This window comes from Candoia aspera, chromosome 14 (assembly GCF_035149785.1).
Source record: "Candoia aspera isolate rCanAsp1 chromosome 14, rCanAsp1.hap2, whole genome shotgun sequence".
Lineage (NCBI taxonomy): Eukaryota > Metazoa > Chordata > Lepidosauria > Squamata > Boidae > Candoia > Candoia aspera.
Genome location: NC_086166.1, coordinates 15,403,825 through 15,548,003, shown reverse-complemented (window position 1 = coordinate 15,548,003; position 144,179 = coordinate 15,403,825). Strand labels below are relative to the sequence as shown.

Sequence of the window (144,179 nt, the reverse complement as noted above, 5' to 3'; positions counted from 1 at the left end):
CAATCAATCAATGAATGCTTAACTTACAGTGAGGTTCAGAGCACACGCTGGGTCATAAATTCTGATTTACAAACAACTATGTCTGGGTTCTCAATCAAAAAGGGAAATCTCATCATGGCTTGGGGCAGTGGGTCAACCAAAGCATTCTCTTTGAAAAGTGGGTACAGGGTTTACCCCTGGGACCATGCATCAGTTTGGGTTGATAGCAATTCCTGAAGCCAACCCAGGCTGTAGTACCCAAATGAATAAAATAAATAAAGGGTGGAGAAAGAGCAAGTGAGAAACTTGTTTAGTTTCTTTTATAGGTCAGAATTTACAGAAATACACCAATTTGTTTCATATGCAGGATGGAATGAACTTGATTTTTAAAACATTGAGGGAAAAAGAACTACCCATTTAAGAACATCAGAATAATCTCTCGTTTTGTCTTATCTGCCTTGGCTACATAGCTGACACTCTAACTCATGGCTAACTGAACCATGGTGTGCAGAATTAATTCAGTAATCTAGGTTCATGTCACTCACTGAAGCATAAAGAAACCAGGTGCACACAACACTCCAGGCTAAAATGTGCTCAGTGCATGATGCAAACTGGGCATTTGGGTTAGTTCAGTAAACAGTGTTTCAGGGAACAATGAGTTAGGATTTTGTTCATACAAAATCTGAGAATTTCCTCAATCCAGAGGGGAGGGAAAGCAGAAAAAAAACTTTATCATATACTATACTTGCCACAAGAGGGCACCTTTACAAGCTAAAACCAGAAAAATTGTAAATTATATACATTATGTCCAGAAAGGTTGAAAACAATCCAGGTACTTCACATATTCTATATTGGGGGAGATCCCCTTCAGACTTCCTCATGTTTAATGCAGTGTGAATAGAATTTATAAGAAGTAACATTGCATTGTCATCCTGAAACTTCCCAAAAGTTTTAATCCACTGCAGTATTTCTCAATCTTGGCAACTTTAAGATGCATAGGCTTCAGCTCCCAGAATTCCCTAGCCAGCATGGCTTGCTGGGGAATTCTGGAAGTTGAAGTCCACATATCTTAAAAGTTGCCAAGGTTGAGGAACATTGCTCTGCTGTTAACAAGATTTATTTCGTCAACCTCATTCACGAGATGCTTTACAACTTATTTGGCTGTGTTTGGTTTGTTTTTTAAATATATTGTCCAAATTCTTGTCGAGGGTTTTCTGCTCAACTATTTTATTCTCAGAGTGCCTGGGAATTTCTCTTGCTGATGCTTTTGAGCTGTTATTGTTGGGGGTGGCATGTGTGTGTGTCCTGTTTTTTGTTTTTATTTTTGTGACACCTCCCCAACTCTCAAAGCTTTTTGGCTATCCATCCTTTCCTGTCTGGCCAAAATGTGCATCAGGAGCTCTTTCCTAAAGCCTTTCATTGAGATTGAATTAAACGGTGGGAAACCAGAGTGATTTTAGAGAAGTTTGGGAGGGGAGAGACACACTCACATAGCAATCAGTACTTGCAACTATGGCAAGTAAAGCAATCTTACATCCCACCAATGAGAATTTTTAAGAAACACCAGAATTATCCTCTGTTCCTTCTAAAAGAGGAGTTGCAAAATCGCAAAATCGATAGCTACAACAGTTATTTTAAATAGTTTCTTATTTGAAGTCTTTCCTTTTATATACTCCTATGTTTTAAATTGTATTTTTTAATGTTCCTGATGGTGATATATTATGCCAGTCAAAGACCATAATACAGTTTTATTCTTATTAAAGCAGTTTCTTTCCTGCAAAATTGAAAGAAAGGAAATAAGAACACAATGATTTTCAGCACAGCACCTATAAACAAACAGAGACACAAAAGCCTCTTTCCCTGTGATCAGGAATCCAAACAGGAACTGGAGAAATGTATATTTTAATCTTCACTCAAATGTATCACTCACTAGAATTTGGAAACAGTAAATTGCTCAGCCTATTTTCCCCTGCAGAGGTATTACTGTATAATGATAACATAGGATGGGGAACATTTATATCTTGGAGTAGACATTTTCTCTTCTTTTCTAAAAAAGAGGCAACTTCACACTATTTACTTAAAATATTTGCATGCCACTGGTTCTGCAGAGATTCTCAGCGGTTTACAAGAGCATACATAAAACCCCTATGCTACAAGACCCCAAAGTGTTGCATTTAAATTTTGCTTCCTCCATTTCAAAAAGGCCACTTGAAAGTGGAAAGGGTCCAGGAAAAGATTGTTAAGGGCACTTCCCCCACCCCCCGCATCCTTCCCACTTGCCAGTCCCTTCAGAGTACCTTGAAACTCACCCACAGTCACCTTCTCTTGGCTGAAATACAGAGAGATCATGAGCCAGTTGGCACTCCCTCCAGCCAATCAACAGAATTTGTTCTGTCAGTGCTTCTCAACTTTGGCACTTTCAGATGGGTGGAGGCTGGCTGGGGAATTCTGGGAGGTGAAGTCCACCCATCTGAAAGTGGCCAAGGTTGAGAAACACTGTGTTACGTCATTCCAAAAGCCCGCAGCTCGCCTACTTTACCACTAATCCTGGTATCAGGGGAGTCTGCAGGATACAGTCAAAAAAAGTCGAGACGCTCATAAAAAACAGATGGAACGTTGAACTCACTGTTGTTGCTGCCATCTTGACATTTTTTGACCACACCCTGCAGACACCCCTGCTTGGCGTTGAAAAAGGAAACACCTCAGCTTCCTGGATGCTATTCTTTCTACCACTGCAGATGCCCCTCTGGCCTGTGATGGTAAAATGAGAGCCTCCTGGTTTGGCAACCAGGCACTTCAGATACTGTGATATGAGAGAGAAGCTTGCCTGAGGGAAATAAGTGTGTGCGTAGACCTAACATTCTTTAACAGCCCAGTGAGGGCCTATGTATTAACCAGTCTACAACACCCAAGATAAGTAGAAGGTTCAAGTCAGATTCTGTGATTTCTTCGCTGCAAGTGCTACAACTGCAGCATATAATTTTAAGAGAAGTTGCCTTCAGTTTGTTCAGATGAAAAGCATCAAGTAAACTCATTTCAGTCAGGGTAGCAGCAGCATCTGACGGGACCCAGAAAGGGGGCCTTCTCTGTCACTGCCCCTCCCTTGTAGAATGCCATTCCCCCGAGACGTGGGCAGCCCAACCTTGCCTGCCTTTGGAAAGGAGATAAAGACCTGTTCCACCACGCCCCCCACCCACCCCGGCACAGGGTTAGGAAGTTACCACAGTCTTGATTGTCCACCTGAACAGCTGCAAAGCTGTTGTGTGGAAATGCTCACACCAGTTCAGGATTTCACAGTAGCATCCAAGTGCAGAGTGTTTTGATAGCCATCATGGTTAAACAACACCACCAAAACTGGTCTATTTATTTTCCCTCCCACTATGAGATGTAAAAGAGAAAGAAAGATAAGGGTAAGGAAGGGGAAAAAATAAGGGAGAAATGCAGACACAGTTCACACAACACAGAAGCCCATTGTTTAATGTCTGGTTTTGCCTTGGGATGTGTGTGAACCAAGCCAAATATAGTTTATTCAATAAACCATGGTAAACAATCCCCACTTTAGTGAAATATGTCAATCTAGCCCACTCACCTACTGAAAGGATTATGTATGCTGTTAAAAGTTGTATGTTAAGGAGAAGTCCTCTTTAAAAAGTCTGCTTTGGGGGGCCCATCTACCTGGTACATGGGAGAGGGCCTTCTCCTACATCACTTCCAAACAATGGAATGTACTCTTTTGGGAGTCATAGCCTGGCTACTGAGTTGCTGCTAAGAATTTTACCACCTTTCTTATCTTTGGCTGATCTGGTTATCCATATAGATGGATGACTATCCATAGCAGTGTTTCTCAACCTTGGCCTTGTTAAGATATGTGGACTTCAACTCCCAGAATTCCACATATCTTAAAGATGCTAAGGTTCAGAAACACTGATCTATAGGATATATCAGTGCAAACCATGAAATTGCACAGACACCATGTGATGCTATACATTTCCCCTTGGTTTTCAAGTGGAGACCCATGGCAGTACAATTTGAAATAATTAAATTTAAATATATCAGGATTTTAGTTTAGGTAGTTGTTATGACACATAGTCACCATGACTTTTTTGCAGCTTACCACGTATCCAGACTTTCAACCATAACCCACATTTGGAGGGGGCAGTTTGTGCTAACTTCGCTGATTACAAGAAGCTGAGAGGTGTAGGTGTTAGTATAAATTCTCATAAGAATACTTCCCTCTTAGGAAATAGAAGAAGGAGCTACTGGACTGAGCTGGTCTCAAGAGGAAAATCTAAAAAAAATCATCAGCCAGAACTTTCAGAAAAGAACTGGAATGGAGATTTGGAAAATGACCAGCAACTAAATTGAAAGAGACAGCAAATGGCTGTTGAAGATTGACCATTAGTCTGGATGGTGAGTCTAAAGTAGAGTAGGCAGTGCTGAAGACTCATTAGAAGTTCATGAAGTGGACCATGGTTCTGAGAAACTTGAAGAAGGCCACAAGAGGATGAAGAATGCTGAGGTTCAACCACCAAATATGAGAGAGACAGAAACTTTGCCATCAATCTCAGTAAGCCTTTTTTAAATTCTATAATTAGAGCATAGTAAAGGTAAAGGTTTCCCTTGACATTAAGTCCAGTCGTGTCCGACTGGGGGGCGGGTGCTCATCTCCGTTTCAAAGCCGAAGAGCCGGCGTTTGTCCGAAGACACTTCCATGGTCATGTGGCCGGCATGACTAAACAGAACGCCATTACCTGCCCACTGAAGCGGTACCTATTAATCGACTCACATTGGCATGTTTTCGAACTGCTAGGTTGGCAGGAGCTGGGCCTAGCAACGGGAGCTCACCCCGTCACGTGGATTTGAACTGCCAACCTTCCGATCTGCAAGCTCAGCAGCTCAGCGGTTTAACCTACAGTGCCACCACGTCCCTTTTTAATTAGAGCATAGGTAGGGTTAAAAACAGAGTGCTGTACACATCTCCTGCACATATAGGATTAGAGTTCCTTTATACTGGAATCTTGATTTCAGGACAAAAAATGTCCTTGGTGCATTTTGAAGGCAAATGATTTTCCTGTCTTTTCAGCTAAGAGAATGGAAGAAGGAGAAATCATTCACAAATGTTAACACAATGCAGTGAGGAAACAAAAAAATATTGCTGGGCTCTTGAGTCTGCTTTATCAGAAGTTTCAATTAAAGGGAAAAATTGGGAATCCTATTTTGACCTGAATTTCAACCAAGTCCCCAAAACCTGCACATGCACTCTATGACCTTGAGCCATAGAGTATTCCCCATCTGGGATGGCAGGAATGGAGTGTCCACCTTACTGGTATTGTTTTCTTTCAGCATGTCTGGGGCTTGAAGCCCCAGCTAGTTTCCACTGAATCCTACACACAGCACTCATACCAACTATCCACCATGCCAAATTATCTTTTTTTAATAAAATTATTAAAGCTTACAGATATAAAGATAAAAAATTAATACAAACAAAAGAAAATACAAAAGAAAAAATAAAAAGTGCAGAGAAAAAAATTAAAAATTGAAAAAACAGTAAATAGTTAAAAAAAGGAAAAAGAAAAAAGAAAAAAGAAATATATTAATGACTTCTCCCTTCATCAAGACAAGTATAAACAATTATAGAACTTATCGCCGTCTCTAATATTGTAACAAAAAAATCCCTTCTTCCCATATCTCATATCTTATCTATAAACAAATTTTAAAGCGTCATTAAATCCTAATGAGCAAAAGTCCATTAAGAGTTACCAGAAATAACTAAATACATATTTTAACTTAATCAAATAAGCTAACTTTGTATTCCTTTACTTTACTTTTAACACCAAAACTTACCACTTTCTCCAAAAATACAACAAAAAAACCCCATATCTTAACTCTTTTCTGTAAATAAATCTTTAAACCCTCATCATTCAGTCCTAGTTGAGAAAAATCCATTAAGAGCTACTAGAAACAACAATGTATAGGAATACCTCAGAAATATTGCAGGTTCAGTTCCAGACCACCTCAATAGAGCGAATGTCGCAATAAAGCAAGTCACACAAATTTTTTGGTTTCCCAATGCATATAAAAGTTATGTTTACTCCCTACTGTAGTCTATCAAGTGTGCATTATGTCTAAGAAATCAATGTACATACCTTAATTAAAAATATTTTATTGCTAAAAAATGGCACTGATAGATTTGCTCGATGCAGGGTTGCCAGAAACCTTGTATTTGTAAAAACAACAACAACGCAGTATCTGTGAAGCTCAGTAAATGCCTGTATATATTTTAACTGTTGAGCCTGAGGAAGTGGACAGGATCCTCCGGACTGTAAATGCCACCACTGGCCAATCAGATCCATGCCCCTCCTGGCTGGTGAAGGCAGCTCAGAGGGGACATATGGTTGGGTCCAGGCGATGGTGAATTCATCCTTGAGAGAAGGGGTGTTCCCAGAAGCCTTTATGGAGTTGCTGGTGCACTCCCTTCTCAAGAAACCATCGCTGAACCCTAGTGTACTGGACAACTTTGGTCCAGTCTCTCACCTTCCCTTTTTGGGGAAGGTGGTAGAGAAAGTGGTGGCGTTGAAGCTCCAGAGGATCCTGGAGGAAACTGATTATCTAGACCCCTTTCAGTCAGGTTTCAGGCCCGGTTATGGGATGGAAATGGCATTGGTCACACTTATAGATGATCTCTGGCAGGAGCGGGATGGAGGGAGTGCATCCATCCTGGCTCTTCTTGACCTCTCAGTGGCTTTCGATACCATCGACCATGGTATCCTTTTGGGTCAGCTCAGAGAATTGGGGATGGGCAGCATAGTTTTGCACTGGTTCACCTCCTTCCTCCAGGGCCGGTTCCAATCGGTGTTGATAGGGAGTGAGAGATCCAGCCCGTGGCCCCTCCTTTGTGGGGTGCCGCAGGGCTTGGTAGTCCCTCTAGTCCTTTTTAACATCTACATGAAACCTCTGGGTGAGATCATCCGTCACCACCGGATGAGGTATCATCAATATCTCAATAATATATCTCCATCCCGGGTGAAATAAGTGATGCCATGACCACCCTCTCCAGGTGCCTGGAGGCTGTGGGGGCCTGGATGGGGAACAACAGGCTTTGAATGAACCCTAGCAGAGTGGCTGTGGATTAATGGCCCTGCAGGTTCTGGGAAATTGTCATCTTTAGTCTTGGATGGGGTTCCACTGCCCCAGACAGACCTGGCCTGTAACTTGGGGGTCCTCTTGGACTCACGGCTCCTGCTCAAAGAGCAGGTGGCAGTTGTGGCCAGGAAGGCCTTTGTGTAACTTCGTGTTGTGTGCCAGTTACGCCCTTTCCTAGACCAAGAGGCGCTTCGAACAATCACTCATGCCCTGGTCATCTCCCATATAGACTACTGTAATGCGCTCTACATGGGGCTACCCTTGAAGAATATCCGGAAGCTACAGCTCGTCCAGAATGTGGTCGCACAGACAATCTTAGGTGTCCCAAGATTTGCACATGTAACACCTTTCTTGCGTGAGCTGCACTGGGTCCCAGTTTGCTTCCGGGTCCAATTCAAGGTGTTGGTTATTACCTTTAAAGCCCTACATGGCATGGGACCAGGATATCTGAGGGACCATCTCATCCCTATTACATCGACCCTCCCCATCCAGTCATGCAGGGAGGGCATGTTACGGACCCCATCTATAAAAGAATTCCATCTAGCGGGGTCTCGGAAGTGAGCCTTCTCTGCAGTAGCTCCCGCCCTTTGGAACATCCTTCCCCCAGAGGTGAGACAAGGCCCCTCGCTCCGGGACTTTCGCAAAAGATTAAAGACCTGGTTTTGTCTGCAGACTTGGAATGGGAGGGAGAATAATTACACCGGGGGATGGCTAGTGCCGTAGAGTGATTCTGAGGGGCCTATTACACTCAGGGACTGATTAAGATCTTTTGCCATGTAGATTTTACTATATTTGTATTTTTACTGTATTTTGTATTATAACGGTTTTGAATTTTAATCCTGTTTTATTGTAAGCCGCCCAGAGTCCCCCCGTAGGGGAGAGATGGGCAGTGAATAAATTTATAAAATAAATTAATAAATAAACCTTTGTTGTTGTTTATTCGTTTAGTCGCTTCCAACTCTTTGTGACTTCATGGACCAGCCCACGCCAGAGCTTCCTGTTGGTCATCAACACCCCCAGCTCCCCCAGGGACGAGTTCGTCACCTCTAGAATGTCATCCATCCACCTTGCCCTTGGTTGGCCCGTCTTCCTTTTGCCCTCCACTCTCCCCAGCATCAGCATCTTCTCCAGGGTGTCCTGTCTTCTCATTATGTGGCCAAAGTATTTCAGTTTTGCCTTTAGTATCATTCCCTCAAGTGAGCAGTCTGGCTTTATTTCCTGGAGGATGGACTGGTTTGATCTTCTTGCAGTCCAAGGCACTCTCAGAATTTTCCTCCAACACCACAGTTCAAAAGCATCGATCTTCCTTCTCTCAGCCTTCCTTATGGTCCAGCTCTCGCAGCCATATGTTACTACGGGGAACACCATTGCTTTAACTATGCGGACCTTTGTTGTCAGTGTGATGTCTCTGCTCTTCACTATTTTATCGAGATTTGTCATTGCTCTTCTCCCCAGGATTAAGCGTCTTCTGATTTCCTGACTGCAGTGAGCATCTGCAGTAATCTTCGCACCTAGAAATGCAAAGTCTTTCACTGCTTCTACATTTTCTCCCTCTATTTGCCAGTTATCAATCAAGCTGGTTGCCACAATCTTGGTTTTTTTGAGGTTTAGCTGCAAGCCAGCTTTTGCACTTTCTTCTTTCACCTTCATCATAAGGCTCCTCAGTTCCTCTTCGCTTTCAGCCATCAAAGTGGTATCATCTGCATATCTGAGATTGTTAATGTTTCTTCCAGAGATTTTAACTCCAGCCTTGGATTCCTCAAGCCCAGCATGTCGCATGATGTGTTCTGCATACAAGTTGAATAGGTAGGGTGAGAGTATACAGCCCTGCCGTACTCCTTTCCCAATCTTAAACCAGTCCGTTGTTCCATGGCCTGTTCTTACTGTTGCTACTTGGTTGTTATACAGATTCTTCAGGAGGCATACAAGATGACTTGGTATCCCCATACCACTAAGAACTTGCCACAATTTGTTATGGTCCACACAGTCAAAGGCTTTAGAATAGTCAATAAAACAGAAATAGATGTTTTTCTGAAACTCCCTAGCTTTTTCCATTATCCATCGGATATTGGCAATTTGGTCCCTAGTTCCTCTGCCTTTTCTAAACCCAGCTTGTACATCTGGCAATTCTCGCTCCATGAATTGCTGAAGTCTACCTTGCAGGATCTTGAGCATTACCTTACTGGCATGTGAAATGAGTGCCACTGTTCGATAGTTTGAACATTCTTTAGTGTTTCCCTTTTTTGGTATGGGGATATAAGTTGATTCTTTCCAGTCTGATGGCCATTCTGGTGTTTTCCAAATTTGCTGGCATATAGCATGCATTACCTTGACAGCATCATCTTGCAAGATTTTGAACAGTTCAGCTGGGATGCCGTCATCTCCTGCTGCCTTGTTATTAGCAATGCTTCTTAAGGCCCACTCAACCTCACTCTTCAGGATGTCTGGCTCTAGCTCACTGACCACACTGTCAAAGCTATCCCCAATATTGTTATCCTTCCTAAACAGGTCTTCTGTATATTCTTGCCACCTTTTCTTGATCTCTTCTTCTTCTGTTAGGTCCTTGCCATCTTTGTTTTTGATCATACCCATTTTGGCCTGGAATTTACCTCTGATGTTCCTAATTTTCTGGAAGAGGTCTCTTGTCCTTCCTATTCTATTGTCTTCTTCCACTTCCGTGCATTGCTTGTTTAAAAATAATTCCTTATCTCTTCTGGCTAACCTCTGGAATTTTGCATTTAATTGGGCATATCTCCCCCTATCGCTATTGCCTTTTGCTTTCCTTCTTTCTTGGGCTACTTCTAGTGTCTCAGCAGACAGCCATTTTGCCTTCTTGGTTTTCTCTTTCTTTGGGATGTATTTTGTTGCCGCCTCCTGAACAATGCTGCAAACTTCTGTCCAGAGTTCTTCTGGGACCCTGTCTACTAAGTCCAGTCCCTTAAATCTATTCTGCACCTCCACTGCATATTCCTTAGGAATATTAGTGAGCTCATATCTAGCTGATCTGTGGGTCTTCCCTAATCTCTTTAGTCTGATCCTAAATTGTGCCATAAGAAGTTCGTGATCTGAACTACAGTCAGCTCCAGGTCTTGTTTTTACCGACTGTATAGATGTCCACCACCTTTGGCTGCAAAGGATGTAGTCAATCTGATTTCGGTGTTGTCCATCTGGTGAAGTCCATGTATAAAGCCGTCTCTTAGGTTGTTGGAAGAGAGTGTTTGTTATGCAGAGTGAGTTGTCTTGGCAAAATTCTATCAGCCTATGCCCTGCTTCGTTTTGTTCTCCCAGGCCATGCTTACGTGTAATTCCAGGTGTCACTTGACTGCCCACCTTAGCATTCCAGTCTCCTGTGATGAAAATAACATCTCTTTTAGGAGTGTTGTCCAGATCCTCATAGAACTGCTCTACTTCAGCTTCTTCAGCATCTGTGGTTGGGGCGTATATTTGGATCACTGTGATGTTAGATGGCTTGCCCTGAATTCGAATTGAGATCATTCTGTCGTTTTTTGGATTGTATCCAAGCACTGCTTTAGCCACTTTGCTATTAATTATGAAGGCTACTCCATTTCTTCTGTGGTCCTCTTGTCCACAGTAGTAGATCTGCTGGTCATTTGATGTGAAGTGGCCCATTCCAGTCCATTTCAGTTCACTGAGGCCCAAAATGTCTATCTTTAATCTTGACATCTCACCAATAACCACATCCAATTTGCCCTGGCTCATAGATCTTACATTCCAGGTTCCAATGGTGTGTTGATCCTTAGAACATCGGATTCGCCGTTCACCACCAGCACCGTCGGCCGCTAGCCGTCCTTTCGGCTTTGAGCTAGCTGCGTCATCACATCTGGGGCTAGTTGAACTCATCCTCTGTTCCTCCCCAGTAGCATTTTGACCATCTTCCGACCTGGGGGTCTCATCTTCCGATGGTATACTGACATATCTCTGGTTGTACTGATCCATTTAGTTTTCACGGCAAGAATACTGGGGTGGGTTGCCATTACCTTCCCCAGGGATCGCATTTAGTCTGACCTCTCTGTCATGACCTTCCCGTCTTGGGTGGCCCTTCATGGTTTAGCTCATGGCATCATTGAGGTGCTCAAGCTCCAGCATCACGACAAGGTAACGATCCTTTGCTGAAGAATAATAAACCTTACTCAAATATTAACACCATCGCTTGCCAGTTCTTTAAAGCCTCATCGTTCAGTTCTGGTGGGGGAAAACCCATTAAGAGCTACTAGAAAGAACATCATATATTTTAACCTTGATCAAATAGGTCAACTTTTATATTCCTTCCTTTTGCTTTTAAAAATCTTGATGTTTATTCTCTTTAAGGGGAAATTATTTATTTTCATTTTCTCTTTGTCTTTTCTCAGGAACTCTTTCATAAATTTAATACGTCTCTTTTGTACGTCTAAAATAAGAAAGTTGTCCAAGTCACTCTTCTGATTTATTATTTGTGTGTCCCTTTTAGTTATTAAGACATTAGCTGGGTTCATTTGTAAATCCAGTGTAGCATCTTTTTCCATATCATTCTTGTAACTTGTCATTTTTAAATCCACATCCAAAACAGCCTGATTCTCAGTCGTATCCTCTTCCATCTCCTCCTTTAAAAGCATTTGTATGGTAGCAGACAAGCTTAAGAAAATTTCTGGGTGTGTCGTTCCCAGATATCCTTGAATTCATCCAAAGTTAAAATATTTTGCTCCATTCTGCATTAGTGGGTCTCTTCTCCTTTAATTATAATCTGTAGTTCTTTCTGGTTGCTTCTAGCATCCAGCCTTCAAAGTCTCCTATTATCATGACTTTCTCTAATCAACAACATTTTCCCAAGATTTCTTACACTTAGATTCAAAATCTTCATATATAGTTTAATAGGATTTAAAACAACCCACAGGAAGGATTCTTATAATTAATTTCAAAATCTTTTTCCAATCCATCTGGCCCCTTAGTCCCTTTATAACTTTCCAAAACCAACATTTGAATCACCCTTTTGCTGTCTATTTCAAAACAGTTTTTTTAAGTCCTTAAACTTACATGAAAATTCTTTCACTGAGGATTGAAGGAGAATCACTCGGTGTGATGAAGCTTGTCCTTCTGAAGGTTCTTAATATCCAAAAAGCAGTTAACAAGCAATTGTGAAGTGATTAAGAAAGGAAGTGGGTGAACCCAGTGTCCATTTGAAGGCTCTGAACCTCTGCTTGGGCAAAGCTCACTTTCCCTCACCTCCCAGAGCCCTAAAACCCTCCAGAGACTGCTGTTTTATGGAGCATTCATGGGCAATCCCAGGCCCTCCCCTTTATCTGGAGACGAATTTCAAGACACCAGTCCATTCGCAGCTCATTATTCCACCGTGGTTGTCAGCTGCGCTTAGCAGAGCCGTCTTCGATCCACCCTTGCTTCCCTGGATGCTTCCAGACAGGATGCTTCTAGCACTGTATGCAGATGTTACGTGTGCAGATCCTCCAACTTGTTTTCCATAACTTTATATTTGGATGTATGTCATAAGAAAAAAAGAAGAAGAAATGGCAGGGAAACGCAGGAAAATTACAAAGGAAAGATACTGTCATCTGGCTTTAGCAGATAATATAAATGTATGGGTATGAGGAATTCATTTTCACAATAAAGCCCTCCTATATGTCAAGTATCAAACACAAAATGAAGGAAAATTCAGTGCTGGAGAACAATTAAACATTCAATATATCCAACTAAGGCCTGAATGGCCCAACTCATGTGCTATGCTGAGCAATGAATTGTGAGTGAATCAGAGCTGGCAGGGTTTACAGAGCAAGCTAAGGCAGAAATCATGATTTACAAACCAGAGTGAGTGAGTTCACACACAGGGGCATGGGGGGGGGCATTAAAAAGTCACAATGGCGGACGTAACTGTGCAGTCCAAGCCCTGTCCCTTTTTTACATGTGTCCAAAAGCGACACGTGCAAGGCACACAAAAATGGGTGGAACTTTGATCTCACAGTTGCCTCTGCCATTTTGCCATTTTGGATGCCCCCCACAGATGCCCCTGTTCACACAACACGCTGTGCCAAAACCATGCAAATCACAATGTCGGACCAAGATCGAGTTCTTTTGGATATCCTCTGGAAGCCCGTTTCTGCCCATTCTGCTCTCATGCCCCTGCCAGGAGCCCCTCTCCCTACGAGTGCCAACCCTGTTGCCATGCTGGGCGTTCTGTTGATGGAACTTTCTCTTTCTTAGCTGCACCTCAGCCAATGGGGAGACAGGGTTCGGAGCTGGACATTCCGCTCCGTTTGTGCAGGTTCTCCTTTTGGAACGTTGGTGCCTCACACCCTTGGGCACCCTTGCCAACGCGCTTTGCCTGGCTCGGGGAGAGCAACAGCGAGGAGCAGAGGGGTTCGTTTCCTGAGAGCCTCCTGCCAATTATATCCCAGGTACATCCCCGACACCAGGCCCCAACTCAAGAGGGGGATCGGAAGGATTTTCCAGGCAGGTGCCAGGCAGAGAAAAATGTCTCTACACACTCTTGTTCAGTTGAAGGGAAGGGCATTTTTAGAAATTTCTTCTTAGAGAGACTTTCAGTGAATTCTGCTGGGCATAGTAGGGACTTCTCCCACTAGTTACATGACAAAGTGGCCAAGAAAGCAATCTGAATGCCCTTTCCTTTACTGGGCAATGTTCTCTGCAGCCTCGCTGGCTTCCCAGCCTTCTGTGCAAGCCCCAGGGAAGGCATCCCATGGTGGCTCCTTCCAGAGAGTTTCTTCTGGTGCACCACTCCTGGGTCCCCTACAGAAGAAGCTTGCTCTTCTGAGATTGTTGGACCATTTCTCCTTCCCCTGGAGAAATTGCTCCTCCATCTTCTCTCCCCGAGTATTTGCTGGAGAATTTGGGTCCAGCTCTGTTCAAAATGATTCTGCAGAATCCAGGATTTCTTTGCTGGCTTGTTGGAACTTCCCCAGTGATAGTCAGAGTAGCTGCTCAGGAAAGTAACCCCACTTGTTACTTACAGTGTATTCCCAGGTTGCACATGTCAAGGGCATCCACCCTAGGCTGTCCTGTGACAGGCAAAGCATCAATCCATTCATTTTAGGGCTGTGAAAAATCAAAATACTTGCTGCTCCGCTTCAAAGTTGATTCATTTTGTTTCTTTGCAGCACACGTCTGCTTCACAACATCATTTTGCAAAAGAAAACAAAACCAGCTTTATTGGAAAACCCTAAGCACTTACGACTTTTACAAGTTTCTTTTTGAACAGGATTGGATGACCTCTGCTGGGAGGTTAACTATTTCTGTTGAGATGAAACCTACTTGGCCTCAGATAAAAGGCTTTCCACCTTCAGGCATGGTTCAGATATTATGCTAAGCCATTTCTGGGCTTTGTGTGTTATGTGAACTTAGACATTATGATATATATATTAATGGGTGAATCAGGATACACAGTGTTATGGTGATGGCCACGTGTATGCTTCATCACATCAACCAGCAAACAAAAATAATATTGATAACAAGGCTGCAAAGGACACCTCAAGCTCATCTTTTGTGTGTAAATATTAATAACCCATATAATCTTATATAAGTATTCCAAAGGACAAAACTATTCTTTTAGGGGGAAAAAAGAAGGAAATTTCATAATTATAAGCGAAGCAACCCTAGAAAATTTGAAGGGGTGCATAAAACAACTGCCTTAAAGACTGCATGAAGCTAAATTACACTCCATTTAATTGCTTTTTGTTTTCAAGCAGCAAAGACTGCCTGTTATGCAAAACAAGGTTCTGGATTCGACTCCCAAAAGTCAAGATGGCAGGCACACTGGTGTGTTTGAAATCTTGCTCTTTTATTATGCGTGTTGCACATGAACATAAAAAGGAAGTTTCAATTGCTGCCACTGCTAGCTTGTCATTTTTCATGACTGGCTGAGCCCCCAATAAGCATCCAACTGCTGTGGATGTCTTATTTGTAAACTCAGCCAGGATGGCTTAGGTTAAGATTCCTCAAACTACACAGTACTGCAACCCCCATAACAGCCTTTCTCACCCTTTTGACTCTGGAAGAACCCTTGAAATATTTTCCAGGCCTCAGGGAACCCCTGCACATTCAGGCTCAAATATAGGCCAGAAGTCACAAAATTATAATATTCGTTTCATGGGTAGGCCTGTAGATATGCATTAACAGTGTTCTTAAACTAAAAAAAAAAGAATTGAAACTTCCCTCTTTAATGTGAAGTTGTCTGAATTTGAAATACTTTTTAAAATAAATTGTGATCTCTCAGGGAACCCCTAGTCTCACAGGACTCTAGCGTGCCATGAAACCCTGGTTGAGAAACCCTGCCCTAAAATGATAAGTGAATTTGGGTGATTTCTCCCTTCCATAAAGCAAAGGAGTTCATTGGGAGTAGTGTTGGGCTAGAAATGAGTATACCACGTTTAGTAGTGAAACTTGAATCAGTCGATTCAGGGGTTCTCACTTGGCAGTGCTAAAACTACCCTCTGCTGGTTGGTGCAAGCAGAGCAAAAACAAAGCCTAGGGTTTTGACAATGCTGTGGCTCTGAACAGGTTTTTTAAAAATGGTGTCTCCCTCCTAACTTGATACTGGCCTTCCAGAACCCCCAGCCCAGAGTTTGAGAAGAGCAGATTTAAAAATAGTTTCCCACTTAAAGATCAACAGAGAGGAAAAAAACTAGCCTTCTTTCCAGGTAAACACTGTATTTGACTAAACATTGCTTAGTCAAACATTGCTACAAACACAGCGGCTTCGTCCTAGGTGTCAACCCAGCCATGTACACTGATTGGTTTGTTCATCATGGTAAGCCAGAACATGTTCCTGGCCCTATGTTTTCAGTGTACCCAGCCAGTGGTGGTTCATTTAACAAATCGTAGTGAGCCCAAACCAGATAAAACGCATGATGGTTAATGCAATATGTGAACCCATCCCGTGCACACACATCTATCACCTAGATGGGCAATAACTTAACACCAGTAAAGTGATGGCTGCAGGGCCCTGCCTGCATCCACTGACCTTGGTGGGAAGGTGTGAGGCAGAGGTCCCACCCATTCAGAGCATGGTGGGAATAAAAACAATATATCCCCAACTTTTGTGCTAGTGAAATGCTCAGCTGTAGAATTGCCATCTCTGGTCTTTAAGGTGCTGGGAAAGCTTTGTTAACAGCTCACTGCTTCAGCCCCAAGGAGTCTTGACTTAGCATTTTTGTGAATTCAACGAGTTGTGATTTATTCAATAAACGTGGTTCAGTAAACCATAGCTTGGAAAATCTTGCAAATACGTAGCTCACAATTGGAGGATGGAGCATTTTGGGCACCTGGAGCTCTAGATTGATTGATTGATTATGTGCCATCAAGTCATTTTCGACTCCTAGCGACCACATAGATAGAACTTTTCCATGAGGATCTGTCCCTAACCTGTGTCCCTCCCCCTTGCTGCTGGTCCTCCTCTTCTTCTCTCTCCTTCCACCTTTCCCAGCATTAGAGCCTTTTCCGGAGAGCTGGGTCTTTGCATAATGTGTCCAGAATAGGATAATAATACATTTAACAAATCAGATCCACTATGGATTAAGATGTGCAAGCCAAGATTATGTTCTGTGGTGACACTGGCCCATTAAAACATCCATCCAAGTTCTTCCTCCAATCCAAATGTGGGCAAAAATACTTGCATTTGCCCATCAGTTGCTTATTTATTTCCTTGGTTCATGTAGACTTGGATTTTGAAGATAAAATCCTTCTCAAGCAACTAACAGTAGTATAAATAATAGCAAAGAGGAAAGTATTATTGTAAGATTTGGAATTTTTTTTTGTATTATTCCAAGTCAACGTCAGGTTATTGAAAACATTTTGTATGGAGGACAGTTCCCCTTTAAGTGAAATTACTTTGATTGGGTCTGTACCATCATTAGTAACCATGGAACCTGCCTTATGGCCCATTAAAACACAAAAGTGGTCAGAAGGGGATAAACCCTTTTTACTGCCAGCTTTTAGAAACTTCTTGAACACAATCTTGTTTCAATGGGTTTTCTTAAATTCTACCGTTCGTCAGGATTACTGTTAATGGTGTTTTAAATCTGGTTAATTTGTTGTAATCTGATTTAGTTGCCTTGAATTTGTAGGTGTTCTGTGTACAAACCTGTGTGTGTGTCTATACACAGACACACGTATGGAAATGTCCTTTTAACATTTCTCATTCTAAAACAGGGACATAGTGCAGCACAGTACCCACTGCCTCCCTCCCTCCCTTTCTCTGTCTCACACACACACTTTTGTCAAGCATTAAAGAGATAGGCCATTATTAAATGAGGCTCAAGTTTATGGCATAGAAGTCTTCCTTCCCCCTAAATTTAAACCAAGAAATGAATTTAAATGAAAGGAACTGAGGATAAGGCAGCATTAACCACTAGGAAAGCCAACCAAAACTACAGAGATCCCTGGGCTTGAAGCTATGTCTGCTCCCCAGAACAGGGGTCCCCAAGCTCTTCAACTGATCGACCCCTTCGTGAAGTTTCAGATTGTTCATCGACCCCCAAACATTAATTATATGAAAATAATTTAATAAATACTTTAATAGTACTACTACTACTACTACTGCTAATAATAATAATAATAATAATATCAACCCCTTGGATAGTCCCATCAACACTTGAAGGTCAATACTGACCACTTTGGAGAACTCTGCCCTAGAAGATGGCTTTCACAGTAGCAATCAGCAGAAGGTAACTGACTTCTCCTGGATCTCTAGCAACATGTTTCAAGGCTAAAATGTAGGCAACCAACTGAAGCTGATTCTTCACAGTTAACTCATAACAGAATCAGTGGGAAAAGACAGAATCCAGATATTGGAGCACACCGGGGTCAAGATACACAGGCAAAGGACAAATTGCAAATTAAAGGGTGAAAAACAAGTCATGGTCTAGGCCATGAGAAGGATCAATTTTCTGGGAAATCAGTTATGAGGTTCAGATTCACTGCTTGGAAGCTATGAAGTCAGATGTTTGCTGATGTTGGGCATATGCTTTAAACTTGAGGCTTCTACCTTCCTGCATCTTCCTCCAAGCCCAGCTAGCAACAAGGATCCGGAAGCAGGATGCAGGAGCCCTTGACTCCTCAGATAGCATCTTCTGTTTGGTACCTATCCCTGACGTCTGGCAAGTCTCCAACTTCCTGCCTTTTTTATTTCAGCCAGGGGTCTCCATTGTGCTGGTGGGCTTGGAGGGTCCATACCTTTATCAATCTTGCCCAGAGACCACCAGGATGGAGCTCCATTTCACCATTAAATTCTGTGCTGGGGTCTAGCCTTTGGGACTCATCTCCTGAATGCTGAAGACTTCTAGACCAGGTTTTCTCAACCTTGGCAACTCTAAGCTGTGCGGACTTCAACTCCCAGAATTCTCCAGCCAGCAAAGCTGGCTGGGGAATTCTGGGAGTTGAAGTCCGCACAGCTTAGAGTTGCCAAGGTTGAGGAACCCTGTTCTAGACTACTGGGATGTGAAAATGCACGTTAAACCAGGAATTTGGGCTTACTAAACCATATGTGCACAAGCTGGTCACTGATTCATGCAACCTATTCACAAATGTTGGTCTTTCTACTTTTGTGGAAGGTCCTAGGGCAGGTATTAGCATGCCTGAACAACCCTGAAGCACAAGCCCGTTTGTGATGAATGAATCTGGATCCAAGCGCTCTTGCCAGCATCTCATGAGATTTAAACTTCTTGCAAGATGTAGATGCTATGTGGCTGCAGTGGAGGATGGCAGAGTGATGTCCGTAGCCCCAAAAGAATGCTGATTGTTTTTATGACTTTCTCCAACTTCATATAATCGACCTGGATTCTTTGGTTTAAATATTAAAATGTGAATCTAAGAACAAGCAGGGGAAGGATATAGCTGCAGAAAAATCGTTCTGCCTCTGTGCCCATGTGTAGAGTTTCTTCCTGACTGGCAAGCAAAGGCTATTTAATTACTGTCATAAAAACTTGGCATGTCACTAACAGCTTCATTCCTGTAAGTGTGGGAAAAGCACAAAGATTTCCTACTGTCAAATGTTCCCATGTCCTGCCATAAGGCTTAACTTTTCAAGGCCCTAGTCCTCATTTTTAAGATATTTCTTCCCTTGCCTACCTATTAGCTCTAAATTAAGTTTCTGAGTTGACTTAATTTCTGCTTCTCCACAGAATCCTGAGAAATATTAAATCAGCACATGCGCAGATGGAAAAATGGCATGTTTCTTTTATTCCTATAAGACTTTACCCAGTGTAACAAATCCATTTCTGTGTCTTTGTCAAGCAGGTAGAAGATGATCTTAAGGGCTGGATACCACACAACACTTTAAAACCCCAAACACAACGGCACATGCACATCAGATGCGATACTCCCCACAGACAGAGCAGGCCTACATGTGGGAAGCTCCTGCTGGCCCACAAACCCAACCCTGTTTCAGCTTTAACTTAGTGTGCTTTGGCAGCTGTCCCTAAATGTGGACAAAAAAGAAAATCCTTGGGTCAGATTTGGGTGCCGTAATGGCTGGACCCCAATGGGGCCGCAACGGGGGGGGGGGGGGGGGCAAGCAGGGCATGCGCCCCTGGTGCCGTGCTGTGGGGGCACCAAAATGAGCACTGAGTGGGGGGGGGGGGCAAAATGGGCGCAGAATCCATGTTTGCCCCAGGTGACACAGACCCTAGTTGCAGGCCTGGTTCCCAACTCCAACAAAACAATGTCTGCCAGAGATCTTACCAATGCTCTGCACACACCTAGTGCAGAATCTTCCTCCGTGGCAGGGGTGCCTACTCTTTTTGCTAGCACACCTCCTTTGGTGTAACCTTCAAATACTATATACCCCTCCCCTAAAAATCTGAACACCAAAATGGACACTCATGAACAATGAAAACAATACAATGAAACTTTGGGAAAGGTGGATTTATTTCAACAATATAACTAAAGGAGCCAGTCTGGTCTAGTGGTGAAGGCACCAGGCTAGAAACCAGAAGGCAGCGAGTTCTAGTCCCGCCTTAGGCACGAAAGCCGGCTGGGTGACCTCAGGCCAGTCCCTCCCTCTCAGCCCAAGAGCCAATCAGGCGTGGTACGAGAGTTCTAGTCCCGCCTTAGGCACAAAAGCCGGCTGGGTGACCTTGGGCCAGTCCCTCTCTCTCAACCCAACCCACCTCACAGGGTGGTTGTTGTGGGGAAAATAGGAGGAGGAAGGAGTATTAGGTCTGTTCACCACCTTGAGTTATTTATAAAAATAATAAAGACAGGATAAAAAGTAAAAAAATGGTTCTTCACACCTCCCCTGGTATACTTCATAGTTTGGGAAAGCCTACTCTGTGGGCTTCATCCATGAAACAGAGAGGCCACATTCACATCATAATGCATTTTGTCTAGTTTTAATTAAGTGGGGTTTATAAGCCATGATTTAGGGATTAGTGTGATATTTAAGTCCTAGACAGCTAACCCAGACAGCTCTAGATTATTCAACAAACCATGTTTAATGATCATGAGTTAGTACAGGGATACATCAGTTGGAAGTAGCACTTAACAGGTTAGGAACAGTTGCATGCCAAATCTAGTCTAGCCAATGGCAGGAAAGACAGATAAATCCCTTTTTTCTGGAAATCTATGGAGAGATTTTGCTGGTCAATATCTGTGTTCATTCACGAACCAGCTACTGCACCTCCAGGGCTGTGGAGTGGGTTAATTCTGTAAAACATACTTTGGTTAACTGCAGTGTCTTGTGCAAACACTGAGCGTGCAATGCTGTCTGGGGAATTTGGGGAGTTGAAGTCCACACATCTTAAAGTTGCTAAGATTGAGAAACGCTGGCCCAGAGTAAGGCTCATACTGCATCTCAGAATGGGGGGTGGGGGGAACACCCTGGTTTTCGTCAGTTAGGGAAGCAGCAGCTTGGAGAGGGAAGGGTGCTTTCCTGATGCTCTGCAAACCACGATCCCTTACGCAAAGGTTATAGCCATAGAGATGGGCGGTTATATAAATTGAATAAATTGTATTGAATAAATAAATAAATAAATATTGGGAGGAATGTGGAAATGTGGAAAGAGCAACTTGGTTTCAGCCCAAGGGCATGACCTGGTTTGTATTTTTAACCCTTGCAGGAGAATTCATTCCTGGAGAACGAAGTGATTCGTACTCATGTTTGGGAAGCTAATCCACACGGCTCTCTCTGCAGATGACTGGGACTTTACGAGGATACTCTCAAGTAATTATTTTTAAAAATAACCTGGAAAAAGTAGTCTGTAGATTGTATTAGAAAAGGCACTTCTCTATTATAATTTAAGTCTCAAGGATATTTAGTCATGGTTTCCCCCAGAGAATCCTGGCAATTGTGATTTTGTAAGTAGTATTTAGACCAAGCTGAAACCAATCAAAATACATAATATGATTTGGCTTCATGTTTTATGCAGCTGCCCACACTGTGGTTTGTTAACCATGGTTTATTATTTAACATGTATGAATAGAACATCACAGCAATCCAAGAAGTTACAAAGAGAAAAACTGATTTCAGAAAACCCCCTGCCCTGTGAAAAATTACCAGATTTTTCAGGTTTTGAAAAAATTAGCCTCATCTCTGGTTCTTATTCCTATAACAAGCATTGCAGGTTATAAAAATATTCCAGTTTCATTAATTGTTTGAGGAGCATGTGTTTAAGCAACAAAAATAATAACTACAGACAGTCAGCATAGCAGAGTGGTAAGGGTGTTGGATTATGACTAGGGAGACCCAGGTTTATTTACCATTATTTATTTTTATTTATTTACTAGATTTATATCCCACCTTTATTTTGTGCAACTCAAAGTGGCATACATAATGTTCCCAACTCATATTTTTCCCACAACAGCAATCCTGTGAGATGGATTGGGCTGAAGACAAAGCTGCCTTCCAGTCTAAGCCTTAGACCATGAGGTCTTCACATGTTGACAGCACTTTCCGGGTGATTTGGGGGTAAATCAAGCACTATCGGCCCAACCAACTTCACAGGATGATTATTATGGGATCCTATTTTTGTGAATTGAGATACACCCTCCCTATCTTCACCCTTTGGACTCTCAAATATAAATAAAAGCAGGCACTGTAGATCTCCCATCCATCCATCCATCCATCCATCAGGCTTACAACGCTCCAACGCTTGTGAAAGCAGAAAATCTTCACTGAAATATTTGCAAGCTCATCAAGGGAGGCAAATGCATTTTGGGCTTCATTAGCTCTATCATCCAATGAATGAATTTAACACCTGCCTTTTAATAATTCATTTGAACTAAATTTGCCTGCAGCCAAAATTTCAGCTTAACCATCCCATACTGTGAGATGAGCAAGTTAACCCGTAATACACTGGTATCTGTCTATATAGTAAGTGTTTGTGTGTGTGAAAAATTGTGTCATTTTCAAACTCTGTTATAATAATGCACCAGAAGTAACACAGCTATGCTTCTGAAAATTGGCTATCGAAGAATCAGTTATGGCTACTCTTTTCCATGTGCTAAGATGAAATTCAGTGTAAAGTTGGTCTGATTTTGTTGAGAAAGGAGGTGAAGTTTCCAGAAGGAAATCTTTGGTTTGAAATCTATGCCTCTGAAAAATGCTATGTGCTGTAGGTAATCCATTGTTAATGAAGTATTTGGGTCTGTCCATGTGAGAGAACGAGGGCTAAATAATTCTTAACACGAGGCTGATCTCACTAAACACTAGCATTCTCACTACAGACTTTGCATTAATGCAGAAACTGCTTTTGTTAAGATGATTTTCCTGATATAAATCCCCAAGAGTCAAAGGCCATCCTCATGATTTTAAGAATGTTTTTAAAATGGGTTTTAAGCTACTGTTTTTATTGCTGATTTTTTAAAAATACAGTAATGAGATTTAGGCACATTTCTTTTACAAGAGGCCTTGACAATGGTCAGCAAAAAGCGACACAGACCTAGTCTGGGACTCAGAAAAAAAGCTGTGTTTGCACAGCATTTATTTATGCATTGGTTTGATATCCCACATTCTCTTCAGGGGCTCAGAGCAATGCACATTGCACTCTCCACTTCCATTTTCTCTCAATCACCTCCAAGGTAGGCTGGGCTGAGGCACAAGGACCGGCCCGGAGTCACCCAGTGGACTTCTGAGGCTGAGGGCGGACTTGAATCTCCATCTCCATACTCCCAACACATTCATCATCCAACCCTCCATAATTTTACCTGTTGTATTGTATAAGCTCAGCCCATCTTCTTAGCTTATGGTTCAGTAGGCTATATGAACCCAGAAGTTAGGATTAAGGTAACCATCGATTACCGTGTCCTATGAACACAGCAAAGTTTAGGGTGGGTCAAAGCACTTCCCAACTGCTGTACCCCTCTCGGCTCTGCTTCGAGTTGGGCATGCTACCTTTTATTTATTTTTCTCCCCACCCCATAATGAAACCTCTGTTGTCAAAAGCAGTTAATCTCAGTAGCAAGATCCTGGTGCGCAAAGAAAGGGGAAGAAGTGTTGCACTGACCTCCGTACATGCACTGAGCCCCTGGAAAATAGTGGGTTTACAATCTTCTTCTCATACTTGTTCTTCCCTTGGTATCTTCCATATTCTGGAGTTACATATTATCTCCTGTTGGATAATTAATCCAACAAACTTTCCCTTGGGCTAGATTCTCACAACATACAAGGCTAAAATGTGGTTGGATATTTTTATGCAAAGCAGAAGTGTCTGCAAGGTTTGGGTAAAAAATAAAATCAAGATGGCAGACACAGCGATGCAATCAAAGCTGACTTTTTTGACCATATCCTGCAGACCCCCTGGACTGAAAGTTAGCCAGATGATAACTTTATGGCTCAATGGGTCACGGTGAATCCGGGCCATTGCATTAATTCAGTCAAACACAGTCCAGTTAATCATAGGTTAGCATCACAGGCATTCAGCAGAAGCCATGACATCATGCGCATTGTAACATCATACAAATCACATCATGATGCATGGGGCACATCAGAGACTTATTCACATGACTCCACAGTTAAATGAAGCCGGATTTATTGAAATGACCAAACAACCTGGGTTCACACACACTGCCCCAGAAGCAAACTATCGTGACTACTCCGCCTTCCTCAGGCACAAAAGCCGGCTGGGTGCCCTTGGGCCAGTCCCTCTCTCTCAGCCAACCCAACTCACAGGGTTATTGTTGTGGGGAAAATAGGAGGAGGAAGGAGTACTAGGTATGCTCGCTGCCTTGAGTTGACTCTCTCTCTCTCTTTCTACAAATAAATAAAAGGTGGGATAAAAATCTACTAAGAATTTTAACGCATGTTGTACAAATTCACTTGATCTGCGCAGAGCTGTTTTTCTTTCTTCCCTTCTTGCTTAATCCCTCCAACTCAACTCAAACCACACCAGCACCCTTGGACTGTTTATCTTAGATTCCTCCAATTACACACCCTCTTGATTTCTCCCCACATCTCTCCTGGATCCCTGCCTCATTCCTGTGAAAAAGCCCAGCACGATGCTGCTTGACGCTTATTGCGTCCCCATGATATGTTGTGCCAAACACAGCTTCTAAGAAAAAGCATGAAAAAAGTCTTGATGATTACTACCTAAAAATAATAAAAACTTCATGTGTATGTTTAAGTGGGCAACTTTTTGCTGAGTAACTATTATAAAGGCAAATGAAAAAAGTGCTGTATTCTGGTGCATCTCAGAGTGAGTACCTCTGTGGTAGTGAATGATAAATCCAAAGAAGATGCACTGCCCCCACATTCAAATGTTTACATAAGAGGTGCAAAAAACCCTTAACAGTTACAGATGCTAAAGAGGTGGGTAAGTCAACACTTAGGTCTACATGGCTGCAGAGATTGGAAAAGTTTGTTCTATTGGGTTACTCAATTGTTTGCAGAATTCAGCAACTTACAAAAGGATCATTTATCAATGTAGATTAGCTATGGCTGATTATAGTGAAATATGGTTATTATTCAGTGAAACCCTTTAGAATATTTATGTATGTATCCATGACTGTATGTCCTGTTTTCTTTCTTTTTTAGTTTTAATAGTTTTTCTTTGTAACTTTGTGTGATATTTTTCTCTCTCTTTGTTTTTTGTATTCAATCAGTAAAAGTTGCCATCTTCCACTAAAAAAAGAGGTACCAGATTTGAGCTGGTACAAAAATCCAGATGATCACTAGATGGCAGTGAGTTAGTTCTGGAATTTCTAATGGTGGTACAGATTTTTTGCAGCCCAATTCTGAAAATCCAATGTTCCTTTTTGAAAATATCATTAAGTTTTGCTCCCTTGGCTTAAACATATGTACTGTATGCCTGCAAACAAAAATCTTAGCACATCTCTCAGCCTCTAGAGAGATTTATTTCTCAGACAATCCCACTTTAAACTTGTGGGTTAAGTTCTCAGACCCAGCCCATTCAAAATATATTGTACATGTGCCCAGAAAAAGATCAGCTTTATAGGGATGTTGGGAACAGTATATGCACACTGCATTTGTGTACACACACCCAGGGGGATAACTGCAGGAGATTTGGAACTGGATTTGAGTGGGTAAGAATTGAAGAGGAATGGCTGATTTGGGTTGGGGTGCAAATGGCCATCTAAAACTGACTCAGGATTAATGGAATGGGAAATTAATTTGCTTTCTCCTTGTAATCTGGCAATTTACCTTTTTTTGCATTGCATATATTTATGCAATGCTTTGCATCACATAAGTTAGTGGAACAGTTCTCATACCGTTGCCCTGAAAAAGCCCAAAGAGGAACTTGAGAGAGGCCCAGAGATGGGTAGTGGAGGGTCAAGAGGGAATCCGTGACAGTGACGGTTCTATCCTGACGACCAGGAACCGGGGGGGGCGGGGGGGCAGGAGACCCAGGGAAGAGAGGAACAGGGCACCCCTTGTTATCACCGTACCCCCCCTTGGCTCCCCTTCCCACCAACCCGACACCCCTATGCTGGCCTCCTTCCCTGCCCATCTGCGGCCTGGCCCTTATGGGGGGGAAAACTGGAGCGCCCCTCCCCGGTGCTCTCTCTCTGCCAGCCGGCTGAGCCATTCTTCCCCATTCCAGGGGGAGGATGCCCGGGCACTGTGGCAGGACCCCCTCCCAATTCCTGGCCCTTTGGCGCCCCCCCCCCCGCCCTCCGCACCGCTCCAGACGGTCCTGGGGGGCGCAACGCCCCCTGCTCCCCCTGGGGGGGGGGCAGACCCTCGCGGAGCCCGGGGAAGGACCGGGGAGCAGCCCGGCCGCGGGCGCGCGGGAGCCGGCCTCGCCCCCATCTCCCGGGAGCGGGGGCGCGCAGCCGGGCGCGCGCACGGCCCTCCCCCCCGGCGGCTCCTCCCCCTCCTCGGCGGCGGCAGCGGCAGCGGCGGCGGCGTTGCTGTTCCCGGGGCGGCCGCGGCGCTGCTGCTGCTCCTTCCTGGCTGCTCCCCGCGCGCCCGCCGCTCTTCTCCGCTCCCGCTGCCCAGCGAGGCCGGCCGCCGGCAGACAGGCAGAGGCAGAGGCAGGCAGGCGAGTCCGCGGCGCGGCGGAGGCCCGGGCCCGAGGGCCGGCGGGCCTCCTGACTGTCGTGGCGGCGTTGGCGCGGGCCCGGCCCGGCCCGGCCCGGCCGGGGCGCCCATGCGGATGTGACACTCGGCGTCGGCCATTTTGAGAGCGGGAGAGGCGGAGGAGCCGCAGCCGAGCCAGGCGGGCGCGCAGGGCCGCTCTCCCGCCGGAGCCGGCAGCCCTCGCCGGGTGGGCCTCGGCCTCCCTCGGCCTCGCCCGCCGCCATTGGGCGCATCGCCAGCAAATACGTGCGCGTCTCCCTGCCGCCGACCCTGCCCGCCGAGGAAGGCCGCGAGGAAGCCGCCGCCCCGCCCGCCGCCGCGCAGCCCCCGCCCGAGGGGCCCCCGGCGCCCGCCATGAACCACCACCACCACCCGCCGCCGCCCCCGCAGCAGCAGCCGCCGCCGCCGCCGCCGCCGCAGAAGCCGGGCGAGCAGCAGCTGAGCGAGCCGGAGGACATGGAGATGGAAGGTAGGCGCCCCCGCCCTGTCAAGCGCCGGCGCGGCCCGGCCCGGCCCGGCCGCCCGCACCCGCGGAGCCCCCCCGCCCCGAGCCGATGGCCCCGATTGGGCTCCCTGGCCCGCTCCCCGCCGGGACCGCGTGCCCCACCTGTTCAGGTGAAGCGGGGCGCGCCCCCTCCCCGCCCGCGGAGCGCCCCCCGCCCGGACCGCCTCCCTCGCGCGGCTCCGCGGGCCTCCCGCTCCCCCCGCTCAGCGCCGGATCTGCCTTCTCGGGAGTCGCTCCAGGTCTCCAGCGTCGCTGCCCGCCCGCCTGCCCCAGCCCCGGCCCTTCTGCGTCCCGGTCGGCGGGCCGGACAGGGCCGCCCCGGGGGGCCTGCGGGCCCCTCTCCCTGGCTGTGCTGGGCTTATGACCCCCTCCCCCCGCACGGAGGCGCGACCCTCCCGGCGCTCCCTCCCCTCCCGAGGGGCCGGGCAGCCTCTCCGCGGCCGGGCCGGAGGCTCCCTCCCGCAGCCCCTTCGCCGCGGGCGGGCGGGCGGGCTCGCTCGCGGAGGCGGGGGAGGGTCGCGGGCCCCGCAGCCCGTGCGGCGTCGGGGAGGACCTTCTCGAGCGCCCCCCTTCCGGGGGGAGGCGCCTCCCGTCTCCTCGCGCGAGGCCGAAGTTTGAAAGTTTGGCAGCGCCGGGGGCGGAGGCTTCCCTCTTCGCCGGCGGGGGCTCGGCGCTTTCCGGGCGGGCGGGGGTCGCCGCCTGGGGCGGGGCGGGGCGGGGGGCGCCCCCTGCAGGAATGCGCGGCCCTTGCCCCGCGCGCCCCTTTTGGCCGGCCCGGGGAGGCGCCGGCGGCGCTCGGCGTGTGCTCCGGGTTTTGTTTCAGCAGCCTCCGGCCCCGTTCCATTGTACCTCGCGCGCCGCCGGCCACGCGAGAGCCTCGCCATTTTTAATTGGGGCTCGGCGGCAGCGTCTGCGGGGGGTTATTGACGGAAAGCGCCCGGCCTTGGCGCGGGGATGGGGCGGGCGGAAGCCGGGCGGTGCGCTGCCGTCTCCGCTCGCCGAGAGGCAGCAGGCCCTGGCCTTGCGCAGTCATCCTGGGCGGCGGGGAGAGGAGGACGCCCTCCCGGGGAGATGCTCCTGGCCTCCCAGGCCCTTCGCTGCAGTTCCGGCTTCTCTCGGTGCCGCTGGCCTGTGAACAGCGCAGAGTCTGAGAACCTCGGCTCTCGTTAGTGTCAGAAATCAGAAGCAGCCTTTCCTGAAAGAAAAGGTGGTAGAGAGTTTTCTGGCCTTAAAATAGCAAAAATAATTTGGCTAGTTTGGGTGCCCTCCTTAAAACAAACCTACACCCTGGAAATGCAGGGGGGGTGGTGGTTAGGAAGAACGATGGGAAGGGTCGGTCGGTTTTTTAAATGCAAGATCTATAGGCATGGCATGGCTAAGGTCTGGTACGTTTAATTCAGGAATTTATTATGCACAGTGCAGTAATGGTAATATGTTGTGGGGCAGTGGAGTTATGTGACACAATGCAAAAGAAGTTTGCTGCACACAGAAACCTAGCATAGTGGGATAAAGAAGCGGGGTGTATATGAGGAAGCGGTCAGTCATGAAGGGCTGCACCTGAGATCCAAAATAATGCAGCTCAGACATGCAGAGTTACTGCTTCAGCTAAGATTAGAATTGTGTTACTTTGAGCTGAGAAATAGGTGCAAATTGTAGGGCAAAACATGTCCTCACCACTTGCCATGGGGCACAGAACTTTCTGGGTTAATTTCCTCTTTTTAAGAATAGCCTGAACCTCAGTGGGACATTCTTTTTCCTTCCCATTTACGTGGGAATTAAAGATTGTTCTTGACATCCTAGTTATTTTTTTCAGCGTTTAAAGAACTGAGTAGTTTTTGTAAATTGAAATGGATTTAGGTATAATTCTGAGTTTGGTTTGCCCCAGCTTAGTTTATACGTCTTCCATCGGAACTGTTCTCTTTTATTACATTTTAGTTAAACAAAAAAATCTTAAGAGGTATATTAAGGTTTTCTGTTCACAAGTGTGTGTGTGTTTTGCTCCAAATTAATTAAAAGCTATATTTTAAACTCTCTTAGCTGCTAACTCACATTTTTTTGTAATCACCAGAAGCAGTTTGTTGAATGTAAAGTAACACTTTCTTAGAAGTATATGTATTTTGAAGAGGTGATAAATACTTAAAAATTCAGTTATTTCGCCATCTCTGAACTGAAATAACAATGGAAACTTGGTCTTTGAGGTTTAGCCTTTCTGTTTCTTCATCCCATCTCCAACAAAACCCATCTTCATCTACCTCTAGCGGTTGATGCCTCTGGGACATGACATGGAAGTGACAGGGGCTCCCTACTCTTTTGTCTGCATTCCCTGGTGCTCAGTGGTATACTGCATCTATACATGGAGGTTTCTGTGTAGAGCTTTAATGACTGTAATAGCCATAGATAAACCTCTTTGCCAAGAGTTTACCTAACCCTTTTTCAAAGTTGCCTAAGATAGTGGATTTCATGCATGGTGATGAATGATTGTGTGTTAATGTGTCCCGTCTCTCCTGAGCCCGGCAACAATAAGTATATTTTGATAAAAATCTTGTCTTGTCTGCTATCTCCATGCTGTTTATTCTTTCCTTTCTTTTATCCTTTTTAGTTGCCTTATAAACCAAGAACAGGCTGGAGTTCTTGGATTTATTTATGGGATGATCACATGAATGTAAATGTGATGGTTGATCCCTAGTTAATGGAACTGGGAACAAGGAACTCAGCCTTGGTGTCTTTGGTAGATGGAGAGCTCCTGGCCCAGAGTCCCTCTTTTGGGGGAGATGGGTAGTGATTAAATTTGAACAATAAATATATCAGAGTTGTACTGGTGTCTTTGTTTTTTTTTAAATTATATTTCTTTGGTTGCAAAACTTTCATACAAGAAAAAGAATGAACAAAATTCTTATGTCCACACAGGAAACAAAAATGATTGTTTTAAAATTATTTAGTAAACAATATTTTGTCTGCTCTCATTCTACATAATATCAACAGTGTCTGATAAAATGAGCTTTCAGCTATATCCCTCTCTTAGTTTTTAAGGGGCATAATCATATCTCTGATCTCCAGTGGCCTATATATGATATTGGACCATTTTCCTATATTACTCTTTGAAGGAACCATAATGCCTTTATAAGGCACCTCAGGATCTAGCCTAGAGTCCTAAAAGTAGCAGCTTATTCCACAAACAGCTTGGGTTCAGTTGTGCGTTTGCTGTCAATATAACGCCAACCACATACACAATGTTTTTATAAAGAATGGAGAGAGGCGTTCTTGTCCAGAAGGATTCAGAGTTAAGCGATCCAGTAGAAGGAACAGATAAAAACAAAGCCTGAATGAGGAGGGGAAGAGTATGCAGTTATTTCAATTATATAAACTTCAGGTTAATAACAGTAAGGGACTAAAGGTTGGAGGGGTTGTTTTGTTTTTGCCAAAGACTTCACATTAAATTTAGGTTTAAGGAGGCATTTAAAGGTAAGGTAATTCCAGTAATATATGACAGCAGGAGAAAGGGTAGAATTGAGGAAGTAGAAAAACTTTGTATAATTGTGAGTGGAGAAACTGGATAGATGATGGGGCATGAGAAGGGCAAGGCCATTCAGGATTGTGAAAGGAAAGAAGAGTAAACAGGGAGTTTAAACAGATGCCTTGTAGTCTAACTGAAGGCAGGTGAATAAATTTGGTAGAGAATTTTGGATAGAGGGTGTGAGGGTTAATGATATTTTTTTTACAGTAGGTCGGTAATGTGAAAGATGACCATGATGTAGAGCAGAGTGTTTGGACTAAAGAAAAGATGGATTTTGCAATGCTGTCAAAGGAGAAGAGATGTGATTTTAAAATGGGGGTAGTATAAAGGAGAACATTCAGATCTGGGATTATCTGAGAGAGAGGTAGGTGGTGGTATTAAGATATAAATGACACTGGAAGCTGTGGAGCATTATGTGGAAAGAGGAATGATGGCAGTTCAAGAACAAAATCTGCAGGAACCCCAAAGAAATACAAGATGAAAGTGCTTCAAATTATGGAAACAATAAAAGAGCAGTCAGGTGGGAAGAGAGCAAACTTGAGGGTAAATTACAAAGATGTGTAGCAAAATGCATGTACAAAGCAGGAGAGCAATCAACTCTATAGAGATTGAAGAGAAAATCAAACCGCAGTAGACTGTTAAAGACACAACTACATACTTGGACATTGTTACAGGAATACCAGTGATTGTAAATAAAGCATCCTTAGATATAAATAGAGATTCTTGTACTGGTATTCTAACATTTTCATCTAATAAGTGAAAATGCTGACATAATTTTCCAGCAGATACTACTTGAGGGATAACATGGATATTTTCTTTTTCTTTGCTTGAGTTCTGGGAACATGACCAATACATTTTTTAATCATTGATCAGATGTCCTCTCCAGCATTTCTGGAAGGATGTTTTTTATTTTGCTGTTGACACTCTTGTGTCCGCAGATTAATGTTAAATCAAGGTGAAGTCAAATCCTTGATTGCTTCAATTGTCCTTAATTCCTGCTCTTTTTAAGGAAAGTTCAGTTTAGGAAAAAAAATCATTCTTAATCTGGCTATTTGGTTTTACCACATATTTTGCATGTCCTGTATTTTTATTCTTTAGCAGTAAATAACTGTTGAACTTGTAGCAACAAAACTATGATTTCTAATGAAACTTCAGACATTTTTTGTTTTCCTGAGTTGGTCAGAGGCAGAATTTGCTTTCATAAAGGCAGAACTGTTTAACTAAAATGGTAGGATTTGCTGCTGATGTGAGAGGAGCACGGGGTAAAGTTGAAAGATAGTTCCATTTTTGCATTGCTGGAAAAGATGAGAGAGATGTCAGTGAGAAATAGTCTTCAGTTTTTTTCAGGGGCTAGAAAATATGGTAATTTCTCTGAAATGAGGCTGTTCACATGACTGCTTTAACTGTGATTCAACCTTTTTGACATCTTGTGAGAATACTAGAGATGCCCTCCTTTTTACTCCTGACTAAGTGCACCTTGAAAGTGTACCAGAGGGCAGTACATCTCAAGCATTCTGTTTGATTCTTGACAGGCCACACTGTCAAGCCAAAACTGAGTTGATTATTGATGTGAAAATATTTGGGAAGTGTTGGGATTTTGTTCCTAGTTTTGCTTTTATTAGTTAGTGAATGGGGTCCTTGGGGTGGGGAGGGGAAGGCTTGCTTTACTAATTTTTGAGCTGTTTAAATCTGACTTGAGTTGTTTAGTTATCTTGTGGAATTATTTTTGCAGGTTATAAATAAACATGAAGTAAAATGCATATAGGTTATTTTCTAGTTTCTTTTACAGCTTCAGGGGATTTAATTGGGGTTGTTGGAATAAAAGGCTGAAAGACCTAATTTGAAAGTGTCAATGCAAGGCTTTTTTTTTCCTTCCTATTTCTACTAAATCCCATCTCCCCTTCATGTTACTGTCCCCCAAGTAGTAGTAGTAGTAATAATAATAATAATAATAATAGTAATAAATTCTTCAGTAGTTTAGAGCCCATGACTTGGAAATCTAAGGCACCTTTTTCTATTTTCAGCTGTTAGCTGTTATTTCTGAACTTTAACAAACTGCCATTAATGTTAACAGTGACATATTGTAGCGTCATTTTGCAAAAAGAACCTGTGTTTAGTTCAGGCATGAATAGGTTTTTAATAAACATGTTATCTATTTTTAAAATTTGTGTGTGCTTAATCTGCGGTAGTATATTTTTTAATAAATAAACCGACTTATTTCCTGCAGTTCAAAATTGGCTCATTACAGCATAGGTAACTCTAACCGTAGTTTGTGTGTATATATAAGAGAAGACTAAGGTTCACTGAAATGGAAGCCAGAGTTTTATGACTCCCGAGATTGCTTCAGAAGAGGAAGGAGACATGCATGAGTCTGATGCTCAGGGTCAAGATATTCAACCGTGGGTTATTGTTAATTGCAGACACAACCATACTGTAGCTGCTGGTAAGTTTCTCTGGGCGTCATCATGATGTATCATTGCTAAACCTCAGCAAACCTTGTCCTTTTCTGGATGAGCCACTAAGGAGAAGAGGATGGATGTCTCTGCATCTCCTACTTAGGTAGACAGAAAGTGACAAGGCATTTTCAGCAATAAGGTGCTCTCGCTTGTGCACGTGTAAGTCCTATTTAGATTGTGCTTCTACTGATAGTTTGTTTTGTAATAGATTTGTGCTGATTTATATTTTGATTATGACCACTGATTGTTTGGTGTAAAGCTGGAAAACCTTACCATTTTTTACCATTATGTCCCTTCCCTGGCTGTATCTTCCCTACATTGACTCAGTGCAAAGGAACACAGAATAGCTCTTGTTTTTCATAGCATGCCATGGACTTGGTTAATCCAATTATATATGTATATATGTATAACCTGTGGAAGATCAAAAGCCAACAGGGATATGAGAGCTGTGTATTGCAGTGAGTGCCTCATAGGACCATTTGTTGGCTGGTTATAAGGATGTGAGTTTCTTGCATTAAATTCCTGTCTGTTGGAAGACCATTTTCTTGAAAAAAAGTTACTGACCAGAAGAAACTGAGGGAGGAGAAAAGATCCTCCGTGCAGCTTTCTGGCCCACTAAGGATGACCACTCCTCTGACAGAATGGAGAATGAGGGTCTTGTGGGCAAGTGTGTGTCTGAGGAAATAATTCATATGAAGGAACTCATCCTTGGAAGAAGAGGGACATGTCTTTGGTAGATGGAGAGCTCCTGGCAATGGGTTGCTTAATCATTAGAAATTGTTATTTGCAACAGGTGGTGTAACCTGCCTGGAAATTACCTGCATAGTGAATGCTAGGGTGGAGACTAGTTATGACACTACTACCAGTGACATGAGGAAATGCGAGGTCCTGGAGTCAGGTTTGTGGCTTGGCAGTTGTTGAAAGCTAGGATCTTCCATCTCTGAAATTCTCTTTCTTCCACATGAAAAGTCAGGTAGGTAGACAAAACTAAGGGTCTTAATGGTAGCATAAAGGGAAAGGATCTGAATTATTTTGGGGCCTGGATTTGTTGTGGGGCAAACAGGGCCTGCATGAAAGGGCCTTAAATATAAGCAGGAACCTAATGGGATTGGTTCATATTGATACCAGAGGGAGTTCCTCTCTACAGAAAAGGCATAATGACAAGCTAAAAGCCTTAGAATGTCAGACATTTCAGCAAAAACACTGTGCTAGCAGTACTAAGTCTAAAGGGTAATCTTGGCACTAACTCAGGTTATATTGCCTCACCAAAATATTCAGAGAAATATTTAGAAGGAGAATGAAATCAGAAGACTTCCACAGTAAAAGTGTAATAATGGCTGCCTTCATTTATTGTTCCATAGCCTGGCTAAATGTGTGTTAGGAATAAGTAACATGGTTGGATAACTAGAACTAGAATAGCTCATGAAACTGACCAGAGAGAGCATGAACAGAAAAACGTTAGAAACCCACTTAAAAGTGAAGGCACTGGGAAAATCTGCTTCCAGAACACGTAGAAATGATTCAAGAGCATATTGAACCTGAGCAGACAGTTTTGGGGAGTTGATCTGTACTTTTGGAGGGCGTCCAGATTGGGTTATCTATAGACATCTAGAATAGAATTCTGAATTAGAAAATTCTGTGAACAATCCAACATGGCTTTTTTATGGTTTGAACCAGAAACAAGAGATGCGTGGTATATGGGGGGGGGGAAACATCCATCCCGATGCGTGTGAAAGATGGAGGGGGTGAAGGTCACCCTCTTGCTTTTTTACTAGAAGGTACTTGGATGGGTGCTCTCTATACGTAGACTACAATTACCCTTTTCGAATGGTTTAATGTAACTGTTTAGTACTTTATTTGCTATTGAAATAGTACTGCGAGGTTGTGATATTTTCAGGATGTTGGACGAAGATGAAACGATTCTTTTTAAAAAGTTCTTGAGAGTGACTCAGTTCAAATGACTTTCAGGTAGTTATCCCAGGAAAATGATGCTGTGTATATATGCTGCAGTGGTGAAACCAGTTCAGCCTGTACTGCTTTGAATGACAAAACAGAATGTTTGGAAGTGGCTGTCAAGGTGTGGAGGCAGGAGTCACTTGGTGATGAGCTCCAACTTGCCCCAAATCCCTTGGATTGTTATGGATTCTATAGATAATAGTTAGGAAAATGGGGACATTGACAAAAATGTTCTGAAGCCTTGCAGCTAGTCTGTGAATGCCAAAGACTTGTAGAATGGAATTAAAGGATAAAAGCCTTGAAAGAATTTCCCAGGACACATCTCTTCCCTCCCTGAAATTTTACAGATCAATTTACATTTTATTGAGCATGCTGAATTCTCAACTAAGTTTATATTTTAACAAGAGCAGCAATCGCAATATCTGTAAAAGTTGTCCATAGTATTAATTTTATTTATTTATTTATTATTCAAATTTTGCTACCGCCCATCTTCCCAAAAAGTCGGACTCTGGGTGGTTTACAATAAAATTAATACTAGAATAATAAATGATTAAAATCCTATAAAAATAAAGCAAATTATAGATATAAAATACAATATAAATAAATATAAAATCCAAGAGGCTATAAAAATTCTAATCTGGTGGGAGGGGCTCTAAGGTGTGAGCCACCCCCACGAATGGCTACCCACCTTCCTGCCCCAAGCAAGATGGCAGAACCAAGTCTTCAGGGCCCTCCTGAAGGTCAGGACTGAAGGGGCCTGCCTCACCTCTGGGGGCAAGATGTTCCAAAGGGCGGGGGCTACTGCAGAGAAGGCCCGCTTCCTGGACCCTGCCAGATGAAATTCTCTTACAGACGGGGTCAGTAACATGCCCTTGCTGCATGATTGGGTGAGGTGGGTCAATGTTATGGGGATGAGTTAATGTTCTGACCATCAAAATAGAAATCAGCCACGTTCCCAGTTAATTGCTATTTATTTATTGGCCAGACCATGGCTCGCTTATTTATTTATTTATTTATTTAGAGGTCAGACAGTTCTGGGGGGCAAGAAAGGAAATAAATCCCAAATGTTTGGAAGGGACAAATACAACAACCCAAAGAAAAATTGACAGGGGCTCAACAGCCACCTTCCCCAAAGCCTGGAGCAAAGCTAAGTTTTCAGTGATTTGTGGAAAACCCTCAAAGTGGGAACCAGATGGATATCTGGAGGCAGGAAGGTGCACTTCCTAGATGATACCGTGTATTTGAAGGGTCCTGGAGCGCACCCAGTGCTCCATCTTACTGGGCAGGCAGACACTATTGGAGATCGGCAGTCCCTCAAATAATTAGGCGCTTTCCCATGAAGGGCTCTGTAGGTGATACCTATCATCTTGAATTGCACCCACAAGGCAACTGGTAACCAGTGTAGATTGCAAAGCAACAGAGAAACATGAGCAAATCATGGTCCAGTCATCACTGCCTGTGTCGCCACATTCTGGACCAGCTGTAACTTCTGAGTGGTCTTCAAGAGCAACCCCGTGTACAGCATGTTGCAGTAGTCCAGTCATAAGGTGAATCCAGAAATGCCACCTTTTTGTAGTCCGAGGGCAACATCTGGTTTTTGAGTGGCATGTTGGTAGCTAGGACAAAAACTAAATTTGATTTGGGCTTTATTTAAACAATTAACTAAATTAGGGTTAGTTATTAACAAATTGAAACTTGTGTTTGGTGTGAATTTAGACTAACTTGAGTTTTGATTTGGGTGCACAAACAAACCAGAATTAGTCATTAGTCATAACAAATTTTGATTTGGTATCGTGGGAATTATGCGTGTTTTCTCAAATGTGCATTTTGCTGTGTTTCAATAGTTGAATTAATGTGAATTGAATCCCTCAAATTCTTATTCAATATGCTTGCATTTATACAGAGGGCACAATCTGTCTTTTTTTACTTGTTTCATGAAAATGTCTGTGGGGTATATGCCCACAAGTGTTTAGATTATGCTGAAAAAAGGCTCACTTGTAAAAGTTGATTTGTATTAATAGTCATTTAATATGTTCAGGAAATTATGGATTTAGGAAGGACATCTGAAATATGTTGTTAACTAGATTGATTTATATGGTTTAGGTTCAGAATCAGTTCCTCTTGTATACAAATACATCTGCATGTCCAAAGGGGCTCTTTAGATTCTGGTATAGTTTTGAAGGTGTGGAGGACAGAGTTTCAAGAATAGCTTTTAATCTATTATAGGGTGTGAAAGGTCCCCAGTGCAAGCACCGAGTCATGTCTGACCCTTTGGGGGGACGCCACTTTCGTGACATTTTCTTGGCAGACTATCGCGGGGTGGTTTGCCATTGCCTTCCCCAGTCGTCACCTTCCCCAGCAAGCTGGGTGCTCATTTGACCGACCTCGGAAGGATGGAAGGCTGAGTCGACCTGAGCCAGCTACCCGAGAGAGAATCCAGCTTCCGCTGGGATCGAACTCGGGTCGTGGGGAGAGTTTCGGTTGCCATACTGCCGCCTACCACTCTGCACCACACGCTCTTATTATAGGGTAGTGGTGGCATTACTTAATTTATTTAAAATCCCAGAGATCATGGACAAGCTTTTAGCTATACAGGTAATCCTTGACTTACAACCATTCATTTAGCGACCATTCAAAGTTACAACGGTGCTGAAAAAAGTGACTTACGGCCAGTCCTTGCACTTACGGCCATCGCAGCGTCCCCGTGGTCATGTGATTGTGATTTGGGCGCTGGGCAACAGGCTTGCATTTACGATGGTTGCAGCATCCTGCAGTCGCATGATTTCCATTTGTGGCCTTCCCAGCCGCTTCTGACAGGCAGAGTCAGTGGGGGAGCCAGCAGGGAAGGTCGCAAGTTTCGGTCGCATGATGTCTCGCTTAACTGCGCCACTTAATTTTCCGGTCCCTATTGTGGTCATAAGTCAAGGACAATCTGAAGCTGTAGAAATGCTTTGGATTTTCACCAGCACCTGTTGGGCTGCTACTCATATTGCATACAAGAAAGCAGGTAATTGTATAGCTAATAAAAACAAAATACTTTTATAAAATAAAGTGAGAACATGTGGCTCACAGTGTTGCACTTCTGTCAGATAACTGGAATGGTAATTGAACAATGCACTTGTTGCCCACACCTATCGTATAGTCTATTCACTAGGTAAATTATTCTTATTCTTAGACAACATCAGTGATGAAACGAAAAATAAAAGAAGGAAATTGAAGGTCTGACCCATTTAACTTAACACAGCTAAAATGATCCCTACAGACTGAGGTTTGAGATAAGACCTCTTCACCAAAGATCAAGGAACTCAGACAGTGGCGGGGGTGGGGGGCAGGTTGTGCAACAGTTGGTTAGGACTGCTCCCCTGGTCAAAGGGTACTTGTGGACATAATGTATTCAGTTCAGTTGGGCCATTCACGCTGCCCTGATTTAAATAGTTAAAAAAAAACAGGTGGAGCAGATGGATCTTCCATTCTTGTTTAGCAGGAATACTGAATTCCATTTAGAGTGGCTTTTTTTTTCCTAGTAGTATCTGCCAGTGTCACAGGAACAGGCAAACCAAAAACATTGGAGGATTTTAGCTCTGGGTCCTGGGAGATACTAACTGAAATTCACTTTGGGTACGGCAGGTGAAATGGGTATAAGGTGTCCTATTCCTTCATTACTAGTGAGATCTATAATAAATTCTGTGAATTAAAATAATTCAGATTTAATCTGAAAATAGTGTACTTTCTTTCAGTTTCGTGAAATGCAGGTTTTTCAAAACAATAGTTTTACAAGATAATATAAGATACATTATTGATTTTTCTCCTGATCAGATACTATAATATTATCAGATCAGATAATGTTACAACCAATTAAATTACATTTAAAACGTCTTATCCAATGTTGAAAATGTGTCAGTGCTTATCCTTCTTTGTCCTTGTTTTCTGCACTACAGAACATAAATGCATTTTATTTTCATTAGATTTTAGTGGAGAGGGTCCTTATTTTTTTGTTGCACGGTGATCCCCTAAAATAATAAATGAATTTGTACAACCCCCTCATGAATACCTTTAATGACTTCATTAGATAAAGACTTCGGCAAGATACCTCTTGATCTAAGTATCATAGGGGCTCTCAAACTTCCTGGTATTGCAGCTGCAAAGACCAGAGAAAGTTTTGGCAGTGATCTTGGTTTGCCTGTGAAAGCCTGATGAGGTTTAAGAGATTTAAGAAAACTGCCCAACCCCTTTGTTTGTGACCCCTGATTGTTTTGTCCCAACCCACAATTTAAGAACCCCTGCTTTAGAGTAAAGAAACATGGTGTTTTACTTAGGAGCTAATCCCACTGAACCCAATAGGACTTCCTTTTGAACAGACGTACGCAGAGGTATACTGTAAGGCCTTTATATTTTGACAGACTCCAGTCCCTGATCTGCTTATTTGGAATTAAGCTCCAGTAAACAAATGATTGGATTGTGAATAGCCTGCTTTTAGGTAAGGCACTTTGGAAAGATTTGCCTTAAAAGGGCCACCCCAAAATATTCTAATACATAAATGCCCTCTGCACTTTTGATAAAAACATTATCAAACCCTAATTTGATAAATAAGGCATTTCGTGTTAAAACTATATAATCTTAAACTAAGATTTAAGGAAGTATAAGTTTTGCATAGCTTATTCAGTTATTCCCTGAGCTTCGATGTTTTCCTCTCCCTTTGGAAAAAAATGGGAGAAAAGGAAGAAGTTCTACTGATAACTTTGGAAGAATTTCTAGTGCACTAAATACTTGCACCAGCTCTTACCCTCTCTTCCTTTCTACAGTGTTGTGATTGTTCATGCAAGTACCTCATGGATAAACTGAAAATGAGGATACTCTCAGAACAGCTGGTCCAGTCCAACACTATACATAATTATCCTTTAACTGATACGCTGAGACTGACTCTCTAGGGCAGGAATATCTTTTTCTGCAAATGTTCTTTTTTTTCTTCTTTCTTCCTTTTTGGCCTCTTTCAGAATTAAGATATACATTGTGATTGTTAAGGAGAGAAGTTGAAAAAAAAAATGCCATTGAAAATCAGCTTTTTTGCCACTGGGGGATGTTTGGATGTTGTAAAATGGGCGCTGAAGGGTGCATGTGGTCCTTGAGTTGCTTACTCCTGTATTGCGGGGGCAGGATTAAAGGTAAGTCAGCAACAACAAACAACAACTCCCCGTGGGGCGCCCCGGGCAACGTGACTTGTCACGGCTAAACAGGCTACACATCTGGCTGCTGGACCTCACAAGGATTTCCCAGCAAGAAAAAGCAGCATGAACACCGAACTGCTATGCTATGCGATTAAAAACAACAACAACAATGACAATATGCATATAGATGTCACAAATTGTGAAGTACCTCTCCCCACAATGCATGTTTGGGTAAAAGTGGGTCTTGGGTCAGAAAAAGTTGAATTTTGTAGAAGGCATCCCTTCTAATGGCAAAGTAGGTGCAATTAGTTATTTTGGATTTCTGGCATGGAGCTGTATGCAAATATGGCTTTTTTTCTCCACTTGAACAAAGGGTGAAGACTTGATTTAGCACCAAGTCTGCTTGTTAATCTGCTCATGACTGGGATATTCGGTGGTTTGTGCAAGTCACGGTGAGAAGTTTGAGCACAGATTTAATCTCTTTATCTTGTCTGAGGCATACCATTTTCTTCTGGGCAGTGATGCAAGGATGCCTGTACAGAAGTGGAAAGCTGTGCCTCTTTTGACTGGCCTGTAATTTGGTATTCTGTTCTTCTCAACCTGAGTACTGTTTAGAGAGGGAGAGAAGCAAAGGATGCTGGTTTTTACTTGACTGAGAAACAGAGAGTGGAGTAACATTTTCTGAAATGTGATTTTGCTGTAATGATATCTCAAGGCCATACGGTAGTAGAAGCAATCTTTCTGTTCATGGTACATTGTTACCATGGTACCTTGTTTCAGTTAATTCTTAAGCTGTCAAGGGTGAGTTGTTAATCAGTTGTGAAGTGTGTGTGACTCACCTAAGGATCCTAAACTCTTCTATATGTGGGATCATTTGAAAGTCATCTGTAGATTTAAGAGAGAAATTAAGTATACATGGGTAGATTCCCAAACTTCAAAAAACAAGGTTATATTTAATCACAGAATAATCAAGTTGTAGACTTTGTATATACCTGATACTTAAAACAGTGCAAGTTACATTGGCGCAGGGTTCAAACTTTTAACTTTTTTTTCCAGCAAATACAAAAATTGCTTTTGCCTATTTTGTTTCTTAAATTGAAATTTTTGTTATAGGACAAGAACATGCAAAATAAGTGAAATTATGATTTGAGGGTATTAGTATTACTGTGCATTGATGAGTAAAATACAGCATATTCTCAACCTCTAATTCTGTGATACTATTAGTAATCATTGAACAAAAATGTGGGAGATTGTCCATCAGAATTAGGAACCACATTCTCCTCTGCTTGACCAAGGACAGCCTTGCAAGTAGCTGAGACAAGTAGGAGTGCTGGGAACATTGGCATCTTTCTGGGCGAATGTACCCACAGACCTACCAGTAAGGATTTGCCAGGCTCACTAATCTCCTTCCCTTTATTTACTTTTTAAATAAAAACAAACAGGAAGTTGGGCAGCAAGATGTCCGTTTCCGGCATTATCCTTATTTCAGAGAAAACCACATGCTTTGGCTATGTCTGGCTCCTTAGAAAACAGAGTAAACAGAGAGAGTAGGGAGGATCTTGAGGGAGGAGTGGATATAGAGGATGGCAGGCAGTACAGGTAGTCCTCACTTACTGACTGCTTGTTCAGGGAACATTCAAAGTTACAGCAGTGCTAAAAAAGATTTACGACTGGTCCTTGAAGTTGCGGCAGTTGCCATGTCCCTGTAGTCACGTGATCACGATTCGGGCGCTTGGCAACTGGTGCACATTTACAACCATCACAGCATCCTGTGGTCATGTGATTGCCATTTGTGACCTTCACAGCTGGCTTCCAACAAACAAGGTCAGTGGGGAAGCCAGCAGGAAGTCACAAGTTGCAGTCACGTGACATTGTGCTTAATGACTGGTGATTTGCATAACGACTGCAGTGAGAACTGATGTTGTAAGTCGGGTGCAGTCACATGATGTTTCACTTTGTGGCCATGTTGCTTAGCGGCAGATTTGCCAGTCCTAGTTGCATGAAGTGAGACATCTTCTGACCACACCAACTTACAACAGTTCCAGCTGTGGTCATTATGTGAATCACCCCCGCAGTTGTTAAGTGGGTGATTCGCATAATGAGGGGAAGAGATCTATTGGAAAAAGAAGGTGGATTAGGAAGTGGGAGATAAAATGATAGTGAAAGTGAAGAAGCATTTAAGACATGACTGAAACACCGTTCTCGAAGAGGGAAGCAAAAGGACAGAGCTAAAGGGCTTTGCAGTCAAGTGGAAAAGTAGACTTTCTTTATTGTGGATTATGAAAAGCCATTGAAGAATGTGGAAGGAAGAGAGAAATGAAGAAAACAATGACTGTGGACAAAGGACATTGGTGTGTGTGTGTTTTTTTTCTTTCGATGATGAACGGAAATGGAAGCCAGCTAGTTGAGGAAAAGAAGGGAAGCAAGATATAGTGGAGAGTGATTGCAGATTTAGTATTAGGATAATACTAAGTATCAGCCAGAAGACAGCAAAACAGCATTTCACAATCGACTGGGAAGCGATCAGCTGGGAAGCAGGTCCTCATCTTCTTCCCAAGCCACTCTGAAGCCAAAACGGACCTTAAAGCTGCCCACCCCATTTCTACAGCACTACTTCTTTTTTGTTTGTTTTTTTAATTTTACCAAAGAGAGGCTTTCTACAACAAAGAAATGTGGAATCGCTTGGTGACTTTTAATTATTTTTGAAAATTACTAACTTGGTGATTTGGCTTTTTATATATAATTTGTTAAATTGAGATTTAAAGATTTTTTTTAAATTGCTTTTTTTATTAAAATGATTTTTGAGGAATATAAAACTTTCTCTTCTTCGTTTAATCTGCGGATTGGAGTTCTGGTCTATTTGCTTTCCCTTTCCCATGGGAATGCTGTTTGTTACTACTTTTTATTTTCCTGATTGGCCACACTGGAGATAAAAAGGCTGGAGAGAGTGTTCAGTTACAGTGTTAATGACTTTACCTTCCTGAGGCACTAGAGGGAGCCATAATCTATTATACTGTTAAGAAGTATGGAAGAAATTAATTTGATATTTAAAGATTTCTACAATGCTGTTATTCAAGTCTTGGAGCATTTCTCAGAATTTGTCGAGTCCAAATTGTCACAAGAATCGAGAGAAACTGATAAGGCTGAAAAGTACCTTAAGAGTAAAGTGGTTTCGCCAAAGAAAGAGATGAGAATTGGTGACTTACATTTAAATAGTCAAAGGAAAATTGAGTTGTCAAAAGTTGAAGATAAGAAGACAGTGTTGCCACCACACCATGATCAAGAAAGAGAATTAAACTCTAGAGACTGGAAGATTTTGGACAAATATTTGGGCTTTTAAAAGCAGGGCGTAGAACTTGAAATTGACAAGAAGAAAGCTCTGTTCATAGTACTGAGACATGTAAATGCCTTGGTTTACTTTGAAGTGGGATAGCTGTCTCAACGTGTTTATCAGGATGGTTTCTTAAAGGTTTGGATAAATGGTTATGCTGTTTTGAAAATTCTTACATTTTTGGTAAATGCCTAGGTTATTGTTTAAATGTGGTCATAACAATGTTTTTTTAAGGGTTTAGATAAACGTTTATGCTATTTGGATAATTTTTATATTTTTAGTTAATGTTAGTTTAGTTGGCAGATAGGAGGAAATTGTAGTGAAGAAGGGTAGTGTCTGTTACTATATTAGGTTCCAAAATACGTTTGAAGGGTTTTATATGTTTTTCTTCAATTGGGAGGGTAATTTTGTTTTAGAAGGGAATGTAATAATGAGAATTAAATGCTTTATAGAAATAATGTTTACTATAATATGAATTGGAGTAAGAAATTGATACTGATTTACGTATAACTTTGTTATAGAAAGTCAGAAGTCACTTCGTGTTTTTTCACACCTTTTTCTGTTTCTTTTTCTTTGTAGGCTTTTTTGTTTCAATCTTTTTAGTTTTTGTGGAGTCCTTGGTGCTCTCTGAGCCTGGTTGTTTTCTTGCAGATGTTTCATTGCCAGGCTAGGCAACACCTTCAGGGCAAAGAGGGAGTGGGCCTTGCTCTCAGTTTATAGACCGTGGCTTGCCCTGCCTGTGTTGGTGGTGGTGTTGTTCTCTCCTTGGGAGTTCCTTGACTGGGCTGTTGTTTGTGGCTTGGTTAGGGTTTTTAGTTTTTATGTATATTTTGAAAATGCTTTAATAAAGTTTTCTAAAAATAAAACTGCTGAGAGGTGTCATCCATCAGTTAGAAATGAAGCAACAAGTCAAGGTGGCAGTGCCAAGATCATCTGATTCTCAAGTGGCCCCTACACTAACTCTGGATGGGGTTACGCTATGCGTGATGGAGTGGGTCCATGACTTGAGTGTCCAGTTGGATTCACTCAGCCTGAAAGTTCATCACTGCTTCAGTCATTAACAACAAATGATAGCTTTAGTCTGCCCAGATTCTTGACTTTGAAACCTGCCACGCCTGTATTAATTCGGTTTGAGAAATTAAAAACTTGGGAACTGCAGTGTCATGATAAGGCAGCATGTTGGCTTGATGGGAATGAATATGGTGCCAGCGCGTGCTGCTGGGGCCTTGCCAGCAGAAGCACTAAGCAGACCACAGAAACTATTTCCATGGTTTATTTATCATGATGTGTGATCTGGGATCTTTGGCTTTTGACTCCCAAACAAATCAGGAATCAGAAACCAAGAACAAATATGATGGGGGAAGGGGAGGAATCCAGGGTTTCCAGTTTTCACCCTGGGATTTACGAAGTCTAGAAGATACAAAGCTGCTTGTTCGCTTCTCTAAGTGATTGGAAGAACCAAATGGGAGTAATATCTCTGAAATTCCGGTTTACTGTGGCAAAAGAACATACTGTATTCATTTCATGGTGTCTGGCTTTAGCTTTGCCAAGAGTGATGTTGTAAAAGATAGGTCAGCGTTTCTCAACCTCAGCAACTTTGTGTGGACTCCTTGGAGTTGAAGTCTGCCCACCTTAAAGTTGCTACGGTTGAGAAACACTGAGATAGGTGCTTATATTTTTTTAAATAAATAGAATAGAATAAATTCTTTCCAGCTCTTGCCTCTGAAATAATGCTTTAGAAGAATGTTGTCCTTCCATTCATTGTTAGGAACTTTTTAATAGTAAATAACATAATTAATTGATTTGCACTCACTGAGTTATTTCTGACATCTCTAAAATTGATAGAACAATGCTTGTTGCTTGTAATAGGATACAGATTGTATCCGTTGACCTGTAGTTTATCAGACCTATATTGTAGTTTCTCAGGATTTACATTGTGGAGCTGCACATCTCTGATGTAGTGATGCTTTCTTGACTGTGTTGTGCTAAATTGAAAGCAAAGGTGAGGGCTAGAGTTGATTCCTCCCAGATAGTTGTTTATTACTAGGCTTACTGTGAAGGTTTTAGGATTAAATGATAGCACCGAATAAGGAACTATAAATAAAAGGATGGGACAAATGCTTTGTCAAGGGCCTAGATTGTCTTGCTTGTTTAGCTTCTGCTTGTTTAGCTTCTGGATGCCTGGAGAAACTTGCAAGATGGACCAGTGATCAGAACAAACCTGATAACTTAGTGAAGTTTGTAAGCTAATTTCTGAGTGAAGCTAGTGTGAAGGCTTAAAAGGTAAAGGTTTCCCTTGACGTAAAGTCCAGTCGTGTCCGACTCTAGGGGGCGGTGCTCATCTCCGTTTCAAAGCCTTGGAGCCGGCGTTGTCATAGACACTTCCGGGTCATGTGGCCAGCACGACTCACGGAACGCCGTTACCTTCCCGCCGAAGCGGTACCAATTAATCTACTCACATTTGCATGTTTTCGAACTGCTTGGTGTGCAGGAGCTGGGACGAGCAACGGGCGCTCACCCCGCCGCGCGGTTTCGAACCGCCGACCTTCCGATCGACAGCTCAGCGGTTTAACCCGCAGCGCCACCGCGTCCCTCGTGCTAATACAATAATCCCAATTTTATTTTTATTTAAAAAAAAAAAAAACTATTTAAAGATTTTATAATCTAGTAACTCTGGGCAGTTAACAATGCAAAGACATAAAACAATGCAAAATAAAAGCAATGCAGTACAATACCATGCAATGTGATGCAGCTGAGGTGCCTAGCAGCATTCTTCCATAATGCATCATCACACATATTTACTAGGCTCAGCTAACATCCTGGCCCCAGTGCCTGAGGGGCAAAAAACAGGTATTCAGTGCCGTCCAGAGGCTGACAGGGTTAGGGCCATTCAGATCTCAGGTGGAGAGTCTGTTCTAAAGGACAGGTGCCACAACAGAGAAGGATGCCGCCGGGGTCCCACTAGACGATACTGTTTCACAGAAGGAACACTGAAAATGCCCACCCTGCCAGGTCTGGTGGGATGAGTGGAAACTCCTGCAGACAGGGAGTCCCACAGAGAGCATGGGTGTTACCATGCAAGGTTTCGTAGATGATACCCCAAACCTTGTATTGCATCCAGACGTCTGTGGCCAGTCAGTGCAGCTCACAAGCAGTGATGTTACATGGGGTAGTGTGGTGCACCCCAAACTGCACGTGCTAATTGCTTTCTGACTGCTTTCCACTTCCAAATCCTCTTCAAGGGCGACTCTATGTAGATCACGTTGCATAGTCCAACTGGGAGATATAACTCAGGCACAAGTGACTGCAAGTACAGCTGGTCCTTGGTTAACGACCACTCGCTCAGTGACTGTTCAAATTTGGGATGGCGCTGAACCAGTGGTACTTACAGTTGGTCCTAGAAGTCTTGGGTGTTGCAGCGCCCACATGGTCACGCGATTGCGATCTGGGTGCTTGGTGACCAGCCCGGATTTCCAACCATCACAGCATCCCATGGTCATGTGATTACGATTGGTGACCTTCCCCGCTGGCTTCCCACAAGCAAAGTCTGTGGGGAAGCTGGCAGGACGTTGGAAGTTGTGGTCACATGTGGTCCTTGCTTAATGACCCGCAGTGATTTGCTTAACGACGGTAACCAGGGGCTGCTGGGACTGCCGTCAGTAAGCGGCGCAGTCACGCAATGTCATGCTTCATGACCGCATCACTTAGCGATGGAAATTCTGGTCCCAAGTGCCATCATTAAGTGCGGACTACTGAACCACTGTAAAACCCTGCCCCCGCTTCTAACCTCCTAAGCTGATTCTGAAACTAATCCCTTTCAGTAACTCGTTAGGTTTTTATTTTTTTAAAGCGATACAGTGGTAGGTTAGAAGGTTGGGAAAAAGAGCTTGATTAGCACCAGATTGAACTCTGCCTGCTTATATGTTTGATCAGTGAGGATTTCCACGCCGGGCTGGGCTCCGTGTGTTTGCTGTTCAGCTGGCTGCTAAAACAGTAGGCAGCTGTGCAGGACAGGCCAAGACATCTTTTTGACTCCCGCTTGGCCAAGGCCGCTTCTGTGCTTCAGCTGTTCTTATCCACAACACGCCTCTTGAGAGCAGAGGCAGCCGTGGTGAACCTTGCTTCTTTTCTTAGAAAGCTCCTTAGGAAAACTAGGAAAAGCTGGTTTCTAACGGTGGCAGTTTGCTAATAGTTTGACTTCAGTCTGGAGGGACGTGCTGGCTGAAGCCCTTGGGTGATAAGCATTTGCGTTTGCCAGGTTCTGTGCCGAAGAGCGAAGGGGGGCATTGTGTGCACTGACATTCTTTTCCTGCGGAGGGCTCTGGTTGCTGAGCTGGCTCAGGTTAAGGAAGGGAGATTAGGAGCAGCTGGCTGAGCTGTGCAGCAGATACTGCACCGCAGGTAATCCCAGGTAACTGCAAAAGCAAGCCAATAAACGCAGTTGGAAGACTGTGTTTGCAAAGGCACACCTTGCACACTCCTGTGCTTCATATACAGATGTTGCTAATTTCGCTGAACTTACAGAAGTTGTAAATGCAAAGAGCACTACGGTACTTACTTAGGTTTTAATTGGGTTTCTAAGCTTCAGGTTCCCCTGCACCCTGTGCTCTTGTGTTTGGTTGATGCCCTGGAGTGAAAAACAAAGGAGAGAAGATCTTGCTCTGAGTTCCCATTGTTTCCTAAGCCAAAAACCCTTGAGCTGTTTTGAGTTTCGTTCTATCAGAACACAGCCACCCTGAAACATTCCAAGTGCCTGTTTTGTCCAGAACCACAAAATAAAGCTTGTTTCCTGTTTTGTACATATGAAAGATATAATATATCTCGGGGGGGGGGATAGAAATTGTGCATGCACATGAGTAAATGATTTGCTGGTGGAAGGGCCACACATTGTCTGTTATTTGTACCTTGCACCAATATCAAATGGCCCTTCCTTTATGCCCAGGATAAAAATGTAATAAGTAACAAGAGAAAGCAGCTTTTTTCCCCCCTTCCTCCTTGGCTAGCTCCTTGCAACTACTCAGAGGTTGTGGGCTTGTCTATAAGGCTAATTTAAAGATTTCTGTGTTTCAGAAGTGGCTGGGACGCTAATCCATAAACAGTGTTTATATCTATTTTGCCTTTCATTTTCATTGAAGTATGGATACAAATACTGTATTGAATATACCATAAACAAGAGGTGCTAAATGTAGTTGATTTCTGAAATAATCTTGCCTTGTGATACAGGTAGTCCTTGACTTACGACCATTCGCTAGTGACCATTCAAAGTTATGACCATGCTGAACGAAGGGACTTATGACTGGTCCCCGAAGTTACAACTGTTGCAGCGCCCCTGTGGTCATGTGATCACGATCTGGGTGCTTGGCAACCCGTTTGCACTTACAACCTGTTGCCAAGCATCCCACAATCACATCATAGCCATTTGCAACCTTCCCTGCTGGCTTCCCTGGAAACTCAGTGGGGAAGCCTGCAGGGAAGGTCATAAGTCATTGGGGTAAGTCTCCGCCCCCCCCCCGGTGCATTGTCTCCAGCTCCTCTGCGCTTGCGCCACACTGGACACTCACACACCCTTCCCAACCCACACTACACCCTTATACGCCCTCCCTGACCAGCATGGCAGCTCTCGTGCACCTTGATGCACCACCTCTCACGCAGCCCCTCACACTCTTGCACACCCTCTCCAACCCTCATGCGCACGCCCTCGCTCCCTCCCCCACCCGGCAGCAGCCACTTACCTGCCTGCCAGCCTGGGACTTGCAACTTCCTGCTGGCTCCCCCACTTATGGGAAACCAGCAGTTAGGGGAAGCCAGCAGGAAGTTGCAAGGAGGTGCTCTTCTAACGACTGCTGCGAAATTCCGGTCTCCATTGTCCTCGAAAGTTGAGGACTACGTGTGTGAGTCCTGGTGGCCCATAAGCTGAATCTGAGCAAGCAGCTGAGAAGTCCAGTGCAGTCAAACTGCTTTAGCAGAAGAAATGCATGCAGATCATGGGATGTAATCATTGTATTGTATTCTGCAGTAGTTAGCTTGTATGTAGAATACTGTGCCCAGTTGTGGACAGTACGGTTCAAAAGGAATGTGACAAAAATGGAGCGGGTTCAGAGGAGATACGCAGAGTAACAAGTGCCGTCTGGGAGCCAAGCCCTGTCCGTAATGGTTAAAGGAGTTGGGCGTGTTTAGCTTGCAGTAGAGAAGAGTGGAGGGAGAGGTGCTGGTGGTTTACAAATATTTTAAAAGATTGCCACATGCAAGAGGTTGAAACCACTAGCAGGCCAAGAGACAAGGGGTTGAAACTGAGGCAGATTCAGACAGTTTTAGGGACAATTTCCTGACAGTATGAACTGCTAAGCAGAGGAACTGACTGCCTAGAACACTGGTCCCCCTCCCTCCTGGCTGCCTTTTGCTGTAAATTCTCTTTGAGCTTGGAAAAGCGGAATATAAAAAAAAATTAAATCTTTGCAAAAATAAGAAGGTGAAATTTACTTAGATTTATTTTTAGACAGGCTTAAAGAATACTTTTTTTCCAAAGTGGCTTACCAAGTTAAAATCACATGCAATAAAATGTGAAAATGAAGTGTGATAATCAAACATCAATAAATGCAACAAACACCAGGAGTTAAAACTTTTCTCACAATACTAAAAGCAGAGCAATAAAACCCAAGGGAAGTTGTGAGCAAATTATAAAAATGCTTATAAAATGCAAACGTTTATATGTTACACTACTTTAACTCTGTTACAGCTTCATCATCTGCATTAAGATGTTTTTAAATATGATTTGCTGACTCTTAACTTCATATGCTCAAATCAGGGAACTCTCTACCTGTTTTCCCTGTTTCAGGGTCAGAGAAGAACCTTGAATCATGGAAAGCCATATTGTTCTAAAGTTACCTAAAACAGGACTGCATTGAATACGCACAGCTTTTTATTTCAGTTCCGTTTCAGCTTTTTAATTTCAAGTCCCTGGAAGGAGACAAATTGCATATTGCTCAATAGGACTGTATTGGTTTATTAGCTGCAGTTACCTTGCTTTGTTCACAGAAGCTGTTTTGCCCAGAAAGGGGACTGTTTTCCCCATTCCTTCTTTCCTGTAGGTGTTTGTGGATGATGCTGAGATTCTTCAGTAGGCCTGGGATTATGAGTAGTAATCATGAAGGTGGTGACTTCTTCTGAATCAGCCACAATGGAATGCAGGAGACGATTTGTATTTGGTAATGCCACATTGTAGGGTGCTGAATAGGATATGGGGGTTTTAATTGCATTGGAAGGGCATTAAGGAAAGCATCTTCCTTTGCCTCAGCCATGTTGGAACACTGCCTTCTCATGACTTTGACCTGTATCCACAGAATCTGCATTGGCAGGGTCCGGGACTGGTTGGAGCAGCTCTCATTCTGCCTCTGGATGAATTTTCTAACAAACGCATGCTTGTGTAATGGCCATAAGGACAGTTTGAAGCCCTTTCTACACATGGTGTTTAAACAATGCTAATTCTTGTTTGCTGCTTGCCTATGAGAGAAGTATTTAGAGTTGATTCCAAACATCTTAATCATATATAACATCATAGATGAACACCTGGTAACCCAGTGAGCACGGCAATAGGTGCTTCCTCCAACTTTTCTGTTCCAGGGAATCATTTTTGCTGTTTGCCTCAAGCTCTGGACACTTTCTTCACAATCAATAGCTTTTCTTAAACTGTTGCTGTCATGCCTAATGGAATGAAAAATACCCACTTTTTTATACAAATTTGCACCAGTGTAGTAGTTACTATCAGACATACAACTTTTAATGTAAGTTTGTGCAGTTCATTAAAAATATATGATATAGGGAAGTCCTTGTAAGTTAGCCTCTGTAGTAAATATTTGGCTTCTGCTCATCTGTGGATAGAAGTATCTTTTATTTATTTTTGTTGCATGGTTTTATATACTGCCCATCTTCATTGAAACTCGAGGTGGTGTTCAAAACAAAAACTATCTACAATTGAAACTAGAACAGGCAATGATTAAACATCTGAAAGACAACCCATGCAGCATTAGGCCCAGAATTTTTGGTAGAACAGCTAGGTTTTCAATGGTTTACAAAAGGCAGGAAGACCCAGGTGCCTTGAATCTCAAGAGGTGGTGTGTTCCATTGCATGGGGGCAGTTACAGATATGTCAGGCCCCCACTCCCTTGACTTCATAGGGTGGGGACCCTCATGTGCCTTTTCAGATCAAGTGGGCCAGCTCTTAAAGTGAGAGAAGGTCCTGTACATATTAGGAGCCAAAATCCCTGCACTTTCAATTGGACCCAGAACAATTCAGCAGCCATATGTAGAACAGTGTGGTCCACTCTGAGAACCTTCTGCCCCCCCATCCAAATATTCTGAACATGTTCTGGAAGATTCACTAAGAGCCCAGCCACTTCCAGAGCTCCCGAGGGAGCTCTCCCATTTCTGGGAGAGCAAGGGAGCCATGGAATGTTCCAGGAACAGAACAGACCTGCAAAAAAATTATGGAAGGTAACTTGCAACTATTTCTGTGTCCCACCCATTTATGCTAGCAGTTGCTGTCTCGCACTTCGTTGTAGCAAAGGGCCTTTTGCTCTAGGAAATCTCTATTATTCCACATATCCTTATGGGATTCCTGATCATATATATATATATATATAGGTGCAGGGATTCCTGATCATAACATACATACATACATACATACATACATACATACATACATACATATATATATTGGTGCAGTATGTTCCAGTTACTTAGTGGGGTGACATTTGATTTCTGGAATAACGGGGAGTGTGTGTGTGTGTTTAATGTAGCATTGCTTAGCTGTTTTTTTTTTTTTTTTTTAATGAAGACAGAACTTGCATTTTTCTTTTCAGAAACCATGAGCATCATGGTATCAGAGAAAAACTCAGCATGGCAGCAAGACCTTTTAGTTGATCTCTTCCTTATTCTAAATGTGTGTGTGTGTGTGTGTGTGTGTGTGTGTTTAGGTTGTAGTCTTTCCCCACACACACATCATGGAATAAGCCTCATTCAGTGGGACTTTCCACTGAATAACTTTTCACATAAGGTATGGCTACTGCAAATGTATCCTTTCTTTGCTATCTGATGTGGCTGGGATGTTAAATCACATTATGTTTTTCCCCTTTGAAAGTAAACTATTGCTTAATGTATTAAAGCTGGAAAAGCACTGTTTTCCAATGAGTGTTGGGATGTTTTGATTATTCTTTTTCTAATTGTTAAGATGCACTCCTGGATGCAGATAAGAGCTTTTTTTGAAACCTGGCCTTCAGCCATTGGCTGATGCAAAGGTTCAGGCCCAGCAACTGCCGTGGAACTCTGAGGCCCAGCATTCTGCTTTCCCACAAAAGGATTATATAGCAGCCATCCTGCCTTTCCTCACTACAGGAAAACTAGTTACTTTTAGCAGGCTAAGAGAACCTGAAGGTTATAGTTTATAAAATCAAACTTACTTCGCAGGACCCATACCATGTCACAGAATGAGAAAGTGTGAGCCTTCCTTTTGTATGTCTCTCCATAGTCATAATCAGCTCAAGTAACTCTGGTTTCATGTTGGCTTGGATTCAGGCTTGGTCAGGGTAGATCCACTGAAATCCTAGAGTGTAAGTAAATCACAACAGTGTAAGTTATATTGATTTTAGCGGGTCTAAACACGAATTCAGTCTGTAGTCTTGAGTCTTTGAGGGATTCTATATATTTTAGTTTTAGTTTCAGTTGCTTGCAAACCACTTTGGAAGGATTGTTTTGAAAAATGGCAAATAAATAGCAACAGTATTAATAATAGATACTTGCCTCTATCATGTTGCCTTCCCCTGGATTGGTTATTTGACGTATTCAGAGTTGTACAAAAGCTTGCTTTTGTAATAGGGATTATTTCTAAATTTGGTGATTAGGCTGCTACTTTTTTTTTCAATGATTGCATTCTTTACTTGTATCCATCATCCATATTCAAACATAATCTCTGAAGCTATTACATGGTTAAAGGTGTGCTGTTTTGGGGAGGAGGGAACTACTACTAATTAAAATGTTTTGGATGACGCAGAGTTCTCCCCCTCCCTGTCCTTTTGAATAATGAGGCATTTTCCTTTATAGCAGCCAATCCAAAGAACCAGCATCTTCTGTTTTGTAGAACAGCCATATAATTTAGCCATTACTAAAGTTACTAAGAGCCATTTTCAGGAACGTACCAGCTGCTAAGGCAATAATGCTACATGCAAAGCCGCTTAGTACAGGGTAGTGTCGCCATAAGATTGCTTGCTGGGTTTTCTCATTTCCTTAACTTTTGCAGCTACTGGTTTTTAACTAAAAGAAAGAATGAGACGGTCACAAATAGATCCCCGTAGCACTCTTTACTTTGCTAGTATTAGCGAGACGGTGCCTTGGAAGGTCCATTCCTTTCTTCCATCTAGATTAACAGCCAGTAAACCTAGGACTAAAAATGAGATGAAGAAATTAATGGTTGAAGAACTACTGCATTGCATTCACAGTGGGCCAAGGATTATTGCCTCCCAGTTTACGAAGATGTTTATACATTTATATCTCCTCTGAAATGGTTCTTGCTTAGGAAGCCTTATCTTGTATCTTGAGAACCACTGAATGTTGCCTGAGTGGGTTAATCACTTCTCTTGCAGCTCTCTAGGTGATGTAGCTGATCCTCAAGCTGGTTGGACACAATAGATAGATGTTAGGCCACTCTTTACCACTACATTTCTGCACTGGTGGGAACGACCTCCACCTGCCATCACTTTTAAATCATCATGAGCCTGCTTGAACTCTATGTCTTCAACTCAGGTGAGATCTTAATATCCGGGCTAAGCTTCACTCATCAGTTAGATATATCTCGGTGTTCACAAAAACATTGGCCAGATACAGTTGCCTACTGACACTGTTCTCTACATAATCCTTAACCATGGAATAGGGTTAACCAGCAAATGCATCTTGCTAGAACACCTCATGTGGTAACAGCTTCCTCTTACGAGCAGCTGGAGAGGTGGGGCTTGCAAACCATATTTTGCGACATTCAGAATGGTTGACTCTGAATACTGTATGTTGTTACTTCCAGTTAGTTGATTTAATCTTCTGTGTTGTTCCACATCCATATAGTGGACTGGGTGGTTGCTAGTCACAGAGATTAGCTTCATGTTTATCAAACCCATTTTTCAGTAAACAAGGAAGATTTTTATCAGAATGTCATTCGTTCTCAATGGAAAAAATAATTTGCATTCTTAGATAGCAGCAGCTCTTTATAGGCTGAGCTTGATCAGGAGTTTGGGATTTTTTTTCGGCCATATTTGTGACATGCTTCAGGAGATGTGTTGATCTTTTATTACCCACCAGAAGAATCTGAAATCCCTTTTCTGCTGTTACTCTTGTAACTACTTTTGTACTTAACAGGGCTATTTTGAAATACTGCAAATTCATCTGGAGGTGTTAACAAACATGTTTGTGGAAGTTTGGAGCTGGCGTGGCTCTCCTTAAGCATTTAAATGTTAAGCAACTTTAGACTAATTTAATGTATGGTTTCTTTTTCCTCCTTTATAGTGAACCATCTGAAATAAGAAAAACCTGCCTTTTGCATAGCTACAGATCACAGCAGTTAGGTTGCCAATCTGTGAATGGTCTGGATATTTCATTTCCCCAATATATTGCTCTTCTGTTGTTTTCTGAGCAAAAGCGTGGGTTTACCTTTCAAGCCATGAACAGCTTATGGCTCCAAGGGAAGGGTCTTTCTGTCAGGTTCTTGAACCTGCCAAAGTACTGATCCTTGTTAGGTTGTATCTTAGGTATCTCAGAGATTTCTGTAAATCAACTACATAAAAGGGGTTTTCTTGTGTCAACTATGAAATAAGCACTCTCTAAGTTACCTTTGGATCCCGCTCCCCTTGGCTTTAGAAAACACGCTGCATCTTTTAGGTTCGCTTTTGGAATTGCTTTTTGATGGTGTAGTTTGTGGAGTCCTGCAGTCATCCTGTGGGTTTGATTTTATGTATTCTTTTATTTTCATTTATTGAATGGCACTGTAGACTAAACACAGAAGGCATACTTTTGCTGGGCGGTCTTGTGGCCAGTCAGTCTGGAGTTGTAGCCCAACAAATTCAGTTTGTAAGTAACAGGAAACTACAGGGGATAATTAATGTCCTAGAATAAAAAAAAAACTTTAAAAACTTGGGAAATGGGCTGAAAATGACAGAATGAACTTAATAGAGGCAATGAAGAGTTTTTTATTGTAAGCCGCCCAGAGTCCCCCCGTTGGGGAGAGATGGGCGGTGAATAAATGTATTAAAGAAAGAAACAGTTCTCGCTTATGACAGGCATAATATTTTGGTGACCATGATCCACTTTCATTTTTGAGAACTCGAGCTGCAGTGGGTAGGGTTGTGATTTACAGCAACCAGAGCTGTCTTTTTCTTTGGTTGGGGAGGGGGGCGTATTATTAAAACTTTGTTTTAATATTGTGGCACTTCACTAGGGTCTTAGTGTTTTTTGTCCCAAAGTTAGGAGAAATCGTGCCACCACTTTTTAGCAATAGGTGCAAGAACAGGCTCCAGAGGCCACATGCTACCCACCCCAGTTTAGGAAAAAGAAATCAAATGTATAAGTATAGAGTGTGAGGCTTTATACTTGGCTTGCTAATAGCATGGGCCAAAAGAATGTTGAAAAAGTAACTGATGACAATGGCAAAGGGTGCGTTAGAATGTTTTCCGAATCTCAAAAAGTACCATACGTTTAAAAGGAAGGCTATTCCCCAAAGAAAAAGAAGAAAACAACAACAATGCAAGAGAAAAAAAACAGGGGTGCTATTTTCATCACATTTTGCATTGAGTTCTATATCCAGTTCTGGGTACTGCATTTTAAGAAGGATTCAGACAAACTGGAATGGATGTAAAGAAGACTAATAAGGATGAGCAAAGGATTGGATTGAGGGATGTACTAAAAGGGACGTCACATTTGAAGGAAGACCTGTTTTCTCTTGTTTCAGAGAGCAGCTGTGAAATTGTGGTTTTATTTTATAGGATGACAGACTGGTCCAAAGTTAGGAAAAGACGCTTTATTGAAAGTAGCTTGATAGTGGAACCAGTACGAGTTACCTAGTGTGGGCTCCTTCAGTGAATGTGTTCGAGCAACGCTAGAAAGCCACCTGTCAGGGATGCTTTGATTCATCACCAGCACTGATGATGTTACCCACTTGGGTAACAAAATGTCTGCAAGCAAACAATGAAGCCCGGAGAGTGCCAAGGACCCCACACTTCCACTCTGAGCTACGGACATCCTCTTCTATTGGATGCTTTAATTTGGAGTTTTAATTGGACTTGATGACCCCTTCCAGTTGTGTGATTATTTAAAGTCTGCAGGGCACCAGGTTGGGAAAGAATTTGTCTGTGTAATCATATCACGTGAGCAAGTCTAACAATTTCGTAAAAGTAAACAGAGCCGCTCATTGGTATGTCCAGGCACATATCTTTGAGGAGACAAGGCACGCCGCTGAGCATGAAAAGGTTTCAATCAGATCTGAACAGATTGTGTCAAAGTCTAGGTAGCTTTCTTTGATATCGGGATGTTTCAGTTTATGATGGCAATTTTGACATTTTATAGAGCTCTGGGAGTAAAAGCTCCTTAAACTCTGGTTTATAACTGCTAATTTTACTTTGGTAAAAAATTTAACACATCCAGCTATGTCTGAAAGAAAAAGAGACCCATCCCATTGATTTTAAACCATTTTTTAACCAGCTTCAGTTTGTTCAATAGTTTAATCAAGGAGGTATAACTAGTGACAAGTCACCAACTATCTAATTCATAAGCTGAGCTTTGGCGATAATAATAGACTAGCTTTTAAATAGAATAGTACATCCTAGTAACCTTCAGTTACAGTGGGCTGTACTTGGCTGTGATAGCTAGGGAGGATGAGAGTTGTAGCGAAATACCTGGAATCCACAGGATTGGAAAAGTTGCCCTAAACAAAAGCGCATTCCTTCAGAAGGACAATAAAAAATTAGTTGCTGCCTAATAATAAATCGTGAATTGTGAAAGGAACCCATTACTGCAAGAAAAAAAGAGTTTAGATTTTGGCGATACCCCATTGAATAATAAATGTTTGTAGCATCACCAAGTAACTTGGAAAACTTTTCAAAGCAGAAAACAAGTCAGTAGTGGAAAAGAGAATATTAATGAGGCAGCTCTGGAGTGTGAAAGGGCCAAACAATAGTTTATGTACAGCTAGCTCTTCTATTTTTTTCTGGAAAAAAGTTAACTCTGTGTTCTTAAACCATTCCTCTCTTCGCGCTACTAGATCAGTTCTTTACACAATTGTCCTAGTAAATTATTCTCAGTATTCTTGTGCTGATAGCATCTTTGGCTGTGGGGTTGATGAAGGGTTCTACATTACAATATTTATTTAGAGGTCCCAACTGTGTTTTGTTTTTTTCCAGAAGAAAGCTCATTTTAAGTATACAAAATATGTGCTTAGCAAATTTTACAGTTTTTGTGTAAGACACAGCATGCTTCCTGAAGTCAACTTTTCTTTTTTTCTGGAATTTTTTTACACAACACAGCACAGCCCTATGATCAGTGAAGTCACCACCTGTAGTAATATAACTTTGGTGGTAAATGCTGTATAATGAAGGCAACTGAGGCTCTGTCCTAGGTGCTGAATACCTTTTGAAGGCCAGATGCTTGACACATAATGGGGGAAAGAGAGCTTATTAGTTTTACATCTATTGCCAGATCACACTGTGGAGAAAAGCAGTGTAAACCTATGATTTGATAACTTTTAACATTAATAGTGATTCTGAGTCAAGAATAAGCTTGGGGTTATTGTAAGAACAAAATGAGAAAGAACAGTTGTGACAGTGTTTGTTGTTTCCTTCTTGTGATTACTTTTCAGAAAAATGAGCTAAAGTATTTTATTAATAATACAAACAGAAATGTCATGCAAAGAGAGAGATGAAAAGGCTAGAAGTGTAATTTGTAGAGCTAGAATGACAGTATCTTTTTAAACAGCTTTGACCTGCTGATAAATTGATAATCTGTTCACTATCTTCTATTATGTTCATGAAGAGACAGTTCAAGTGAGCTCATAAGATGAATATTGATTGTGTGTTACAGTTGTGTGGCTATTACATTTAATGCTATTTTTATCTTCTGAATTTAATATGAAGTTTCCCTAGCTACTACCCCCTGCGCACCCCCCTCCCCAGCATGGTAACATTAGGACTGCAAACCCAGCAAACTAGGATGGTACCAGATTGGGGGAAACAGCTTTATCCATTCCATCTGTATATTGGTCTACACTGCTGGCACAGTCCAGATTCACTGGTTTGTTTCTGTTTTCTTTGTCTTCAAAAGCTGGAGATGCTGATGATCCACCAAGAATTACCCAAAATCCAGTCATCAATGGGAATGTAGCCATGGCTGATGGTCACAATAACACAGAAGAAGACATGGAAGATGGTGAGTCAACTTGCTCTCATTTTGGTGGTGATGTGGAAAATTGGCTTTATTTTCTTTAGCAAGTAGTCAATCCCTGAGGGGCTTATATGTTTTTCTATGTACTGAGACTTCTTAATCTAGAGAAGATGACTTCTAAAACATTTCGAATGAAGTGTGTAGTGGATAAAACAGATAAAAAAAGTTTCATCCCTCCTTCATAACCCAGAATTATTAAGTTAAATTAACAGTAGATTCAGGATAGAGAAAGCAAAATATTTCCCCACATGATGTGTAAAAAACTTGTGGAATTCATTGTAATTGGACATGGTAATTGCCACGTGCTATGAGAAGAATTGCTTCATTTTATCTGTTCTGAATCTCCCACTATTCATCTCCATTGGATGAACCCAAATTCTAGGATTACATGAGAAGGAAAAAACTGGCTTTCTAACCCTTCCCAACAGGATGCGTTATTTTAGACATTTCTGTCATTGCTTTTCTTAAGTTAAAAAGTCCCAAATATTGCAAACTCTTGTAACAGCAGAGTTCTTGTCACCCTTGTTTTTTACCATTTTCTTCTACTTTTCCAGTTAGATTAAGAAACATGTTATACATTGAATTTCTTTTCCCAATATGTTCATGCAGGTAGAAGAAACAAAACAAAGAATAGGTATTCTATACAGGGAACAGATTTGAAATTTCCCAAACCAGCAGTTTTTGCTAATAGTTTCTTAGGAATCCTAGGACTAAGACAGCATGACTGTCAGGTCACCCAATTGGCTTTGTGTCTAAGGCAGGACTAGAACTCACAGCCTCCCAGTTTCTAGCCTGGGCCCTTGTATCACTACACTGAAGTGGCTTAAAATCTTTGGCAAAATATCCCAATAATAAACTGAATTAGCTATTAAAAATACAAATAGTTCATTGAATTTTGCTTTATGACCACTTACTGTGTTTGCTAAAGAAGTGCCGTTGAGTTCAAATTAAAATGATGCATAATTTATTTTAAAAAGTTAAATGTGTGTGACGTTTTAGATGCAAAGCTGAACTCTGCCTTCCTACCTTCTAATTTGCTGCTGGTTTTGGCAGCCTTGAGTGAGTGAACATAAATCGAGGCATGGAAGATTTATCTAGCAGCTTTATTACAACTGTATGGTATTTTTAAAATTCATATTTATACCAGAAAACTTACAATGTCTGTGACGATACAGCAGGATAAAAACCTACAAGTTGTGAAGTTGTAATAGGGCCATGTTGTGTTGGTGGTAGAATCTTAATTTTACTTCAACTTGCTGTGCTGTATAATTGCACTGACAATCTCCCATTACAAAGGGTGAGTCTGGAGATTTTTGTCCGACATGCCTTGTTAACAGTTTGAATAACAGCTTTCCTTTGGGTCAAAGTTCTGCGTCTTGGGCAGACTGAGGCTCTGCTTGTTAGCGGAGATCCAGCATGTCTGAGCCCCAAGAAATCAACACAGTGTTCACTGTTTTCATAGAATCAGGTGAAAGGTGGGGAAAAGAAAGCTGGGGATCATTCTGAGGCTGGTGACACTCTACTCTAAATGTCCAAACAACCCCTCCTGTTGCTTTCATGTAGATATCGAACAATATTTTATTTATCTATCTATCTATCTATCTATCTATCTATCTATCTATCTATCTATCTATCTATCTATCTATCTAATTTATCCCTGCCCCTCTCTTCCCATCGGAGGACTCTGGGTGGTTTACAACAATTGATTAAAACCATCACAATAAATACAAAGAGTAAAATACAGTAAAAAATAATATAAATAGAAGTAAAAATAAAGAATCCAAGTGGTGAAGAATCTAAAACAGTCCAAGTGTGGGAGGAGTGGTCTATAGCAACCATCCCCACGTAGATCTATTCCCCTCTCCACCCCAAGCGAGGCAGCAGAACCAGGTCTTCAGACTCCGCCGAAAGGCCAGGAGCGATGGGGCCAATCTCACCTCCAGGGGCAGCATGTTCCACAGGGCGGGAGCTACTGCAGAGAAGGCCCGCTTCCTGGACTCCGCCAGATGAAATTCTTTTACAGACGGGGTCCGTAGCATGCCCTCTCTGCACGATCGGGTGGGACGGGTTGATGTAATGGGGAAGAGGCGGTCCCTCAGGTAACCTGGCCCCATTCCATGTAGGGCTTTAAAGGTAATAACCAACACCTTGAATTGGACCCGGAAGCAGACTGGTACCCAGTGCAGCTTGCGCAGCAGTGGTGTTACATGTGCCCTTCTGGGGCCACCAAAAACAGCTCACGCAGCTGCATTCTGGACCAGCTGGAGCTTCCGGATACTTTTCAAGGGTAGCCCCATGTAGAGTGCATTGCAATAGTCTATATGAGAGATAACAAGGGCATGAGTGACTGTTCGAAGGGCCTCCTGGTCCAGGAAGGGGTGTAACTGGTGCACAGCACGTAGCTGCACAAAGGCTCTCCTGGCCACAGCTGCCACCTGCTCTTCGAGCAGGAGCCGTGAGTCCAGGAGGACCCCCAAGTTACGCAGTGCAACCCCATCCAGAACCAGAGATGTTAATGTCCCAGATACAGAAGAACCATTAACCCACAGCCACTCGGTCTTACCAGGGTTCAGTTGAAGCCTGTTGTTCCCCATCCAGGCCCCCACAGCCCCCAGATACTCGGAGAGGGTGGTCACGGCATCACTTACTTCACCCGGGATGGAGATATACAATTGAGTATCATCAGCATACTGATGATACCTCATCCCATGGTGACGGATGATCTCGCCCAGCGGTTTCATGTAGATGTTAAAAAGGAGAGGGGAGAGTACTGATCCCTGTGGCACCCCACAAAGAAGGGGCCGTGGGGCCGATCTCTCCTCCCTTAACACCGACTGGGATCGGCCTTGGAGGAAGGAGGTGAACCAGCGTAAGACCCTGCCACCCACCCCCAACTCCCTGAGCCGCCCCAAAAGGATACCATGGTCGATGGTATCGAAGGCCGCTGAGAGGTCAAGAAGAGCAAGGATGGATGCGCTGCCTCCATCCCGCTCCCGCCAGAGATCATCCATAAGTGCGACCAATACCATTTCCGTCCCATAACCGGGCCTGAAACCTGACTGAAAGGGGTCTAGATAATCAGTTTCCTCCAGGATCCTCTGGAGCTGCAATGCCACCACTTTCTCAACCACCTTCCCCAGAAAGGGGAGGTGGGAGACTGGATAAAAATTGTCCAGAACAGTAGGGTCCAGCGATGGCTTCTTGAGGAGGGGGTGCACCAGCGCCTCTTTAAAGGTCGCCGGAATATGGGGATTGGATGGAATTTTGTTGCTGAAAGTGGAGATGTGCAGTAACTTCTGAATCCTGCACCCCACCTCCAAGGTTCACTTTCATATTCAGTTAGTAATGGAAATGCAGCAGAAAAGCATTCGCCACAGCCTAATTGAGTACTTCATCATAGGGCAATAATGCTTGAAAACCACTGAGAAACCATTAATCTTGCAATTGTTTTGTGACATGAACCTTTATTTGAACAGACATTCAACCATGGGCTAGAGTCAAGGAGATGGTCCTTTTTCTCTCACGCCCACTACGTACTGTGGATCTCTTTTTCTGCACAACGTGCCTTAGCAAGCGTGCTGCAGACCGTGATGTTCCACTGGTCTAAATTCTGTGTTGGAGACCGACAGACAAGGCTGCAGACTCTCTGAACTGTTCTTCATATTTTTCAGACACAAGCTGGCGGTCAGAAGCGACATTTCAGTTCACGGTTGAGCGTTTCAATCGGCTGAGTGAATCAGTCCTAAGCCCCCCCTGTTTTGTACGGAACCTGCCTTGGAAGATCATGGTGATGCCACGGCTTTACCCAGACAGGCCACACCAAAAAAGTGTAGGATTCTTTCTTCAGTGCAATGCTGAGTCTGATTCCACGTAAGACCCTTTATGAATCGATAGACAGCACCTCTCTTTAATGCGTTATCCTAAAATTTCCTGCGCGTGGATATGTTGCCTCTCAGATGATAAGGTATACAGTCTGGGGCATCAGCAGGCAGGGCGGAATCGGAGCAGTACTGTAGATGTGCATATATGCAGTAACTTGATTATCATTTCTGAAAGTTGGATGTTGGCTACAGAGAATATAATGAGAACAATGACTTGTATCAGCCCAGACGGTGTGGAAATACAGTGTTCTGAACTGTTAGTCTTACTGTTGGGGAAGAAGGCAGGATAACTGATTCTTAGATGTAGAGACGCCAATTAATAAGGCAATCCTCAATCACTGGGAACCTAAACACTTTCCCACAACCTTTTCGAACAGTTAATTTGGACCAATTAATGAAAATAACTAGTACTATTTTTTTCTGCCAGTAAACATAATCATGTAAAAGTACACTACACTGAATTTAACTTTGATATAGTAACACGAATGATTGTACCTTCTGGTTGTAAATACTGGTTGTGAATACATATCTGCAGAATGACCTGTTTGGGTTGAAATATTTGGCTGCTGCACTTTTTCATAAAAACAGTTAAATGTAGAAGTCCTTCAGCAGGACAGTTAAATTAAAGAATTTCTCTTTTAATTTCTTTGTCAGCTCACTTAAAATACAAACAAACTTAAATAAATTACCATAACTTTGGCAGGTATGGTTTTGAGCTATGAAGAAAATAAAAGAACTTTGAAAACTTTGTTTAAATGGTTGTCATTTATTTATTTCGCTAATTGTTCAGTTTTGCTTATTTACATTTTAAGCCTTGTAGTTTTAACAAGTTATAATGGGTTACAAGAAGAGCCATTTGGTTCCTTTATTATTTTGGCTACTTTCTTCCATTTATTCTCTGGTGGCTGGACTTTGAGATAAAATCGTTGCATGTGAGTTGGGCGGTAGAGAAATATGACAAATAAATAAAATCAAAAGTTGAGAATTAGATGGGCAGCACAGTACAGAATTTACTTTCACATTATTTGAATGTGAATTTACATGCACATTATCACCTATTTAATAATGGCATATTCCCATTAAATGAACAAGCAAATTATTTTTCAGTGGAATTTTAATTTTTTTACTATTAGGATTTGTTGTTCCTCAGTCAGTAGAGATACAAGTTTTCAAGGAGTTTTTTTACTGCTTGAGAGGAACTGTAGCATTTTTCACCATTGGTTGAAGAAAATGATCCACTGAGATAGAAAATGTATGTGGGAAGCAACATAAAAAAGTGAAATAAACAGCTTTGTTAGAAAGAGAACCTTTTCATAAATTGCTTCCAGTATATTAATAATTGCTACCACCCCTGAGAGGATGGAAAGAAAGTTTTAAATCCAGGAGTGACAAGAAATAAAGAGGCTGGCTCAGTAAAGCACAATTTATGAGTGGCTTCTCTGCAACTCAGCATGTCAAGTGTTCTCTCTCTAATTGTTGCAGGTCATGGTCTTGTCATGCGCAGGCAGTACTCAAGATAATAAATTACAAGGACGATGAGAAATCTTTCAGTCGTCGTATCAGCCACTTATTCTTTCATAAGGAAAATGACTGGGGCTTTTCCAATTTTATGTCTTGGAGTGTAAGTAACTGCTTGGCAGTATGGGAGCGAGCATGGTGTGTTGGATGGACGAGAGCACGACCCAGATTCAAATCCCATTCTGGCATAGGGCTCGTGGGTACCTTGGCCTTCTTGTCTTCTCGCCCTCCCCTCTTAGCCTAAAGTAATTTTTCACAATTGTTTGGGAGGGTAAAACAGAGCAACATACATAATCTGAAATCCTTGGAGTCAAACTGTAGTACAATCCAGTGGACATTATGAGTCACATTAAAACATTCGGAGATGTTGAGTAGCCAGATTGCTATAATGCTCAAAGCCCAGTCTGTGAACACAACTACCATGTCAGCAGTATTGACCAGGAAGAGAGAGGGGAAGCAGCTCCAGCTGCTGTAATGGAAGAAGTGGCTCTCCACCCCACCCCTGCCAGTCCTCCTTGCCTCCAGTTACTGTGTTTGCAGTTGTCAAGCTATCAGTGGCATCTGTTGATTTATAGAAATGGCCATCTGTTGACAGCTTGAGACATCCCCATATCATTTGAGCTCAGTGGTAAAAATTGATGTACGTTTATATTGACTTGAGCTTCAGGTTGAAATAAGACCTTTCAGGATGGCTACTTGTAAAGAGCCCAAAAGATTACTGTGTAGTTGATTTTGATGTTCTCGGTTCAATCCTTTCCTCCCCCTTTTTCTTCTATTTGGTAGGAAGTTACTGATCCAGATAAAGGCTATATAGAAGATGACAAAGTAACTTTTGAAGTTTATGTTCAAGCTGATGCTCCTCATGGTGTGGCGTAAGTAGCCTTTGCTCTTTTTCTTTCTTTGGGGGAAAAATTAGTTTGTTTACCTTTTTCCTTTGCAACTTTTCCCTTTTTGGACTAATGGATTATTTTAAAGAAATGTTACAATTTCTTTAATGGTGGAGTTAAGAGGAAAAAAACCCGTATTTTTCTACCTTAAATTTATTTCACTGAATCAGAGTCCCACTCCATAGTCATAGATACTGTTTCTCATATTCCATTATACCTGCCTAATAGTTAGCAGGGTTAACAGACAATCCCCACCATGTCTACAATTTCCTCCTAAGGAACTGACATAGAATGGAAGAAGGAGGGATCATAGTTATAGGCTCTCTTTCAAATGGAGTTGGTTTCTGGAAAGAACCTTGGAGGTCTTCTAGTCCAACCCCCTGCCTAGGGCAGGAATCCTCGTTCCTTCCTGGACAAATGGCTGTCCAGTCTTTTCTTGAAAACCTCCAGTGATGGAGCACCCACAACTTCAGGGGGCAGGCTGTTCCTCTGCTTTCCTTGAGCGGTTCCTCAACTTCTCCATCCCTTTCAAGGGTCCTGTGTTCATCTGAGAGGAAAGGACCATCTTCAGGAAGTGGAGGCCACCATGGAGTTCTTTCCTTAATTGCTTTCCAAAACTGAGAAATGAATACTGCAGGATCCTCCCTGGGTTTTACTGAACAAAGGCTTGGGCAGGGATAATGTTTGCACAAATAACGCAAAGCTGGAAAGTGACTAACGTGTTGCATATCTGGTACCCTCAGTGCCTGTTTTTTCCTATTCATGTGGAAAAGCCAGCAATGTAGTGGTTAAGGCACCGGGCTAGAAACCAGGAGGTGGTGAGTTCTAGTCCCGCCTGAGGCGTGAAAGCTGGCTGGGTGACCCTGGGCCAGTCCCTCTCTCTCGGCCAACCCACCTCACAGGGTTGTTGTTGTGGGGCAAATAGGAGGAGGAAGGAGTATTAGGTATGTTTGCTGCCTTGAGTTATTTATAAAAATAATAAAGGCGGGATAGAAAATAAAAATAAATAAATAAAATGTATGCCAAAACAGTTAGAAGTTTTAAACTGATACCTTTAAAACATTGCAACCTCCACCCCCCCAGCAATCTTTGCCAAGTTTTTTTTTCAGAAAGCCAAGAAAAATCGTAATGCATTGAACTGAAAAATGAAATGCTTGAATATGCTTCTTATGCTGACCTCATTGTCTGCACAATTTCCTTTGCAACTGAGGTTTGCATGCACTTTTCCCTGTCATCCTTGCTAAACTTGAGACACGGAGGTACCCCAGCACTGTACCTTTACTCTTGCTATTTGGAGAGGCTGGTAGAGATGAATCCAAGGTACACTGACTTTGTACTTTGTGAAAACTGTACTTTGTGAAATGTCAGAGAAGACTTCCCTTAATATAGGAGCTTATAGTATGGGTAATCAGGGAAGAATCACATCTCAATCTGACCTAGGTCACAGTGTCCACACAGTAATCCTGCCCCTCCCACAATAAGTGGTTGTACCGTAGAATAGGTACAGGCTTGGTTGCCTATCATAAATTTGACCAGCATCTTCAATAATTCAGTTTTGGACAAATAACTTTAGAAGCACAGCTTCTAAGCAAAGTAGTTTTCATTTTTCACATGTGCGACTTCTTTGGAAATTGCTATGTCTTGGTTTGTTTTTCATTTCTCTTTTTGTTAACTGTTGTTTTGTCTTGAAAAGATTTCAGAATTCTGAACATGTGTAATATTAACCTAACTGCTCCATAACAGATGTGCAATTTGCTGACTGTTAAATTTAAACCAGCTGGATTTCAGTGATCAAAATGCTTCTAGCTTCAGTACAAATGTTCACTGCAGTGTGTGTGTGTGTGAGTGTAAAATCTGTGTATGCCCAATTTTTATATCCTATTGCCATGAATATTCCAGATGGGACTCCAAGAAGCACACAGGATATGTGGGGCTGAAGAACCAGGGTGCAACCTGCTACATGAACAGTTTGTTACAGACATTATTTTTCACAAACCAACTACGAAAGGTAAACAAAGACTTTTGTTGCTTGCCAATATTTGTGTATTGTTGCATTGGAGAAGAAATATTAGGAACGATCCTCTATGTCAGCTTTTCTCATCCGTTGACCCTGGAGGAACCTTTGAAATATTTTTCAGACCTCGGGGAACCCCTGCACATTCAGGCTCAGATATAGGCCAGAAGTTACAAAAATTATTGTATTCGTTTCATGGGTAGGCATTAACTGTGTTCTTAAACTAAAAATAAAGAATGAAACTTCCCTCTTTAATGTGCAGTTGCCTGAATTTGAAATAATTTTCTAAGTAAATCTTGATCTCCCAGGGAACCCTGAGTGACCTTTTGTGGAACCCGGGGGTGCCACGGAACCCTGCTGGAGACACCCTGCTCTACGTTTATTTCAGTAGATTTTGTGTTTGAGCTTACAGGTGATACTTAAGGGATGCCATGTTTGCGGTTACCTCACATTGGAATCTTAATTTGCAGGTCCTGTTTGTTCTGTCCTGGAGTATTTTCTTTCCTCCTACTGATAACATCCTTTTAAATAACTGAGATAGCCCTGTTCTTAAGACAGTGAGTGTGATTTTGCACAGTCATCATAGATTCAGTCTTGTGACTTGTGCATACAAGCAAGGCTTTTCCAAGCACCAGGAAGCAGTGTTAGCAGCAGCGGAGATAATGGAGATTCAAGTAAGTGAAAGGAAGAGGGCAGTGCCATTTTATCCCTGATTGCCAGTTGTAAAACTGCATCTGAGAGCCACCCAGTGCCATTGTCATCACAGCGCTAGGGACTATCATAAGCTCCAACGTTCCCTATTCAGAAAGCAAGGTTAAATTGGCTGCTATTTCATTTTGTTCCTTTGTGAATTTTGCCTTTAGATTTTAAGTTAGTTTTCTCCCTGAGCAGTAAGTATTTGCCAGAGTTTTACCTGCTCAGTGTTTAAGTTTTCATCAGACTTTACAGAAAGGGTAAATATTAACTGCTGGGAACAGCCATCTTTTATGTAAAAGCTTGCCTGAGGTTGCTCTTCTTCTCTCTGAAGAATTCCTGAAAGGGACGTTTTGTTGCTTTGTGTTGGACAGCTGAGAAGCAATAATGTGGGCAAGGAGGAACTGGAGCCTTTGTTCATGTGACTGCACTCTTTTTTCCTACACCTCTACCCCACCCACCCTCATATGACTGGCTTTACTAAATTGCCATGATGAGGGCAATAAGGTCACCACATTTGAAAGAAAGAGGTAACAAAGCACAAAAAAAGTGCAGAAGAGGGTAGTGAGGATACCAGAAAGATGTTTACCTCTGTTTCATTGATTATGCAGAGGCATTTGATGGTGTGGACCATAACAAGTTATGGCTAATATTACGAAGAACAGGAATTCCAGAGCCCTTAATTGTACTCATGCGGAACCTGTACACAGATCAAGAGGCAGGTCTTAGAACAGAAAATGGTGACACCGAGTGGTTCAAAATCAGAAAAGGTGTGTGGCAAGGTTGTATACCAATAAACAATGTCACAATAAATGGAGAAGAAATTGAAGTCGTCAACGATTTCATTCTGCTCGGATCAACGATCAATGCCAAGGGAAGGAGTAATCAAGAAATGAAATGATGTATCGGGCTGGGAAAATCTGCCATCAAAGACCAATCTAAAGTTTTCAGAAGCAAAGACGTCAGTTTAAAAACAAAGGTGTGTCTGACTCATGCCATGGTCTTCTCGATTGCCACATATGCCTGTGAAAGTTGGACATTAAAAAAGATAGAAGAATTGATGCATTCGAACTGTGGTGTTGGCAAAAATTATTGAAAATACCATGGACTGCCAAGAAGAACAAACAAACCAGTTTTAGAAGAAATACAACCAGAATGTTCCCTGGAGGTGAAGATAACTAGGCTTAGACTCCCATACTTTGGGCACATCATCAGGAAAGACCAGTCACTTGAAAAGGACATCATGTTTGGTAAAGTCGAGGGCCAGCGGAAAAGAGGAAGGCCTTCGATGCAATGGATTGATACAGTTACAGCAACAAGGGATGCAAACTTTGGAACAGTCAGGCATTTGGCGCAAGACCGAACAGCATTTCGTTCTGTTATACAGAGGGTCGCCATGAGTCGTAAACAACTCGACGGCAACTAACAACAAGTACCTTCTCTGTGAGGAAGGGCTAGAAAGTTTGAGGGTCTTTACCTTTAAAAAAGGGTGGCTGAAGAGGGGTGTGATCAAGGCATTTTAAAATCATCTATGGCATGAAGAAAGTGGGCAAGCAGAGGCTCTTTCCAGACACTAGGACCAGAGGTCAGCCAATGAAACTGACTAGGAGAATTAGAGTAGATAAAAGAAAGCACAACTTCATACAAACCATTACTAACCTATGCAATTCTTCACCACAAAACATGGCCATTAGCTTGGATGGCTTAAAAGGTGATGGAATAAATTCATGGAGGATGAGTCTTTTGAGAGCTTTTGATCTTGAAGATCCCATGTGAATGTCTGGGGTAGCAGGAAATGCCTTAATAAACCAGTTTCAGGAACTTCTAAGGATTCTCATAGTCCAGAAGCTTTGATCCCTCAGAATAACAATGAGCAAAAGTGATTGAATTTTCATGGTTGTTCCATTCATAGTCTTGCAGGAAAGTAAGCAATTTAAATTATTTTCCCCCACTCAGCTATCCTATTTCCTTATTATGGTGCTTCAGTTGAGCAAAGAATATGCTTTTCTTGGATATTTATCCCCTAAAAAGTGCCAAACCGCCTTACCCCTTTGCTCCCCTTTCTCCCCTATTTTTAACCAGAAAGCTTCATATTTTGGTCCTTTATTATCTTTCTGGCTTTATGTTTCTGATCATTTTTTTGAGGGTCCTCCTTCATTGTTTAGGCATTGTGCCAAAAGAAAGCCCCCTGCCCTACATTTTTGCCTCTCACTGTTACAGCACTTTATTTTCCACCTCTAGTTCTTTGAGCGTAGATCGGAAGCAACAAAGTTAGTCTTTTTTTACCTCTTTAACCTTAGCCTTGCCAAGGAATGTACTCCAGATAGTTCCTTTGGCCTCTCTGACTGGGTGATTGGAACTAGAGGCCAGTACACTTTGACAGTGTCAGGTTGCAGACTGTTGTTCCTGAATATTAAGGAAAAAAATCAGCCTTTAGGAGAATTCCTGAAATCTTGGGTAAAAAAGGAGAGCTTTTTACCTGGCAAATGCAGGTAGGTCTCAACTTACAACAGCAATTTGGACCGGAATTGCTTAGCGATGGCATTTCCTGCATTCCTGGTTGCTGAATCCCACAGTTGTTAGGCGAGGCAACTTCCTGCTGGCTTCCCACAACCGAAGTCAGAGGGTAGGGTGCATAAGAGCACGGCACAGGGAAGGCATGTGGGGGTGCGCAAGAGGTGCCACACAGGTCAGTGAGGGTGCACAAGAGTGTGGAGTTGCACAAGAGGCACCACGCAGATCAGGGAAGGTGCGCAAGAGGTACCGTATGGGTTGGGTGCATGAGGTGCCACACAGGTTGGGGAGGGGTCACAGAGGTGTGAGTGGCTGGCATTGTGCAAGTGCAGAGGGACTGGGGGAGGGGGCACAGGTGGGGGACACTTACCCCAGCAACTTGTGATCTTCCCTGCTGGCTTCCCCTTTGAATTTCTGGGGAAGCTGGCATGGGAGGTTGCAAATGGTGATCATGTGATTGTGGGGCACGTGGCAATCGGTCACGTGCCCCACAATTGTGAACGGGTTGCCATGCACCCAGATCGTGAGCGTATGACCATGGGGATGCTGGGACGCTTGGAAATCTGAGGACTGGTCGTAACTACCATTCATTCAGCACTGTCATAACTTTGAATGGCCGCTGAATGAATAATCGTGAGTCAAAGAATAGATGGGCATTTCCACTTCATCTCTTAAGCATGGCATCTGTCCATCAGCTAGGACATCAGTGAGAAAGAAATTCAAACAATTCACAGAGATCCCACGTTGACATATTCATTAATAAATGTGGGCTGCAGTTTTCTTACTTAGTTTGCAATATTCCGTCCATTTTTCCCTGGCATTAAACCTATTAAGTAAAAGTCAGTATGATACTTGTTTCCTTGGTCATGTGCTTTTTCACCCAGCCCACCCTTGTCCTTCCGGTCCCTATTGGTATGCCTGTACATATACCCCCATAAGCAGTTTTTAAATGCCAACCCAAGATTTTAGAAAAGGGTGCAGCAATTTTTGGAAAATTGGCTGGAATAAGTATTTCCTTCAGCAGTCAAACTTGAGTCTGGTTGATCTTTTGACCTGTTTAGCCTTATTTAGATAGCATAGCAGGGTCTCTGTGACATCATGGTCAAAATTAATGGTTTCTGTCTTGCATTCATTGATTAAGTCATGCATAATTTCACTTTTTGCAGTTTCACTGTTTAATCTCCTTGGCTAAGTCCATGGTTGTTCTCATTGCTTCCCAGAACTGTTGATACCTGTTGGTAGACTTTCATAGTCCTTTCTAGCCATACATAGCAAGATCAGGAATGGAATCAGGGCTGTTCTGTATGCAGAACAGGTGATCAACCATTGAGCTCCATTTGTTCTCCAAAACTGAGTCACAGTGTTGTTGAAACCAGGCCAGTGAGATATAGTCCTGAACAATAAATATCTCCTAATTCAGCAGCAATAGAAACTATTGGCTATAAAATCCTTGCAATCAGAATGTTTCTCTCTTATTTTGTAGAGCATAGTTAAGAGATTGCAGAGAACACTTACCCTGTTCATTATGCCTTGTATTGCCTTATGTAAGGGAAGAAGGACAGCATAATCTATTGCAAACATTATCCTAAATTTTGACCCAATTCAATCTGCTATATAAAGCAAAGTGTGAATATGATTGGATAAAAGAGCACATGAGCCAGTGTGGTACCAAATGCTGCCCTGGATTTCAGTTTTCCTCCCTGACTTTGAGAGGGTGCCCGAATAGAAATCTCCTCTTCAGCATAATTCTAGTTCTACAGGGATTTGACCAAGAGCTGAGAGAATCTGATTTGTCTTGTGAGTTTGGTATTCAAAGTTGTTCTGGAGAATTAGGCAGGTTACAACCTGGACACCTCCCATTTGAGACGCCCAGACTCCAAATTTGCTTGACAAGGTGGAGGGAGAGTCAAAATACCAGCTCTACAGAGTGAATAGTCAAGGTCTGCCTGGAGCTACAGGAACAAAAGGGCACTGCCTAAATTGGAATTTGGCATGGCTGCATTTCTTGGTGGCCTTCAGATGCATTTGGACTCTGCCACTAGAACGTTACAGTTGAGGGCGTGGCTTAAGGAGACATGAAGGAGCTGAGGGTTCTCGATCTAGCTGAGAAATCCGCACTTCCCTCTGGTTTTTGGAAGAATAACTTGGATGCCCTTCAGGTTGCCCTTTTTTCACAATGGACCTCAGTCCTGTTTGAAATTTGTGAACCCATGAGAGTCTTGACGATCCATCTTTGTAAAGACATCCCAGGATCATGGGCATGTGAGCGTAAAGACTGGATATAAGCCAGAAATAAAGGAATACGAAAGGCACTCTTGCTTAGGAGCTGTTTTCTCCCTTCCCGCATCCCCAACCCAATGTCATGTCATAGAGCTCAATGAAGTATAAGCACCATATCCCAGACCCAAACACGGCTCTGGCCTGGTGGTAGTTTGGCTCTCAAAGATTAACATATTGTCTGATGTAAACAGCCTTTCACTGTAAGCAGCATGGAGTGAACTTGTTGAATATCGCAAAGCAGGTTATTCAGAAGTATTTAATAACTGAATTGTCCAGCAGAATCATCAGAGGGGACCAGATGTTAGATTAAAAGCAGAAGGTTTGGAACCTGTTTGCAGAGTTTTAACTCAACTGGCTTACTCTTTTAGGCTGTATATATGATGCCTACAGAAGGAGACGACTCCTCGAAAAGTGTTCCTTTAGCGTTGCAGAGAGTGTTCTATGAACTTCAACATAGCGACAAACCAGTAGGAACTAAGAAGCTAACAAAATCTTTTGGGTAAGTGCTGGAAAGATTTCAAAGAGCTCTTCACAGCTAAGTGATTAACAGAAGTTTCTGTGACTTTTCATAAGTGGTTTTTCTGGCCTCTTATAAATTATATACAAAGCCTTTTTGTGAGTGCAGATGGTACCTTATTAGGGCTGCAACAAAATTAAAGCATGTTTAATTGATTAACCATACAAATCTTAATCAGTGTATTGATTAAACTTGCATATAGGCAGAAACAGTATTTTTTTTTTTAAAAACTTGCTGGCTTAATTAGGAGGCTTGTGCTTAATCACAACAATTAAATCTTTTTTAATCAATTAAACATTGCAGCACTACTTAGGTGCAGTACCTAGCACATTCTGGCACTGAATAAATGTGGCTATGCCCTGTGGCCGGATGGAGGTGAGTAATTTGAGTTAGTTTTGTTGCATCTTAAACCAGCCTGCAGCAAAGAAAACCCTTTACTCAAAGTATTTAAAAGCCTGTTATCAATATCCTGTCATTCTTAAGCATAACCTGAGGGCAGAAAGGAGCAGGCTTGATTTACAGGGGGAAGTAGTTGGCATTCATTACTTAAAGTAACAATGAACTTGATGCTTAAGACATTGTTACAGTGAAGGAAAATGTGGCCTTCTGTAGCCTTCATCCCCTGGCTGTGGATGGCCTTGCTTGATGGAAGGGATCCCAACACCATTTGGGTTGAAGACAGAACTTTTTCCAGAACTTCCTGGGGAAAATTCCTTAACCAGAATCATTGTCTGATTCTTAAATTAGTCTGTAGTGCTAAATTAGTCAGAGGAGAACGTGCCAGGTTTTCTCATGCAGAGTATTCACAAGATTAACAGAGATACTCTCGTTTGTCCATTGTCGTTGCTTATATTCATTCCATTTTATTTATCATCATGGATCAACCTTTGTACTTTGTGTTTGTTACATCAAACTGTTTTGCTAGATACCTTTCTTATTTCATTTAACATCCCATTGGGTCAACTGCATGGCCTCCTTGATGTAAGGTTAAGCTGTAGTTGCGATTTTCTTTCCAACAGACCATTGTTTTTGCAATGTGAGTGCATATGGCAACCAGTTGTTGTTCAGAGCAGAGCAAAACACAGGCTCTGATGATTGGTTAAGAGATTAACTCTGCAGCATTTTGGAATTCAGTTAATCACATTTTAATGTGTCCTTTTTGTTTGTGCACTGAATCAGAGATTTGATACTTCTGAGTTGCTTTCAAATGTTACCGTTTTATAAATGGTGTTTTTTGTTTCATTTTTTAATAAAGATGGGAGACTTTAGACAGCTTCATGCAACATGATGTTCAGGAACTATGTCGAGTGGTATGTATTATTTCTCTTTATTTTCATTCAGGAGTATTTAACCCGAGATTCCTGTGCTTTATGCAGCCACTGCATAAAGAGTAATCGTATTAACTACTTACTTTTATAACGGCACTTAATTAATTCCATTAAATTGGATTAATGGATTTTAAATTTGTCTTGGTCCCATTCATTTTCTTACCCTGGCTTCACCTGATTTTTAGGGTGCATCCTCCAGCATGTCACTCAAAAGCAAAAGTGGTCCACGGCCTGAAAGAAATGTGCCTCTTGCTGGTTTGTAGAATTGATAAGACCAAGGAAGTCACCAGAAGCTGAGCTCAAATTGTTACAGTCATAGCAGATGGCAGCATCTTGGCTGATCCCAAGAAGCTAAGCAGTGATGGGCCCAGTTCATGTTTGAAGGAGAGACCCCTGAGAAATGTAGGTTATACAGGGAAGAAAAAGACCCCCCCCAAAAAAGGCATGGCAAACCATTTCTATATTGTTGCCAAGGAAACTATATGGAAATGGCTATGAGGTCACCTGGAGTGCAGTTTGGCTCAAAGGAGGCTTTACTTCGACAAGTGGGACCCCTATTTGGCAAGTGAAAAATCCAGATATCATGTAGATATGTTTTTTAGCAAGTAGTGGCTGTTTATGCCTTTTTTTTTTAATTGAGAGGGGACCATTTTGAACTCTTCAGATCCTACAGCCAGAATTAAGATGAAAACCAAATAATTATCTGTTAGTGCCTGCCTGAGAGGTTGCTGGGCACCTCTCTCTTCTGAGTTGTCAGAGACATAAAAATCTAATGCGTGCTCATTATTAATTCAGGCATTCTGTTTTCCTTCAGTTGCTTGATAATGTTGAAAACAAAATGAAAGGCACCTGTGTAGAAGGCACGATCCCTAAATTGTTCAGAGGGAAAATGGTGGTATGTATTGGACTTGTGGGGTGGAGGATAAGTGGTTGTGTTGTTCACATGCCTCGATGTCCCACTACCTGATCTTCATTTTGCAGTCCTATATCCAGTGCAAACATGTAGACTATCGGTCCGAACGAATAGAGGATTATTATGATATTCAACTTAGTATAAAAGGAAAGAAAAATAGTAAGTATACGTTACCGTAAATAAGTACTCACGTCCCTGAGTCAAGTCATCCTTCTGTGTAATTCAGTGCCCGATCTATCTTGAATTATTGGAAATCAGCTCCTTCCTCTATTTACTTCCGAAATGGCTTGGATTGGGAGCGGGGCTTGTTCTCTTTCATGGCCTGGACTTCTTTGAGTCAGTCACATGTAAGGAATTGGAAACAGTCCCTGGACCTCTTCTAAATCTCAAGGCCTCTTCAGCTTGCATTTTGCTTTCCTGCAGGAAATGCGAGCTTCTGATCCAGGTTGTGTGGTGTTTGTCGGAATGTAGCATTTCCGTGTTTACTCCTGTGGAAGAACGCCGATTTCGAGGGGTTTGCGGGAGGGAGTGTCATTTCAGTGTGAGAACGCAGTAGCGTTCAGATAAATGTAATTCTTCTTCCCAGCGTTCTAGGAGACAGCTTCTCATCAGAGGCTTCCTGGTGAAGATTCACCTGCTTACAAAGTGAATATAATATTTTGAGCATTTTCACTAGCTGGTTATGACGAACGTTGGAACAGAGCTGTCCACCTGACTTAATTTTTCTTTCCCTTCACATAGACACAAAGTTATTCCAGTGGTTTAAAAAAGTGCAATGGGAAAAAAGTATATGTAAAATAATACCCATTTCAAACCTGCGGCATAATGCCCACTGAAATATTCCATACGTCTTTAACCTGGAGTTTATACCTAAAGCTCTTCCTCCTTGTCTCTTGTCTTTTTCAGTCTTTGAGTCTTTCATAGATTATGTTGCAGTGGAACAGCTGGATGGAGATAATAAATACGATGCAGGAGAACATGGTTTGCAGGTACGCTAGCCTTCAGCTGGGTCTGTGAAACCGCAAGAGAAGCTAGATGAGCATAGCTTGCCGAAGCAGCATGTTGGTTTATTTAAGTTTGTTTCTTTACTAACAGTACTTACAGCCTACACCAATCCTGAAGGACTGTGGGTGACACACAGCAGCATACACAACAACCACAAGAACAAACATAACAGTAAAATCACAAATCTAGAAGCCAAGATAGGCACCCTCAGTCAGATCAGCAGATTTAACGAACTTGTAGAATGTTAACTCAGGTGGGGACCTCAGATACTTCAAGGGAAGAGGGTTCCATGAAGGGGGAGCCATCACAGAGGAGGCCTTGTCCATGCTCCATGTACCTCTTGGGGCTTTTTGTGGCTGAGTGGAACAAGCGTAAGGGCACTCACACCTTGGTCGCTTCCCGTTTGGATTACTGCAATGCACTCTACATGGGGCTGCCCTTGAAGAGCACCTAGAAGGTATAGTAGGTTCAGAATGTGGGCACGCTCCAGGTCCCCTCCCTTAAATATTGCCAGCCAGCGGGGCCTGGGAAGGATGCCCTTTCCATAGTGGCCCCTGCCTGTGGAACACCCTCCCCGGCAGCCCTCCTTTTAGCCTGTCGGAGGGCCATAGTTTGCTGCCCCTTCCCCCACACCTGGGCAGAGGGAGGTGTGAGCCCGGGGCTGCTTTGTTCGGGCTTCCCAGGATGATGACTGAGGTGCCTGGTTTTTACTTTTTGTCACATGGTTTTTGTAGTTTTGCTGCTGTTGTGAGCCTCCCAGAGATGTTTTAAGATTGGCGGCCAGATAGGCAGGCAGGCAGGCAGGCAGACAGACAGCCTGATAGATTCCAGTGCTGTGCTGTGTAGGGCTTTAAGGAGGCCACTGCCATTTTCGGTTTGGGCCTGGGAGTCAACTGGAAACCAGTGCTGCAGCTGGAACGTGTGTGCCATGCTATACTGGCTGGGTTGCCCTGCCACCAATCTGACGACTGCATTTTGTGCCAGCTGGGCCCTCCTCCTCCATCCTGGCTGAAATCCACTGCTTCATGGTTGATGGTAACTCAGTTGTTCATTCGTGTATTTACTTCTTCAACACACAGGAGGCAGAAAAAGGGGTCAAGTTCCTAACGTTGCCCCCCGTGCTGCACCTACAGCTCATGAGGTTCATGTATGATCCCCAGACGGACCAGAACATCAAGATAAATGATAGGTAATACCTGCATGAACGATTGTCAGAATTCTAAGATGGCCTTTAAATTTCTCCTGAGTAGCTGAGGATAACTTTGCACCATAGTTAGTCACTGTACGTCAACATCATGATCCTGGGATGCACAGTGATGAAGGCGCAATGCTGAAAAAAAAAATTTCAGATCCCGGAATACGCCAGCTGGAATCCTGTAATCTTTTCATCTTGCTTAAGTTATAACTGGCCTTAGAGCCTTCAGGGCTGGCACAAGGTGTACCTTAACCTATTTGTGCCAGCTGGAAACTTAAGGGAGGGAACTGCTGTCTCCCCCCACCCCCCCACCCCCAGTTTTTAAGAAGAGCCCTACATGCTTTCCATGATAGATGGTCCCTGTCTCCAAGTAGGGTTGGGAAACACTGCGACCTGAAATCTGGGAGAACCATTGGCAATTGATGAAAAAAGATATAAGTGGGCTGGTGACTTGTGACTCAGCAGAAGGCATTTCCTCTCTGTATTCTGTCCTTTCGGTAAATGGAATAGAAATGCTCAGCTTCATTTGTGGAGAAATGGCCTCTTTAGCTTTTGCAACAAAAGCTGAGGCCTGTGCAGAACAGCTAAAATTGCAGAGACAGCTGCAAACACAATCTAATGTGAATGTTCATGGAATTAGGAAGATGGGGAAAAGATAATGCTGATTTTTTTCTGCCTTTCGTGGCACGATTTCAGAGCCTGCAGCGGGAAAATGTCTCTGTAGTAATTTTGGCAATAGCTCACAGACCTTCCTTCCTTCCTTCCTTCCTTCCTTCCTTCCTTCCTTCCTTCCTTCCTTCCTTCCTTCCTTCTTATTTAACCCTCTGTAGCCTGTTACAACTCCAGGCACTTAACAAACAAATATACATAACACAAAAATTCTGCAGTACATAGAGATAAAATTTTATGTTAGCTGCACTTAATAAGAAACCTAGGAATGCAGCTGATCTCTCAAAGATGATGCACTTGTGTGTTGCACAGAACTTACTTTACTGCATGCATTCCCAAGCAGATCTGTTCTTTCTTAATTAAGAAAAAAACCACGTGTAACTTTTTTTTCTGTTTTTATGAAAGGTTTGAATTTCCAGATCAGTTGCCTCTGGATGAATTTTTGCAAAAAACTGACCCTAAAGATGCTGCGAATTACATTCTTCATGCAGTGCTAGTACACAGTGGTGATAACCATGGGGGGCATTATGTTGTTTACTTGAACCCGAAGGGGGATGGCAAAGTAAGTAATAGAAAAACAGCCAAGTTTTTAACTGGAAATCCTTTAAAAGAGGCGCTTTGAAACTTAATGTTCTATGTTAATAATTTTAACATCAGGAGTGATACAGTTTTCCCGCTACATAAAATATCTTGGAAATTGGGGATGGTTCACTCTGAGGTTTCAGAAAAGTTATAACATGTGTTTTATCAGATGTCAGGGAAAAAACTGTCTGCCTAACTTGAATAACCTGTAGTTCCTGTTTAAATAGCTCAGTTTTCTGTACCAGCAACTATATTTTAATATGCTAGTTATTACTTTCCTTTAAGAAATAGCTGTGCAGTCTTCTTTTGGTGTGCTTACCTTTAAGATGTAAGAGATTTGAAATAATTCCAGGACAAAGCCACAAGCAAGGAGAGCTGGGTCAGTTCTAGGACTTCTCCTTGGCTTGTAAATGGTCCAGATTCAGTCCCAGGAACTCCAGGGTCAAACCTGAGGCTTGCTGCTAGTCCGTGTAAACAGTTCTGAGCTAGATACTTAGGTCTGCTTGGTACAAGGCAGCCTGCAATGCTTTAGCATCCCAAATTAGAATAATTTTTGTGTCTGTTGAGTTTCTAAAATTTAGAACATGAATGTTTTATTGCAGGGTTCCTCAACCTTGGCGACTCTAAGCTGGGCGGACTTCAACTCCCAGAATTCCCCAGCCAGAATTCTGGGAGTTGAAGTCCGCCCAGCTTAGAGTTGCCAAGGTTGAGGAACCTTGTTTTATTGAACTCTTCCTGCATGTTGCAATTTTAAAATTCATTTTTTTGCTTCCACAGTGGTGTAAATTCGATGACGACGTTGTATCTAGATGTACAAAAGAAGAAGCAATTGAACATAACTATGGAGGCCACGATGATGACTTATCTGTGCGACACTGTACCAACGCATACATGTTGGTTTATATCAGGGAGTCAAAACTAAGTAGGTTTACATTGCATCTGTTCTCCAGTCCACTAGGATGTGGCCTTTGTAGTGTGAAACAGGCCTGCAGGCTGACTTTCCCCAAGCGGTGTTTAATAACTGTCTCACGTATTGCACTTCCAAAAGCACACTTGCAAAACTGTGATGTTGAAATGAAGGGAAGGTAAATGAGGTTTGCAGTAAGAAAAGTGTTAATTGCTTCTCTAATTACTTGAAGAATATATTTCATCTTAAGGTGGCAGCTGAAACTGCCATCTGAGGTCCCGGGTTTCTTGTTATGAGAAAGGCAGAAACTGAGCATTTAAGAAGCCTAATTTCTGGTCACTCGCCTTCAGAAAGAGAGTAGGAAACCGCTAGATACCACGTGGTCACCACCTGGAGGGTAATATTGGACATTTCTCTGTAGCAAATCCCGCAGTTTGAAATATTTCATACTAAAAGGGTTTGAGATTTAAAATTTGTCTATTGCACTCCATTCTGTTAAAAAAGCTAGACGCCAAAATAATCTGCTTTTAAATTATAAAAGCAGATATTTTGCTAATCCTTGCAATGAATACAAGGCTTAAGCTGTTGGCTGCTTCCCTCTGGGATCCAGAATGAACTTACCTGAAGTTCTGTTTGTTGCTTTTAAAGTTGTCTCTCTTTCTCCAGACAAAGGCAGGCCTGCATCCTAATAATGTGGGTGACATATTGAGGACAGAAAGATTTCTAAAGTCCCACTGAAGAAGATGCTGTCCTTGAGAGATGCAAGAATTTGTATGATCTGTTCTTGAAAATAATGACGTGCTTGGCGGTCTTCATGACGTCAGTTTGGGCAGTACTTCATGGAATCTATAATCCAGACAGCTATAAAGAAATCATGTTTTTAAGAAGCTTATTGACATTACAAAGGAATATTGTGCCATAGTATTTAAAAGATCAGTAACTGTATAAATAAATAGTCCAAACTGAAGGGTGAAATTTCAAATACTAAAGTTCTTTCCAGCAGGCCACCAATGCAAATGAGCAGTTCTATAGAAAATTGACTCTCTGAATGATTGCAAACAATCCCTCAGTTGTGATAGTGTTTGTATTGTGCCCAAAATGGGGGGGGGGGCAGCTAATTCTGCTTTCATCTAGAAGCATACGAAGCTGCCTTAGGCCAGGATCAGGCTCACAGTCCACCTAGCAGCACATCCTTTCTCATCGGCACTGATTTTCCAGAATCTGGAGTAAAGACTTGTTACTTGCATCTCAGGGCAACTGACCAGCCTCAAGGTGTCATTTACTAATGAGAGCTCTTGTTAGACAGTATCTGTGCCAAAGGAACAAATCCCAGAAGAAAAACAAACCTGTATTTTCCAGAGACAACATTAAAGGCTAAAACTTACGTACTTTTTAAGCAGTTCATCCGTATTCTAAGGTGACTGCCTATTACTGTACCAGAAATTCTGATCCTTGTTACCTAAGAGCAATTGTTCGTTTGTTTACTGAATTTATATGGCCACCCATCTCTCTACCGTGACTCTGGGTCTCTTACAGAGTTAAAAATCCAGAAGACAGCACAAAATCAACCAGAAAATAACTGAAAAAATCATTAAGAACAATAAAACTATTAAAACCGTAATCAGCAGTAGAGGACTATTCATTTTCCTAACAGTACAACCACTCAGCAGGCTTTCCACCAACGTCATCAGATCCCCAGGCCAGACGGCAGAGTCAGGTTTCCAGGCCCTTCTGGAAGGCCAGTAAAGTTGGGGCAATCTGGCCTTGGGGGCAATGCTGTTCCAGGGGCAGTGCTGGAGCGGAAGAGGCTCTCCTCCTGGGCCCCATCAGATGACATTCCTTCTGGGACACTCCCTTCCTGCTCGATCTGATGGGATGGGTAGATGTGGCTAGGGTGAAGCGGTCCCTCAGATACCCCAAATACATACATACATACCCAGTTAAATAACTCTCCTCAAATTGTTGGCTGCTTTGATAACTTCTTTGGTTTTAAAACTCCACTAGTGCCAATGTTGCATTTCTTGCAGGTGAAGTTTTGCAAGCAGTCACAGATCACGATATTCCTCAGCAGCTGGTGGAACGATTGCAGGAAGAAAAAAGGATAGAGGCCCAAAAGAGAAAGGAGAGGCAAGAAGCCCATCTCTATATGCAAGTGCAGGTGAGTTTTGAGAGGTCACTGCTGTGGCTCTTCTCTGGTATTTCTGTTCATTTTCCCTTTGTTGGGCCTCATTCTCACTCCATCCATCTGGATGCAGGTTGTTCTAACTTGTCCTCATAACAGAACTATGAACCAGGCAAGGCCAAAAGCTCATCCCTGACTCTGATTAGGTTTATGGCTCAGCAGAGTCTTGAAATTCCCAGCCAAAACCTAGTCCCTGTGTGACACCATGCAAGATCTCATGGTAGGACGTCAGTAAAAGCCATGGAAGTTGACTTGATGTATCTTTATTCAGGTTGGTGTCCTACAGCCTCCATCCTCTCCAGCTGTCATACGTAGTCCAGCGCATCTGAAAGGCACTGTCATGTGCAAGGCAGACTTTGTCTGTTTTGATCACTGTCTCCTCCTCCGTAGTATCTAGTCCGGTGTTTTTCATCCTTGGCCACTGGAAGATGCGTGGACCAACTCTGGGCAATTCTGGGGGTTGAAGTCCACACATCTTCCAGTGGCCAGGGTTGAGAAGCACTGATCGAGTCAGTCACAGTTGAACATTTTTCAGAAGTGCTTCCACTAGACAAAAACTAAGCGTTCTGGCTTTATTTTTTTTCTTTACAGTTACAATAGTAATTATACTTAATACATTTTTTCTCAACTTTTCAAAGTAGCCCCACTTACATTTGGTACTAAGAGGCACATTGTTAATCTAGAACTAAGAGCAACCAACTGGCAGAGTTAAAACTACTTGATGTGTATCAATCCGTATTTGACAGATAATAGTAAAGAACCTCTCACTGTAGGTATTGTAGGAGGAGAGCTCCGGTAGCCTAAAATCTGGAGGAGGCAGGAAAGCTCATGCTTGTTAATCTGAAAATCCTCCTGATTTTTAGTAAAGGACCTGCATCAGTTGATGCATTCTGCATCAAATGTTTGCCTTGTGTCCATTTCCTAACTCTGCGCATTTCCTTTTCTTCTGCATTTACGGAGAGGTGGTGGTGGTTGGACTTGAAAGGTACCCTCCACTGTGTCTGTTTCTGCCTGCCTCAGTGAGCCCTCTTGGGTTCAGGTGCTGGAACCGTCTGTGGAGTGCGACCCACTTCATCTGCATCTGCCTGAGGCCGGAGCAGCCAGGCAGCCGTCGAGTGACCACGTTCTGCTGGGCAGGAGTTAGCGGGAGGTGCTGGCTCTGTCAAGGCTCTGGATCTGAGTTAGAGCTTAGCATTTCCCCCCAAAGTAGTTGGACAGGAACTTCAGCCTGGAACACGGATGCTTGACCTCTAAGGTGCCTGCCCATGTGGAAAATAGGAAAGGCGAGACCTGTGTGGCTTCGGTAACCAGACGTATGTAATTTCAGATAGTGACGGAGGACCAGTTCTGTGGCCATCAAGGCAATGACATGTATGATGAGGAAAAAGTGAAGTACACGGTGTTCAAAGTGTTGAAAAATTCCACGCTGACAGAGTTTGTTCAAAACCTTTCCCAAACAATGGTGAGCTTCCGTGTGGGGTGGGGGGGTGAGTCCCTGACTTTTTGCTTAGAATAATTTGCCCTTGGGGCATTGAAGCCGTCACCCTGACTTGGCGACGGCTGATCTTTCCCCATCCGCACGCTTCTTTCTTTTTTAATTTGGCAGGGCTTCCCACAAGATCAGATACGGTTGTGGCCTATGCAAGCTCGGAGTAACGGGACAAAAAGACCGGCCATGCTAGACAATGAAGCTGATGGCAATAAAACTGTGAGTACACATTAGGGAGGAAATGCCACTTCTAAAGTCTCGCCAGCCCCAAATTAATTTAACCTGTTCTCCGTAATCTCTCTGCAGTTGTCTAAGATAGGCGCGTAAAGGATGTGTGTTTACAGTTGCACGTGTGAAATACTATTGTTTTGAAAAGTGCATGACAAACAGTGCCGGCAATACGCTAAATGAATGTTCTGCTTAAGAGAGCGAAGCGGATGAAAATCTCCATTTCGTTCATTTTTTTTTCTTCCTCTTTTTCCAAGGAACCTAAATAACCTTTTAAATGTGCGTGTGCCCTAGATTGAGAGCCAGTTCTGTGTAGTGGCTAAAGAGACCAGTCTGGAAACCAGGAGGTTTTGAGGTCTAGTCCTGCTGTAGGCGTGAAGCTAGCTGGGTGATTCTGGGCCATGCTGCCTCTCTCAAGCCCCAGGAAGAACACCAGGATTTGTCCAGGAGTCAAGACTGACTCAAAGGCATCTAAAAAGAAAAAAACCCAAAGCCCTAGATTAGATTATGCTAGATGACCAAGGCCTCCCTCCCCCAGATTATAGCAGAATCGTGAGTCAAGGTTTCTGACATTCACCTGCAGCACTGAATTACTAAAAATATTTGAAAGCTGCTTTTCTTCAGTTGATGTGGATATAATATTACCTGTTCTGTACTCATGACTATTTTGCATTCCATGTAGTGTTACTTTTTCCCCTCTCTTTTATTACTCGCTTACAGATGATTGAGCTCAGTGACAATGAAAACCCATGGACAATATTCCTTGAAACAGTAGATCCAGAAATGGCTGCGACGGGGGCAACGTTACCCAAGTTCGACAAAGACCGTAAGTCCCGCGGCCTGTTGCTTAAGCCCCTGCGAGTCTCATGCCGAAGGGAGTTGTCCGTAATGCAATATGGCCATCTTCCATTCCACAGAAAAGTCAACATTTTGGATGGTGGGTTTTTGCAGCTGCTTTTATAGATGAAATGACTTCCTGGTAGTATTGTATGAATTGTCCTTTTCCCAGCCAGGATGAACCTGGTTACCTGGAAGTCCTCTCGTCTACTAAAAATGTTGCTCGTCCATTGAAGTCTTTGGGAGTCGAAAGCAGTGTTTCTCAGCCTTAGTAACTTTAGCCTGTAGGAACTTCAGCTCCCAGAATTCTGGGAGCTGAAGTCCACACACGTTAAGTTGCCACGGTTGAGAAATACTGGTCAAAAGGAGCCTTGTGGATAGCTGCTCTTGACTCCAATTCCAGTTTGGCAGCTTCTGAAGGCCCCCCCCCCCCCAAATGTTTGCTGAACACCAATGGAACAGTTCCATACCACTGTAAGGCAAGAACTGTATCAGTGGTCCCCAAACTCATCAGCTCATTGACAACACCTTCATGAAGTTTCAGATTGTTCATCGACCCCCAAACAACTCAAGTCTGCTCTCACTGGCAGCTGACCATCCAGCCCTGGGCAACACTGTCTCGCCGCTAGCCACTCACCTTCAGATTTAAGGGCTGGTGTGGAGCTCTACAGAGGCCCCTTAATTGACCCCAAATGACTTTCCATCATTTATCAACTGCCTATTGACCCCCAGCCATTTATTGACCCCTTGGATAGTCCCACTGACCCTTGGGGGAACCCTGAACTAGACTGACAGTGTAGTGTGAACCCTAAAAATTAGCTTAAAGCAGTTTTTTCCCCTTTTTAAGAGGAGAGGTTGAAGAGAGGAAGAATGGACGTTCCTAGATTGATTCTTTAAACTGCATGATAGTTCTTAGACTGATGAGCTGGAAACTGTTCAGGAAAAAAAAGGGATGTTTAAAGCTGGATTTTGATCAGAGTTAGTGGACTAGTCCTGGCTCTGGTCTCATTCTGCTGCAACATGTTTAAAAAAAAGCAGTTTTAAGAGTGAGTAAATTAATTATACTTTGATCGAAAGTACAATTAAAATTGGCTGTATGATTATCAGTCACTTCAGAAGGAGAGGAGCCTGGTCCAAATGATTAAATATCAAACATTTGTCATTACATTTTTATACTATACAAAATCAGTTCAAATACATACAAAAACAGCTTGAGCACAAATTGAGGTTTTGGTCTCCTCTGAACATAGTCTTTTCTTCCTAAACTTGTAGATGATGTAATGCTGTTCCTGAAAATGTATGATCCAAAGACACGGAGTTTGAATTATTGTGGACACATCTACACACCTATATCCTGTAAAATACGTACGTGTTTGATTGCCCTGTTGCTCATAAGGACGCACTGAGAGTTGTGTTAAGCCACCAGAAAATCCCACCTTGCCCCGTATTCCCTCTCCACAAGTGTCTGCATAATAAAGTACTGTAGTTGCAGATAATATATGTGTCTGAACTCATTAAATGCAGGTCAGCAAACATTACATCTGTGTGCTGAATCTTAGCAGGAAGTGGGGGTGGCTAATTTTGAACTAAATTTTGATTTCTGAGCTAAACTATATCATTAAATAATTAAAGAGATTTTAGAGGCCATGTTTTTCAATAGTAGCAAAAGTTGCAATGTGTGTATTTTTTTCTGTTCTTCCTCCAAAGGTGACTTGCTGCCAGTTATGTGTGAAAGAGCAGGATTTCCCCAAGAATCTAATCTTATCCTCTATGAGGTTTGGGGCATTTATTTTTTTTTTCCTTAAACTAGAATTATTCTTTGAGAAACTTACCTTGGAAGAAAATAGGCTGAATGTTATGAAATATTGTCATAGTCAACAAATGTCTTTACAGCAAAATAAACTTTAAGCAATCCAAAATTGAACAAATTTCTTTTAAATGAAAGTCTACATTTTTCCAAATCTTGGATTGAATTGCAAGTTTGGCAGTTTTTCCAAATTACATTCCCATCAATGATTTAAGTTTTTTAGAAGGAGAGGTTTTTTTTAAGAAGCATAATGAAATGCATCTTGTAACAGTTGGTTTGAAAAATCTGTCATTCTCTTTAGTGAAACTTGCATGCAAATTAGTGAATTTAAACTTCCAGGGCTGCTGGAAAAATCAGACATGCCTATTTTTTTAGTTTGAAATGGGTTGCTTTGACCTCAGGGAAGCATTTCAATGGTGTCTTGGTCTTCCCAGAAATGTTTAGGGCTACCTATGGACCAATAAGATCCATCAACCATTGGTCTACTTCCTGTGAGATTGGAATAGCCACTTTGAACTCTAATCAACTACTTTGCATCCAAAACATTTTGCACACCCTTAGAAAAATTGTCAGTTATGACGAATGTGTTAGAACTAGCGTGATAACACATAACAAGAGCTCTACCACTGTGTATACATCACTGTTATGCTTGTTACGAATGCTTATTATGGCCAATAGATTCTAATCATTATTGCTTGTTGAATTTTAAGTTCAAAACTGGTATACAGGCCTGGCCCTAGTGACTCACATACTGTTAATTTCAAGACGTGAGGTGTTATAACATGCTGTCTGTGGAGTGGGCCAGGAAGCTACAGCTGGTGTAAAACACATGGCAACGTTGCTAAAGGATTTCGTTGCTTTAGGGGAACGGCAATGCCAAGCTAAGTTCAAGTTCTTTATATCCTTCCCCAAGGAATTAAAGCCTCCTTGAAGGTGTCGTATTTGCTACGCCCAAACTTTATAAGCATCTGGTACAAACTGAGATACAGCTGTTGACCCAGGCCTTCAACTAAATTTGGGCCACTGCAACTTACTGTTCTAAAATTGATGATCTGGGTTCAGTCTCCACCTTTTCTTTAGAGGTTGGAAAAGGGTATTATAAATAGTTCTATTGTGAATTGTTACAATGTGCTGTTACTCTGTACTCCTTGGGAATTGTCAAGGGACAACCAGTTAGATGGAGATCTGCATCACATAGGAACCAAAGCCAAAAAGATGTTTCAGAGTGGTGGTGGTTGCCATGCAGTCTCAAGAAAATACACACTTGAGTTAAGGAGGTACCAACAGGATATGAAAAGATGCTTTGGAGTTGGTGCAAATTAAGTGCTCCCTTAATTCAAACACACATTTTCCTGAAATAACACAGTTACTATGTGAACTTAGGAAAGTATGCAGGTTCTTCAACAAGGCATCAGCAAGTAAGGTGTGCATGTCACCGCCCACTCTGAAGCACCTTTAAGTCCCCATCCAGCAACATCAGTGGAAGGGAGTGTGTTGGAAAGGGGGTTAGAGGGAGGATGGTACAATTCTACTTTTAGATGCAGCCATGAGTTAGGAACTGCATTGAATGTGCTGATATGAATAAAAGCAGTTTTGTGGCACATGAAAGACTTAAGAAATTTTAATATGGCATAAGATACTCTCAATTACAGTTTACTTCATTATATACATAGGGTGTTATGCTGAACTATAAGTGTGTTTGCATGTGTGTGTGCGTGCATGCATGAAGGGAGGAAGGAAAGATAATAGCATCAAAAGAAATTAAAAGGAGCTACAGATGTTGCTAAGATTCCTTTGCCTCTGTTAATCTGTGTAGTTGAAGTTCTCCCTTAGGTTTTTGCAATATTTTCCCTCAAGAATGGTCCCCTTGAAAACAGAGGCAAAGATAATATTTGATAATAATCAGAAAAAGTTATGCCACAATAAATTTGTCAGTGGTATAAGAGCCTTAGTTGGTTTTAATGCAGCAGAATAACATAGCTAAACGTCTAAAAATGAATCTCACCCTTAGTAGCTGCTTAGAACCCAAAATCAAGATTCTCAGTCTTTCTTAATCAGATTTATTTAAAGGGAAAGGGGAATTGGGCTATAGAAATCTTGGCAACTATCTTCACTTTAGCACCAAATTTAACTTCATTACACTGATGATACCTTGAATGTGCATATCTTCTATACTTGTAATATTGTACAAACTGCCATTCTCTTTTTCTAGACTCTGAGAAGCCTATCATAAAATGTTTCCAAAAGAGACTTACGGAATGTTAGAGATCAGTAATTTTTTTTTTTGTTCTTTTCAAAGCTAGGAATCAGATTGATCCCTAAGAGCTAGTGCCAGAATACGTTTGTTAGTGTTTATAACTCAAAATTATCATCAGGGCATGACTTAGTGAACATTTTTATCCTTCATAATTAATGGTTATGACTCAGTATACTGATGTATGTATACTGTAGCTACAGTACCTGTACAAAAGTATATGCAATCTTCATTTGGGATTGAAAATGGACTGCTTCATCTTAATTGTGGTTTCTGATTGCTAGTCCCTTAACTTCTTGGTTGGTTTGTTTGTTTGTTTTCAGGAAGTTAAACCGAATTTAACAGAGAGAATTCAAGACTATGATGTTTCCCTCGACAAAGCTCTTGATGAACTCATGGATGGTGACATCATTGTATTTCAAAAGTAGGCTTGCAACCATTTTTGCTGCAAGAGCTCTGAAAAACCCTCAGCCCCCGATTCTCCCATTTGAATGCCCTTCAGATGTGTATGACTTCAGCTTCCATAATTCCCAGCAGCCCAATCAATATGGGTTTGGAGGGTGTGGTCCAACACATCTGAAACCACCAGGTTGAGAGAAAGTGTGTTAAATCTGTGATGGGATGTGCAAAACATTCCAAACTTGAAACATTCTAAGTTCAAAGCAACCATTTCAAGTGATCCCCCTTGTGCAGGGTGGCAGCAACGGTGAACTAACTACTCTTCCAGTATTGTGGCCTTAGCACAGAAACTGAAGGAGCAAGGATTTGTTTCAAATGCTTTATGTACTGTGTGGTGAAGCACTCAACATTTCTCAAATTTCATTCTAGTGGGATACAGTTCACTTGAAATATTCTGGCAGAGCATTCCAAGTGAGACTATTTTACTCAAAACGTTCATCCCATTTTGTCCTTGCTCATAATCTGTGAAGTTCTAGTTGAGTAATCTGTTGTGTTGGACTGGCTACAATTTGTATTTGTAATTATTTATTTGTGAGATTCTTCAAAGAACAACTCACTCTCATTTCTGTCCTTTCTAGCACGTGTGCATTATTTTAATAAACTGTTCATTGTTAGAAATTACTTTATATAGCACACCTCTGTTCAGCTGGACAGAATAATTTCTAAAGGTTGACAAAGCTAAAGATTTTGATCAGCTTTTCAGTGTTTCAGCAATTCTTTGTGTAGTTAAAATGCCTGATTTTTTTTTTCTGTTTACAAGGGATGACCCTGAAAACGACAACAGTGAACTAGCGACAGCAAAAGAATACTTTCGAGATCTCTACCACCGAGTTGATGTCATCTTTTGTGATAAAACTATCCCCAATGATCCTGGTTTTGTTGTAACATTGTCCAACAGAATGAATTATTTTCAGGTATTTAAACCCTTTTCAGCACTCCTACTGGATTCAAATAATGCAATACAAGGTAACATCATACTATCTGAGTCACTCATTGTATGCCAAAATTCAGACCACTTTCTCTTCTGGTTTTTTTTTTTTTTTTAAATCTTCTCAGGTTGCAAAGACAGTGGCCCAAAGGCTTAATACTGATCCTATGCTGCTGCAGTTTTTCAAGTCCCAGGGGTAAGAGATGTTGATCAAATATCTTCCAAAACCGCCCAGAGTCCCCCTTTTGGGGGGGGATGGGCGGTAATAGAAATGTGAAAAACAAATACACACACGCACACCATCAGGTTAATGTTACAACGTAGGTGCTGAAAACTGCAAATGTGAGAGAATGTTTGCTCATGTATAGTCCTGATTCCAAACACCACCAGGCTGGAGTCCCAGATTTGGGGAGGGAACGCCTGGTGTGCCCAGAAGGCAACTTGCAACATTTTGCACAGCTGGAAATCTGCTATCAGGTTACTTTGATTTTGGTTCACACTGCACATAGGCCTGTGCATTAGATCGTGGTGCAATTACATTCTTGTTAAATGTTCTTTCCAAGTTGGTGAACTCCCAACACGCATAAGTGTACATAGTTTTAAATAGCGGGGTTTTTAAAAAATGTTTTCCACAAGGTGGTAAACCTCTGTTGATTCTGGAAAACTGGTGTATCTCCCCCTGTTTATTCTAGGGACAGGGAAAAATCATAGTGGATATCAGACAGAGTAAATAAAATACTGAAGATTGATTACAAAAAAATCCAATTTAAAAAAGCTGTGCAGAAAATATTTCAAAGTGAGATTTCTTTCCTTTTTTTTTTTTCTGTGTGTCTCATTTTTAGTTACAGGGATGGTCCAGGTAACCCTCTTAGACATAATTATGATGGAACTTTAAGAGATCTCCTGCAGTTCTTCAAACCCAGACAACCTAAGAAACTTTATTATCAGCAGGTAGGGATGTTTGTTACCTATGCAGGAAGAAACAATTGGCTTGTTTTCAGAATGATTAAATGGATGTCTTTTTCCCCCAAATCTCCATAGCTTAAAATGAAAATCACAGACTTTGAAAACAGGAGAAGTTTTAAGTGCATATGGCTAAACAGCCAATTTAGGGAAGAGGTAAGTCATGCCCTTTCATGTGCTGTGGTGTTCAGAATGGTCAAATAGCAAGTTTCATTCAATTTTTAATGTTACTCACCTGCTCATCTTACAAACTACAAAGTGTTTACTAATTCCAGAATTCTGGAATTAGTAATGGAAAAGTATTTGAAGGACAAATCAGAATTTTATCTATGTCAGTTAAAGAGGGTGTTTTTTTTACTACTTAGCTTTTCAGCTCCATAAATGAACTGATTGAGTAACTGCTCAATAGTGTTCTAAATTCACAAGTCTCTGTTTGTTTGCACTCTGTTTGTAATTAATAAACAAGCTGCTCCTTTTTGATACGACCCTTCTCTTCTGCAAGCCCTATTGGAAACTCAGGAGCATCTGTATGCCTGTGTGGCCTGCTTTCATTTTAGCGGTGCTTTTGTAGGGAAGGTGCTTGATAAGTTTTAGCATTTGCATGTAACTCCAAGAACCCGTACCTTCTAAGTTTAATTTCCTTTTGTATCTCATAGCAATTAATTATTGGCTGTTTTTTTCCCCCTTCCTCTCTCTCTCTCGTTAACTTTGTTTAGGAAATAACACTATATCCAGACAAGCATGGATGTGTGCGGGACTTACTAGATGAATGTAAAAAAGCTGTAGAACTTGCTGAAAGAGGTTCAGGGAAATTAAGGCAAGTGTTTTCTTTATTTATTTAATTGAAAGGTTCTTCCCCTCCAGAAGGCTACAGAAAATGGAAAGTGTATTTAAACAAACTAGCAAAGCCGAAACCTAATTTGATTACCAGCTTGAAATGTTTGATTGTATTCCTTTTCATTTGATCAAGGTACTATTGTAAAAATGTGTATTAAGCCACATGATAAGCATCTTATTAAAAGTTATCTCACCTCCTGCGCAAGTTCTGTCCCAAGAAACAGAACTTCCTCAGGAGTTCAGTTAAGAGTTAATTGAGTGCTCTTACACCATCTTTCTCTTATTAAGGCTGCTAGAGATTGTAAGTTACAAAATCATTGGTGTCCATCAGGAGGATGAATTATTAGAGTGCTTATCGCCAGCAACAAGTCGGACATTTCGAATAGAGGTCAGTGTTGAGACAACATCAAGTGTGACTATCTGAACACCATCTGATCCTTGGAAATGATGGGGCCATTGGCCCAAGCAGATTTCATGGCTGGGTTCAAATGTGATTTGTTTGATTTTTCACTCATCAAGATGCACAAACCAGACTATTATGGCTTGTTCATTAAACCATAATTAAACTGAGCCAGGTGAGCATGATGTGTGAACCGGTTCAAGTCTAGGGTAGCAAAAGGTCATAGTGGGCAGGTGAATTACCCATTTCCTCTTGCTCCCATTGAGAAAACCCAATAATTCCCAATGGGTCCTACCACACTTACAGAGTACAGGGTCCATGTGTGCGAAAGCTTGCATACCATGAGGCAAGATGGGAAAATACTTTTACAGTATTAGGAGAGAGGGAGACTTGAGTGAAGCGTAGGGTAAACCTCACAAAAATCTATTCCTGCAGGCCTCATTGAAATGAACAACAACTGTAATAAAGCTGCTTCAGGAGAATTGTTGGTTAGATCCGTGGTTCTCAACCTCAGCAACTTTAAGATGTGTGGGCTGCAACTCTCAGAATTCCCCAGCCAGCCAGGGTTAGATTGCATGTGCTTTGTTTTCAGGTGCATGTTTGGTTTATCTGCCTCAAAGACCAAGATCCTTAGACCAGATCTGTACTAATCCAGTACATCTGACACTGCAACGCAGCAGCCCATTAAAGAAAAAAGAAAAACGGAAGAGCTTCCCCTCTTTAAAAAAGGCAAAAAAAAAAAAAAAAAAACATGCTGGCATTTTTTTTCAGGAGACAGCAGGCCCAAAACTGTAGTATAATACCTCTCTCCGGACTATTTGATTGATTGGATGGCACAAGTCAGCTTTGGTACCATCGAATCTCTTCATCAGGATAGAGATTACCAAAATAAATACTGTAAAGGGTGGGGATAAAAAGGAGGAGCTTCAGAGCATATCAGAAACCCCAAATCAACTGTTCATAATTGACTAATGATGGAACAAAGATATATTCTGCAGATTTGATCAGGCTGGGCCATGCATGACGCAAAAGACATAGCGTGTTACTGAAGGTCTCAAGCAGTGTTTCTCTACTGTGGCAGCTTGAAGATGTGTGGACTTCAACTCCCAGAATTCCCCAGCTACACATCTTCAAGCTGCCACAGTAGAGAAACACTGGTCTAAAGTATAGGATGCAGCTAATGTGGTACCCAGCAGGCCTACGCAATTCCCAACTTTTGCTTCACATTTAAAGGCTGATGAAATACCGGAAGGAACTTCGGACCTGCTCACATTGTGACCTTTTAGCTAATCCCCAATCAAATAAATGACTGTTTCGTTTACTTCTCTTTAGAAGGTTGGTTTCAGGAATTTTTCAGCTGTCCTGCTAATGTCGCTGGTGGGCAGTCTTCCTAATCAGCATACTGTATTGATCTTTCTCGCTGCAGGAAATTCCCTTGGACCAGGTAGAACTAGATAAAGAGAATGAGATGCTAATTACAGTGGCTCATTTCCAGAAAGAGGTTTTTGGGACATTTGGCACACCTTTCTTGCTAAGGATACACCAAGTGAGTTCTTTTGCAAAGTAGACTGTTGTTGCATTAAGTCCATGTTACTGACAGAGAAATTTTGTTGCACCCAAAACTGATGGATTTTTTTTCCAAACCAATGACTATCAGTTCTCCTAAGTTTCACATTATGCTGCACCCCAAGCCACTCACTATAATGATTGGTCAACATTCTTACACAGTAAACATAATCAGTGTGCATGAGTATAAATGTGTACCCACATACTGCGCTAGTAGACTGTAGTTCTATGTCCCTTTTTACAGATCTTAGAAATCATGCTCGCTGATGCATACAAAACGAAGTTTCAGCATCAGCGAGCATGATTTCTAAGATCTGTAAAAAGGGACATAGAACTACAGTCTACTAGCGCAATATGTGCTTGATAGTCTTTTACCTGCTTAGAATTAATGTCCCATATCACTGGAGTTCTGCTGTTTCTAGGGTGAACACTTTCGAGAAGTGATGAAGAGGATTCAGACAGTCCTGGACATCCAAGAGAAGGAATTTGAAAAGGTATTGATGGGGAGTCGCATGTCTGTTACTCTGCACACTGAAACTTCTAAATGGTGTGTGTTAGAATTGGCACGAGGGGGAAGTAGAAGAGAGGACTGTTACTAAGCAGTGGAACAGCTGGCCTCCCGGAGTAGTGGGTGCTCCATCGCTGGAGGTTTTCGAGAAAAGATTGGACAACCGTTTGTCCGAGGTGGTATGAGGACTCCTGCCTTGGACAGGGGGTGGAACTTGGAGACCTCCAGGGTCCCTTCCAACCCTGTGATTCTTTTGATTTACCGTTCTTCTTTATATCTGTAAGGATCCTACCTCCCCCTCATCCCACCGAGTTCTTGCCTGCATCCTTCTGAATAAATCTGCATAGAATTGCTTTTAAATTTAAATACTTCAAATGTTCTGTGTTCCAAATGTTGGATTTTACATTCAAGATGGAAAATACAACCAGGTTTAATACAGAGGAAAGCATGGCCTATACTTCTCTTTTTGTTTTGGGGTTTTTTTTCCTTCTTCCCCCCCCCCCTCTTTTCTGCTCTTCCCTGCCCCCCCAAAAAAGATGGAGGCAAATACTTTTTCTCTGGGGCTTCCAAAATCTTTGCCCCCATTTTTTGTGGTTGGGAGGAGTGCAGGTGTCACATGACTGTCGTTCTGCTCGAGCACCTCTGCCTCCAGAGCAAGACTCAGCAGTCACTCCTTTTGCTTTCAATAAAGCACTCGAAGGGCCGAGCGGAATCCCCCTCCCTTGGGAAGAGAGGGAAGTCCAGCGCAGGGCTGCAAGTTGCTGGGGAGGAGATGAGCTGCTGAAAGGCCTCTTGCCACACTGTGGGCAGAATGGCGAAGGGCAAGGAAACGCAGAGGCAGGATCACAGAGGACTGAAGCTTGCAGTAATCATTTTCCTGAAGATAATTGCTCAATAAAGTCACCTTGGATAGCTAGCTTTTTCCAGTTTTCTACTCTTCAGCTGATTTCTCTCCAGCTATCCCATAGAGTTGGTGACCGTTGAAATATCTTCCTAAACTTCTGTTGCCTTCTCTTGCCTTGTGCTTGTGCTCAAGTTTTGTTACAGTCTGGTCATTGACGGTGGTAAAGAATTACCTGCTGTTGTTTTTTTCTGTTTGAAGTTTAAGTTTGCTATTGTAATGATGGGTCGGCACCAGTATCTTAATGAAGACGAATATGAAGTGAACTTGAAAGATTTTGAGCCCCAACCCGGTGAGGGTCCATTTATCTTTGTTTGGGAGCTGGGCTGGCTTTGGGGGGGGCGGTGTTTCAAAGTAAGCGGGAGTTACTTCAGGTATGAGATTTCTCCTTGCCTAAGGGTGGGTGTGGTTGTGTGGCAGAGTTCCTTGGGACTTAGATGTTACAGCAACCCTCTAGGACTGTGTTTCTCAACCTCGACAACTTTAAGTAAGTTGTGTGGACTTCAGCTCCCAGAATTCCTCAGCCAGCTGTGCTGGCTGGGGAATTCTGGGAATAGATGTCCGTACATCTTCAAGCTGCCAAGGTTGAGAAACAGTACTCCAGAAACTGATTCATCCTTTTCCTTTCTTTCCCTGCTTTCTCTAGGCAACATGTCCCATCCAAGGCCATGGCTCGGGCTTGATCATTTCAACAAAGCCCCAAAGAGAAGCCGCTACACGTACCTTGAAAAAGCTATTAAAATCCATAACTGACTTACCCTCTCCAGTTTGTTCGAGGCAAAAGGGGCAACAATAAGTGTGTGTGTGTGTGTGTGTGTGTGTGCGTGTGCGCGCACCTTTTTAACAACTGTAGGACTTTTGGTACACGTGCACTTGAGATCGGAAGTCTCCAGCAAGACGATTTGCTGCTGATTTATTAATTTTATTTTGAGGCTGTTCAGTTTGGCTTCTCTGTATCTATTATTGACTGCCCTCTTTTTTTTTCCTTTTTTTTTGTTTTTGAGCAAAAAATGAAGGTGTTTTATAAAAAGCTTGGGTGCCAATGAGAGTTTTTATGGGAAATGTAAACCAGGCAAGATGGTCAGCATAACAAGGGAAAGGTTGAATAGAACCTTTGACATTGGCAAAATATTTGTCTGTAGTACCTTTATCGGCACAGTCTGTGCGGGCTGCCCTGGCCCCTCCCTCTTTTCTGCTCCCTCCAACCCTCTTCCCAAATGCGTGGTACCTGCCATCACCGCAGCTAGTCGGCACTGTGGTTAGGCTCACGTTTGATTTATTTCCTTCAGTTATATACTTTAAATGAAATTTTTGTGCATTTGTAAATGCGAAGAGAAACTCACATCATCAATAAATAGCAATCTCTACTTCATTGTGTACACTGTTGGCACTTATTCGGGGGAAAAAAATGTCTTTTCAATCAGCCTAGGATTTCTCTTTTTGTTGTTGTTATTATATTATTATTATTTTAAATAAAAGACTTTTTGAGTTAGAGTTTTTTTCCCCCCCACATCACTTTTTGCCAAGGAAGACCTCAAAATCCACGAAGGAGTTGTGGCATCTTTATATCCCTTTTAGAAACTGCTAAGCAGAAAAAAATCCCTTGGTTATGATACAATGTGCAAGCATAGCGGCCGCCATCTCAGTGGGATTGCAAAAGGAAAAAGCATCAAATTTATACCGAATTTAGCTAATCCGGAAATACAAGCAAAGTAGCCTTTTAGCACTGAGGGCATGTTCACTAGCATTTAGTAAGCTGTTGACTTTGTAAAAAGGGGTGGGGAGCTTGGGAGGGGCAGAAAATGGAATTGTATATTTAACAAAGGAACATGTACAATTTAACACTTGGAGATTTCTCTTTGTGGTGGGTGGGTTGGGGGGGGCAGGGGGAGTCTGCCAGTGAATTTCTCAGATGTCAATATTCATTGTGTGTAGTTTTATTTCAGTCCCAGCCTCCTTTCCTATTTTAGTTTGGAGCTTATAACAACCTATGTGTCTATATACTTTTTTTTTCCTTTTCTGAGTGGGTAAAACTAGACTCTGCCATTTACACTCCCTCATCTTTTTCTTGTTTAATTTCATATTCTTTATCTTCACCCCTTCCTCTGTTCTCGTCTACTCTCCCCTCGCCCCCCCCCCCATATTTTGTTTTGTTTTGTTTCTGTAGCTGCAGTGTGCAATGATTCTTCCTGTATATTGCCTTTTTTTGGCTGGAAAAAAATGTTGTATGTTGAATAAAAATTTTCTATAAAATTTTACTTCAGTGAGTCGAAGACGACTTCTCTTACAAGTATAGTTTTTGGAGATACTAAGACAGAATTTTTATTTTATCAAGATCCATTTTTGAAATTGATTACATTTAGGAATAAGGTTAAGTGACCTCTCTTGGCCATGTTTGTATTTTAAAAAGGTAGACGTTGGTATCGACAGAAGAAGTAACGTACATAGAATTGTGATTGCAGCACGAAACTACATAAATGCAGTTAACCACAATGAATAGCTAAATTGGAGCATGTCTTAATTCCAAGAGCGCTCTGACAGGTTGGTCTGTTACTAATTTTCCTACAGCAAGCAAAATAATAAGACTCAATTTCTGTGGGTACCTTCTGCTTCATTTTGTGCCAGAGCAACCAGTATTTTTCCATGAAGTTGTACCCTCTCCAAGTGTGTATCAGTTCCCAGTTAAAAAGTAGCCCTAAAAGCCTGAACAGTGAGCACTGTCTATATGGCATCCCACCCGTTTTCTTACGGAGAGCTTGAAGGGGAAACAACCGTTTTACCAAACAGACTGGGTTCGTGCAACCTCCTAAACTATGGTTGGTTGTCTCTGGCTTTCAGCCCAGCCTTAGTGATCTGTAAACCACGGTTTATAATTTCTCATGGTCCAGTGTGGCTAACCATTGCTTGTTCAACGAATCGTTAATCGTTAATCGTTGGCTTAGTGCAACACCGGCACTCAGAGTCTGCCTAACCTTCCCTGTGGATGCAAAGGTTCCGATGCATCTTGAACAGCTTTCCGGGTTCAAGTCTGGAGCAAACATTCCCTTCCAATAGAATAGAGGTTAATGGAGGTTTGCGGCATGGGGAATTTTAAGGAAAGCGAATCGTTTAAACATCTCACGAGTAGCATTTTTGGGTGTCAGGTTATGCCAACAATATTCCAGGTGGGGGATCTGGGCCCTCCTGATAATTGCTGGGCTACAATTCCCATCATCCTTAGCACACTGGCCTCGTGAGGTAGGAGGAAGGGAATTAGCAAAGTCCTGGACCGTGATGATGGCCAAGGAAGGAGGACAATTGCTATCTAATCTAAAATCAGGAGGAGTCTGGTTAGCATCTTTTCAGAGGGACAATTTTTATTGAAAGGCATAAGCTACTGCTCAGGAAACCTTACGCTTTTTAATCAAACTTACTACTCTTAAAAAGATGCCACCAGGATCCTCCTGAGTTTTGGACTAACAGCTCTCCCCTGCAATCATTTGATCACCTCAATTCACCAGAAGGAGGCAGAAGAAGTTGCTGATTACCTCTGAGATCTCTCTTCCCACTACCTTGAATTCTGCACAATGGGTGAACTTCCTCTCTGAAAGCCAAAGGGTTGTAGCTGCTTTCTCGTGGCAAGAATCCATTACCCTTTAGGCAAACTACAGCAGTTTCAACGTCTTGAAATGCTTTTCCTGATTTCCCATCTCAACATACTCTTAACGGAGCACTTAAGTGAAAAGTGTCCTGTGTGCTGTTTTCATTTTGAGCAAAAGCAAATCCTAAGGAAATACTTTGCTTTGACCAGTTGTATTTTTTAGAGTTGGTGCATGTTTTCAACAGTGAATTAAGATACTCCATAATCAAGTCAGCTTTGAGGCAAAGATGCTTGCTGGGAAATCACTGGTCCAAAACTTAAAATATGTTACCTTCTCTTTGCAAAACTAGGTTGTCTGATTTATAAAGGAACTTTTTTTTATTTTCTTTGTATTGTACTGCAAAAGGAAAAGAAAGAAAAGGAAACAATGCACTGCATAGAGAGGAAGCCCAGCTTTTTGCATCATTACACGGCCGCATGGAATATTACTGTTCAATATTTCTGTTTCATTAATAAAAACCAGTTTATAATAAGAAACGGAAGATATTTCTCCAGGATTTTAAATCAGGTTACACTGTCTTTCCAATCTTGAAAACTAATCTCCTCTGCCTTGTACTTGGTAAATCCATAGTCTTCATAGTGGAAAATCCGTAGCGACAAATTCCAAATTGGTTTAGAATTCAAAGCTATGTCAATCTTCATAATGTGAAACAGAAGGATCAGAGTGGCCCATCTCATACAGGTGTGCCTCCTGTTTTACCCATTCAGCACAGAGGTTGACAACCCATTTTAATTTCTGAGGTGTCTAATAATTGTGAAAGAAAATGTTTTTGTTGATTTAATCTCATTTTTATAAAAACGAAGCTAAGCCCCTGCCACAACTTCAGAGGAGCTGCATAATTTCCTAATTTGCGGCCATCAGGTTTGTTTTGTTTTTGTTTTGTTTTACGTTTTGTTTTGTTTTGTTTTGATCCCGTCTTTATTTTTATAAATAACTCAAGGCGGCAAGCATACCTAGTACTTCCTCCTCCTCCTCCTATTTTTCCCAAAACAACAACCCTGTGAGGCGGGTTGGGCTGAGAGGGAGGGACCGGCCCAAGGTCACCCAGCCGGCCTTCATGCCTCAGGAGCTCGCTGCCTCCTGGATTCTAGCCCAGCGCATGAGAAGTTAAAATAGCAGTAAAGCAGAGTGTCAGGAATGTCACCTCAGTGGTAGGATAACTGTGTTTTAGATGAAGAGAAAATGTCTTAATCTGTTTAACTTACAGGAATTAGTATAGGAATATACATAAATAAATATATCAATCTTGAAATACTTGTCCTTCACCACAAATTCAATTGGATATGTTATTTATCTGAGATAAATAAATTCACTGAGTTACATCTAGAGACTTCAAAGAATTAAAAAAAAACATGAAAATACAATTGGAGCTTACAGGAAACACACTTCACTTAATCAAGTAACTGGATAAATTACCAAACTATTGTGCACTTAAATGTCATTTAATTAATTCATTTAAAATATTTCTATGGAAATTGGCATATAGTAACAATGTATTTTCGCCCCAATTGGATTGTTACTCAGGTGATGCAGGCCGATGGTTCTATTCCATTGGCTACATTTGACTCGGTGCTACACAGCTGAGAACAAATAATAATGGAGACTGCATTGACATGTTTTAAAGGTGCCCCAAACAACTAGATTTGTAAGAGTACATTCTTCAAACTTGTTACACAAATTTAATAATTGAATAATGATACATTTAAATTCCATCTAGGAAAAATGGGGTGATTCTTTTCTTGTAATAATTGATAATGTTGCAGGGGCATGATTAGATCCCCATCCCACACCCCTCTCCCCCATGCTGTTCAGAGTCCTGGCAAAGATGGGCATAGATCTGACTAACTGCGTTATTCTTGTTGCGTTTCAGTGTTCTTGGCAGCCGTTCACCCTGTTGCTTTCTTTTGCCAGTTAGTTTCCTTTACCAGCTCAATCTTCTGGCCATCACGGTCAAATCTTCCATTCAAACATTGATTCTCTCCATCTTACAACTTGGAGGACTGGATTCTACAACTTCTTCAGGATGACGTAGAGCAAACTACTGTAGGTGGGCTTCTCAGAAACCTGCCAGGGCTTCTTACGCAGCTAAATGGAAAACCTTTATGAACTTCGCCTAGAAACAGCCATGCATTATCAGCCCCATCACATTTTGGTCCTTCTCTTGCAACTGAAACAGAATAGGTTCACCTTGTGGCTATTTTTTCTTTGTTGGAAGGTACTTCTCTCGTTTTCTAAGCCACTAATGAAATACTTCATGAAACACCTTGCACATATCTTCTGGCATCCCACCCAGCCACCCCTCAATCTCCACTTCCAGCCTGAAAACTTTCCTTTGTTCTTATTTATTGCTCAAATTTATTTGCCGTCCATCTCACTATACAAGTAACTCTGATTGGATTGGAGACTGTAGTGCACTCCCACTTCCTCTCATGGAAGGCAGACTTTTTAATATTTGTGACGTTGGCTTATCAAAGTGGAGATCTGTGGGTCTTATGAAGTGATTTTCCTTCCTCTTTCACATAGTGACAAGTCCTTCCCCCACATATTTCCTTCCTTCCAAAGTCCATCCTGGTTTTCCACTTGAATCAAGACAGACACTTTTTTCCCTAGCCCTCAACTCCATTGGCAATATTTCATTCTTTGGATGTCTGCCATGTCCCCACGTTTTATTTGGAGTGAATGGCACCATTTTCCTGGAAGCAGTGTTTTCCTGCCTTCCACAGCCCATCTTTCCTATCAGCGTTTCTCCAAATGCCTTGTGGGTTGGCTATGAGCTGGCCCAACGGACATGCCACCTTTCAGTCTACACTCGCTTCTTGCCAGCTGGCCTCCAGGATATTTCCCCCTATGGGTATCAGCCACAGAGACTCATCCCTCTGTCCAGCACTATACTGCACCTTCACTCCCAGAAAGATGCAATCTTTGGTTGATTGTCCTCTTCACCTCCTTATCATGAGTTGATCCTCCTCTGAGTAAGAAACTTGCTACCTGCTCATGTGGGTGGATCACAGAGACTACAGTGAAGACCTGGTTGCTTACTTGTAGCTGCAGTTCTTTGGGTAGTCAGATGTGAGTTCACATCACCTGTCCTACCCTAGTTGGTCTCAGATGATCTCATTGTTCCTTTAGATCCACTATATCAGCTGGAGCATCTGAATGGATTGTCAGGCTTCAAATCACAGGGCACAATCAAGGAAGCAAGAATGGAAATTGATAGGACCTCCATTTCACACACACACACCCTTTTTTTTTCTTCCTTTATTTAATAAAGCAGAACAAAGGGCTTTGCTTTGGACAAAGTAATAACAAAAGAAAGGAGAAAAAGCAATACAACAAAAATTATATATATAAGAGCTCATACATGCATGTGTGAGTGTGTATACATTTTACACAACAGTTGCAATAAAGGCTGGCCATATTTCTGTAATTATGCCTGTAAACAACTCATTGATAAGTCACAAATGACATCATGTCTTCAATCGACTGAGTAACTGGGCCATAAATTTATCTTCTTTATGTTGAAAATGATAAGGGCCTGGATAATCCATTTCCATTGTTCAGCTGTCCATTTTCACATAAGTATACAGTTCAAAAGAACACGGGCATCTGGAAATACGAAACCTTGTCTCGAAGTTAAATTAATACATGCAATTACCTCTTCCCAAAATGTAGCTTTATGTTCCAGTGAAGGTGTTTGAATGAAACATTATCATCATTGCCTCTCCAACAACAGGATTTACTCATTCTTTCCTATGCAAACACACTGTGGTCTAAAATAGTATCTAAGATCTATATGAATTATTGATACTGACATTAAGACAGTTCCTCGCTGTGCTTGTACATAACTGCAGCAAGATTACTGTCGGCGCAAAGATGGAAAGATTCGGCACTACCCACAACGGAAACGGTTGGTGAAGGTGATGGAACTTGCTGAGATGGCTAAATCGACTTCTTTGATCAAAGAACAGACAATATAGATAGATATTGTCATTTATTGCTGACTGGAAACTCCTTATATACTTTTTGTGTGAAACAGAAAAAAATGAACTTATGACTTAGGGTTTTGATGATTAGGATAGATTATAGAAAGTTACGCTGTAACCAATGAGTAAGAGGTAAATTTATAATTGTACTTAACTGGTGTAAAGAAGATTGCAAGTTACTTTTTTGTATCTTTTTCTTTTCTATTTTTCTTTCACTTTTTTTTCCCTTTCTTGCACTTTTAGCTTTCGCTTTGATTTCTTTTTTCTTTTTCCTACTTTATATTAGTTTCTATTAGCTTTTATCTTCCTTTTTAAAATCTTTAATAAAAATTATATATATATAAGACAGTTTCTCATTGTTCAGACAAAGTGGAGGTCTCCAATTCCTTGTTCTACTCAGTCTTTAACATATTCACATCACTTTGATTTATTAATAAGTATTTATAAACACACATCGTGGGCTTTTTTTCCTCATCAGATTTAGTGATCATTTTGAATAAATTAGGTATCTTTGAAGCTGAAAATTCCAGTGGTCCAAATCAAAATGTCATCAAATTATGTACTTGGTAATACTGCCATGGTTTGGTCATAGAAATAGCATTTATGCTTTAATATAAAAAATAATAGATAATTATCATAATTACGAGCTGGTTGCCAAGCACCTGAACTGCGATCTCATGACGGGGGGAATGCCGCAAGAGCTGCAACTTACATTGTCATAAGGCCCCCTCATTCAGCGCTTTTGTAACGGTGGTCACTACAAGTGAGGACTACCCTGTGTCATATTTTGAACCCCAAACAGTCCAATTAATTATGGATGAATGTTCCACTTTTATTACTGAGTTTATTAAGTTGGAGCCTTCTGAATCTGTTCTTCCTGGGCCTTTTGGAGGCAGTGCGGATCTACTTTTTATTTAAAAAGCTACTAAGAACCTCCCATCATCTTAGCTGATCGTCAGAGCTCCTCCCGTTTCTTTCTCAGCCTCCCCCTGATCTCTCACAGGGGCCAAGTGAGAGCCACAGCTAGTTATCGTGGAAGGGTGAAGTTCCCATCCGACAAACCTGTTAAATTCTAGATCAGCATTTCCCCACCCTGGCAGCTTTAAGAAGTGTGGACTTCCAACTCCCAGAATTCCCCAGACATCTTAAAGCTGCCAAGATTGGGAATCACTGGTGCAAAGGAATGATACAAAGGTAGCTTGGGACTCTGTTGTCCACCACATCCTGGCTGAGGAATTCTGAGGGTTGAAGTCCACACATCCTAAAAGTTGCCAAGGTTGGGAAATGCTGCTCTAGATCCTTCCAAACAAGGAGGCTGCTGTTGGAAAGGGCTGGCCACCGATGGGTGGCCATGATCCCATGGCCCAGCCTTGCTCAATAACTCAAAACAGTGAACATAAGACTCCTGCCTCCTCTTTTCCCCACAAAAACAACAGTCCTGTGAGGTGGGTTGGGCTGAGAGAGGGACTGGCCCAAGGTCCCCCAGCTGGCTTCGTGCCTAAAACGGGACTAGAACTCACAGTCTCCTGGTTTCTAGCCCGGTGCCTTAACCAAACTGACCAAACTGGCTCTTTTCAATTTGGAATTTGGAAGACTTACTTCTTCCCTGGAACAAATGGTGACGTTTGATTATTTTTGCCATCGGAACCCGTTCTGTTCCAATTATTGAATGGGTTAGGAGCATAATCAATCATAATCAGCATCCAAGTCAGAAACACAGCCCCTCATGGTTTCTGTTTCATTCCTTCATCTGTTTGGGATGTATCTGTAACCCACCGCGTACAATCCATGTGGAAGACTAGCTCATGTCTGTATGGTGGGTAACTCTTACCTAAACTAGGATTTGTGTGACATCTCAAGGGCTATCCTCTGCAAGTGGCCAGGGGAAAGTCATGGCCATTTCAAGGAGTTGGGGTGAAATGGGGGGCCTGATATATCTAGGAAACTGAAGCATCCATTAGCCTTTCTAACCCCCCTTTTTAAAAAAGGCATTTTTTGGCCCCCTTCCTGTGGGGTGGGGGGCTGGTGATCACAAAAGGAATGCTGGTGATCTGCATATGACCCCATGGTCCTTTTCCCACCCCTTTGATCTGTGTTCTGTTGTGTCTTGCTCTGTGTGTGTGTGTGTGTGTTTAACTTTAGGATTTTTCCCCCTCTTCTCTTGGAATTGCCTACAATTTTTAGAAATAAAATCATTGGGCTGAACTGATTTTTGCTATTACATCAAAGCTAGCTTTTGTCATTATTTCTCTGCCACATATACACTTATTTAACATGCCTTTTAAAGATTATCAGATACATGCTGGTTGAATCAGTTGAATTTGACGGGCAGGGCATTCTCCTTTCTGAGCATTTTCTTGAGGTGCTCCTAGCTAAAATACTAAGATGTGAATTTTCAGCAAGATTTGGCACATCTTCAGATCCAGCACAGTGGTGGATGGGTGAATTGCTAAACTCAGGACTTTAAACCAGCCAGAGGACTTTGAAATGCAAATTCTGAATTACGTGGGTGTTGACTCCGCGTTTCCATCTCTTGCCTAACCTTCCCATACAATAACATTTGTAATCATTCCTTCAATCTGGACTCTGAGCTTTGAGTCACTTGTTTGGATTAACTGGGATTGCACATCCTTTCAAGTTTAGTTTTGTAAGAGATGCGACAAGCCAGACATTGTGGTTTGTAAATGACTTATGGCTCACTGTGTGCTGCATAGCCAACCATTTGAGATGCAATCAATAAATCATGGTTCAACTCAACTAATCAAAATTAGTCACATGGAAATAATTTAAAATGTAATGTACATTGTACAGTATTTAAAAACATTTGGAGAAATCATCTGATTAATCAAAACACTGAAAGATGGTTAGTCCACAGGAAATATATTGAGGATAAACCCAAATCCAAAGGATTTAATGGGTTGGCTCTTTCTGAAATAAAGTTGGCATCGCATTAAAGCTGGTATAGTCCTACCTTAGGCACGAAGCCAGCTGGGTGACCTTGGGCCGGTCACTCTCTACCAGCCCTAGGAAGGAGGCGATGGCAAACTGCTTCTGAATAACCTTGCCAAGGGATTTGTCCAGGCAGTCTCTGAGAATCGGACATAGTTAAATGGATTTTTTTTAAAGGTTATTCCAGCTGTGGTGATCAGCTCAAGCAGCGATGTATTTAAGCCCCTGATCTTGCTTGGGTGGGGGAAAAGGCACATGCCAGGACTCCCTTTGGGGGCCATGAGAGCATGCTGGTCCGTTCAATTGATGAGGGTGATGGCAGAGTCTCTGAGCTGCTATGCTTCTACATGCAAATTCTGTGGTGCATTTACAGGCCAGGCAAAGTCCGAGTCCCTGAAATGCATGTTGAGTCTTGTCTGGCTGAGTCTGGCATTGCCATGTCTTCTTCAAAATCTGGCTCTGGTGGTTATTCCTCTCTTTTTCTCCCCAGAGCAGTGTTTCTCAACCTTGGCAAACTTTAAGGTTGTCAGACAGATTAAAACACCTTCTCTTGGTTTGTCCCAAGCCGGAAATGAAGCACACCAGATGATCAGTGGGCAGTTAAAAATATGTTTATTCACTCAAAATTATCCAGTTGCTTCGGGTGGGGGCTGCACGCACTTCTCTTTGTTTCCCTTTTTATGGGGTTGTAGCGGAATGCGCTCACTGCCTGTATTACAAACAAAGGTTTCTTTATCTTAGAGTGAAAGCAGAGGCCTCCTTATTTATAGCTAATCAAATTTCTCATTATCTAGAGCTAAAACAGCTATGTTTTTCTATGCGTAAGATATATGTCTTCCTGTGCATGGGTAGGCTGCGTGATGTCTCTATTTGTTTCAAATGGTGAACGCCAACCTTTTCTTTTTATAAAATGGATACTGCCTATACAATCTTTAAACATACAAGAAAAATATTCCAAGAAGATGTGTGGACTTCAGCTCCCAGAATTCCCCAGCCAGCCATGCTGGCTGGGGAATTCTGGGAGCTGAAGTCCACACATCTTCAAGCTGCCAAGGTTGAGAAACACTGCCTTAGAGGACCAGGGACCACCATCTACTTGCCTTTGCCCTTAAGATCCTTTCTCCCTCCCACCTACAGTTGCCAGTGCTGTCCATCTTCCTTACAAAGGAAAATACAATATTAGGCAACGCCACGGGCACCATTTCTTTCACCAGTGCATCAAACTAGAGCATCCAAAGAAGTCTCCTGCTCCCCATCCAGTGATGCAGCTTTTCTCATTACCCCGTCAATGTAAAGAGTCCCGCTGCTTGACACTTAATCTCCTAAAACTAGAGCTGGAGCAAACAGCTTTTCAAAATTCTGCATCAAATTTACGGGCAGGCAGGGTTCCCTACAGGGTGAGGGCCCCAAATGTCAAGACAGGAGCCACAAGCATGCAGCCAAAGCCCCGCCCTCTTTTTAAATGCATCCCAAGGCACATAAAAAGGGGAGGGGCTTTGATTACATGGTTTTGGAGTCTTTTTTCTCTGTTTGGAAACACCACACACACCCTGTGGGCCAAGAAATGGAGAGATTTCTTTGAATTCCTTTGAAGTTTCTTTTATCCAACCGAATAAAAGTTGGTCAGTGGAAAAATGCAGGCTTTCTCAGTCCAACATGGACTAAACCATGTAACAGTGGTCTCTTGCATACCATCAGGGCGTGGAAGAGAAGCAATTGCTTAAATTTTGATAGACGTTAGTGGGGACGGAGCTGTGAGATGCTTGGTAGGATGTAAGTGGTGCATCGTTGGCATGGTGCTCGGAGAAGATCCATGGTGACCAAGGCGCAGATGATTTAAGCAGATTTGACAATGAAGCGAACCAAATGGTTCAAAAAAGAAAAACCGAAGCTGAGCTAACTCATAAACCACCAATACCAGGAAAGTAAAACTAAGAAAATCCTAGAGCAGGTCTTTGACCAGTTGTGAGCAGCTCCCCTGCTTAGAAGGGCGAAGGCAAATGCTGACAGTAGCCAAGGCCCAGCCAGTCTCACCGCAAACTAGGGAGCCAATCCTGCAGTGCAGTCCAGTTCCAATCCAGGATGGAGTGTGTGAATCCACCAAAGTTGGAAACAACTTTACTGTCACTTTATTTCCAAGCACATGACTGGGTTGACTTTTCTTCTAAGCAGCTAGATCCTCTTGTATCGGTAGATGTGGTACCGGCAGCACGGGCAATAATGGTCAACGTCCTTACAGCATTTGGTCAGGAGGGGGATGAGACAGCAGCCCAGGCAGCAGCTGAGGGCAACATAGGAAAAGAGGGAGACAGACGAAGACTTGAAAAGGACTTTCTTACAGCTTGATGCTATTATTATGCCAAGAAATTATGTCAAGAAATCAAATATGCGTAGACCAACCCTCATCCTTGCTGGATCAGGGCAATTCCCAGTGATCCAGCAGTATGAGGGTAGAACAATCCCCAAAGATGTAAAATTATAAATACAGAATTATTGCTCCCCACCCACTCCCTGCAGCTCTAGATCTTAGACAGCCTACTGCAACCTGGTGCTTGCCAGATCAGTTGACCCTCCAGATCCCAAGTTCCCAATCTTTGACTGCAGTCCCCATCTTGGTTGGAGAAGGCGGTCCGAGATTTTATTATAACTAAGTCAAAATATGGCCTCCTTGAAGGAACCTCCCACTTCATCAGCTTTATCCACACAGATCAGTGTTTCTCAACCTTGGCAGCTTGAAGATGTGTGGGCTTCAACTCCCAGAATTCCCCAGTCAACTTTAAGACGCGTGGACTTCAATTCGGATGTGTGGACTTCCACACGTCTTAAAGTGACTGAAGTTGAGAAACGCTGGCCTAGGAGGACCAAGGTCAGATCAGAGGCATCCGCAGGATCCAGTGGTTCCTGCATCAGGGCAAAAGCAGCATCACAAGCTCCGCCCCTTTGGTACGTGTATGCAAATGCCACAGTGCGGATTCCAAAGGAGCGGAGCTCGCATAACAAAATCAATTATTTGCACCCCTGTGGAAGCCTCTGGGTTACCTGCAAAACGAGGCCCCACAAACTCAGAAAAGCCAAAAGAAAGCCCTGAGTCTTACCCACGTCACCAGCGCCCCACCCATGGCATGCCCCGGGCTCCTACCAAATTAACTTCGGAGTAGCATTCAGCTACCAAAACTTTTCCCATCCCTGCCCTAAGGCCTCCATTTCATCCCTGAAGCCTCCTCTCAGGCTGTTCCCATGTAGGGGATTTTAAAAGTCCAGATGGTAGCCATCACGATGCAAGTAAAAAAGAGTGTGTGGGCACCATCTTGACTTTTTTGACCCCCCTGCAAAGACTCCAGCCTCTCCCCTCCGTCTAAGTGGGGAAAAGAGGGTCTGGCTGAGCTAGCTGATGTCTTCATAAAGACAAATATAAAGTCATAAAGCATGGACACTCACCCCACCATACACAGGCCGGCAGAGAGCGCGTAGGTGAGGCATCCCATGCGGAAGACCACCTCGGTGGTGATGATCTGTCGGCAGCAGGGGCAGATGGTGGATGTGGGTTTACTCGAGAAGATCCCCGCAACCACCACAGGTGGGGAAGAGTCCATGCAGACTACGGGACAGAGAGGTGACAGACATCAAGGTGCCTGTCATTTATTACGTCCAGAGCTTTGCAGTGTAGACAGGACTTCTGCTTACGTTTGAATTAAAGGCCACAGTATCTTGCAGATGCTGGCCAACCCTGGTGGATCCAGAGAAAGCTGCACGGGATTGGACCTGGCTAGTTCTTGGATGGGAGACCACCTGGGAATCCCACAACTTCGGGCCCCACTGACAATGGCCAACCACGTTTGCATGCTGCCAAGAAAACTACATGGAAGTGGCCATGGAGTCACCCGCTGGAGTTGACAGAGAATAATGAATAATAGTTGTAACTTTATTGTGATTGCTGTTATGGTTCTTGGACTGTGAGACATGGGAGGAAGGGGGCAAATTTTCTAATTGTAATGAACCCCAAGGGATGCATGTAAGGCCATAGAACAATGTGGTTAGAGAAGACTGGGATGACAATTTGTGCCATACCAGAAACAAAGCAAAAATTACGTGATGCACATAAAGAAGGGGTGGGGCTTCAATCCTGTGGCAGTGGCTGCCATTTCAACTTTTCTGACCCCCACCTGAGCCCCTTGGGCACCTCTGACTGAAATTCTCCTGGGTGGATCATGCTGATCTTGCCCTCATTTAGGGACAAGGTGCCCAAGGGTATGTTCTTCACTGTGTAAATCTCTCCCTAGTTGCCTTGGCTTTCTATACCCCCAATAAACCCTAAGAGGAAAGATGAGAGAAATCTCTTTCCATGTTGCCTTTTCAGAGTGGGGAGGGTGGGCAGCCTGTGAAATTTTGGAATGCTGGAAGGAAATGTCATGAAAACCCCATCAACAGTAGACCTCCACACCAGCCTACAAGTCAAGACAGCATAACCAACACCAGGAGGAATTAAAACAAGCAAAAGAGCTTTTAAGCACCCTAAGAATGAGGCTGAAAAAAAGAAGCTGTGCTGTCATTGTCCTTAAATGTTTTCATAACAGTCTTTTAATTAAAAAGAGTAAATGTGATGCATCACCTTTATTTACACAAACACCTCTAGACCTCCTATAGGCCCCACCAGAGTTCTTAGAAAAGAAACACGTTGAAGAAGTTCAGCCTAGGGTTTCCTTGGAACACCAATAAAGGGAGCAGCTTCATCTCACACATTTCCTTCTCATTAAATGGGTGCACTGTGATTTGCCATGGCCTTGTAGCTAACATTTGCTGCGACTCTTTCTGGTCCATGGCCAACATTCCAACCTCACCACTGGGCCCTCCCCAAACGGGGGCCGTCAGCTCTAGAACCTTGAGAAGAACCTTCTTAAGATTCTTAAGCAGGAAATTCAGGAAGACCTGGATGTTGTCCTCCCCAGGTAGGTGTCTAGTACAAGATCTCAGGTGCCCAGAATAAGCCATGATCATATCATGCACATGCATGTGAACTGTGAGCAGAGCCTCCTGGTCCAGGAACGGGTACATGTGGTGCACAACACAAAGCTGCGCAAAAGCCTTCCCAGCCATGACTGCTACCTGTTCTTCAAGCAGGAGTCACAAGTCTTAGGAGGACCCTGAAGTTGCACACTGGGTCTGTTTGGGGTGGTGCAACCACATCCAGTACCAAAGATGGCATAGTCCCTGAGCCAGAGGGCCCCAAAACCCAAAGCCACACAGTCTTGCCAGGGTTCAGTTGAAGCCTGTTGTTCAAGATCCAGGCCCCACAGCCTCCAGGCCCCAAGAAAGGACATCAACAGCATCGCTTAAGTCTCCAGAGGCAGAAAGGTATAGCTGGGTATCATTGGCATACTGATGACTATCCCGTGCAAAGTCTAGTAGAAATCTTAACCCTCGGGAACAGATACATCAAAGAGTAAGCTATACTACTTGGACATCTAAGCATAAGGCATCCTATTTTTCCAGAATTATATGACTCAATATTCTTAGCAGGTAACTTTCTGGTGCGTACCTGGTCCTACTGTGTCACCAGGCACTTCTTCACAGGTATACGGTGGTGGAGATGGACAGTCATAGTAGTGAGCATCTGTGCCGAGAGAAGAGGATGAGGAGGGAGAAAGAAAAGGGTTACAGAGGGTTTCACTGGTCATTTTGACTCAAGCCCAAAACTGAACCCTCTCTCATCTTTGATCCAAACCTCACCATTGGAAATGCACTTGGAACATACCTGAGACACGATAATGCTCAGACTCCAAAGGGTTGGGCGCACTTGAATCTGATACATATTGTTTAACAGTGTAGCTTTGTGGTTCTGAGCTGTAGGATTGTGGTGCATACAATTCTGGAACATAGGCTTGTGGTGCATATTGCCCCTGGGTATATGAAGCAAAGTATCCAGGAGCATAAGGTTGCTGGGGCTCACTCAATGTGGCCATAGGAACGGAGACTGTTTTCTTCTCTTGTGACATCTTTATTCCAGACATCTTCCTACAAGTTATAACGAACAAGTCAGAGGGTAAATGCCTTGATCTCCATCTCTCAGGTGCTAAAAGTAATACAGACCAGGAAGTTAATGTTGCATTTTAACCCATTAATTCTCACTCAGTTTCATCGGGGGCATATCTAGCAAATTACCAAAGAAGCTGTAGCACTAAAATCTTGGCCTGAACCAAGCTTGAACTGAAAGATCAGTGCAACGGGCAGGTCTAGGAAACTTGCTTGTCAGATGAGGCCCCATAAAGTCTTCACTTTGGTAAGCAGAGTTCATAACCAACCCTTTCCAGGCTGCCATTGAATCTGCCAAATCTTATCAGCTAATGTTTCCCCTAAATATAGATCCCAAGCTTCTTTAACCCCTAGATTTGTCAAAATCTATTTCAAATAAGGTGAGCAATAAAAGTCCATTCCCATTTTTACTACCAGTGCTTTAAAACCCCCAGGACTTTGGTAGAGTTGTGCAAAGTGAGCAAATTTTGCTTCAGTTAGGTCAAGAAATAGGCTGCAGACTAGCACTTGGCACAGCAGCCACGAAGGCCTTGGAAGATATTGAGATGTGGCGATGTGCAAAGGTCAGAATAGTGCAAGCCATGGTTTTCCCTGTGAAACTCTAGGGAAGCAAAAGTTGGACCTTGAAGATGCAGGATAGGAAGAGTATTGACACGTTTGGTGTTAGAGAAGACTCCCGAAACCACCAAAGATAGCCAAGGAAACATAGAAATGGATCATCAGACAAATCAATCCAGGGTTCTCACTCAAGGCACGAATAACCAGGCTCAGAGTATCCTACTTTGGACACATTATGCAAAGACACATTATGCAAAGACCCTTTCTCTGGAAAAGGCTGCAATGCTGCCAAAGTAGAAGGAAAGAGAAGGACAACAGGCACAAAGTGGATGGACTCAGTTACCGAGGCGATGGATGCACCGTTGGAAGAGCGGAAGGACCAGGTTAGGAATTGATTGTCCTGGAGAAAATCTATCTCTGTGGCCGTTAGGAGTTGAAAATGACTTGGTGGCGCATGATCAAATCCCCTATACGGGTACTGGGCCAACAGACATCTTTACATCAGTGATCAAAACACACACCTTTGAAGACGTGCACAGCCCTTGTAATTAGATTATAAAATTAAGTTCTTGTATTCTGTGCCACATAAACCTATGAATAATAAAATGAAAGCAGAGTCATATGTAAATATAATTTCATCCATGATATATATCAAAAACTGGGGGGGGGATTATTGGGGGTCCTTACTGCCTGAGTTATCAGAAAGTCTCAAACAGCAGACTTCCAAGAATCCCTGGCTTCTGGAATATAAGTGTATGAATAAAACCAATGGGCAATGCCTAAGCCTTAATAAAGAGGTTTGGCTGGCCCTCACTCCATCCGCATCTGCTGAGGCTTTCTGTATGAACAGCCGAGAACCATCACCTGCTGATGCAATAGAGAGACAGACCTTCCTCCCTGATGTCTTCTTGCTCTCTTGGGTTTTCCTTCCTATTCCTATTTTCAGGAACTGGGATGCAAGAGAAATCTCATACCTCTGTGGATGAGAATTGCGATGAGTCTGTTGGTCTTCTCCCAAATTGCTGATCGCTTCACCCACGGGTCGGATACTTAAACAGGAGCATGCTGTTGTCATCCAACGCCAGCCAACATGGAACCAAGGAGTGAGAGAGACCAGCTGAAGTGACAGGAAGGAAATACTGGGGAGGCAGGAACATCTAATTACCCTGCCAGGCTCCAGCCTCCTCCAAACATTTGTTGCAAACATCCTTTGAAGGAATGTGGGAAAACGTGTTTGCTGTTTGCCGGGAGGTGGCTGACTTCTTCTAACCCAAGTGTTTTGCTTTGTGCTTGACATGGGGGTCAATTGAAGCTAATCCACTTTCATCACTTGAGGGCTTCTATGGAGGCATCACCATTTCAGTTTTTTTAATTCAGCGCAGGCAGGCTGCGGCCCAAGACTTAACAACATTGAGCCTTCAGGAAGAATTCAGTTTCACAACTGAGTTTTGCCTTTAGCTCTGAAGAACATGAAATGCATCTTAAAACTTTGAAGTGAGAAGGTGGCTGGAAGTCTTTTATGATGCTTGATGGAACAGTTTTTGAAACTGTCAGTGTCTTGCCTTCATTTCTCATTATACTCTCAGTGGTTCTGACGACTTTGAGGAAGAAGTGACTGATTTTTCAAAATCAATCTCAAAGCAATGTATACTGTGTGTGTGTGCGTGCATGTGAGTGTGCATTCAGTAGCAAAGCTGATAGTCTGGCCAAATGTTTGGCCATGATGTTGCTGATAACCTGGTTCATCTGGTTCTGTGGTCAGCTCAGTCACTCCCACTGTGCTTGGCTGTGTTCTACATCCAAACTTCTATCTCTAATGTCCAAAGTTATTCTCTAATGCTGCAGGAGGTTGGGTGTGTGGATGATAAGAAGATGGGGACCATTTCTGCACTGATGCCTTACAGTGACTTCTCATGTCACCCAACCATCGCTCGGGTTGTATAAAACGTATCCCTGCCATCGTTCTACTGGCAAACTGATGTGCAGATGACTTCAGGAGATACAGTCGCTGACTGATGGAGAGATTTCACCAGCCTCTCTCTGGTCAGTGCTGCCTGTCCCACAAGGCCGCGCTGGGTGGGCGTGCTCCAGGCCCCCTCTTTAAAGCAGCGTCTTCTCAATGGTCCTAGGAGAAGTATCTTCTCTGTTGATGCAGCTGCCCTTTGGAACGGTGCCCTCCACAAGGGTTGGGATGGCCCCAACCCAAGTAGGCTTCCACAGAGCCATGAAGGGCTGCCTATTCTTTGCTTTGGGCCAAAACGTCACATGACCTCGTCCTGTGGTAAGAGGGATTATTATACCCAGTCTCAGCTTTGTTTTTATATGTTTACTATGGTTTGTTATATTGGTCTGCTTCGGCTTGATTTTGATTTTTCCCCCCAACAGTTAAAACAACACAGCATAGGCAGATGTCCAGACCTACAGATAGAGAGATAAATATTCATTTCCCCTTTTTAAAAGCTATATCAACGGTGAGTTTATTTTTTTAGTCTTATTATAATCCTTTTATTTTTTTTATTATTTATTTATACTATTTATAATAATACATTTATGATCGTTCTGTTTTATTTAAATGTGCATTTTTAAAAAAATCTATGAATGGATAGATAATTACTGAAGTTATACAGTTACCACAGATACTGACGGATAAGCCCATCTGCAGATAAGCCACGGACAATAAGTGGAATTTTTAGCCAAAATACCATGAAAAATGGTCCACCCGCAGATAAGCCAATTGTGAAAATTGTGAAAATTAAAACGTATGAAAATTTTGAGGGTCAGCTTACCTGTAGATGGGCTTATCTGAGGTATATACAGGTACTTTGAGGAAGTATTGCGTATATACTGATACATAAGCCCACCCACGGATAAGCTGAAGCCAATTTTATGGGTATATTTTGGAACCTAAAATCCTCGGCTTACCCCTGAGTCTATACGGTAATGCTCAATATAACATTAGTAAAAGTATACTCTGTGTTTTATCACTTGTTTTATTACATCTTGCATTTTTATCTTACAGTTTTATCTCTATTTTACCCTACTGTATTTTATCGTATTTTATCTCACCATAGTATATTTTAGTTAATTTTACTGTATTTTAGCTGTTTTATGGTATCGTATTTTATATTTTATATCTTATAGTAGCTGATGCCCAACTTTCTGATCTGGTCATTTGCCTAATCAATGAAGTTATTCACATTAGTAAAAGATACCAAGCAGAGTAGAGCTCACTTGTTTGCTTAACGCTGTGCGCCGCCCTCACTTTTGAGTGGAATATTATACATTCTTTAAGCAAATCAGATTTATCTGTTTGATTTATATCTACAGTGAGCGTACGTCCTTTATTTTAAAGGACAATCCTTTATTTCAGAAAGCCATCCTTGGGATTCATTTATTTTTCAAAAACTCTCTTTTGTCCATTATTTTGGTCATTTAACATTCACCATGCACATGGTACCATTTAATGCACAGCCTTTCACATTCATGTGAAAAATATGGAAACTTAATCGTCTTTTTAAAACAAATGTACATATACTGTTTGATCTTAGATATTTCTATTAGAATATGTGTTTTTGTAAAGTTTTCCTTGGTTTTGCTCTTGAATTTTCTTTTACAAAGCACAGTTACAAACACAAACAATTGTTTTAATCCTTATGAACCTCTTTCAGATTTGCCCCTTTGTCAGGTCTGTCCTTTATTTTTTCCAAGAAAATATGGTCAATGTATTGTTTAATAAATAAATAAATATCCTACCTTTGGTACAGTTGCTCAGGAGGGCATATACAGTCCTACTCCCCACCCCCACCCCCACAAAACAACCCTGACTGGTTGAGCTGGGGGGCGGGCAAGGTCAGCCATGAGTTTCCATGGCTGAGGTTGGATTTGAACCTGGACCTCCCCACTCCCAGTCCAGCACTGTCACCCCACCACTTCATTGGCTCTCCCAGATGAAATGTCACCTGGGGGACAAAGCCTGCTTCTTTTCAAGGCAACCTCTCGATTGTTTTGGAAGGAATCCTTGGTGAAACCTTGAAATGCTCACTCCCGGTTTTCAGCCCATCTACTTTATGTGGGTTGCTGTATTGACACCAAACATTTTTGCAGCCCCCTGAAAACTCTGCATAAGCTGGGTATCAGCAATATGGGACTGCAGGCATCATGGTCCTAGGTGGCATCTTCTGAGGATTTGGTCTTCTCATTTAAAATCTTATGAGATTTAAGTACTCTCACTAATAATAATAATTACAATAATGATGATTTATATTACACTTTTCTAAGAGGTTGGTCATTGATTAAAAAGATATATGCTGGTACCTGTTCATGTGCAAAACCATTACCTACTGTCTGCTGGGAGAGGGTGTGTCAAAAAGAGTTAAGACATGACAGCTCTGTCTATACAATCACAGCCCCACATAAGGGGAAGGGTTTGGGTTGTCGGGACACGGCCACCACCTTGATGTCTCAGATTCTCCCCTGCATACCATATGTGGTCTGTGGGCCACCAGTCAGGAGCTATTGGATTAGATCGGTGTTTCTTAACCTTGGCAACTTGAAAATATGTGGACTTCAACTCCCAGAGTTCCCCAGCTGGCATGCAGGCTGGACAGCTGTGGGAGTTGAAGTCCACACATCTTCAGGTTGCCAGGGTTGAGAAACACTGGATTAGACAGTTGAGTGTCTTGACATACAGTAAGTAGACTATCTATATGAGCAGCCTCTGTGTGGTCTATTTCTTCTGTCCACTCTCTTGATCACAAGAAAAACATGTGGACACATCAGTCTACCGTCATTCAGACCTAAAACCTAACCTTGTTTGTCTATGTTTAATCAGGCAAACCTCTAGGAAGCTGGATGGCCCAGTGGAAGGGCACAGTCCTCTCTTTGAAGGACTTTCCTCTCTAAATTGAGCTTTAAAAGTTAGGCAAGCCGAAGCATCTGGGCTTGTCGTTCAACATTTAGCAACACTTAGCATCCATCAGAAGCTGATGGAATGGCACCTGGCCATCATTGTCACGCAGTGTTTTCCACAAGTTTCTGTGAAAACGATCATAATTAAATAAGCTTTGCTCAATAGAAATGGGCAAATTTGGTTAGAACTTATCTTTTCTTTGGTTCTCCATTTTTGATGTCTTCCTTGTCTTTTGGTGATGTTTAAGGAGTCCAGAAGAGGCAAATCTGAACTGTGATTCTGATGCAGCAAAATCAGAAATTATGTGCTATCAGCAAATCCCAGGAAAGGAAATGAGGCTTATTTTCACCTGAGGGTGCTTCTACAGTTGGCTTTCAAGGCAAATCCAAGCCCTGCAACCCAACTAACACTTTCCTTATGGTAATGCTCTAGGTTTCAGTCCCCTGTTTCAAGATCCGTTGGATGGCCACAGGAGTCCAACTGCTTGGGTCTTTAGTGGCAGCTATCCCATAATGCTCTCCCCAGCTGAGATCTCTTCAAGAGGCTCCTCAGAGTACCTGAGATCCTCGGGGATTTGCATGCCCTCAGATGCAATGAAGGCCTTCTTAAGGTGCCAGTCTGGAGATGGGAATTGCAGGAAAGAGTGGTTAGATCTGCTGCCTGATGGGGCGGCTCCCTTGGTTGCACCCGGAAGTCAGCTGGTGGCTGATCTCTTTTGGATTGGAGGTGTTAATATGGGGGATCTACTTTCTACAGGTTGATCAGCATGAACTCAACCTCACACCCACACTGTGGCAGGATATGTTTTAAATGACATGGGTTGGGTTACTAAGGTATGAAGAATCTTTAATTAACATTGGAAAGGGATACCTCAAACCCCACCCTCCATTGTGTCCTCCCTTGTTTTCTGGTAAACGTGACTTTGTCCTGACCTCAGCAAGGGTTTGAACCGGAGCGGAGAAGTCCCTGTCACATGTTACCTGATTTCTTCACTTCTTCTGCTGGAAAAAAAAAAAGCTTGATTGTGCTTTGCCTTTATCACATTGTCTCTTATTAGTCAGCTCCTCAAAGGAACATTGCAATTATGTTCTTCGCCAGCTCTTCTATCACAATTACAAATCCATTAACTAACCCATCAAGCTGTGGAGGGACTAAAGCTGAAAAACCAGTTTAATAGAGGCCGCCTTAAGATGAAAAGACCCCTTTATCGTGGGCGCGCTGGTGAATTTGTAAGCATTTGCTGAAATGCATTTTGATCTTGGGACTCTCCTACATCATAGGATTTCTTACAGAAATTCCAGCTGGGCTGAGGGGTGCTAGGAACTATAACATCTGAAGGGCTACTAATTCCCCACCTGTATTGACTTGACCACTAAGCTGCCAATAAATAAAAAAGAGGCAAGTGATCACTTTGACCACTTTGCTTTTCTGCCAAAGTTTAAGTAGCCAGTCATTTAGAATAGGGATTTGTGTTTTTGACCAGTTTCTGGACGAGTTTAACGTTTAGCCTTGGAGAGAAAAAAATAGGTTGGCCCACTTACCTTGGCATGCAAAACAAGAAAGGAGAAGGCTTGCCACCTTCTAGCCATTGGAAAATTGTCTACTCCTGATTTTTTGTTTCTTTTTAAAGATAAACTCACAACGTTTTGCCATGAATTAGGTCCAAACATCATTGGGCAGTCTGCATCTTCCTGATGCTGGGGGCAATCTCCAACCCTTTCCAGAGGAGAGAATAACTCAATGGCCAAGTCATCATTACATCAGTTACACCAAATTGCCCTAAATAGAGGTTTTTCAAAAGCAAACCTGGCTGTGCTGGACTAACATGGGGGCAGGGACTGTGGTGTCCATCTGCTCCAGAGTGACAACCAGTGAGCACCTGCTCTGCTTTCTATCAAGTTTTTGCCCAAAACTAACTTACCTTTTTAAGAGACATCTTTAATTTTAAAAAGTGGCATTGGAAGTTGATTGATTATGTGCCGTCAAGACATTTCTGACTCCTAGAGGCCACATAGATAGATTTTCTGCATGGCAGTTTGTCCCTAACCTGTTTTTTCAGGTCTCCCAATGATGCACTATCACCACTGTAACTGAGTCCCTCCCCTTGCTGCTGGTCGTCCTCTTTTCTCTTTCCTTCCACCTTTCCCAGCACCAGAGCCTTCTCCAGAGAGCTGGGTCTTCACATAATGTGTCTGAAGTAGGATCATTTGAGCCTAGTGATCTGTGCCTCGAGTGAGATCTCTGGTTTGATTTGTTTGATGATCCATCTGTTTGTTTTCTTGGATGTCCATGGTGCTCTCAGGAGTCTTCTCCAACATCAAAGTTCAAAAGCGTCAATACTCTTCCTATCATTGACATTGGAAGGTAACATGCTACAAATCAAAGCAGTTGCCACCAGCATTATGTCTGTGGGCAAGATATGCTCCAGGCAACACAGGTTCAGAAAATACTACGGAGGTGGGAGGTAGCACTCCAGAACTTAGTTTGCAAATGTGCTCAGCTGCCCAGAAAACAAAAGAAAAGGTGGCAGAGAATATCCTAGAAGATAAAAAGAGGCATTAGGCATTAGATGGCAAGCCCATCATTGTGCCATCTGGTAAGTTGGTATGTCGGGAATGGCTGGGGAGGCTATTATGTGAGGGTGGCCACAGCTTGCCCTCCAATTTCCTGATATGCATTCTCCGATCTGCCGAGTCAAGGCCTAACAGTTAATTACATATTGACAGGAAGATTCTTGAAGATCCTTGATTCATGAAGGAGTCCAGACTCACCTCTGTCTCTCCTCAGTCCTTCTCAGAAGATACAGATAAGTCAAGCTGGGTTAGCAACAATATTAGTGACACAACCAGTGGCTGTGCTGGATCCACAAATGATGGAATCTGTCATCCCTCCAGAGAACGTTGGGGAACACTGATTAAGCTAAAACCCTGAGTAAGCAGGGAAGGTCTTCTCTAGTATGAACTCTGCCCCCAGTGGACTGGACCCACAGGCTTGACCTGGATCTCTCAGATGGGCAGCAGGACCTCTGCAACCCGCTTCAGGAGATGATCAATGCCTCTTGAGAGACACTGAGTTGCCACATCATGGCTCTTCTGCCAAAGGAGACCCTGGGGCCCAGTCCTGAGCTTTTCCTTGGAATGGAATGCTATCTTAGTTCATCATGCAGAGAGCCAGTTTAGTGTAATGGTTCAGGTGCTCCCTCAGGCTTGAAAGCCAGCTGGGTGGCTTTGGGTCAGGCCTTCTCTCTCAGCCCAATCCACATTACAGGGTTGTTGTTATTGCAGTGAAAACAGGAGGCAGGAGCACCATGTACATTGCCTTGAATTGTAAAGGCAGAAAATAAATCTGGCGAATAAATAAAATACTCCCTGCAGCTGTACAGGATGGTCAGGATGAATAAAGAAATCAGTCCTTACTTCTATGATATCAAGTTCCCATGCTGGGCAACAAATCTCAGACCCGCAACTTTACACAAGCTTCAGTTGGCTGCCAGATCAGGCTTGGCTGCTGTCTCTCCCTCGACACACAGCACAGCACAGCACAGCTAAAAAAGAATCTTTCCTGCAAACTAGAATTAAGCTACTTGCACAGTGACTGCCCTGTGCCAGGACAAGGGCGCAATTTCCTCTCACGCTCAGGTCCATTTAAACCTGTTGCTTTTTCTTCCTGCCTTTCACCTCTTTCAGCTGACTCTTTGCCCTGTGCTTCGTGGTCTTGATGTCCAGCACTTGTTGGCTGTTGACATCACTGGCATCTCTGCCCTGAGAACTGCCACGTTTCAGCTCAGCTCTCAGAATGGCACCCATTTACTTTGTGCAGCTGCAGCAAATGGACTTGACTGGAAAGAATTAGAAGGGGCCTCTCCGTGGGTTTGTATCCTCCCAGTGCAAGCACATTTATTTGGCAATATCTTTCAGGGTTGCAAGAAAGCAAACCAGCACAAACGATGGAATGCATTTCCTTGGGCCATTCGGGGATTCACTAGGTTGTTCACCAGGCAGAGAAGTCAAGGTGTAAATTTCATGTCTCCTGTCAGACTGTCAGGCCAATGTGACATGTCCTCTAGCCAAATGTCGCTTAGCAACGATGAGAATGCATGCTCAAGTTTCATCTGGAGTCTCACCAAAGATTTGCAACCATTCAGATTGCTAATTACACCACTGCTGAAGGTCTGAGTTAATAATAATAATAATAATAATAATAATAATAACAACAACTACTACTACTACCACCACCACCACCACCAGATTTGAAGCCCAGGGTTCAGAGGTGAAAACTTGTTTAGACCAAATTAACTTACTGATTGGAAATTATCTAGTTAATGTAATTTTCCTCTTCCCTTTAATGATTCTGTTATTTTGTTTTTCATTTTACTGTTATTTTTCATTTTCTATAATGTTTTTTTTGAGAGCCAGTTGGGTGTAGTGGTTAAAAGCAGTGAATAGTAGTTGAGAGAGTCTGGGCTGTAGTCCCGCCTCAGGCATGAAGCCAGCTGGGTGACTTGGGGCCAGCCATTCTCTCTCAGCCCCAGGAAGGAGACAATGGCAAACCACTTCCGGAAAATGTCGCCAAGAAAACTGCAGGGGCTTGTTCATGTGGTCACCAGGAGTCAGGGTTAACTGAATGGGCTATAACAACAGCAAGACGTTTTTGTTGTATTTTTCTATGCTGTATCTGATTGGTGAATGACTGTAAATAAGATTAGTGCTCCTACTATCCAGTGGATTGTGACAAAGAAATTGAGTGGGCAGATGGGCCATTGCACACCAAATCTGCTTGCCATCTCAGATCAACAGATACTGCTTTTTGGCAGAGCTCACACCCTTCTTCAGCTGCCACTTAGCAAATTAAAACAACAACAACGGGGGTGTGTAGATTGATTCTAATCTGCTTTGAATTGCCAATTCATTTCAGTCTGATTCAGAGATTGTAACTGAATCAGAATGTAAACAGGGTGATTCATTCCCAGCTTTCAGGACAAAACATCATATCAGATGGGGCTGATTCTCTTTTCCAAACTGGTTCAAAGCTGTGTGAGGCTTCAGTTAAGGAGAAAAGGTGGATCCACACCTGGCTGATAAGTATTCAGTTCTGTCACAGTTCACTCTGTTGCAGTTCAAAGTTGACTTCAGTGGAACAGACGATGTCAGGAAACCATACCAAGTACTGGATTTGATGCTAAGCCATAAATCAGTTCAGAACATCTATTGGTGGTTGAACTGATTTTGAACAGCATCCCTGAATGGAAGCGTCATCGGTTCTGGGCAAATCAGGGCCAAGAGTGGGAGACTTGAATTGATTGAGTCAATTGAATTGACTTGAAACTTGACTTGCTTCAAATTGAATTGATTGAATTGATCACTCACATCTCTATTTTGCTAAGAGCCTGAATCATCTCAGGCTCTGCTGGGCACTCCTTTGCCACCTGTGATGAAACTCAACTTCTAACATATCAGCTGCCTCTGGATTATGAAGTGGCTGTGACTTAACACAGTCATGCTAGTAATTTGGGAATTATTGCACCCTCTTGCATTTCCTCCCCATTCATTCACCACTTCTTGGTCACTACCTCTGGGGAGAGGGGAGGAAGAAACTGATCTTTGGAAGAATCTGGTCTTTGGAAGGGAGAGCAAGAAGGGATAACAAATTCCCTGAATCTCAATCTGAAAATCTAGCCTTCCCCAACCTGAGAGTTGTACCTCACGTGGCCTCTGAAAAACAGCATGATAACAAATACGTTACAAAAACAAGGGACGGATGAAAACTGGCTCTCCCACACAAAAAGAGGGGTTGGTGGTCCATTACGTAGGACTAAAACCAGAAAGAGGCACAAAGGGTTTCAATCATTTTTCTATAAATAGGGCTTGCTCTTAAAACACAGCAGTGGCTAGAACTCCTTCCTTATGGCTTCCTAGCTTTTTTTCAATACAGGTTACTCATCAGAAGTTCTTGTCTTGGATTCTTGTGGATTTATCAAGATTTATCTCCAGTTCTGCCTGTTGGGTGAAGCTTGACACCCAAGCTCGTTGTTGCCAAATGCCCATATTCCTTAACCAATGGAAGCTGTAGTCCAACATATTTTGGAGGAATCAAAACTGGGGAAGGCTGGTTTTGTTTCATTTCTTTTAAACAAGAATAAGGAAACACTCGGCATTTCACAGGAGCCAACAAGGGCATACTTACAATAGACAGTACTTCTCTATTTGTGTATGATGAATTGCTACCCCAGCTTACATGCATGCCCTCGTATTTATTAATAAACTGATCAGCTTTTTACTGATAATTTATAGATTCACCTAGCTTGCCTGTTGTTAAAAAACATTTACAATGTCTTAAAAGTAAAAATAACATCTAGGAAGAAGATTTACTTAGGACAGGGTAAAGCAAGGACTAACTAGCTGAAGAGTTCTGCAAACTAAGACTCAGAACCTCTAGAAGACGCCCAGGCTGAAGTAGGCATCGTTCAGCTCAGTTAGTCAAGTACGACCTACGGGAGCCTTGCTTGGTAAAATGGCAATAAGCCAGTAGAGAAAAGGCAACTGACCTTCCGTGGGGGGTGAATTCCACAGCAGACAAGGGATGATGGAGAAGGCTCTTTTCCCACCATCTCAGCTACTTGCATCTCCCCTGCTCTTGGGAGAGGGAGGAAAGCCTCATAGAAAGTGGCCAGGGGTGGGCAATCTGAGGCTTCAGGCCCGCATCTGGTCTCATCCCCCACTTTTTTGTAGCCACCTCTGAATGGGGTCAACAAAAGTAGATGTTACAGTTTCCCATTATTTTTGAGATAGGAAACATATCCTCCAATAACATAAAGCCTAAAATAGTTGTAATGTAATTTATAAAACAAAGAAAATCCAAACTCTCCTTACAGGACAAGGGAAGGAAGAAAATCAGAAAATCTTAGCTTTCTCCACACTGCATCTTCCTAAACCTCCACCTGCCCTGGTTGTGTGGACTTCATTTCCTAGCCAACGTGGCCAACATTGAAAATGCCAAGAATTGAAACCCAAACATCTGGAGAGTGTCCAGCTTGAGAAAATGTGATCTATAGCAACCTTATGTAAAGTTTAGGGGTCAAGGGTGTCCTTGACCTTCGAATGGGGTGCTGGGTGGAGAAGCACCTGGGTGGGTCGGTAGGATTTTCCCGATTGCCTCCCCCCGATTTTTTGTAAAAGAGCTGGATCTGTTTGGGTAGGTGTGCTTTTAAATTACACTTGCTTTCTTCCCATGACACTTTTAGGCAGATCAGGAAAAGACCGCAAGGCTGCGTTCGCACAACATTACAAGTTTAGTTAGTTCTTTCTGGTTTGGTTGATATGTGTGAAGCTCAGTGTTGTGTGATCCTATTTGTTTAGTTTATGTTTAATGTATTGTGTGAATCTGGATGATAGATTAATACAGTAATCAGGTTAAAGGTATTGTGCAGACACAGAAGGTAAACGTTATGGCTGCCATATTGACTTTTTTGACCATATGGCTTTAAGACCCCTGGCTTTAAGTTGAACTGTAGCTTAAACTACCGTTTTCAGATGTTTCATTCTCAAACGAATGAGAAAACTCCAAGAACAACATAAAGCAGATACAGGGACTACAGGTTGCACAGACCAATGTTATCCCAAGCTGTAATTCGAAGTTACACGTCAACTGATTTTTTAAAAATTACCGAAAAAAATTCTTTCCCACTTTCATCATAAAAAATCCTGAAGCAGGGCATGTTTTATAAAAATGGACAACAGAATGGACAACCATTTAAAAAGAATTAAATTGAAAAGAATAAATTGGTCGAAAGTCTAAATCATGTTCAAGATCTGAAGCTCTAAATGTGGACCACCAGGGATGAACCACTGCAGACCAGGCAGGCTGAAAGTGGTAGAACCAGGTTCCATAGGTTCTGTCATGGGCTACAAGGGGCAGTGTGCAAATAGCACACGGATTTATGAATAGGGATGTGTGTTCATCTGTGCAGGGAATCTGAATGGGGGATTCTGTCAGAAAGTGGAAGGCACTGCAGGTAGTCCACAACTTACGACCATTAGCAACCATTCAAAGTTACAACGGCTCTGAAAAAAAGTGACTTACAACCAGTCCTTACGCTTACGACTGTTGCAGTGTCCCCGCAGTCACGTGACCAAACTTGGGGCACTTGGTAACTGGCATGTACTTACGACAGTTGCAGCATCCCGGGGTCACGTGATCAATATTTGAGACCTTCCCAGCCAGCTTCTGACAAGCAAAATGAATGGGGGAAGCTGGGTTCGCTTAATGACCATGTGATTCACTTAATGAGCATGGCAAAAGGTTGTAAAATTGGGCGTGGTCATGTGATGCCTCACTTAACGACCACAATTGTGGCCATAAGTCGAGGACTGCCTGTGCAAACAAAACCTGCTTATTAATGTGGGGCACCACCCAATAAAAGTGCGTTGGGGGGAAATGGAAGGTGATATAAATTTAAATAATAAATAAATACATACATAAATTTTGCCAGTCAAGAGGTAAATCAGTTATGCCAAATCTGGGCACAGCGAATTGTTGTGTGGCATAACAGGAAGCCAGCAGGTGTGGGGGCTTGGTCTATGTATCAGTGCAACGATGCAGCAATGGGGATTCCAGTTACCCAGGCTTCTGCCAGCAATGAGCCATGACCACCAGCTCTTTCACCGGCTGGCTGACGCCTCCTTCTGAGAGCAGCTGTCCTCCCTGGGAATGACCGGAGAGAACCGGCCTATGCGTTTCATGGAGGCAGCCTTGCTAAAGGCTCGCAATACACAGCAAGTGGGAGAAGGGCATCTTCTCCATCCCGTGTCCTGGAGGCATCCTAAAGTTAGGTTCCACCCCAAGTGACTGCAGGAACAATCATCTGCCATCTTGACATCTCTCAAGCAATTCTCAGAATTCCAGCTTTGATCCCGTACCTCTGTTGCTGTAACAGCCTGAGAATGACCTTGGGAGCAGGAGGGAGAGGGGCAGCCTGGACAATGGTCAGACAAGAGATCTCTCAGCCCACCGCAGGAATGGGGGCAGAAAAAGCGTCTCAGAAGGGACCCTCCCTCATTTCTGGAAAGTAAAGGGGAGGAAGGGGAGAAGGCCTTTCAGACTTGCAAGGTTCAGTTACTGTCACCTTCCGATAAAAGTGGTGTTGGTACTCACAGTTTTGGTTTTTTATCTGGATGACCTTGAAGGGCTGACAACTGCAGCCGTTGTCTTCTCCTCATCTCCTCCCCTCAACCTTGCCAAATGCAGTCATTTTCTGTCATCCATCACCATAATCTTGCATCGCTTTCCATTTGCTAAAACAGTGAATTACGAAAGAAACGAGTCTGTGCTGAACAGGATTATACAGGAAAGAACAAAAGGACCCAAAATACGATAGTGATGAGATGAACTAAGCACACTCTTTTTCCGTATTTCTAAACAAGGCAACACACATTATTTTTAAAAAAATAAACAAAGCATTTAAGAACAAGGGTAAAAAAACCCTTGTCTCCCATGCCCAAAGTACGTGAGTTCTGCTTGCTAATCACGCCCTCAGGTGAAGAGCAGTCCAGGGGTGTCATCTGGCCAGGCCAGGACAGTTTGTGGGCACTGGTCCTTAAACTGAGGATCTGAAGCAAGGCAGGGCAACTTCCCTGGCAAAGGCGGAGGGTGTCCGGGTTCCCTGACAAGGATGAGTCCTGGAGCCGGCTTTCATAGACAGCTGGGGCATCCTGGCCCTGTTTGATCCTCGGTCCCACTAGCGCTGGCTGGCTGGCTGCTGGGCTGGTGGAAGCCAAAGTGGCCCCAAGGGGTGATGGGTGTAGCGGCCCCACATGGCCACCAGGGGTGCACTGGTCTGGCCCCGTGCCTTCCTGGAGCTCACAGGGGGATGCTGGGATTCTGCCCATCGGGGCACTCTGCTTGCCCTCTTTGCTTCCCCAGCTCTGACAATTATTCTTGGAACCGGCTCCAATAATAACGCAAGCTTCAGTCTCTAATTCAGGAAGGTATCTTCTTTCTCTCGCTCTGTGTCCAGCTTTTATAATGGCATGTTAACTGCAGCTAAAACCATTGCTTCAACTGTTCTGGTCTTCATCGTCATTCTGATGAGCCTGCGAGATCTTGCCTAACCCTCCCATTGCCTTCCTCTCCAGGTTGAATCCCCTCTTCCCTTCTCCAGCACTTTGTATCTGCTCTTGAGCCCAAGAACACAAGACCACCCACCACCTCGACTTCTGCTCCATCCACAGAGAAATCGTTAAGCAGGCAGATAGAGATGTTTGTCTTCCTCATATTTAACATTCCATCCAATTTGTCAGTTTCCATTCTTCCCTTTCAAAATAAGCTCTTCTGGCTCTTTTTTAGGTAAAGGTAAAGGTTTCCCTTGACATGAAGTCCAGCCGTATCCAACTCTAGGGGGCGGTGCTCATCTCCATATCAAAGCCGAAGAGCCGGCATTTGTCCGTAGACACTTCCTCCGTGGTCATGTGGCCGGCATGACTACACGGAACACCATCACCTGCCTGCCGAAGCGGTACCTATTAATCGATTCACATTGGCAGGTTTTCAAACTGCTAGGTTGACTCTTCCTTACTTCCAGCTAATAACTTGGGGTCCTCTGCATCTCTCAAAGTCTTTCACATTCCAACTTCCAGAATGTCAAGGCAACATGGCCTTTTACATACATTTTATAAAGGATGCAGTGTCCATATACAGGTAGTCCTCACTTAACAACCATTTCTTTAGTGACAGTTCGGACGTATGACGGTGCTGGAAAAATTAATTTACGACTGGTCCTCACATTTATGACCATCACGGTGTCCCTGCAGTCATGTGATCACGATTTGGGTGCTTGGCAACCAGTTCGCATTTATGACCATCACAGTGTCCCATGGTCACGGGATCACCGTTTTTGACCTTCCGGCAAGCAAAATCAATGGGGAACCGCATGGTTTGCTTAACAACCAAGTGGATTGCTTAACGCCCATGGTGATTCGCTTAATGACCACTGCAAAAGAGGTCATAAAATTGGGTCAGATTTGCTTAATGACTGCTTTGCTTAGCAACCAAAATACAGTCCCAATTGTGGTTGTTAACTGAGGACTACCTGAATAAAAGTAAGCCATGTAGCAGGTATGTCTGCAGGGTATGGTTAAAAAAGCCAAGATGGTGGTGATCTTGTGAGAGTTTTGATCACACCATCATGGCCACCATCTTAACTTTTTTGACCACACCCTGCAAACACCCCTGCCACGTAGGCAGTGAAACCATGCAGCAGAATTCTTGGGAAGTGCCTTACATAAAATTGCATCCTGACACATTTCCTTGTTTAAAACCTTGTTTGCATGCAGCAGATTAGTCCAATGGGGCAGCTATCTATGCTTTGTGCTAGTTCTCTCCTTGCAGGGAAATTTGGTTTTAACGCCAGCATAAACCTTTCCTTGTGTATTTGAATGGCGACAGTTTCCAACAAGCAGCCGCACATGTATACTTGGACACTGACACGTCTTTTGACTGGATAACAATAGAGCACGCAGAGCAAGTATACTTAAAAAGGTGGTTGAAATCAAATTATTCCTGGTAAAGAGTTTAGGCAACAAAGGGTAACACCCACGGGAGTGCCTGCCGAAAGGAGCAAGAGAAAAGACACAGGCAGTTGTTCGTTTGGAGATTAAAAGGAGAAAAATCATTACAGAGGAAGGATGTTTAGCCTGGAACACCCTCCCAGTTGGCATAGAGACTTGGACACTCATATTAGGGCAGCCAAAAAGATTAAAAGCCGGAGGTGAAGCAAACGCCTGAAGCCTGTGCAGCCTGGGAGGCGAACACCGGCTGCCCTTGTCATCTGGCACCACAAAGTCTGTCATCTGCGCAACCTGTTAAGCCAAAACCAATGGAAGCCCATTAGCTGTGATTGCAGCAACCAGGAGACACCGAAAAGGCCACGTGCCCGTGGCAAGGCCATCCTGCAAATGCTGCCGTGGTGCACTTACATCCCAGTGTCCCCGAGGCAAGGATGTAAGTGGCAGCATTTGTGTGATGGCACCCTCAGGCATGCTTCATCATTTGTTTTTGTCAGCCTTATGAGGTAGACCACACCAGGAAACCGACTCCACAGGAACACTAGCTATACTTCATGGAGGTAGGCTAGGGCAGTGTTTCCCAGCCTTGGCCACTTTAAGAGTTCAACTCCCAGAATTCCCCAGCCATGTGGACTTCAACTCCCAGAATTCCCCAGCCAGTCCACAGATCTTAAAGTTGCTGACGTTGGGAGACACTAGGCTATAGTAACAGAATCTTGCATGTCTGCTTGTGTTTTACTTCCCCTCCCTCTTTTTACACCCCACTGAGTCAGAGACGAGCCAGTCTGAGCCTCTTCCCGATGCTACCTCCTCTCCCAGGGCTGAAGAAACACTTCCGCCCTTGTGGTTTCTCAATGGCTTCCCTTCAAGGTCATCTCCATGGGTCTCTGCACCTTTGGGGCAAATTGGCTTCTAACTCAAGCTTCCCCAACTTGGTGCTCTCCAGATTGGGTGGATGAGTAGACCATAGAGAATAACTCCCATTATTCCCATCTGGCTGGAAATTAGGACAGTTGATCTCCCCACACATCTGGAGAACACCACATTGGGCAAGACTCTTATAACTGTTACATGACTAGTTTCTAGAGCAGTGTTTCTCAACCTTGGCAACTCTTAAGATGTGTCGACTTCAACTCCCAGAATTCCCCAGCCAGCATGGCTGGCTGGGCAATTCTGGGAGTTGAAGTCCACTCATCTTAGAGTTGCCAAGGTTGAGAAACACTGTTTTAGAGTAAAAGTATTTAAAAACGGTGGTGGGTTTCAGCAATAAGTCTTACCATAATAATCAATTTTCTTACTAGCATATGTCTACGTCCATGCAACAAGCTGAACCCTAATCTGGTTAGCTTGCTTGTGGCTTACTATGTTTTGTGAACCCAGTTATCATGATTGGTAAACACTGTTTTGGGAATCCAGCCATCAGTAATTCATTCATCCAAGGAAACACAGTTAAGGAAACCATGGTTTCCTGCAGTGCATGTACAAAGCTGGCCAACCTCTGATACAGTGGAGGGCATGGAACTGAGAACTTCGTAGCTCCTCCTGAGCAAGAAAATGATTCATTCAAAATTCTGCCTTTTAATCAGTTAGCAAAAGTGGGACAGGGGAAATGACTTCCTTCTCCCCCAGGAGCCGTCAGAGGGGGTGGACAAGCATTTGTTGTTGTTTATTCGTTTAGTCGCTTCCGACTCTTCGTGACTTCATGGACCAGCCCACGCCAGAGCTTCCTGTCGGTCGTCAACACCCCCAGCTCCCCCAGGGACGAGTCCGTCACCTCTAGAATATCATCCATCCATCTTGCCCTTGGTCGGCCCCTCTTCCTTTTGCCTTCCACTCTCCCTAGCATCATCATCTTCTCCAGGGTGTCCTGTCTTCTCATTATGTGGCCAAAGTATTTCAGTTTTGCCTTTAATATCATTCCCTCAAGTGAGCAGTCTGGCTTTATTTCCTGGAGGATGGACTGGTTTGATCTTCTTGCAGTCCAAGGCACTCTCAGAATTTTCCTCCAACACCACAGTTCAAAAGCATCGATCTTCCTTCGCTCAGCCTTCCTTATGGTCCAGCTCTCGCAGCCATATGTTACTACAGGGAACACCATTGCTTTAACTATGCGGACCTTTGTTGTCAGTGTGATGTCTCTGCTCTTAACTATTTTATCGAGATTTGTCATTGCTCTTCTCCCAAGGATTAAGCGTCTTCTGATTTCCTGACTGCAGTCAGCATCTGCAGTAATCTTTGCACCTAGGAATACAAAGTCTTTCACTGCTTCTACATTTTCTCCCTCTATTTGCCAGTTATCAATCAAGCTGGTTGCCATAATCTTGGTTTTTTTGAGGTTTAGCTGCAAACCAGCTTTTGCACTTTCTTCTTTCACCTTCATCATAAGGCTCCTCAGTTCCTCTTCACTTTCAGCCATCAAAGTGGTATCATCTGCATATCTGAGATTGTTAATGCTTCTTCCAGAGATTTTAACTCCAGCCTTGGATTCCTCAAGGCCAGCTTGTCGCATGATGTGTTCTGCATACAAGTTGAATAGGTAGGGTGAGAGTATACAGCCCTGCCGTACTCCTTTCCCAATCTTAAACCAGTCTGTTGTTCCGTGGTCTGTTCTTACTGTTGCTACTTGGTCGTTATACAGATTCTTCAGGAGGCATACAAGATGACTTGGTATCCCCATACCACTAAGAACTTGCCACAATTTGTTATGGTCCACACAGTCAAAGGCTTTAGAATAGTCAATAAAACAGAAATAGATGTTTTTCTGAAACTCCCTGGCTTTTTCCATTATCCAGCGGATATTGGCAATTTGGTCTCTAGTTCCTCTGCCTTTTCTAAACCCAGCTTGTACGTCTGGCAATTCTCGCTCCATGAACTGCTGAAGTCTACCTTGCAGGATCTTGAGCATTACCTTACTGGCATGTGAAATGAGTGCCACTGTTCGATAGTTTGAACATTCTTTAGTGTTTCCCTTTTTTGGTATGGGGATATAAGTTGATTTTTTCCAGTCTGATGGCCATTCTTGTGTTTTCCAAATTTGCTGGCATATAGCATGCATTACCTTGACAGCATCATCTCACAAGATTTTGAACAGTTCAGCTGGGATGCCGTCATCTCCTGTTGCCTTGTTATTAGCAATGCTTCTTAAGGCCCACTCAACCTCACTCTTCAGGATGTCTGGCTCTAGCTCACCGACCACACTGTCAAAGCTATCCCCGATATTGTTATCCTTCCTATACAGGTCTTCTGTATATTCTTGCCACCTTTTCTTGATCTCTTCTTCTTCTGTTAGGTCCTTGCCATCTTTGTTTTTGATCATACCCATTTTGGCCTGGAATTTACCTCCAATGTTTCTAATTTTCTGGAAGAGGTCTCTTGTCCTTCCTATTCTATTGTCTTCTTCCACTTCCGCGCATTGCTTGTTTAAAAATAATTCCTTATCTCTTCTGGCTAACCTCTGGAATTTTGCATTTAATTGGGCATATCTCCCCCTATCACTGTTGCCTTTTGCTTTCCTTCTTTCTTGGGCTACTTCTAGTGTCTCAGCAGACAGCCATTTTGCCTTCTTGGTTTTCTCTTTCTTTGGGATGTATTTTGTTGCCGCCTCCTGAACAATGCTGCCAACTTCTGTCCATAGTTCTTCCGGGACCCTATCTACTAAGTCCAGTCCCTTAAATCTATTCTTCACCTCCACTGCATATTCCTTAGGAATATTAGTGAGCTCATATCTAGCTGATCTGTGGGTCTTCCCTAATCTCTTTAGTCTGATCCTAAATTGTGCAAGAAGAAGTTCGTGATCTGAACTACAGTCAGCTCCAGGCCTTGTTTTTACCGACTGTACAGATGTCCGCCACCTTTGGCTGCAAAGGATGTAATCAATCTGATTTCGGTGTTGTCCATCTGGTGAAGTCCATGTATAAAGCCGTCTCTTAGGTTGTTGGAAGAGAGTGTTTGTTATGCAGAGTGAATTGTCTTGGCAAAATTCTATCAGCCTGTGTCCTGCTTCGTTTTGTTCTCCCAGGCCATACTTACCTGTAATTCGAGGTGTCATTTGACTGCCCACCTTAGCATTCCAGTCTCCCGTGATGAAAATAACATCTCTTTTAGGCGTGTTGTCCAGTAGGTGCTGCAGATCCTCATAGAACTGCTCTACTTCAGCTTCTTCAGCATTTGTGGTTGGGGCGTATATTTGGATCACTGTGATGTTAGATGGCTTGCCCTGAATTCGAACTGAGATCATTCTATCATTTTTTGGGTTGTATCCAAGCACTGCTTTAGCCACTTTACTATTAATTATGAAGGCTACTCCATTTCTTCTGTGGTCCTCTTGTCCGCAGTAGTAGATCTGGTGGTCATTTGATGTGAAGTGGCCCATTCCAGTCCATTTCAGTTCACTGACGCCCAGAATGTCTATCTTTAATCTTGACATCTCACCAATAACCACATCCAATTTGCCCTGGCTCATAGATCTTACATTCCAGGTTCCAATGGTGTGTTGATCCTTAGAACATCGGATTCGCCGTTCACCACCAGCACCGTCGGCCGCTAGCCGTCCTTTCGGCTTTGAGCTAGCTGCGTCATCACGTCTGGGGCTAGTTGAACTCATCCTCTGTTCCTCCCCAGTAGCATTTTGACCATCTTCTGACCTGGGGGTCTCATCTTCCGATGGTATACCGACATATCTCTGGTTGTACTGATCCATTTAGTTTTCACGGCAAGAATACTGAGGTGGGTTGCCATTACCTTCCCCAGGGATCGCATTTAGTCTGACCTCTCTGTCATGACCTTCCCGTCTTGGGTGGCCCTTCACGGTTTAGCTCATGGCATCATTGAGGTGCTCAAGCTCCAGCACCACGACAAGGTAACGATCCTTTGCTGAAGGGACAAGCATTTAGCTGTTTTTTAAATCGAATAAATATCTGAACTGGGTCTAACTCTTCCTTGTTATGCTGTTTGGTTCTCACCAGTCATCCTTTCACAGTTTGGTTATGGTGGCATCTCCAAGGCTTGGGAAGGATCACTGAGAAGACCTTCCCTCTTCCTGTGAGCAGCAGAATCAGCCAGGTGCCTGTTGATCAAAAACAGGCCAGTCTGGGAACAGGCAGGCAGCACTCAACCAACTGGCTTCACTACTCACCTGATGCTTCTCCAGCCTGCCATGACTCAGCCTGGAGCTGCAAATGGTGATGACCTGATTGGGAATCCTCTGCAGTGAGTTCAGACGCCGGGCAGGAGTCAGAGGCTTTGCGCCGCTGCCATGAATCTACCTGGCCCTCTGTGACTAGGCAGGATCTGTGTCAGAAACAGACCCAGATGAGCCAACAGCAGCCAGGTGTGCCCCTCTCTCCCTTCTAGCAGGGGAGATGACCAGAAACCAAGATAGGAGGAGAAGCAGAAGTGAGGCAAGGAGGGTGCATTCCTCGGATTTCTTTGGGATCCCCAAAATGTTCTGCTGAAATGGTAGGGCCTGGGCTGGCTCATAGCAGCAGGCACCCCAACGCTTTAGCTGCCCCCCAGGACTTTTAGGCTACCTACAGCCTGTGGTTTTCACTCTTTGTACATCCAGGTTATTGATTTATCCCCAATCATCTAAGAACTAATTTTCTGAGTTTCAGATGGTTCCACTGGATGTCAGTGGATGTTCCAACAATAAATGATAGCTGTTTCTCCTGAGATATTGAAAGAGAGGCTCAATGCACATGGGCTAAGCCATGGTTTGTTGACTAAACTGCAGTTGCTGGAGGTCCCACACCCCACTAAGTCAACATCTGCTTAATCAAAAATGATGGTTTCTTGAACAAACTGGAATGGCTGAAGGTCTCAGACTTGTGCACCCTTATCAATAAAACGCAACCAATACATTAATTTGCATGCATAATTCTTTGCTATCGGGAATTTCTGCCCCAGATGAGGATACAGTACTGCTTAATAAAGGACTTACAGAGCGACTAATAGGTATCTCTTATGAAAATTGGAGTTTGATGGGGGACCATCAGTTTGCATTTAAAATGTTCCTTTGCCTGTACACGCACGGCCAACACACAGCTAATTCCTCTACGATTTCTATTCTGTCTCAATAGAAATGGAAGGAATTATTTTAATGAGGAAGATTGTAATCAGGTGAATCACCTTCCGGTCTGATGCACGCCAGGCTGGAGTCATCAACCCATAAGTGTGTGTGTGTCTGTGTATGCACACTGTGGGCTTCAAACCCCCTTTCTTTCTCCAACTCCCTCTGTTCTTCCTGTTCAGCAATTTTCCCTTCTTTGCTTCTGATTTCTAAGCAACCAAAGATTCCAGAAACCACCTTCCATGGTTGACAATCTGCCCTCAGTTTTCTCATAGGACCCATCACTGAGGTTGGATGCTCCAAGAAGGATTTGGGAATTGCCTCCTTTCCAGGGCTGGCCACTATCTTGATTACTTTTTAACTTCACACATGAGCACCCCCACAGTCCATGCCAGCCTGTGGCAGCTATAAGCGTCCACATCCTCAAATGTGCTGCTTAAGATCCAAGTCTTTATGGCCTTCAGAAACTCAGGCCAACGCAGGAAAGAAGGCAGAGGAGGACCAAGGCCAAGGGATCAACTGCTCCAGAGAAACTGGGCATCGCAGAGATGATGAGGTTCCCTCAAGGAAGGGGCCCTCTCTTTCTCACTGTGCAGGCAAATTCAATCTGGAGAAGGGGACTTTGGAGAAATCCAGGTCCTGGGCCATGAAGAGCTTTAAAGATGACCACCACTTTGAATTGCACCAGAAGTCAACTGGCAGCAAATATGCAATGTCGTGAATTTTGACATCCCCACAACAATGGGGAGGGTTTTTGGGGGGTGGGGTGGGGAGGGGAATAGCATCTGTTATTCCATAAAATATTGTGCACATTAATATTGCTGCCCAGCTCAGATGTTAGTGCTGGAAAAATTATGGACACAAGTGCTTCAGGTTCCAGAGTTTCCTGGGAAAGAGTCTGATCATGTCTCAGCAGGTGGAGACATCTGGGCCACTGAGAAGTCCTGGCAGGCTAGATCGGGAAGTTTAAGGAATAATTCTCAGAGAAGTCGAGGGCAGATCAATTCTATGCTGTGGGAGACAACCACTTGACGGTGCCCATGCAGTCGCCTGGAGCTGAGCACCACTCCAGGGAGACCTGACTTATTCTCCAGATGTGCAAAAGGAGCCTTCTTTGGCATCCTTGGTGCTCTCTGAGCTTGGTGGTTTGCTTGCAAGCCAACCACCAAGCTCAGACAATACCAAGAACTCCACAGTTCAACCCTGAGCTACAGAGATGGGACCCTCTTTATTGTCCTCCATTGAACCTTAGCGCTGAAAACAATTTATCTTTCCATCCAAAAGCGAACATCCATCCTAGGCTGTGCTGCATTTTGCTGCCATCTACAGATCTTGGGAAATGTCCTGATCTCACTTAAGGAGTGAGCACAACACTGTCCCGAGGAGGGTGTCGCTCAGAGGTGAGGGGTGGCCACACCTGGCTGACACTTGACCACCTCATAATTTCTCAGGGCTTAATAAAGCCACTAGAACTACATAGGTGGGATACACAGTTATATTTATTATGCAAAGTCTAAAATCAAATGGTGAACATCTTTGTCAGAGTCAGTATACAATATCCCTTTTAATGTTCTGGAAGGTTCTGAAGATGGAACTTCTTGCCTCCTAAAATTTATTTTACTTTGAAGGAAAGAAGGGAGGGAGGGAGGACACACATCACATTTTGAATTGCTTAAAAGGTAAAGGTAAAGGTTTCCCTTGACGTAAAGTCCAGTCGAGTCCGACTCTAGGGGGCGGTGCTCATCTCCGTTTCTAAGCCTTGGAGCCGGCGTTGTCATAGACACTTCCGGGTCATGTGGCCAGCATGACGACTCGGAACGCCGTTACCTTCCCGCCGAAGCAGTACCTATTGATCTACTCACATTTGCATGTTTTCGAACTGCTAGGTGAGCAGGAGCTGGGATTAACAACGGGAGCTCACCCCGCCGCGCGGTTTCGAACCGCTGACCTTCCGATCGACAGCTCAGCGGTTTAACCCGCAGCGCCACCGCGTCCCATTTGAATTGCTTACCTTGATTTAATTGATGATATTGTTTTATTTGGCCTTGTTCTGATTTTTCCTTCTTCTTCATTATTGCTTTTATTACAAATTCACCTTGTATTGTTGCAAATTTGATCAGTTATTGGTTGCTTTAATTTTTTTCTATTTGCTATGGATTTTGTAACTGTTAGGATATTCTTGTTGATTGTTTTGTAAATTCTTGTTGATTGTTTTGTAAATTGTGTTGATTTGTTAATATATGAGTGGAATGAAGGAAAAAGGGAGGGAGGGAGGAAAGACACACATCACATTTTGGGGGAATTTTGCAGTGTAGAAAAAAGAGGAATAAAATGTATACATGAAAATGATCAGGGATGCCTCTTTCTACAAGTAATAAATGCATGGCTGTTTTTGCCAAGCAAAACACTGAATGAACCCCTTTTCGGGGTTCACACAGCACACTGAACCATCAGCTGCCTAAATGCATTGGGCAAACCTAATGTGGTTTCACAAACACAAGCAAACTAAAGTTAAACTAACAGAGATAGGCAAGCTGAGTCTTGTTTACACTTTCAGTAAATGGGAAATGTTAGGCTGCCATTCGTATGTGTCTTAGCTGGGACGTAGCTAAGCAAGATGCAGTGTTTTGAGAAATATCAGAGAAATATCAGAAGAATCCTGAACTCTGAAAAAAGTTAAATTCCTCCACTTTATATTGCAGTTTCCGAATCTTCCAGGTTCACAGAGAGCTGATTTAGAGAATGTCCAGCATTATTACAAACTTATTTGTGGGGTCTTTGCTTTTATGGACAATGCAACACATTAAGCGCAGTTTTCCAAACTGCAGTTGTGAGGCTGGAGGAAAATGGTAAATTCAACTGTAGAGCATCCAAGGTGTTGCAACCATGAGCAAGCCCACTTGTAATGGCAGGTGCTTCTGCTTGGTTTACTCCGGCGTTCTTTCTGGCCCATTTTCCACAGGGACAGGGTTGAATGGTTACTTCTTTGTTCTTGCCCGTTTGATGTGAGATTTAAAAAAAAAAGCTTTTTCCTTGCCTGGTTCACTCCCTGGAACCTTTTCTGCCTGTGAATTTTACAAAGAATCAGAGAATCAGATGGGGTCAATTTCATGGCCCTTAGTCAAGTTTATCATGAGGCTAAAAAATAATTGCCTGGCTTGATTTGTCTTGCCCATAAAAATATTATGCAACTTTCTTGAGCAGCATTCCAGAGCAAAAAATTGGCAACCCTGAAAGGCTGTGGACTGGGCAAGGTAGAACGACTGGGGGGAGATGCCTTTTGGAAGGGAAGTGACTTCAGGAGGTTGTGTTGCAGGAAGAGATATAAAGAATCCTTCAGAATGGCATATACAGTCCCCCTTCCCTTAAACCCTTAGAGCAGAGAGATACACAGACGTTACGTTAGGTTATGCCCCGCATGGCTTCCACTACTGAGCACCAGGACCTGGAGAACTCGTAAAACAAATGCACTGTGTACAGTCATCTAAAGTGCAAGGGTCCATGAGTTCAATTCCCAGTAGAGGGTTTGAACCCCATAAGCTAAAATCTGCTACGTACATCTGATGATTTCCAGTAAGGATTAAAGTGCTCATGTACTGCCTCCTGGTGGTCAAGGTAACCTAGATATAGTTCCCCTGTTTTTTCCACGGAAATGATCTTCTTTAACTTAAAGATAGCATATGTTCTGGTTCATAACGAGGGACAAAGAGGCCTATCCCCTCCCTCCCTCCCTTCTTTCTCTCTTTCTCTCTCTCTCTCACACACACACATACACACTAGTTAAACTGTTAAACTATATTGAAGAGACTCATATCTGAGTCCATCCTCAGCCTGGAAACTGATGGTCTCAACATGATCTCTTAGCCCAATCTACCTTGTAAGATGGTTGCTGTGCAGGAAGTTGGACAAGGAGCTGGATTAAAAGCTGGGAGACCATGAGTTCTAGGCCTGTCTTGGGCATGAAGCCAACTGATAATCTTGGGCCAGTCCTTCTCTCTCAGCCTTGGGAAGAAGGTCCTGGCCAGCCATTTCCAAACACATTGCCAAGAAAATGGTGAGGACCTGCCCTGTAGTCGCCAGGGAACAGGGTGGACAAGGCAAGGCAATACCATTGGCACTCTTAAGTTGCAAAATGTGTTGGGCAGGCAGGCCCTTTTTCTGCAGGAGGCTGGGTGAAACCTCACTGGCTCTTTCTTAATCTTCAGTTTGCAGAGGGCTTTGCCAGACAATGGGAACAATAAGAGGATATTGGCAGACAAAAGAGCAGAAGACCCAACGGATTCCACCCGGGAGCAATGGAAACCAGGCTATTCTCCAATTTGTGCTGACACCGGGGCTCAGGCTGCATGGGGGTGGGGGCACACAGGAGGCAAAGGGGAGGGGTGGGTGGCGTGTCCTGAGGATCAGTCCATGAAGAGCTGGTCTATGAGGTGAGATCAGGAGGGAGAAGGACAAAAAACTGAGCCCCAAATTTGCTACCCGGAACAAATTAGCTTCTGTAGATGTTTGTGGCTTTCGTGGCCAGGAGCTGTGCCAGTGAAGCAGAATCTCTGTGCGAAGTGGCTTCGTAGGCTGCCCTCCCTGCTTCTGAAGCACCCGTCCCTCCCTTTAGGTTCTCATTTTTAAATATCTTTTATACCTTCTATGTCTCTTACATATATATTTAGTTTTTTAATTTGTATGTCTTTTTGTTTTTTAGATTTCCAGACCTCTTTTGTCCTGTCCTTTGGTACCCTGGTCCTGCCTTGGGCAGACAATGGCAATAACACCCCCCTCCCAAGGATATAAGATCACCTCCAGCCATCCCTCGTGCAAGAGGAGCACTTTTGTCTCCTCCCCCCCCCCCCCCAGTTCTTGCCGCTGTTGTTACGGACGGCATTGATGGCTCATCTTTTCTTGGATTGGACACTGTGTTTGTTTATTTATTTACGCTGATTTATTCATTAAACATATTTCTATGCCGCTGCAGTCCAAAAAGGCTCCTTCCGGCTTATATGGACCTTAGACAGAGGTCAGCCTACAGTGACCCAGTGAGGGAGGCTGGTCTGGGAGAAACTGGCCCAGAGACATCAAGGAAGGTCCGCAGGCGAGTGGAGACTGAAGTTTGGGTCACTCTTGTCTAAGTCCAGCTCCTTAACCACTGCCCTACGCTGCCTTGTTGGTGGACCTGGAATCCAGGAGGAACCTTGTCTTGGTCCAAGATCAGCCGAGCATTGACCCCACTTGGACACCTTTCATTGATCTCAAGCAGGGATCAGCCATGCAGGGCCTGTAGGACCACCTGTGGGAGAAGGTGGCTCTGGTCCTGGAGAAGGGAGAAGGAAGCCCTGGCCCATGAAGCAGCGAGAGAAGACGGCGCAGCCCTGAGAGGGGGGAAAGGGTGAGAAAGACATTCCACGTGACCTGCTTTGATGTTGTTTGCTGTAAGTGGCAGTAGAGAGAAACTGGCTCCCCAGGCTCTGTTCTTCTTCTCCGTAACAATGAAAAATATTCCCGGACTCCTTGCTGCTCAGAGGTTCAAAAAAGTCAAGATGGTGGCTGCATTGCCCCTAAAAAGCAGGGGGAGCTTCGATCGCACCATCGTGTCTGCCATCTTGATTTTCTTTACCATACCCTGTGGATGCCCCTGCTGCAGGATCTTTCTTGATCCTGCCTACCTTGAAGGGCTGGCACACAGCAGAGCCGGTTCACCACGTTCTGAAGAGGAGGATGGCCCGTTCATTGCCTGAGATTTAAGATTCTCTGGAGCTCCTGTCTCTTTCTAACCCTTCCAAAATGATGTTCAGCTTACCCTACCTCCCACTTCTGCTTTTCTGCAGACATTTTGTTACCTACATTGTCCCTTCTGAACACTTCATCCAGTTTTCCTTTAATAGAAGCCATGCAAATTTAACACAGCCTTCTTTTTCTCTTTTGCATGGCGTCTGGCACTGTGTTTGGGCTCTTTCTAAAGTCACAGTTCCTTTGTTTTCCATGGTACATTGTAGACGTGCTTTGGGTAAATCCAGGCCTTCCTAGAAATTTGCTTCTAAAGATGTCTGGGAGGAGACCTGCAAACAGGCAGGCAAAGATGTTCAAAACAACACATTTTTTTCTTTCTGCAAAGGGACAGACTGTTTGGTTACTGGAACTGGCCAGAACTAGCCCCACTGGCTTTTTGAGCAGGGAGTCCAGAATCAGAAATGGGTTTTGGAACATTGATCGAATCCAGATGAAAGATGTAGTTGCATCAAAGTATTTCCAGAGTAGAACCAAAAGATTTGATGCTCTGTGCTGGTCAGCTTCATCCCGTTGGATAAATTAAAGAGCACCATGCAACTGTTTAGTAAACAGCTGCTAGCTGCCACTTTGCAGAATGAGTATGTTTTTAAAAAGCAGATGTTTCTTGCCCTTTTAAGGAATACTTACGCAGAACTTGAGGTTTTAAGCCTACATTAACAATGGTCACAATGGATCTTCCTCCCTCCCTCCCCTGCTCCTTCCTTCCTTCCTTCCTTCCTTCCTTCCTTCCTTCCTTCCTTCCTTCCTTCCTTCCTTCCTTCTTCACTCTCCCCTCCCCTTCCCACTGAATCAATCCAACAACCAACATCCTGCTTCTCAACATACACCACCAGATGGGGAGTCTGCATGAACAGGCTTCTCTATCTGTTATTTGGAATTCAGTGGTATACTGCCTCTGAACTTGAGGCTCCACTCAGGTATAAAACTACTAACTGTTAATCAGTCTTTTCACCTGGTGAATGTCCGATTTCCCCCTTGATGTCATCTAAAATTTTCCAATTCAAGAAAAGATTGGACAACCATTTGTCCAAGATGGCATGAGGATTCCTGCCTTGGGTTGGACTAGAAGACCTCCAAGGTCCCTTCCGACCCTGTGATTCTATGCTTCTATAAGTGGTCACAACTGCCTCTTATAGTGGGTATGAATTATGAACGGGGGGACAAACCCAAGTACTTGAACTGATCTTTTATCGAGTCAGTTCCACGGTAGGGACTCAAGTGTTGGGGAGAGAGAAGAAGAAACATTTATCTCTGCTTTTCTAACACAATGCATAACTTTATAAACTTCTAATACAGGCAGTCTATTTTTAAACAAAAATCCTGAAATGCCATTCCTTGTATAGAAAATGCCCCAGAAGAGTTGCTGGGCCAGTTGAAGTGGGCTGCGATCCATCAAAGCTGATGTGATGATGACAATCTGTTAGCGGTTAGGTGCCAGGAGACACAACGGTTTCTGCTTTCAGGCGTTAGTCTTGTGCTTTCTTCAGCAAACTCAGGATGGTGTTTCAGCTTCACAGCAACCCTACGGAGAAGGATGGGCGTAAACCTCTGAGAGATCCACTCAGGGCAAAGTGTAATCCAGAAGGGCTGGGGGAAATTTTAAGTTCTGTCTGTATCAGGAGTTCCACGGAGCTACTGCAAAAGTGTCTGGAAACATTTCCCGTTTTTTTGTTTGCAAGGCTGACCCTACTAATCAGGTGATGGCCGAATGTTTTCACCTCTTTGGGCCAACAGACAAAGACTGCTAAGCTTTGCCGACTAAGGTTTATGGAATCAGCATGTTCAGGCAACATGCTGAGTTATCAGTCATGCTTTAGAAATCAGGATAGTGAGGTTCGCACAACGTTATACTAAAACCACACCATACTATGGCTGTGGGCAGAGCAGGACTGTAAGCCAGTGTTTCTCAACCTTGGCAGCTTGAAGATGGGTGGACTTCAGCTCCCAGAATTCCCCAGCCAGCCTTTGAATTCTGGGAGTTAAAGTCCACACATCTTCAAGCTGCCAAGGTTGAGAAACACTGGCTTAAACTATTCTGCACCAGCATGCAGCTGAGTGAGGATCTGTTCGTCTGTGTGTATCATGTACAAACTGGCATTTGGCTTTGATTGGTCCCCCTTCTTCCTGGGTTCAGGCCACACAGACCTTTGTGAGAGCAAGAACAAGTGAAAAAGCAATGATGCTTTAACTCCTGAGCATGGATCGAGTGCATTCCACTTTCCAGGTGGATACACAAGCAGCTTTCCCCAGATGCTGGACCCTCAATGTTCCCAGGAAGCCTGATCTGTCTATTCTGGGGTGAAATCTGGGAGTTGTGGTCCCAAGCCAGCTGGGTGACCTTGGGCCAGTCCCTCTCTCTCAGCCCAACTCGGTGCAATGCAGACTAGCCTCCTCGTGGTGCACCCCGGGCAACGTGACTTGTCACGGCTAAGTAGTCTACACATCTGGCTGCTGGACCTCACAAGGTTTTCCCAGCAAGAAAAAGCAGCATGAACACCAAACTGCTATGCCATACGATTAAAAAAAGGGGGGAGGAGTAAGAGAGTCAACCTGCTGTAAATGACGGGGGAGGGTTAGCAGATCCATCTGCAAAAGGCCAGAAGACCAGTGGGTGATAGCAGAGAGGCAGAGGAGCTGCTTGCTTACTGCCATCTAGAGGTCATCTGGGACACTGCATGGCAGATCTGACCGCCCTAGATTGAGGTGCCCTTTTTCCCCAGGGTGGTAAGCAGAGAGCCGCGTGCAGTCAGGGCTCCTGAGTTGGAGAAGGGGCCTATTTTGCCGTTTCACCAGTGTGAACCTGTGCAGCAAATGCTCTGCTTGCAAGCATCATGTTGAAAAGAGGAGAGTGCTAAGAAGACCCCAAACCTCCTTAAAAAGATCCGTGCGATCTCAGGAAAAGCGTTCATTCAACAGCATAAATCGATGGGCTTTGGGGAGCTCAGCCAACCTGAGCCCCCAAACCAGCTAAGAAAAAAGAAAAAACAAAAAACAAAACCTGAAAACAAAATTTCCAGGATTGTGTCCCTGCATGGACCAGCTGTGACAGTTTAAAGCAGTCCCCTTGCTGGCTGGGGAATTCTGGGAGTTGAAGTCCACACATCTTCAAGCTGCCAAGGTTGAGCAGCACTGGCTTAAAGAGAGAACTGCACTCTTTCCATGTGCAGAGGCACTTTTAACCTCACTGTTTTCCTATCCTCGTATGCTTTGCTTCCAAACCCTTCCTCCCTCGGGTAACGGAACCCGCAGCCACTTTGTTTTGGCGCCTGCAACGTCCTCGGGGCTGAGCCGCCCGCAAGCGCCACGCGCCCTCTGCCGGCCGAGCTCGGGTCTGCAAGCTGGGCCGGTCTTTCCCTGCAAGTTCCACCCCCCGGCGGGGGGCGGACCTCGGACGGGGAGGGCGAGGGCGGAGCCGCCGCCGCCGCCTCGGCG

At 43.1% G+C, this 144,179-nt stretch overlaps 2 protein-coding genes across 2 annotated transcripts; one reads left to right on the top strand and one right to left on the bottom strand.

Moving 5' to 3' along the window:
* Window positions 1-26,619: 26,619 nt before the first annotated feature.
* Window positions 26,620-97,529, top strand: USP7 (ubiquitin specific peptidase 7). The gene is made up of 31 exons (XM_063314600.1): window positions 26,620-27,086; window positions 58,890-58,994; window positions 62,681-62,879; window positions 64,373-64,511; window positions 65,192-65,280; window positions 67,195-67,303; window positions 73,165-73,295; window positions 74,569-74,623; window positions 75,456-75,536; window positions 75,623-75,713; window positions 76,461-76,543; window positions 77,639-77,748; window positions 78,829-78,985; window positions 79,783-79,927; window positions 81,940-82,070; window positions 83,422-83,556; window positions 83,701-83,802; window positions 84,532-84,637; window positions 85,921-86,013; window positions 86,356-86,423; window positions 89,033-89,133; window positions 89,929-90,082; window positions 90,225-90,292; window positions 90,939-91,047; window positions 91,138-91,215; window positions 91,776-91,876; window positions 92,185-92,284; window positions 93,723-93,842; window positions 94,285-94,356; window positions 95,473-95,563; window positions 95,918-97,529. The coding sequence occupies exons 1-31, from the start codon at window positions 26,972-26,974 to the stop codon at window positions 96,022-96,024; spliced, it is 3,345 nt and encodes a 1,114-aa protein (XP_063170670.1). The 5' UTR covers window positions 26,620-26,971; the 3' UTR covers window positions 96,025-97,529.
* A 10,354-nt stretch (window positions 97,530-107,883) lies between these two features.
* LOC134505466 (lipopolysaccharide-induced tumor necrosis factor-alpha factor homolog) lies at window positions 107,884-113,516 on the bottom strand. Its single transcript, XM_063315178.1, has 5 exons — window positions 113,407-113,516; window positions 111,597-111,856; window positions 111,381-111,455; window positions 109,283-109,442; window positions 107,884-108,125 (listed from the first exon to the last, which is right to left on the bottom strand). The coding sequence occupies exons 1-5, from the start codon at window positions 113,505-113,507 to the stop codon at window positions 108,017-108,019; spliced, it is 705 nt and encodes a 234-aa protein (XP_063171248.1). The 5' UTR covers window positions 113,508-113,516; the 3' UTR covers window positions 107,884-108,016.
* Between the last annotated feature and the right edge of the window lie 30,663 nt (window positions 113,517-144,179).

Excerpts from the sequence above, each read along its gene's own strand:
- USP7 (XM_063314600.1), top strand. The coding sequence starts at position 26,972 with ATGAACCACCACCACCACCCGCCGCCGCCCCCGCAGCAGCAGCCGCCG. Across the intron at positions 74,624-75,455 it reads TTCAGGAACTATGTCGAGTG|TTGCTTGATAATGTTGAAAA; the intron begins GTATGTATTATT and ends GTTTTCCTTCAG. Across the intron at positions 90,083-90,224 it reads ACAGAATGAATTATTTTCAG|GTTGCAAAGACAGTGGCCCA; the intron begins GTATTTAAACCC and ends AAATCTTCTCAG.
- LOC134505466 (XM_063315178.1), bottom strand. The coding sequence starts at position 113,507 with ATGACAACAGCATGCTCCTGTTTAAGTATCCGACCCGTGGGTGAAGCG. Across the intron at positions 111,857-113,406 it reads CGCAATTCTCATCCACAGAG|GAAGATGTCTGGAATAAAGA; the intron begins GTATGAGATTTC and ends TATAACTTGTAG. Across the intron at positions 111,456-111,596 it reads TGAGCATTATCGTGTCTCAG|ATGCTCACTACTATGACTGT; the intron begins GTATGTTCCAAG and ends CTCTCGGCACAG.